The sequence below is a fragment of the Neltuma alba genome, unplaced genomic scaffold (assembly GCF_004799145.2).
Source record: "Neltuma alba isolate B1F8T4 unplaced genomic scaffold, ASM479914v2 tig00011897_pilon, whole genome shotgun sequence".
Taxonomy (NCBI): Eukaryota; Viridiplantae; Streptophyta; class Magnoliopsida; order Fabales; family Fabaceae; genus Neltuma; species Neltuma alba.
The window spans coordinates 10576-154754 of NW_021636495.1; the positions used below are offsets into that span (position 1 = coordinate 10576).

The 144179-nt window shown below is 34.4% G+C and overlaps 2 protein-coding genes and 2 long non-coding RNA genes across 6 annotated transcripts; 2 read left to right on the forward strand and 2 right to left on the reverse strand.

Moving 5' to 3' along the window:
• Positions 1-52073: 52073 nt before the first annotated feature.
• On the forward strand, positions 52074-99651 carry LOC114719194 (uncharacterized). Of its 2 annotated transcripts, none has more exons than XR_003737893.1 (2): positions 52074-52295; positions 99180-99211. XR_003737893.1 is itself a non-coding variant. In XM_028904654.1 (2 exons), exons 1-2 carry the CDS (start codon positions 52284-52286, stop codon positions 99649-99651), a joined length of 399 nt encoding a protein of 132 aa, XP_028760487.1. In that variant the 5' UTR covers positions 52269-52283. The 2 variants fall into 2 exon arrangements, 1 of the variants encoding a protein (XP_028760487.1); XM_028904654.1 differs by lacking the exon at positions 99180-99211 and adding an exon at positions 99265-99651 and having other exon boundaries at positions 52269-52295.
• LOC114719196 (uncharacterized) lies at positions 52270-55137 on the reverse strand. Its single transcript, XR_003737895.1, has 3 exons — positions 55125-55137; positions 53837-53842; positions 52270-52450 (listed from the first exon to the last, which is right to left on the reverse strand). It is a non-coding gene; the product is annotated as an uncharacterized LOC114719196 (long non-coding RNA).
• Positions 84032-95706, forward strand: LOC114719195 (uncharacterized). Its single transcript, XR_003737894.1, has 3 exons — positions 84032-84043; positions 84574-84582; positions 95635-95706. It is a non-coding gene; the product is annotated as an uncharacterized LOC114719195 (long non-coding RNA).
• Positions 99652-134104: 34453 nt separating the features above from the next.
• On the reverse strand, positions 134105-140951 carry LOC114719193 (uncharacterized). Of its 2 annotated transcripts, none has more exons than XM_028904653.1 (12): positions 140609-140951; positions 140275-140376; positions 140108-140188; positions 139032-139141; positions 138763-138898; positions 138465-138563; positions 137460-137547; positions 136704-137002; positions 136457-136633; positions 136111-136308; positions 135040-135366; positions 134105-134459 (listed from the first exon to the last, which is right to left on the reverse strand). In XM_028904653.1, exons 1-12 carry the CDS (start codon positions 140879-140881, stop codon positions 134367-134369), a joined length of 1983 nt encoding a protein of 660 aa, XP_028760486.1. In that variant the 5' UTR covers positions 140882-140951; the 3' UTR covers positions 134105-134366. The 2 variants fall into 2 exon arrangements, with proteins under 2 accessions (XP_028760486.1, XP_028760485.1); XM_028904652.1 differs by having other exon boundaries at positions 136704-137149.
• Positions 140952-144179: the final 3228 nt, after the last annotated feature.

Consider the following 144179-nt stretch of genomic DNA (forward strand, 5'->3'; position numbering starts at 1 on the left):
TATCTTCAGTGGGTTCTTTCATGCGGTCAAATATAACTCGTCATTTTTATTAATATATTATATCTTATCATAATTATAAGATTTATTTGTAATTTATAAATAAGATTTTATAAATATGACCGGAGATAGTATTATATATGCTTTACTATTTTTTTTAAAGTTATGATTATAATTTAATCATTTTTTAAAAAAAAAAACTTACTTCAAGTTGCTTATATCTATTCTATCAAATTCTTTAATCACACATGATTATATGCACCTTTTTTTTGGTTTCATATACATTTATAATTAAATGTTATTAAATGCTTATATTTTAAAAATATGACACATGGTCATGTGTAATTAAAAAAACTTGACACAATAAATATTAGAAACTTAATGTAAGTATTGTTTTAGTGTATATTTATTGGGGAGCATTTAATGCAATCGATGCCCGCGGTTATGATTTTCCTCACTACTCACTTATAATTAGCTCAGATACAGCTATTCAAGTTTTTTTTTCAAAAAAATTACAATTGAAGCCGCGTGGCAAACGTAGAAGGTGCCAGTTATCCACATGTCACAATCACATATTTGCATTTGCATGCCTTATAATAAAAAGTTTGTAAGTTCGAATCTCACAATAGATGCAAAAAGTATGTACATTTTGTGTATTATGGTTATTATTTTTAACACTTGACACCCTAGTTGTATCAAGATGTCAAATTTTAAAAGCTCATGATATTTGCACACTTTTATGTTAAGCACAATTGGACTTATTTGCATAATTAAATACTTAATATAAAATGTGCATAAGCTGGGCTTATTTTGGCTTGGTTTTGGACGAATTGTGGATTTATCATAGTTCCTTCGTTTGATCTTTTAAGAGGAATCAATCCAAAAGGCCAACGTCCCTTTCAAATGGGAAAGAAAACACAATGTTAACACGACAATACAACATGAAAATGCACTTATACTTCAACAAGAGATAAAGTTGGCCAAGATCACGCAACTAGGAAAAGCTAGCTAGTGCAAATTTTGTAAATCCAAGACACGTAGTTACATCACATGGTGTCAATTTTTATAGAAAGATCTTGAATTATATGTATGCTTGTCTTAGTCGCTATATATGCCACCATTATTGGGGATACATCCTAGCTAGGAGTTACTTTGAAGATGATTTTAGGCAAAGAGATGCTATACATTGAAAGCTAACGATTGCTTTTTCCCTTCATTTTTTTATGGAATGTTTTATTAGTTTTACTTTGCAAATGCTTGTCATATGGACCCGTTAGGTGATTTTCCCTAAGAAGAACCGATGAAATATAATACTACTTCTGGTTCTAATTATAAGACCTCGTTTATAGATTATAAATAAAATCTTATAATTAAAATCGGAGATAATAGGTTTTAAGCCTTGGAGCCTGTAAATCAAGAAAAATGATCAACTTCTAACCCACAAAAAAAAAACGCCATTTAAGAAATCTTACTGTAAGATGCCACATCAATGTGTATCATTCCTAGTTAAGTTGAATCTTGTACTCTAGGAAGAACACAAGCAATATAGTGAAAAACGTACTCATGAATAATTAGAATAGCATAGCGAATAGCATCTAATTGAATTAGCAAATGATCGTGCAATTATTTGAATAAGTGATCCCTATTTTCACAAATGCTGTTCGGTTCAATCACAAGTTTAATCACAAATGATTGGAACAATTAACTGAGTGGCCACTATTTTCACAAGTACCCACTGATTCAATTACAAGTTAAATGACAAGGACAGTATAATAAATAATACTCCTCCAATTTTTAATATAAGACCTAATTGTTGAGTTGATTTAGGTCATAAATATAAGATCTATTTTTCATATTTATCAGTTTTTCCTAAATTACCTTTATTGATCTCCCTCAACCATAATTAATAAAAAAAAGAGAAAGAATATTAAGAAAGATGATTATGATGTTTTAGAAAAAAAACATATCATATTTTTTATAATTAACCAACTTACCTAACTTCTTTAATCTAATTAAATTAGTTAAATAGGTCTTATATTAAGGGCCGGAAGAGTAATAATTGACTAGCAAATGACTAATCCATCTAAATGAGTGACTATTATTTCTTACTTAAAATTTGTCAATATATAAGCACAGAAGCTGGGGCTTTTTTAATCCAAGAGTCAAATCCTTTAATCACCTTGAAAGAAAAATTCTAAACCATTTTTCATCAAAGGCAATTTTGACTGTGCTCAATATCCGTTGTTATTTTATGAACAGATATTCAAAAATTATAAAAAGTCAAGGGAGTCAATTCCTGTGTCATACCCGATTAAAATATATATATCATCACATTGAATAAGAGAAATAAGATACTTAAAAAAATGCACATTCTAAACCATTTTTCAAATAAGGTGGCCAAATTACCTATTACGTACATTTTCATATAATTTATTTTGAAAAAAATCCGAAATGAAATTGTTAAAAAACTGTCTTGACCGAACTACCTACCAACCATGCCCCAAATTATTTTAGCCAGCCCATGTGTTTGCGTTTTCTTCTTATTCTCATCTGCATACCTGCATTTTGGTTTTTCAATTTGAAAGGAAGGAAAATGAGCGATCTTATGTCCAAGTAGTCAAATGATTAGGAACATAGTATATACCTTCACACACGATACCTCTGATGATAGATATAAAAGTTAGTTAAAGATTTAATTTAATCTAAATATACGATCAAATCTATTTTGTCTTTTATATTTAATTATTTTTTAAAAAATAATTCTCATAATGATTACACATATTAAAATATGGGGCTAAAGTATACTTTTGGTTTTTTAACTTCGCATAAGTTTTCATTTTGGTCCCTTAACTTTATAAAATAAATTTTTAGTCCTCTAACCCTAAAACCATTAATAAAAAATAATGATATTAAGCTCTTAAATATTAATAAAATATTACTAAATGCTATAATATTAAGTTTAATTTTTAAAATAACTATGATTGTTACAAAAAATCCTCATTTAAAACTAATAATTTTGAGATTAAATGACTAAAAGTATACTTTTTAAAGTTAATGGATCAAATTAAAACCTTATATAGAGTTAAAAGACAAAATATATACTTTAGCCTGAAATATTGTCATTATTAATACATATGATAAACCAGAATATTTTAAAAAAGATAAGACTCATTTATTATAAATATTTAAGTTAATTAATTTTTTTAATTTTTATAAATTAGTTATTTAATTTTTTGTATTAAGAGCGTGTGTGCGCGTATATTATACTCCATTTGACTTGGTTTGCTCCAAGCTTCCAACAATGCGTCCTAGCCCTGTTTTATGAGGACGGACCCGTAGCCAGACACGACATATTGTATGACATAAGACCATAATGGGTTGTGTAATTAAAAGTTGAACTTACTGTGTTCAACTATATGTTTTCAAACTAAAATTAAGTTCAGACTTCTCATCTTAAGTATATCAGTTCAAAAAGATATTGTCAGATTTAAATATAATAATTTAATTTAATTTATTTTTTAAATTCATAATTTTTTTCAAAATATTTCTATTAATTATAAATATAAGAGGTCTTCAATTTAACTAATTTTTTTATGCTAAGTATATTTTTAGCCCTTTAATTTTACACAAGATTTTATTTTGGTCCATTAACTTTAAAAAGTAAACTTTTAGTCCTCTAATCATAAAATTATTAACAAAAATAATGATATTGAGCTCTTAAATGCTAATAAAACATTAATAAATGCTAACATATCAAATTTAATATTTAAAATAATTATTATTGTTATAAAAAATCATTATTTAAAACTAATAATTTTGGGATTAAAAGATATACTTTTAAAAGTTAAGGGACTAAATTGAAACCTTAGGTGAAGTTAAAAAACCAAATATATGTTTTAGCCAAATTTTTTAATATCTTAAATTAATTATCTAATTCTCATATAATTATAAAGATTGAAAGGTTTATTCTAAAAAAAAAAAGAAAGGAGAAGAAACACAATCTTTTTGGCATAAAAGGCAAGATTATGCATCTTTTAAGTCGTAAGCCAAATAAATAACGTTGCGAGTCACCGTACCACTGGATATACCGAATCTAAGCTTGGTTTTAATTATCCAAAAAAAAAAAAACTTACCAAGCAAACGAGGAGATGGAAAAATGGCAGAATGTTACAATTGGGAACACTCGTTATTCTTGCGTATTGAACAATAACAGAAGTGAGTTTTAATTTGAATCAAATTACTACCTCTCTGGTCCTTATTATAAGATCCCGTTTAACTTTTTGTTTGGTCCTAATTATAAGACCCCAATTTATTTTGTCTCTCATATTTATGTATTTTTTTCAAAATAATCCTTCTAATAATGATAGTTCTAGCCAATACACTTAATTAACAAGGATATTTTAGGAATGACAACACTTATTTATTACAAATAACTAACTTAACTTACTTTCTTAATCTCCTCAAATAAATCAACTGGGTCTTATAATTAAGACCGGAGGTAGTAATCATTTTCCAGAGAGGTCGAAGCAGACGGGTCCAACAATAATGTTTGTTAATATTCAATTTGCAGTAGGGTCAGGAAAGAAAGCGACGCTTGATGTTTGTTTGGATATTAATTCATATTTGTACGCACTCCCTTGCCTTTCCAGATTTATCCTGTTCATCATCCACATACGCGTTGAAATTGACAATATAGTAGTACTACTATTGTATTATTGGCTGCGAAAATATGGCGTTTAATTTACGTTTGGGGGTAAACGTAAACGACACTGTGTCTGGATAGCCATAGAAATTTTCATTAAACATGTTCTATATAAATTGAGTCAAAACTCTTTTTATTTATTTATTTTATATTTTGTAAATCATTATTGAACTGGACTATCTTTCGGGAAATATAGCGGCGTTTCAAGTTTCCACCCCAAACGGCGTGCTGGAGACGCTGTCGCTGTCCCTATCAGTCAGGCTTCCAAATTCTTTCATTGGTTGCGTAACCCAGCGGGACGATAGGCCCCCGTGTCTCTGGATGGCGCCGCCGCCTGCCGCCTGCCGCCTGCCGCGAATATTTGTTCACCTCAGCCTCATCCCCGCCGACTGGGGATCATTGTCTATATTACGTGTCTCACTCTGCTGAAGTGGAATAAATATAGTTTTGAAAATAATTAATTATTCCACTAGATTGAAAATGTGTAACTTCGTCTTGCATACCTTACTCATTTCCAAACAAATCCAAATAAGTACTTTTAATTTCACACATAAATTAAAAATATTAATAACAAAATTTAGTCATAAAAATTAATTGGTGAAAGATATACTTATTTTAAATTGATTGAAAAATTTTCTTAAGTATAAGTTTTCTGTGCTTAAGTTTTTTTCTTAGAAAAATAAGTTTAATACAAATCATAGTTTACGATTACTGCAAAATTATTATTATGTCTCAATTTTTTAAATTATGTGTATTTTTCTGTTGTTTAAAAACCTTAATTTTATCAAAATATGCCCTCGTAATTATTAAAACAAAACTGTGTCAAATCACTCAGAATGCTTAATGTAATTTTGTGAAGAAAATGTAAAGGCGCAGCCGCGTAGGACTGCGTCATGTTAACGTAGGAACGAGAATGACCAGTGAATTGAATTATGAAATATTCTTTTCGATCCTAAATATAAGAACTAGTTGACTAATTTGAACAGATTAAAAAAACATATTAAATTAATTATTCGTAATAAATAGGTATTGTCTTTTCTAAAATATCATTGCTAATCAATTTTGTTAGTTAGAACTATCATTATTAGAAAGACTATTTTAAATAAATAAATAAATATAAAAAATAAAGTAAATTGATGTTTTATATTTAGAATAAAATAAAAATTAAATAATATCATATATTAAGAACAGAAAGTAAAGTAGTATTGTAATAATATAGATATGGATTTATGGAAATATCCAACTCATTGAGAGTGAAAAAATATTAATATATGTCTGCATCTAACGGCTCCACTGGAAGTGTATGTCTGCGGTGACGTGACTGTGATTTGATCTAATGTTAACCTAATTCACCACTTTCAGGTTTCAGATATGAACATAATCACCAAAAGTTACAAATCAAAAAAGTCAAATTCAAACAATGAAAAATCTCTTCCTCATCGCTAGTCACGATCTTCTTTGGTTCTCTCCACTCGACTGGTAATGTCTATATATAGTTTGAATTAGTCTAACTAGAAGCAACTAAGTCATTTTTATTATTATGTTCAAAGATATATATATATATATATATATATCAAAGTTCTATTTTTGTTTTCCTGGATTATTAAAAATGATCAGTTTCTGAATTTTTTTATCACTGGCGGACAGATCTTACGAATGAATTTGAGAGCGCAGAAACAGTTTATCCTAAGCTCCTCGGATGGTTCTGGCGTTAAGGCATAGAACCCAGAGGGCCGGAAAAGACGGCTTAAATTTAGAACTGCAATTTAATGGAGACAGAGATGATAAAGGAGCGAAAGGGACAAATAAGAACTAAATGGCCTGATGCCCAAAATTACTCTATATTCATAGGTCTTAGCAGTTAGGTGAGTAGTTATGATTTATTTACTCTCACTTACTACTACTATTTTGCTGATAAAAATAAATAAATATTACATTTTAGGTTGCTAATTGAAAATTAAGGGTAAAAATTGGAATTAAAATTGAAAAAATTTATTAAAAAAATGTTTGGTACAAAGGATTACTTTTACCTTAGGATTGGATAAACTCGTACAAGCAAGATTAAAAAATATCATGAGAGGAGATAGTATTACTCAACCCTATTTACTGTTGTATTTGGATTAGTATTTGAAATCACTCATAAGCATATTTGACAGAAACCGAGATATAACTCTTCTCACATATTATCTTATTTAACAAACAATCTCCTATACTAAACACTCTTCTATAATTTTTTCTCAATCTCAATCACCAATTTCTACCTCTCATTCTTTAATGCTTTCTGCTGAAGACCTTGTTTCAAATGAGTGACATCAATTAAGATATACAGTATATCCTTAAGTTCATTATTTGACCACTCCTTCCGTAACATCACAGCGACGCATGATAAACGGATAATATCACTATACGTATGCATTATTATCATTTATGTTTTATATATATTGTTTTCCCCGTCCATTTCTCAGTTGGTGCCCTTAAATAATGATAATAAAAAAGTAAAGATGCAACAATACTAGGGAAATATTAATTGGAGAAATTTCACTGTAGGACCGCAGAAGACAAATAATTTCAAAGAGCCCCCAAAACTTTCTGAAACCTCACTGCAGGACCAAGGGACCAATTTGATATTAATTTTTAGAGTGAGATTACAATAATACCCCTCCCTTTTTATTTTATTAAAAAATAAATATTTACCGGAGTTACTGTTCCGGCCACCGGAGGTCGGAGGTCCGGCCACCGGCGCTCAGGTGGCTGCCGTCGGGGTCCGGTCACCGGTGGCCGGAACAGTAACTTCGGCGGGATCTCCGGTGGCCGGAGTTTTTTTTGTTTAAAACAAAGTGGCCAAGGGAAGGTTTGAACCCAGGACCCCTTGGCACACTAAAAGACTTGTAACCACCAAGCCAAGCAACCCATTCAATCATAAAATGCAAATAAAACTATATATAACAAAATAAACGCAACAGTCCAAATGTAAGTGAACAAGTGAAATTAGACGATTTACAAGTGGAATTCAGAAATTTACAACAAAAATTAGGCAATTTACAAATAACATAATAGAAGTCATAACCCCAAATGCAAGTGTTTAAGTGCAAATGAGCAAGTGAAATTTGAAGATTTACAATAAAATTTTATGGATTTACAACCCAAATTTGGCAAACACAAGAGAATTCACAACCCAAAATGTAAGTGTTTGAGTGTAAGTGAACAAGTGAAATTAGACGATTTACAAGTGTAATTCAGCAATTTACAACAAAAATTAGACAATTTACAAATAACATAATAGAAGTCATAACCCCAAATGCAAGTGTTTAAGTGCAAATGAGCAAGTGAAATTTAAAGATTTACAATAAAATTTTATGGATTTACAACCCAAATTTGGCAAACACAAGAGAATTCACAACCCAAAATGTAAGTGTTTGAGTGTAAGTGAACAAGTGAAATTAGACGATTTACAAGTGTGATTCAGCAATTTACAACAAAAATTAGACAATTTACAAATAACATAATAGAAGTCATAACCCCAAAATGCAAGTGTTTAAGTGCAAATGAGCAAGTGAAATTTAAAGATTTACAATAAAATTTTATGGATTTACAACCCAAATTTGGCTAACACAAGAGAATTCACAACCCAAAATGTAAGTGTTTGAGTGTAAGTGAACAAGTGAAATTAGACGATTTACAAGTGGAATTCAGCAATTTACAACAAAAATTAGGCAATTTACAAATAACATAATAGAAGTCATAACCCCAAATGCAAGTGTTTAAGTGCAAATGAGCAAGTAAAATTGTTGAATTTCACTTGCAAATATATAAACTTTTGTTGTAAATCTTCAAATTTTATTTGCTCATTTACACTTAAACACTTGTATTTGGGATTGTGAGTTCCATTATGTTATTTGTAAATTGTCTAATTTTTGTTATAAATTGTTGAATCCCACTTGTAAATCGTCTAATTTCACTTGTTCACTTACACTCAAACACTTATATTTTGGGTTGTGAATTCTCTTGTGTTTACCAAATTTGGGTTGTAAATCCATAAACTTTTATTGTAAATTTTACTTGCTCATTTACACTTAAATACTTGCATTTTGGGTTATGACTTCTATTATGTTATTTGTAAATTGCCTAATTTTTGTTGCAAATTTCTGAATTCCACTTGTAAATCGTCTAATTTCACTTGTTCACTTACATTTGGACTGTTGCGTTTATTTTGTTATATATAGTTTTATTTGCATTTTATGATTGAATGGGTTGCTTAGCTTGGTGGTTACAAGTCTTTTGATGTGCCAAGGAGTCATGGGTTCAAACCCTCCCTTGGCCACTTTGTTTTAAACAAAAAAACTCCGGCCACCGGAGGTCCCGCCGGAGTTACTGTTTCGGCCACCGGTGACCGGACCCCGACGGCGGCCACCTGAGCGCCGGTGGCCGGACCTCCGACTTCCGATGGCCGGAACAGTAACTCCGGTAAATATTTATTTTTTAATAAAATAAAAGGGAGGGGTATTATTGTAATCTCACTCTAAAAATTAATATCAGATTGGTCCCTTGGTCCTGCAGTGAGATTTCAGAAAGTTTTGGGGGCTCTTTGATATTAATTGTCTTCTGCGGTCCTACAGTGAAATTTTCCCATATTAATTTGTGACAGCTGTTGGCATCTTTAAGTATGGTGCAAAATTGTGCCTCAAATTCTTGGAAAGCAGTACAAATTGGCATCTTTAGTTACGGTGCAATTTCACTAGTTTAAAATAGTGCGAAGATTGCCAATCCAGAACAAAGACATGCACTGGCAAATGTGGACTGCGAATATTAGAAATATTGGAATTTTATTTAACCGCAGATGTAGATGTGAAAATGCATAAAATCTTTAAGCACTCGTTTATTTTGTCACACATCACAGCCACATGGTCAATTCATAGATATTTTATTTAGTTCCAACCCTCTCTCTAGTCACAAGTTTGTCCCGTCCCCTCCCTTGAGTTTCTCTTTTGCCTCTCAAATGAGTCGATGTATAAAGGAAGAGGTTAAGAAATTAAAGTGAGTCAGGAATTACTGAGTTCTAAATTGAAGTGTGTTTTGTTGGTTATGAACTGTGACAAGTAAAATTGTGCTTAGAGTTTTCATTAGTCAGGATAGATTTGAACACATCAACTTCCTCATATATGATTCACCCCAAATAAAATTTCTGTGTTTTCAACATTCATAGCCAACATTTGACAACATATGCCTTTGTTTTAGATAGGAGATTTTTGCCTTTTTTTTTTTTTGCTTTTTAGAACTGACGGGCGAAATTACACCTTATTTTATGAATATTTTTGTCCCTATCTCATTTATATGTGGCATAGCATATATGAGACTCAAATCCTGGTTAATGAACTGGGGAAGATTTCATTGTTTTTCAAATAATACTTCCTTGCGAAATAGCGTAATGCTTATATTTAAGATCCTTCCTGGTTAAGTAATCATCACAAACTGCCCCTATCAACCACCCTACACCCTACACTCTACAGCCAAGCGCTATTTTCATTTTCTATCGTTTTGATTTTCCTAATCAAACCATTCATAGTTAGTTGATACTTCGGTCCTTGTGTTTTTTCAAACTTAGAATATCTTCAAATCATTTTAGGTTTACAATTAATCTCTTTCAGGTTACAAACATTAAAATTAAAACCCTCTCAATGAATATACTTTTTGAGATTTGAACTTGTGTTATTTCCTAATGAGATCACTTATTATATCGACTAACAGTTTGTTAGTAGTCCTTGTATCGTTTTAATACAGCCTTTCATTTTAAAAGTATACTTTTAGTTCTCCAAAAATATTAGTTGTAATTCAGAAAATGCTTCCTAGTTAAGTAATGGTCAGTAACAGTCTATTCCATATGCCGCTTCCAACACGCACCTGTGCACTCTTCTTCATTCTCATTTGTTCAATCATTCTGCTTTTTCCTAATTAATTAAATTTTCAAAAAAATTCCTCTTGAATTTTAAAATTTTAAATCATTCTTATTTACTATACTTTAATAACAATTGATTATACTTGAAAAGCAAATGACAACACATTTTTATAGTAATTTTTGATTTAGAATTTTGAAATTTAAGAGTTTTTTTTTAATTTTCCCATAACTTTCTGTTCTCATATTGTTACACGCATATAATAATTTTAATCCTTTAAAAATTATTTCTTCGGTTCCCAAATGACTTATTTTTATTTTGACATATTTTTAATTGATCTGAGTAATGCATTATTCTGATGGTAATGGTATTAGTTAACATTGTTTTTATTACAAGATGACTAACTCCTCCTGTTGGCGTTTTTTCTTCTTTTGACCAGCCAGTCCGTTGGTTAATGTAAGAGATATCCAGTTGATACATTTTCTACGGAGCCCAGAACGATTTGTAAAGGCTCAAATTACGAATGCGATCTTTGGATCAGAGTTTTGTTCATGGACTGCGTATTCCAAATTTAAATTCTGGGCCACTGAGAACTCAAGGGGAAAGTATTGTATGCTTTTGAGAGGCCCAATTTGTATTACTTCGTTCCTTTAATTTTTAATATAAAAATTAGTTTGATATTTAATTTGATTTTAAATATAAGATCGAATTCACTTTGTCTTTCATTTTTATTTATTTTTTCAGATTAATCTTAGTAATAGTTACATATATTACATGTTTCATTAACTAATGGTTCTAACTAATATACATAATTAGCAATAACGTTTTAAGAAATACAACATCTATTTATTATAAATAATTAACTTAAATAATTTTTTTAACGTATTTAAATTAACCAATTAAATTTTATATTAAGGACGGATGTAGTATTATTTTTCCGATGGAAATATTTTATTATCATTTTTATTATCAATATTAATTGATTATAAAATATTCAACTTATTGGCCGGTTACATTATTTATAAGCCTCAAATTATAAAGATTAAATCCAATATTTGCCGGAGCCAAAACGTAAAGCATCCTTTTAATTTAACCACTCTTGCATTAAAGGAAAAGTTTGTATTCAAACTAACATTTATTTGGACCGGAAAAAAAAAAAACTAAAAAATCAAGCATAAATCTTAGCGAGCTTCTTTTCCTATCAAGACTGTTAGAATGTAGTGGGCTTAAATGGATTGAGGCCCACATTTTGTCTAGCCCATATTGTGATTTGGGCCTAGAAATCATCACTTGTCTTCACTTTACATTTGGGCAGGATATTTAATTTATCCAACTTTCTTCGTTTTTTCCCCTAATAATGACATTCTGGATGCATTTTATGTTTGTCCGTTTAGCCTCCCCCTCCCCCACCCCAAGCCAATATCCTCTTAGTTTACATGAATTAAAGATCCATTTGTGTTACAAATAAGTTGTTGGTTGAGATGATAAGCAGTTTCATCCCATGAGGAGAAGAACACAAGTTCAAAATTTTCAAAAACACATTTGTTGGGAGGATTTTAACCTTAATGCTTTTGATCTAATAGAGAATAGTTTCAAATCTAAAGTGGCTTAATGATACTTTGAATTGTTAAAAAAGAAAAAAAAGAAAAAGAAAAAGAAGATACATTTGTGTTATGAGAACTTTGTGGGTAGTTAATATGTAAATATCTTATTATAAGGTCTATCCTCACTTTCGTGAGATCATAACATCCAACCCATTTATTAAACCTTAATAAAAAAAATAAGGTTCATAATGTATCTAGACATGAAGCATGTTCTACATACATAGCAAGATTTGTAAGAAAAGAATAATCCATAAAATAGTAGTAAACAATAGCAAGATTTCTAAGAAAGAGTATATGAAAGGTGGTTGATGGAAATAGTTTAGGGAGTATTTGGAATAATTTTTCAGAAGTGATTTTACGAAGTTTGAGATAAATATATGAGAAGAGTTTTGTCTTAATTTGCATGAAAACACTTTTTTTAAGTGATTATGAGAATTCCCACACACCTCCCAAGATTTGAGTTAAATGCAAGCATTATTGTGCAATATATTTCTTTACTTAGCTTTTGTTTATTATTATCTCTAATTCTTAATATAAGAACTATTTAACTAATTTGTATAGATTAAAAAATTAATCAAATTAGTTATTTGTAATAAATATGAATTGATTTTGTTAAGATACTCATTTTAATTGTAACTACCTCTAGATAAAAATTCTCTCAATATATGTAATCAATGATAATACTTTAAAAAATAAATTAAATTATAAATTTAGATAATAAAATGAATTTAAATTTTATATTTAAAATTAAATCTGATTTTTAATTAATTTTTATATTTAGGAGCGAGATAATAATAAAATTTTGAGTTACTATTTACGGTTCTATGCATTTAAAAGGTCTGTCAGGAACCAAGAAACAAACAAACAATTTGTGTTTACGAGAGAACACATGGCCTGCTGTAAACTGATATTTAATTAGGACGAAGACCACTTTAAAAAAAAAAAAAAAAAAATAAAAAAAGGGTCAATTAAACAAAAGCATAGGCCGTACGAAGCGCATGCTGCACACAACTCGTGAATTTTTAAAAGTGGGATACAATATATAAACCTGCCAACCGAGCAGGCTTGTACTTTTGTTTCACGATTTTACATATATATGGTGTATTGCTCGTTAATTTTTAGTGACTATTCCCTTGGGTTCATTTATAAAAATATTGTCATTAGACTCTTATTTTATCCTAAAATACGTACAAAAGAATATAGAGGAATATGTTACAGGTATAATCAATGTACCCTTTCTATTTTATATTTTATTTAATGATCATGAATTAATTACGGTAAGACTCTATTAAATGGAAGAAATTAAAGAAACTACTAAATATGCTAGTTCTATGTTCTTATTATATACTACCTCCGGTCCTATTTATAAAAATTAGTTGACTAATTTGAAGAAATTAAAGAAAGAAGTTAAGTTAGTTATTTGTAATAAATATATATTGTCTTTCTTAAAATATCCTTATTAATCAAGTGTATTGACTAGAACTATTATTTTTAGAACGACTATCATGAAAAAAAATACATAAATATGAGAAACAAAATATATTAGGGTCTTATATTTAGAATCAAAATAAAAGTTAAATAAGATCTTATATAAGGACCGGAGGTAGTACATAATTATAAAGATAAATATAATGTTTTGATTAATGTGGTTTACATGTTTGGTGAGTTACGTTGTGAATCAGAAAGCATAATTAGTTTTATTCGAATATGAGGTGTTGGTGTATATTAATGCGGCGGTTTCAATTGCATATATGCTGATGTGACTTGAGATTCTTAGCTTTAGCGAGAGAGTGGCAGAGAAAAAGGATTAACACCCCCCCAATCTTATTTGAAAAACAGATAATATAAATATTTTATTTTCTTTTTTTTTACAGAATATTATGTGAAATTAATTATTTTTTATCCAGTACAATTTCACAATTTTACACGCACTCAACACATGTTAAAGTTGGACTTAAACCCGAAATCTTATTCAAGTGTGGTGTATAACCTTGTTTTTTTTTTTTTTTTGACCAAGGTGGTGTATAACCTTGTTGCTAGGACAACTAGTCATTGACTGTAATTAATTATTTTATTTGATTCATGTAATCATATTTTCTAACGATTCTCTCTCTCTCTCTCTCTCATTCTCATGTATGGAAGAGTCAAATTTTTTAAAAACATATATATGTAATAAAAAATTTAAAATAATAGTAACATATATTAATGTAAATTACATTACAAAATGAGTCTTATATTTAGGATTGGAGAAATATATAATAGTATATGAATATAAATAAAACTTGAGAATGAATATTTGAAGGGTTACCATTAGTAAATAGCACATTTGTTATAAAAATTATATTTAATATAATTGATGATGATTGCTTGTGTGGAATATATAGTAAAGCTGATTATGATTTTAGGTCGCAGTTCAGTTCATAGAACGCCATTACGAGACCCTCTACCTGCCTAGTATACCTTGTACTCTTGTACTTTGTCGAATCTTCATAGAACATTCGGAATTTCGGAGGATTCTATTAACTCTATGGAAATTGATGATTCCCGTGCAAGTTGCATGCGAAGGATTTTTGTTATCGTTCGCTTTTCTTTTCTTTTCTTTTTTCTAAATGAACGTGAATACAATAAAAATTAATGACGACCCAATGTTTGTGGAATCAATTAGTTATTGAAATTAAAAACCTAAAAGTTAAAACAAAATAATCTAGCTTCCATGTCACTGTCGACTTTGCCTTTTGGCGGCTGGGCTTTCCACGATCGACCTCTGATTCTATCGAATTGCGTTTGCGAAAGCCAACTTGGATTGAATTGGTCGCTTGTGTGTATTCCATTTTGATTAACACGAAAATAACTTGAAGCGTTAATTATTGACTTTGAGTGAGCTATTTGAAGCGTGAATTGAACTAATACCATTAATCTATTATATGTGTAAAAGCAGGATCGAGACATTGATTTGAAAGATTCATATTCTTGAAATGACAGTTAAAACTACTCATACGTACACCAATCACTGAAGACTAAATATTACTCTGTAATACAGTAGCCAGCCAGTAGGTGTTCATGGCGAAGAGCGAACAATTAAGTCCTAATTAATTGTTGATGGAGTGACCAACACCTGGGCTGTGACTTGGCGTCGTGGGCCTAAAATTATCCACTTGGCCTTCTACCTGTTTTGTTGTCTCTCTGTGCACAGTCCTTCCATTAGCTGCCACGGTCATGTTGTTTTCTCTGTTAGGGTTCGAGCTCTCTCTCTGCAACCCCAAATGCCTCCCTTCCACGTACAAAACCTGATTCTGTAACATCAGAAACAGAAGCACACAGGCAACAAGAAGCTTATAAGTGTTGGCCATGGCAGAAACGAAAGGAGAAAAGTGTGTGCAGGTTAATTTAGGTGTTGAAGATACTGCTTAATGCTCCTTATTGCCATGGTTGGGGTTTATATATACGCGTGATATGAGGTGTGAGAAGTCAGTCAAAGTTTATTAAATTTTAAGGTTGGACCAGTGCACATGATGTCCTTCACTCCTCATCGCAGGGAAAGATTCCAAAGAGGCTTGCCGGTGAAATAATTATAGCCGAAAGAAACTATAGTGGGTGGCTTATATTCACTGCCCAACCCCAACCTCTGGAGAAAAAAGAAGCACTTCCTGAGCATCCTTCACGTGCTTTACTTTATCTAGTTGTATTGTTCTTCTTGTCTCTCATCTCATCATTCCCTCTATAAACCTTAAACCACGCTAGTTTTAGCTTTTCCCCCTAGTTCCTCGTCTACCATAATACTGAGTACGCATGTTTAGAACCATATGTTGGAGATGCCATATGGTTTTGGCAGAAGTAGCGAATGCTTTTACTAAAATGTGGTTTGGAAAAACCATTCTGACATGATTCCAAACACACTTTCAATTCTGCAAATTAAAGCTTGAATTTTATGGTTTTTAAGATACTTGGCCGGGTTGGACGTTTATAAGCTTGCTTAAAGCCAACATGACTTGGTCTAACTGGCAAAATTCAGTGGGCCGCCTTTTCTCTCTGGTTTTGGCAGTTTCAATCGGTTTTATGTTGATTTTGAATCTGCGATTACAACATGCTTAGCCAAAAAATAAAGGGGGAAAAAAGGAGAATATACGCTAAGAGAAGTAGTAGATTCCGTGCACAATGTTATACTTTATATTATTCTCTTTGAAGATTCAACTGTAACGACAATAACTATGGGAATAGAGCTGATGAGATATTTATTTAAGCATATCATGTAACAACTTATTATTTATATTATCATTCTTCGTCGAGAAAGTACTTTCTTTTCAGTTCAATTTATTATATCTTTATAAGAGAAACTCATGAGATCGAGGCCTCTTTTGAGCTTATAATAGAATTATCAACAGAGTACCCTTTAGGCTTTTTCCTTTCATACACCTCAAGGGCTGCTTGAAAGCTCTCAATTTTTGAATTGTAATTTTTCTACTTTTCCACGTGGACTTGCTTAACCTTCCCAAACTCCCAACTTTCCCACTAGGTGTTCAACAAGGACCCTCATTTTGCCCGTTGTTTCTTTTAGGATTCGGTGTACTCACCTTCAAATGAACATTTTTATTTTTGGAATTAATCAGTGCACGCATTAACTAAATGGTAGTATTTATTTGTGTGACCTACCAACATTTATGCTGGTTTTCTTCTGAAACCATGTCTCACTGTACTGGCGGTCATATATATATATATATATATTTATATATATATGTGCATGCAGTTTTATATACAACACGACTGATCTTTCTGATGCTGAGAAGGAAGTGCACTAATTAAACAATAAATAACAAAAAAAGAAAGAAAAAGAAAATTATAAGATTCCCTTGGTTTTTGGATGAACTTTTTATTAACTAAATAAACTGAAAGTGGGCATCCACTTTCCCTCAAAGCTTGGGATGATCATTAACTGGCACCTTTTTTTAAAATTTTTTTAATGTGCATACATTTCTTTTTCTTTTTTAAATTAAAGTGGCAGGCATTAACAGCCTGAGCTCTAACATTACAAGTGATATTAATTCTGTGACCCTACACTTTCAAGAAAACTTTCATATGACGAGACTAAAAGGACATCGGCAATTGTGCAAGCATTTCTAAAATTACCATATTCCGCGGTTGGTGAGAGACTTTGTATGGTTAGCATTATTTACTCATTTCGTATTCATGTTGTGATGGTTCAAAGCCTCAGAAGCACTATTATTAATTAATTAACATTAACATACGACATGATATATGTGAGATAAAAGAAATAATATTTCAGTACAAAATGACATATTGTTCATTTGTTTGTTTATATCTAGTGAACCATATGAAGGACGTGGAATTAATCCCCATTCACATTCACGAAAAAAGAAAAGGGATGGAATTTAAGTTTTTTCTGGGTGTTGAATCTATACCTATCTATATATGTAGTAATATACCTCTAGATGTATTTATATAATTATTCAATTCTTCTCCACACACACACACACGCGTCCGGGTCTTAGTAGTATTCTTCAAATTGCCAACGAAACTCACAATAATGTCGAAAGATGAGGACATTCATATGCAAAACTAATGCCCAGTCCTACCACTACTGTAACATGCTCATTGATATTGATATTAGATTGTACTTCCTTCTATCTTAAATGTAGAGACTAATTAAAAAAATTATTTTGATCTTAAATATAAAATTCCAATCTCCTTTATCTTTTCCAATTTTAACTTACGGAAGAAAAATTTTGTTTAGTTCTTGGCATATTGTAATATGTGGATTTTTTTATTTATTTGATTATTAAAAGATTGATTTTTTTAATTATTGCAATACTTCAATAATTAAAATATTTAATCTCTGATTATTCCATCTCATCTCAATCTAAAGTTTAATTCCGAGCCCCCTTTATTGATAACTAATTATCTTTTTTTTTTTCTTACCAGAAACTCATCTATACTTCAATTTCATCAAACATATATAATATTTTTTCCTCACCGTATCGTAAACTCATTGTGATTGCCAAAATAATACTGTGCATAGAATGCGCGATATTGCCTTGTTAATTAAGTCTGATTATATTACGACATAGCCGTACGTATAGCTTATCCCAACTGTTCAAAAACTCGATCTCTGGCAAGAGATCAGTGTATCGATACGAGAAGCAGAGAGGGGAACAAGACGAGAGATATAGAAGCATATTAACACAAGATTGACATAGCAAACATAATATTGATACACGATACAGCAGAAAACTGATTACAAACCACAATGAAGCATGCATGCATAAATCATCATAACCCGTAACTAAGAAAATGATACAACCGGACGCAAACTAAACACAGAACCTACCAAACGGAAAGAGACAAGCTAACTAGCTCGCTATTACAGTAAATGGTAATTGCATGCATGCAGAACAGTGGAAGATCGATTCCTTAAGTTTTGATGGAATGGCCTATGCCGGGGCTGTGTCCTGGATTTGTGGGGCGATAGGCATCAATGTATCCCTCCAGATTTCTAGAGGTGGGATGAGAGAAAGGTATGGTTTTTGTGGCGTCTTTGGAAGATTTGGGGGAATGGCTATTAATGCTTTGTCTCAAGTTCCTTCCCTCTGTGAAGAGAAGCTCATGGGACAAAACCAACAGAAGAAAGAAGAAGCAAGTGCGAGCGAAATGTGCCATGTGCAGAACTCACAAGGGAGTGCCTAACTCTAGCTAAGAGTTGGAGGATCTGGAGGAAGGCACTGAAGAAGCTCGCTGTGCATGGATGCTATTTATAGCCAAACATTCTGTATATTATATTCGGTTCCCCACTCTTAGACCCACGGGGCAAAGGGCGGGAAGGGTTGTTATTATTTTAGAGTATAAATTAAAATATTTTGAACACTATTCTTTATATCCCCATCTCATTTCACAACTACCATTTGAACTAGTTCTCTTGCGTCAGGGGATTTTGACAAACTCAATTATTTTTATATATTTTGATATCTTTTATGTGGGTTTTGTCAACTTAATTAGTCTCTTTTGACCTTAATTGATTGTTAATCGATTTAATATGTTTTATTTTGAATTATTATTTTATAGGGGCAAAATTGTTTTGTTTTGATTTAATTATGATTAATTAATTTTTAAAGACAATTAATGCTACCTTATTCTTAAATTTTGATTGTAGATTTTTGGAAGATTTAAAAAGTAAAAAAAGAAAAAAAATAATAATAAAAAGGGGGGAAGCAAAACGCAATGTTTTGCTCCCATCCCTAATATCCAATAATCATCTTCTTCATCTTGGAGCAACACGCGAGCTGGGCGGCCAAAAAAAGAAAAAAACAGAGGAGAGCGGCGTGAACAGGGGAGATAGAGATGCGCATGCGAGAGAGAGGTGAGGGAGGTGGGTGAGGTCCAGGGATCGACGGCAACACTCATCATCTTCTTCTTTTCCTCCGTCTAGAATCAACAGTGAGCAACGAACCAGAGGGCGGCCATCGAGCAGAACAGAGTGACAGAACCAGAGGAGACCAGCGACGGCGATCATCTCCCCAACTCCTATTTCTTCACTTCGACTCATCATCTTTCATATCCACCGAAATCCACCATCACCATGTCCTTCCTCCATTTCCTTCAATATCATCCACTGTTCCATCATCTCTTCCATGGCAGACCATAATAGAGTATTGATCACAGCGTTCTTGATGGCAAACCATGGCTAGAGCTTAATAATTCTCTAATTCAACAACAATGGTAGGAGCTCAGATCATCAAAAGGCAGTTTTAGTTGCTTTAATTTCCTGTACAATAGTTGTTTAGTAATTCTTGAGTCTTAGGATAGTTGTTTTGATTATTGGAAAATTTTTATTGTTTAATCTGATTATATTTGGAGATTATTGTGACTGGATTATTGTTTAGCATTTGACATTGGATTGTTTATAACTTTAATTTCAACTATAATGTTGTGGTTATGACATTTGTATTGATTTTGGAGTTAATTCATTGTGATTTTCTAAGGTAGCTTGGAACCTTGGATCATATTGTCTCTTGCTAACTTTAATTCTGTTGTTTTAGATTTAAGAGTTCTAATTAAGCATTGGTTTTTAGCATCCTTAATCTCACTTTATTATTCTGGTTGCAGTTAGTAAGTTGGGATTTTAGGAAAATATTTTGTGGCAATTCAAGGTGGCTCAGTTATTGGATTAAAAGCTTAATTATAATTCTTAATTCATTGTTTTAACTCCTGTATCTTTTGGAGTGAAGATTGCCTGCATTGTTGAATTGGAGGATTGATTGTTATCATTGTTATTTGTATGTTTCATTTTCATTTCTTTAATCTTTATTCATTTTAATCATTTTTATATAAAAACAAAAAAAAGTATTTTAATTTCAATTTAATTCAAGGTGTTTACTTAGCAATTATCAAATTAAAAATTCTTTTTATAGTTTAGGTTACTTGTATTTATTTACTAGGATTTAATTTCATTTTCGGCTCCTCAAAGTGAATACGACCTGGATTGTACACTATATTGCATTAATTCGGTTAATTTTTAGAGTAACCCCAAAGTGACAAATTAAGGGCAATTATCTTCAGATTTTCAATAAAGACAGTTAAGAAAGCGAGGCAAAATAATGCACTATTTTCTTTTTTGAATCTTTGTAATCATATTGTTTTTTCATAGACACACTAGTTAGAGATATGTGTATATGCTAATTTTCTTTGGGTACTAGTGGTGTTTGGATGACATGAGAAGTGCTTTTGAAAAGTATTTTGCCGCAAATCGAGATAAACTCCTCTACATATTTACTTTGTGTACTGTAAAATCACTTCTAAAACTATGGTTTGGTTTCCATCCAAATACCTCCTAAGTAAAAAGATAGACTTCTCACCCAAATAGATTTGTTCCATATAAAAATATTAAAAATCGAATCTTATTTTAACATGAGTTGCTGTTATTTCTTTTTTTGTTTTTATATTGTTGAAAAATTACTCCTTGCCAAAAATCCTTACCTAACCTTTCCTATTATAATAAAATGAAATCAAAATTATATTTATTTCATCTTTATATTTATTACTCATATACTACCTCCGGTCCTTAATATAAGAGCCAGTTTGACTTTCAATTTGATCCTAAATATAAGACCTCAATATACTTTTTTTTAATATTTATCTATTTTTTTGAAAGTAGTCCTTATAGTAGTTGTACATGTTAAAAGTTTCATTAAATAGTGGTTTTAGCTAATAAACATTATTATCAAAGATATTCTAGGAAAGACAACACTTATTTGTTACAAATAACTGACTTAACTAATTTTCCTATTCTCTCCAAATTAGTCAACTAGATATTATATTAAGAATCAGAGGTAGTATATAGCAGTGATTCAAAATGTGTCTAATCAATACAAAATGTCGCCATTTTATTTGAGTAGTATATTATTAGGAGGAGAGAGAGTAGTTTACCTCATAAAGAATAAGACCTGGTGGAAGGAAAAAACTAAAGAAACCTACATAAAATCTAATAAGCATTCCAAAAACAAATATATAAAATAAAATCAAGCGGGCTTGGGGGAAGAAGGTGTGGCCTCCACAAGTTTGCCACATGCATCATTAATCACCACACACAGCTCGGAGGACGTCCACAAGTTTGCCACAAGCGGTTTAGATCATTACACACTGTATGAAAGGGAAAGAGATCTATACTTTCTCCTTCACTTGCCATGAGGAAAGAGATAAACAAGTTGGTTAAGAATTTTTCTTATAAATTGAGTGATAGTCAATTAGTCCATAAAGAATTTTATAGTTTTAAAGCGTCTGAGTTATCTTGTGCACCTAATTAATCAATAGGTCTCAATAATTTCAGGAAAGAGCGGTGAGATACAAATGAAGACTTGTTTTATCTATATGTCGTGTATGCTGCGTTAATTATGTTAGTGAAACTCAGGATATAGTGCACTACAAATCAATACTCATTCTGATTCTATATATAATTTACGAATAACTGAATTGAATTATGTAAATAAAAAAGTTGGTTAAGATTAACTAAAGATGATAAATATGTTAATTGTACTTTTTCAAAAACAGCTTTCTTTGTGAAGGGAGAGCAAGTGAATGAGAGAGAGAGAGAGAGAGAATGAATAGAAAAAATGATAATTAACGTAGGGTAAAAATGAAAAATAGTTTACTATAATTTGAGACATTCTTTTAAGTGTATCTTATAAATAGAACCACATTCTTTTAAGTGTACCTTATAAATAGAACCATGTCTACCAAAAAACTTTTTTTTTGTTTAATACTCCTCTAGTCTTTAATGTAGAATCTAATTGAAGAGGCGATGTTATTTCTATATGTAAGATCTATTTCACGTTTATCAATTTTTTTTTCAAATTAACTCTAGTGATATTCTTCCAATAATAATTAAATAGGAGAGGGAAGGAGGAAATTAAAGAAGATGCTTAAGATATTTTAGAAAAAAACATGTCATATTAACTAATTTAACTAATATCCTTAATCTACTCAAATTAGATAATTATGTCTTACATTTGGGACTGAATGAGTAATATGTAGAATGGGAGGGAGTATTTGAATGAGGTCAAATTCGTCACGTGAGGATTTGCTTTCGGGCATTATATTGCACGTGAGGTTATATACTTATATAGTGTTTTGATACTTCTCTTTGACGCTGCGAAGAAGAAGAGGGTACTTCCAAAGGGTTCGGCAGTGAATAAAATAGAAACGCAAAGGACGCTTTGTCGTGCAAGTTGCATGGTAAGACAGAGTTCAATGGCAGCGATGCACATGGACATGGAGAGGGGCATTCAACTCTCATGATGTTCTGCAAACTGTCATTCTCTTGATTCCTTTTGTCGTTTGGACCGCACTTCCAAGCTATAAGGCAACAAATTGAGTGATTTGTCCATTAATTAATCCCATCTCAAGGAATCTACCTTTCATCATCTACATATATACATACATACAAACATACATACATATATATATATATATATATATCTCACACCGCAGGCCACTACATATCCCTAGCTAGAAAGGATAACTAAAATTTGCGGCCGGACCTTCTTGTTAGTTGAAAAGAATTACAAATATAGCTTATTATAGATTTTAACATTGTATACCTTCAATCATTTCTTTAATTAATTAATGTAGGACTATTTCTATTCTAATCTTCATTTTCATTCATTTTGTTCTTTTTGCCTGGGTTTATAGGTCGCAGGTATACAATATTCAATTTTTTTTTTCATTTTTTCCCTTAATCCTCATGTTAAATATTTTAGATAGAGGTGTGTGTATTTTGGGGTCGTCTTTCTTTCAAAATGACTCAAGTCAATCTGATAGGACTTCTTTAAACATTATATAACTTTAATCATTAACGTAATCCTGCCAAATTAAGTTAGTGCTGTTGTTTGAATGCATTCTGTACAATCTTGCATGTTAAAATATTATGCATAGATTTTAACCACAATGATGATGATGCGAAAGGCTAAAATATACTTTTAGTTCTTTAACTTTACATGATGTTCTAGTTTGATTTTTTAATTTTAAAAAGTATATTTTTAGTCTTTTAACTCTAAAACCGTCAACAAAAAATGGTGATATTGAGATCTTGAATGTTAATAAAATATTCTCAAATGCTAAAAATTAAATTTAATTTCCAAAACAACTATAAATGTTACAAAAATTCATCATTTAAGACCAACGATTTTAGAATTAAAGGACTAAAAATGTACTTTTTAAAGTTAAGGGACTAAATTGAAACCTTTTATAAAACTAAAAGACCAAATATATACTTTAGTTGACGAGAAAAGAGTATGTGGGAGCACACAAAAGTTTGGAGTAATTACAAATAAAGCAAACAATATGAAAACACTTACGGCATATACCCCATAAGGTAGAAAAGATGCGCAATTTTAGCGGTTCGAAACTTTTTCCCTTTTCTTTCCATCCTCTTTCCTCCTCCTCTTTTTTCTTTTTTTTTAACCATTGGATTAATATATCTTAATGGTTCAGATTTTATTTTTTATAAACCATTTATAAAAGTTTTTTAAAAGTATTTAATGCATTATGGAACCATTAGAATTAAATTTTAATATAGTTTGTAATTTATTATTTATTTAGTTTTAGAATTTAATATTTTAATAATAGTTTTAAAAAAAATTTAAATCTCAACTGTTGAAATATTAATCTAAGGGTTAGAAAAAAAAGAGGGTTAGAAAAAAGAAGATGAGATGTTCCAAACTGGCAAAATTTTAGTATATTTATTGCCTCGTTAATTCAATTACTTGCAATATATTGGGTCAACTCATCATGAGATTATCAAGTGATTATTAGTTAAATGAATATTCGATTTGTATTTGTTTTGACCTCCCGATTTTGTTGCTTCAATGAACAGCATACCCTTCTCATAAATCAGTTTCTGGCCCTTCACTCACAGATTTCTTTTTTTTAAAAAAAAATCTGGAGGACTCTGAATTGATTAATTAATTAACACCTCTAATTACTTTTATATCTCTATATACCTTCTCTCTGCTGAATATAATTAAAGATTATTGAAAAAAAAATTAAGAATCAAGTTTTGTTAACAACAAACTAATATTATATATATTTTGTATATTTTTACATGGATAAAGAGACTACATATTTGGGTGATAAGAAAAGCGTGATTGATCCAAAGAAAGACATCTAAACTTGCTACATCCTAAATCGCAGATTAATAGAACAAGAAATTCATGATATAGTACACACAACATTATTTCCCAGCTTTTTATATATTACATGCAAGAAGAGATAACTTCTTTAATATAAATCACAAATTAATGACAACATCTTCATCTTAATTATATATATGTGTGTGTGTGACAGAATTATATTGTAGGAAGCTAAGACCTTGCATGCAAGGTCTAACATGTAAGAAAACTTACGTAGTACCTAGCTAGCTAAAGCAGATGACCGAAACACACATGCATGCTGAAGTCACACACACACAAATGCGACAGAAATATAAAAAGCTCTTAGGTTTTTATCTCTTGAGGAGGAGCATGCCTAATACCACGGTTGAAATTAGGGTTTGTCCGTCTGAAGTCAGATTTTGAGCTTTCTGTCAAAGAGTATTCAACATTTGGAGGACTCTGAACTGCCATATGCACCTTCGTTTTCGTATCTTTATTCTCTTCTCCAGATTTTTTATGACCAATACCTGGACTGTTTCCTGGCGTTGTTGGTCGATGAGCACTTACTTGATTTCCATTTGAATCTTCAGAGACATCATTAACGTGCTGATTTGTTGTGGTGGCCGAGCCGCCAGCTTTCTCTGCTGCAGAAGGAACAGTACCATCAATGCTAGCGTTTTGGTTCTTCTTCAATGCCTTTATCTGCCTTCCCTGAGCAATAACAATTTCTTGAAAGGCAATTAGAAGGACAAGAACGGCTAAATATTTGTGCATGGTCTGAAATTGACCCATATATAACTACTTGAAAGCGAACTTAAAGGTTTTGCTTTGGAGAGTGGGATACTAGCTAGATATACCAAGGTGCAAGGAAAAAGAGGAAAATGCGTGAATGGGGATGAAGTGACGATCGGGGATCTTAGGGTTTTTATAAGCTTGGTCGAGTATCTAGATCCAAATTAAGTTCTCAGTTTGAATGATGCGATCATTTGATTAGGGGTTTGATTGAGAAGATATTCTCGGGCAGGTGGAGTGGGCTAGTCTAAAAGATAATATTTACTTCGTTTTTAATTCTCTCCATTTATTTCTTTTTTAAAAGAATGAAAATCATAAAGAAGAATATACAAAATTTTGTTCTTCAAACCAACCCACCCACTTTGTTTCGTGTGAATAAAATTTTGGTTGAGTTGGACCTCAAAAACTCACCAACCTTAACGCCATGTATATGTCAGCTGTAGTTTAGTTGTCACTTAGATTAATTAGTCTCTCCCGTGAGGCCGGAGGTATGTTCTCTTATGTAATTCTTTTTACATACAGTCAATATATTTCATTTATTTATCTCTTCTGATCTACTTCCTTTTGCAATTCTATTTCCTGCATTAATTGTTTATATGGTTGATATCTAAGTATCTGATACATTCATTTATTAGAATCGTCACAAGTGATAAAAGTATGCTGAGAGTTGTTGATCATGGAATAATATTGAGAAGGGAAGCTGGCGGAAACTTACATTTGACTACATAATGACCTTTCATGGTGGACAAGTCCTTGAGAAATTGGTTTGAAAAACAGGAAGACGAAATAATTGAGATCCGATCATGTCCAATAAAGAAGGGTAGGTAGATGACTGGCGCATCATAAAATGGACCCAGAAATTAACATGAAGATTCTGTCCCTCTTCCTTCTCCACTTACACAAGTAAAAAATTGCTTTAATGCATAAGCGAATGGCCCCTCTTCAATCTCAGAAATCTTCACAATCCAATATCTTTTGCTTATGCTTTTAAAATTAACGAGATTACATAATCGTTGCGTAGCCGCAAAGTCAAATTAAAGGTAAGAAAAAGATTCCTATGTCAAAGGGCTCTCGTGATCATATATTTGATTTGCTCCAAGATTTGGCATTCCAATGCATTCATGGTTTATTTGACTGGGTGTCGCAGAGAAAATCAAAAGATTGTTATGGGTCCTCTTCCTATTTACCAACCCTTCTTCTGGTAGGACCCAAATCTCGTATTAGATGGCTCGTGTACTATTTTCCTTGTATTTATTACTGTTGAAACACTAGTGAGTTTCCAAATTTACTCTTCTTTTAAACACAATGAATATTATTACTATCAAAAGAAAAAGGCTATAGGCTGTACACAAAAGAGAAAACTGGAAGAACAATATCAAGCCACCTTCTAATTTAAAAAGTTCTCCTAATTTATCCGGTGGAAAATGTATTTGGTTAAGAAGTTACCGAGGAAGCTAAGCACATATGGGTGCATCCGTGCAAGAGGAAATAAGTTATTAGTATTGCTTATCATGATTACAAAAGGATGGTTTATAAGAGAGGCCAAATTTGACTAAGTTTCTTTAGTCAGAACGCCATAAAAGATGTGGACTTTAAACATATTTATGCAGCTTTTGCAAACTTTCTAGAGTTCAGTCGTTGTCCGGTGTTAGCTTTCGTGTAGGCTATGCTTCTATAGATATATACACCCTTATTATTATTATTATTATTATTATTATTGTTATTGTTATTGTTATTGTTATTGTTATTATTATTGGATGTGGGATTTCTCACTACTAGAAAATTTTTTTTACACCGCCTAATCTGTACTGTTTATCGAGACAACGGTGTAAAAAATATTACTAGTGGTATTTTTGTAAATATTGATATATTTTTAAACTGGTTTCGCATACAACCGGTGTAAAATATATTTTTCACACCGGTTGTTTATGCAGCCAGTGTAAAAGGTATTAAAAATATATTTTTAAAAAATAACATTTACAAGTTTTTAGATCGGTTTCTCATACAATCGATTTAGAATATACTTTTTATATAAGATATTTATTACAACTAGTGTAAAAAGTTTTAAAATATATTTTTTTAAAAAAATATTTACAATCTTTCAGAAGGTGATTTAAAATCTAAAGGTTTAACCTACTTCATTTTGCAGCTGCTTCTTCTAAACCAAATTTCATTCTCTCGTAATCTCTCTAAATTCTCTTGCAATCTCCTTTTATGCTTCATTCACCAGTAATCTCAATACTAGTCCTCTTCTTCATGCCCTTCTCCTTTGTGTTGTGATGACTTTTTCATGCTCATCTCCTTTATAACATGTCATGTTCTCTGTACTTGTTATTTTCTTCAGGTTCATCAACTTCCCTATGATCGTTAAGTAGAGATTCATGCTCACACCATCCAGATCTGTGCTCATGACATTAAGATTTGTACTCATCGGCTCCAGATTTGTGGTATCTCAAGCTCTCATTGTGTTGTCATCCAAGTGCTCATATTTGTCTAGATCTGTACTTATTTTCATCACTGCTATATTTATATTAAGTTTATACTCTCTCTCTATTTGTCTGTTTAATGAATAATTTTAAACTTTGTCTAACAAATATATTTTTATTCTATGAACTGATATGAATCGATATTATTTCTGGAAAACCTGGCTAGTTTTTTTACAGTCTCATTCAATTTGATTGTTTCTACTCTTATGCTATTTCCTATTTGTTAGATTGTTGGATTGTTTTTGCGATGTTATGAGATTTGGATTTTATGAGATATGATAAAATCTTAGAAGAAGCTCCGATTTAATTGCAGCTTCTTTCGAGATTTTATCAGATCTCATAAAATCATAGATCTTTTTTATTTCTTTAATTTTTTTGTTTTATTTTTTACATCGGTTGGAATAACAACTAATGTTAAAAGTAATATTTTCCAAGATCAGACTTTTAATACTACCCATTTCTATACCGGTCATCTTTCTGATGTCAAATGCTCATTCTAACTAGTGTAAAATACCTTTATTTCTAGTAGTGCTAGAAAGTGAACAGCTAACGTAGTGTTTTAGGGTTGAAGTTGTATATTATTCATTGATAATGAGATGAATATATAGCCATTTACATGTTCTGTTGCAATAGCTACTTGATACGATAGCGATCATATATTGTAATCTTAATATAATCTAAACTAACATATCATGATTTTATCTACATATCTAGGACCAAGTCTGCGTGGGGCTTGAGAGGTTGGCTTAGGCCCACAACTTACTGACACTCTAACACCCCCCTCAAATGAGAGGGTAGTTCTATTACCTCGAGTTTGGAATGTAAATGGAGAAACTGAGAAGCACCAAGTGGTTTGGTGAGAGCATTGGCTATTTGTTTAGGAGAAGGGACATAACACATTTCGAGCTTACAAGCTAGAACTTGATCACGGACAAAATGAACATCTATCTCCACATGTTTAGTTCTGGAGTGAGAGACGGGATTTTTGGTAATAGTGGCTGCACTAATGTTGTCACACCAAATAATGGGTGGTTGAGCAAGCAGAAGACCAAGTTCAAGTAGGAGAGAAGTAACCCAGTTGATCTCAACTGTAGTGTTAGCAAGGGCCCTATATTCAGATTCGGTGCTTGAACGAGCTACAACATGTTGTTTCTTTAATGACCATGAGACAAGGGCACCAACAAGAGAGACACAGTAACCTGAGACAGATCTATGATCCATAGGGCATGCAGCCCAATTAACATCAGAATAGGCAACAAGATGAAGGGATTAAACTGGTCTGATTAGAATGCCATACATTGTTGTGCCTTTAAGATAACAAAGGATTCATTTGACTCCTTGCCAATGAGCAGAAGTTGGCTTGGATAAGAACTAGCTAAGCTGATTAACAGCATATGAAATGTTAGGCCTCATGTTAGTAAGATATTGCAGAGCTCCAATGGCAGAGCGAAATTTAGTTGGGTCACTCAACGTATCTCTATCATCGGTAGAGAGTAACTTTCCAGATGCCATAGGAGGAGAGTATGGCACTGCATAAAGCATGTTGAACTTTCTTAGGATATCAGTAATATATTTTGCTTGGCTGAGGTGTAATCCTGTATGATCACGACGAATCTCAAGACCAAGAAAATAATGAAGGTCTCCAAGGTCTTTGATGGAAAAGAGAGTATGAATCGTTTTGTGAAGATGCGAAGCTGGTGGAAGTCATTACCAATTATAAGTATGTCGTCAACATAGATGAGAGTGAAGAGAATAAACTTAGAGCTCTGAAGGACAAAGAGAGAACTATCACTTTTTGCATTTTCAAATCCCCATTCAACTAAGGTTTGACATAGGTGATCAAACCAAGCACGTGGCGCTTGATGTAGTCCATAGAGAGCTTTATGGAGCCCACACACATGATTCGGATATATGGGGTTGATGAAGCCTTCTGGCTATTGCATGTATACTTCCTCTATAATATAACCATTGAGAAAGGCATTATTGATGTCAAGTTGACGTGTTGGCCAATTAAGAGTTACTGCTATAGTGAGAATAATCTGAATAGTTGTAATTTTTGCAACTAGACTAAAGGTTGCTCCAAAGTTCACACCTGCTTCTTGTTGGAAACCTTTTGTGACTAAACAGGCTTTGTGTTTGGACACTGTATTGTTTGGGTTATACTTTGTTTTAAAAACCCAATGACACTCAATAAGCTTATGATTTCGAGGTGGAGGTACGAGTTGCCATGTTTAGTTTCTAATTAGAGCATCAAATTTAGATTGCGTGGCTCCCTTCCATTAAGGTGAGCATAGTGCATCAGTGATGCATGTAGGCTCCACATCATCAGGGTTAGTGCTAGTGAGCATACCAACAAAGGGGTATTTTGGCATAATAATTCCTTTTTTTGAGCGAGTAACCATTGCATGACCTTTATCAGTCTCAGGTACTAGTGTAGGTGAAGGTGACGGCACTACACAATGATCTTGTTGATTATTGGAATCAAGAAAGATGGTCTCATTTTGTGTTACAGTGTTATCACACTGGATAGAAGAACCAACATGGGCAGACGATACTGGTTCAGGACAATTAGGTGATGATCCATTGGATTGTGAAGAACCATTAAGACTTTCAGTGTTAACATGCTTCTGCTCAATGCAAAACAGAAACGGCACTGGGGTTTTTTTCAACAATCTTCGGTGATTGACAAATATGAAGGAAGCCGGTTGCAAAGGGAAAATCCTTTTCATTGAATGTCACATGCCCTGAAATAAAGATTCCACCATTAGAGTTAAGACATTTAAAGCCTTTATGTTGGCCACTGTACCCAAGAAACATGCAACGAGAACTGTGAAATTGAAGCTTGTGCTGATTATAAGGCTTGAGACAAGGATAACATGCACACCCAAAGGCTTTTAAGTCTTTTGTAGTCAGGAGCCTTTTTATATAGGATCTGGAAGGGAGATTTGCTTGCAAGAAGAGGAGTGGGCAATATGGATCTGTACATATGCACACATTCATTTCCTCAACAAGCACCCAGTCACAAGATATTATTTATTTTTTCTGATTTTATACAATATGCAAAGAAATTGATCTTATTGTGAGGGAAACTGATTTTTACCTATGATTTGTTCCATTCAATTAATAACTATAGATGTTAATGTTTTGGATTTACATGTGCTCCGTCCCAAGCTCAAATTTTATACTCGTCTCTTATGTAATTGAGTAGTTGCAAATTTTTAAAAAATGCCGTAACGCATATACATACACTTCGATTTGCACCAGTGGACGGTGGTTCCCCGGACGACAAAAGAATATGCTTCAACCACGGAACAAGATACAATGATGAAGGAGCAAACAAAAGTGAAGTCAAAAAGCGACATGACCACATGTTTATATGTGGGGATTCCTAGGGCCTACCGGCCTACCATTTTAACTTGTCAGAGTCAGCCACGTATATAAATTAATTTCCATGAATCCAAAATTATAAATCAAAGATGCAAATGATGAGACGACATAACGTAAATAGAAATGGTATAGTCACACGTTGTCATACGCGCAAGTGGTGCCAACCACCAAGCTTCATTAATTACCACCTTGTCCAACATGCAATCATAATATTGCTTGAATAAGCATCAGATTAATTCTCCTCTAGATGGAAGATAAAAATAGATCCATTCCAAAAAAATTTCTTTATTCATAAGGGTTGTGATTCAAAAAGCTCCTAGAATAAAGCAGGGTATGCGACTACACCATTTTATTATCCCAAGATAATTGTTCAATAAATAGAGTTCAATTTGAGGTATATGATCATGTGAATTAATTTACCCTATTTTATTATTGGGTTATATACTGGTGGTCACTGCCTCACTGGTATGCAGGTAAGAATTTCTCAAATTGTTAATGTGATCGTTCACGTTGTGATTCGATGAAAAGGACAAAAAAGATTCTTCATCTTGAACTAAAAAATATGATTTTTTTTTTTGAGACCGTTCGTGCACCACTGTGGTACAGCCTAAAACTTTTGCTTTTGGCTTTACAAATATATAAACTACGGGAGCAACCACCAGCACTACCATTAATTAATCTTATCATTGTATTTTTATTTATTTTTTAAGTAGCTTTGTCGAGAATACCCACGATGAGGGTTCCACAATCCAAGGAGCCAACCTTTTACAAGATTCTCTATTAGTATAGTTTCAATTTGCTGCATGATCAGTGCTCGTAGTGGAGCTAACTTTGCACAATATGACAACATATATACAACTTTGCCAGACTGCCACAACTTTGTTATATGGTTCATCATTTTTTCTTCTTTGTTTTCTAAACTTTGGTTTTGTGTACGTAGAAATCTATTTTATATGTGACTGGCTATGACAAGCTCAAGTGGTAGGGCGGGGGACACAAGCATGTGGTAAACTTTGGTTTTGCTTCAGTCCTTCATTATGATCATTGTATTTTTAATTATGGCATATTAATTAATTTTAACTCAAATTATGAGTGATTCATCACAACCTTGGTTTTCTGCGAGACGATCAAATCAACCATGAATACAGGCAACACCATCTTGAAGGAAGTCACACACACACACACACACACGCACACGTTTATCTAGAAGCCTAAGGTATTGGAATCCTTTGCTTCACATTTGGGCTTGCGGCTACGCTTTATATGTGATAATGCAACCCATTTATTTTATGGAAAATAATATTGAAAGACCTCGGAAATATATATATATATATATATATATATATATATAACGAAGGCCCTAAATAAAATTGGAAGAACTGACTTAATAAAGGACCTAGGTAGGTTGTTAGCAAACTTTAGTTTTAATTTCTTAAAGGTTAGTTGTAAATTACTGAATACCAAATGTGGATTTCCAAAAATCACATTGTAAAAATGGGTAAATATAGCAGTGGATTGATAAAATGGAGCCATTACTGTAGGGACTCGTAGAAGGTCATCAAAATATTTCAAACAAATTCTCGTGGGGTTAATTCTCCCCATCTTGAAAGGTTGTTATTCTGAAGTCAAGGATGATTTAAGCTTCAGTCTTCCACCAATCAACAAATCTGTGTCCTTATGATTTGTAAGTTGTGCCTATTATCCCTATTTAATGACAAATCTAATTAACGTGATTTTTTTAAAAAGCACGTACAATTGCAACAGAGAAGATATGCAGATAGAGAGATTTATAGGTGAAAAATGAACTAATCAATCATTGAGGTAAATAAAAACATTCACCTTACGCACTGGTCGAAGTGAAAGCACATAGATATATCTATATTTGCCGATGAACGAGGTCCACGTACTTAATTAATCACATGACATAAATATCTATGAACCTTAACAATATATATATATATATATATATATAAATATAACTCTCGATCACGAATGAAAACATAGATATAAATAACCGAGCATCGAAGAACTCACTTCATCTAAATTCACATTCCCTCTGCTCAAACAAAACCTTGAACAGATTGTTTCCATAATTCTCTATAGTTATGGGCGAATTTCAACTCATCAAAAGCAGATAAAGGCATTGAACCCGACGTTTCTAAGCGTAAAAAAGACAGTATTGTTCATATTATATTTCATCAGTGACGATGGTGTCCAATCAGAAACGTTGTGCAAGGTTATGAAGTACAAAAAGGAGGAAGTTGTTAGTACTTCTCTTGTATGTTTGATCTTCGTTAATGAATAATCTCCATTTGCACGGTAAATGGGAATTGAAATTGTTGTTTGTTTTATTGTGAACATCATGTGGTTTATCACCCAAGTCTATTTAATGATCCAATCCCCATGCTTATGAGTTATGACTTCTGCATTATCTTTTGGCACTAGGAAAAAGAAGAACGGAAGAGAGTAAAATAATATAGGGAATTATCATACCATTGTTATTACTATTGTTATTATTTGATTAGATGGAAGCATGAATTTTAATGTCATGAGTATGCGACTGCATTAAATACTTGTTGAGAGAATTTTGCCCTCATTCAACTCAGAATTGTTGATGTCTTTGGCGGGAAAAAAAAGTTTTTGATGTCCAATATATCTACCCGATATTGGTCAGCTTGATGCCAGAAAATGAAAGTATGAATTTCATTTTCATTTTTCCATTTTATGATATAATATAAATTAATTGTGTCCACTTATTAGCTATAGCCGAGGCAGGAGTAATGGTTTTGGGCTTTTCTTTCTATTGGTAGGCCCAAGTGATTGGAGGATGGGAGAATGACATTTGAGTCCCAAAAGACTAAACTGACCGTTAGACTTCTATTTTTTTTTTTTAAAAAAAATTTGCAAACATTGATTAGAACAATTGTGGATATATTTAAAATTTAAATACCTTATCTACAATTGTCACCCCTAAACTTGGACTTTTCTGAATGAATATTTATAAATTATTTTTCAAGAAATATTGTCAATGATCCAAGTGTCATTAATTCAACCATATGTGGGACTTACTGTCATTCTCAGGATTCAAAATGATGACCAAGGCCACTTACTAAAATGACCAAAATTCCCTTGCTTTCTCAGTCTCATCCTTTGTTCACCTTCATACCACCTTAGTCATGTAGATTGTAACGTAGAAGACTAACCAGTGCAACAAAATATTTGATAATTCGGTTATATATAAACTTTGATTTCATTTTTTTCTTCTTCTGACTTGTTTGCAAATAAAAATCAAGCATATACAGTTGGCAGAAGAGAGCCAATCAAAGACTTTTTCACTTAGAAATATCCAGAAGGCGACAGAAAGAAAAACTCAGAGTAGCACCCACAAGCACCTATGGCACATATGGTAGTATTAGCCAACCTCACGCTTAGAAGATTCCCTTGAAGATTCTATGCCTCTATGTGGCCTTACTGTAGAAGATTTCTTTCGTGGGAGAAGAGGAAATCCTGTTGACTGGTTTAATGAAAAAATGTTGCCTTATAGCTTGAAAGTTGAAACAGTGGGTCATAGAAAGCGGTAAATGGTGAGGTCTAAAAGACCAAAAAAAGGGAATCACAATAGCATTCACCAAATCCCCTTCGCCATGCGCGTCACGCTTTTCAATAATTCTGGAATTCATACCATTGAACTTGCCCCACACAGCTTTTCAATTTCTTTTTTTTTTTTGGGCTAATTATTATTAAAGTCTTAGCCGCCATTACTTTTGAGGTCCTTCCTTGAACACAAGAACCTCGTTGCGGCGGTGACCAACGTGTCTGCCGGAGACATTCAAATTCAATCACTTAGATGGGGCGGTTTTGTCATTTCCTAGTATAAATGCTTGTATCAAATAAAATTTATGCAACAATTAATCTATATATCAAACATCGTTTTAGAACCGTTTGTACAGTTAACTTCTTCCTTCTTTAAATATTTGTAGTAGCTAGCTGCAATGATAATTTAATTCCAATAATCTCTCTAAATTTGGAAATTGATCGAACCGTCTGTATTTGTAAATTTGTAAAAGAGCAATAGAAAGAAAAGAGTAATTGTGGTTTGTAGAATACGTTTTTATTTTCGTGGCAAGCGAAGTGAAATGGAAACTTTGCATGTGGCAAACTTGTAGCCCCTATACCTGCTTCCGTCAAGGCCACTTAATTTTACTTTATAATTTGGTGTTCAAATTTAGATGCGTAATGCAATTTACTTTCTGACGCCATTGGCTCGTAATTTTTTCTCTTGCTGCCCACCCACTTAGAGTTAGCGACTCTTGTTGCCTATAAATACCAAGGAATGTGTAGCGAGCTTCTTCAGTGTGTAATCTTAAATACCTTCATATAAAGGCATTCACCCCCTCTGAGTTCTTGTTCCGAGTTCCAACCTCCTTTACAACCTTTAGCCATGGCTTATTCCACTCGTACTTGTTTCTTCTTTGTACTGTTGGTTTTGTCGCATGAACTTCTCTTTGCGGAGGGAAGGAACTTGAAACAAAGCAATGACCACTCACCCAACTCTGCAAAAGACTCACCAAAAACTGCAATTATTGCCTCTCGACCCACTAGAAATCTGGAAGGAGATGTCGAAGCCTTTCGTCCCACAAATCCAGGGCACAGCCCAGGCGTTGGCCATTCCATCAAAAATTGAGTAACCCCAACTGCATGCATGCAATTAGATATCCCTTAGTATTGTGTCCTATGTAATATTTCGAAGTTACTGTGTTTCCTTAATTATGTAATGTTACTTCTCTCTCTTTTAGCTAGATAGGTTCTGTGTTCGCATCCTCATTCCTCTATATCTTTGCTTTTAAGCCATTGGTGTAGGGTTTTGATTCATGCATGCATGTATCAATGCATCTGTCTTAAGCTTAATTTCTATCTTATTGTATCAATATATGTTATGTTTTCAGTGATCTACCACAGGTTTTTCGTCTTCTTCCTCTCTAATTCTATCTATAGTTACGGCACCACACTCGAGCGTTCATACTGTTCCTATAAAGAATAACTGTATAAGCTAGCGCTATGCGTATATACATAATATACTGAGAAATGACTTCATATATGTCGACAAGCTTGTAGCATTTTATATGAAGCTATTACTATTTGAGAAATATGTACGAATATGTTTTTCTTTGGAAGAAAACCAATAGCACATATCTTGTGCTCTGCATGCTATACGTGCGAGCAGATCATGAAATGAAAAATGAAAAGAATGGGTGGAAGCTTGAACTTTGAAATATAATCAAGATAGATCCTCCTCTTTTGTTGAAGAATTTTAGGGAACACCAAAATTTTCGGCGGCTCTTCATAAGAGAGAAAGTGGAAAGAGTATTATTTTCCTCGAAATTAATACATATATTTGTATGATACGCGATTAAATTCGTATACTACAAATTAAATTAATATACGGCGGCTATATATATAAAGCAAAACAACCACAATATGAATCTAACAAACATATGCGTGTGTATTTAATGGCAAAACTCGGGTTATAGGTTGAACAGAATAATCTCATGCTTTGACAACATGAGATTCTTTCGCATTGTTATTGGAAGGACAAATACGAAGACCCTACAAGTGAAAATGGAAAAAGAAGGAGGAGGAGGAAATAAAATAACGCATATAAATTGGACACGTACAAATGAATTATTATTATTATGCAAACTCGCAAATCTATCTGGAAAAGTATATATATTACTATTGATACGTTATGGACTCATTCACGTGGCTTCATGTAGCTAGGGTAGTTCATCAAGCGAATATGCCAGGCAGCCAGCTCGCCAACCATTTCTTTACATTGAAGTCTGCTATGGAAATGGGAATATATCATATATATGCAACTTCTTCAGCCATACTATAGCTTTCAAAACTCAGCGTACATTCTCACGGATTCCATCTTGTTAGTTACACCAAAAAAGAAAAAAATTCCAGGACATCTCTTGGCAACCCTAGCAATTCCAAAAATTGGACATATGTGTTTGTAGGGATAAGTCTGCATTTAAGTCATATCAGCTATGGCCTATTAAATAGTACTCCTCCGGTCCTTAATATATGACTCATTTAACTAATTTGATTACATTAAGGAAGTTAGGTAAGTTAGTTAATTATAAGAAATGTGACACGTTTTTCCTAAAATACCATAATAATCTTTCTTAATATCCCATGTCCTTCTTCTACTTGATTATGGTTGAGGGAGTATCCGTAGGGGTAATTTAGAGAAAAATTATAAATATGATAAATGGGTCTTATATTTAGGACCAAAACCAACTCAACAATTGGGTCCTATATTAAGGACTGGAGGAGTATCAATCTAAAGGGTGACATTTTTGGTATTATATGGCACACTGTAATTTTGACAAATGCTTGCAACAAAACCGGGCCAGTTTCTTCATTAGCTCAGGCATTAAACCCCTTCTATTACACACATGCATACATAGGGGAATAATTCATGTCAACATAAAACATAAGTTTATAAAAAGTTATTTTATTCATAAATTATATATAATGAAACTCATCTTAAACTCTAAACAATATATTATTTCTAGCTAGTCAATACTGTTCATCAATATGTGTGTATCTGTGTACAGTTTTTAATGTTACATCAAGCAACAGTACTTTTGAAGAGTATTATAGTTTTTTTTTTTATAAAAAAAACTATTTATCTTTGCTTTCTGTGTCTATTCCTTTGCAATGTAGGAGTAAGCTATTCCAGTTACCGAACAGACGCAGATCTACCCGCTCTCTGGCGAGAAAGAAGGGAATCTGATTTAGTTTTGTAGCGAAATTGCATTAATTTGAAATGCATGCGCGTTGAGGCCTAATGATCACCCCAAGCTGAGGGAAAGTGGAATCCCACTTTTTGGTTCCTTTTTTAAGTCTTACGTATTGACTGCGCAAGGGAATCTTCTACTTTTCTTTTGTTCACCTTGTTGTCTACTCTGCACTGTAAAGGCTGTAATATTCCATATGTATATAGAGCTTCTATGCCAGCTCAGGTAGACTAGTTCTCAGGTGAAAACCAACAAAAAAAATTGGCAGGTCACGCAAACAAACACTTAATTCGTGCTTTTTCATTAATTAATTCAAAGAAAAAAGGGTGACTTAATGAAAATATCCCATAAGAAACTGGCAAATGAAAGGCCTTGACTATTGAGGTGCATGGGAGGAAAGGAATGGTTTCTTCTTAATCAATCGATCGAGGTGTAATTTCAAGCTTATACATATCTCTCCATCATCTCTCTGATAAAATTTACATGAAGGACTTGTTTAGTTCCTAGACACAATGACCATTGAAACCATAAAATGAGAGCTTTGAAATTTTAAAAGAAGAATTAAAGGGCTGGGCATATGTTCCAAGCTAAATTTAGATCATTTCTTTTATGTGTTTAGCTGGTGTCATATTCTCCAATAACAATAATTATATTTAGTGACACTTTTTGAAACTCTTATTCATGTTATACTGAGCTATAGAAATATCTCAGCTGGCCAGTCAATTTTTAACCGAAACGATCTAACACATAGACATTGTACCTAAATTTTGTCCAGATGAAACTAAACGAAGTTTCATGGGGCAAGAGGTCAGACAAGAAGAACGAACAACTAGACAAAGCACAGAGGATGTTCGCCTTCTTTTCTCGCGAGGTTGGGCTTTAGCAAATAGATCCAAGAGCTACCCTATAGTCTCTTTCTTTAAATATTTCACAGGAAAAGGTCTCTTCGGAATCTTTCCCAGCGATGAGGAGTAAGAGAGGCCACATGCGTTGGTCCGACCAAAACGTTAAATAAAAACTGATTTACTTTTTTTAGTTAAAAATACCTATGCAATGAGTGAAATCACACATAAATTACACCACTGTCTATGAATAATATAACTCGTCATAGATTTTATATCTTGAATAGATATTTGATAATTTATATTGATGCTCACATATATAATTACATTTAAACTTGTCACTTTATTTTATCTGTATATTCTTAAATTACTTTTATTTATAATTCTTCATATCAGTGACTTGATTTTGGTTAAGATATATGCATTTTTAATATTTAAAAATTATTTTAATAATAATTCGTCGTGAGAATCTCTTTTAATTATCATTATTGTATCATCATTACCCGTCCATTTTCGTAGCAAAACTAGTGTGCTTTATCTTTCTAAGTTTTTTTTTTTAAAGAAATAACTTCAAATCCTCCAAACATTCCCAAAATTGTTTACGCTGCATATTCACAAAAAGAAAAGAATATATATATATATATATATATGTGTGTGATGCATTTGAAGAAAGATAAAGAAAAGATTAAAATAATAAATGAATGTATAAGATGTCAACTCTAGACATAAACATATTCTCCTCTTTTGCTCTTTCTCCAAATATATCGGTATACGATAATGGAGAAAGATCTTATTTGTAATTTGTTTTGGGGCACAAAAGAAAAAAATTGTTGGAAATAGAAATAAGGGAAAATGATGTCAACTTAATACAAAGAAAGATAGAAGGATGGAGTTTTGTTTAGGACCTGAAAAAAGAAATGAGATTGAAGATACAATGGCGGTTATGTTAGTTGCAGTTGCGGCTGAAGCTAGACGCTTATAGAATCCGACCATAGTTGTGCAAGTGGTCCTTCTTTTGATCACCCAGCAACACACACATATTAAAATCATAAAACTTCTTACATTTATAATTAATCCCAAAGCGAAAGCGCAAAGCCTGTTCAGTTGATAGGTTAATTTCTTAATTTAAACGCTATCTTTAGAGTTTAATTATATACATAGCATGGGCACAATCACTAATAAGTGCGTTCCAATTTTAAAGATCGCAAGTTGAAGCATGTGCCGCATGACGGCTCATGATTTGGTTTAATTTTTAAAGAAAATGATTATGTTAATTAAATATTTAGTAGTTCACTTGATGCTTTATCGTAACTACAAATTAGTTGTTTTTCTTATCAGTTCTTAAAAACATCTTTTATATACCAGTTTAGCTTATTTTAGGCCACTCATCATTGTACTCTTCGAAATCTAAAAGATTCTTCAAACAGAGAATGGAATATGTCAGAGAGAACCTTACCGGTGTTTGTTTGTTTGTTTCTCGCCCCCCGATTTCCGTCATTATTTATATAAAAGATGTTTTTTAATTAATAACTCAATTTATTTGTTAGTAATGAATCAAATACAGGCATCATGTCTTGATTCATTTTGAATTTTAATTACAACTCCCATATTATTTTCTTTTATCTCCTTTCGTCTTCTCTTACTGGCCTCCAGAGCAAATAAAAAGCGTTGTTATGCTTTGGTATTGTAAAAATAATAAAATTAAAATAATTAATATCTAAGATTATGCCCATGCATTTCATTCTATTAAATTTAAAAATTGATTATGGACCTTTTTTCCTCGGAAACGTTCCCATAACATCCACAGAATTTTTTTTTCCGGCAGTGAATACATAGAGGTGGAGTTGATAAAAAAAAAAAAAAAAAAAACTGTAAGTGCTTTTACATTATTGATATTCCTTCTTTTCCGGTTTGGCTATGCGCAATCAATCAGTTGCTTGCTTCCTATCAATCTCGATTCCTGCTTCTACTTGTCATCTTTAATGACATTTTTCTTAAAAAAATAAATTAAGATTAGTTGGCATAAGCTTATACTTAGCCCACGCATGATTTCACACACACACACACACACGCATATAATAATATACCAGTAAATGATAATATAACGCCATATCAGTAGTATCCAAGAATTTTTTGGGTGGATGCTTGCATCCATGTTTATTTTTGGTGAAAATAATTTTCATCGTAATTTACCTAAAGTGCAAAAAAGTATAAAAAAAGAATATACATATTGCATGAAGCAACATTTTACATTCGATTTTAGATGCAATAACAGATTCTTTATTCATTAATTGTTACAGAAAAATTAATATCTAGTACAAACGGTCTTTATTATGGAATCACAGAGAAATACATAATCATATTTTGAAAGCACAAAGCACGCTACTAATAATGCTTAACGAAATTGAAACATCACACACACGTTAATTCAAATGAATACCACATTTAATTTTCTAATTACCTAATTGATTTTGTTTGCGTCCTACCTCTGCATTAACCTTGTTTTGATGAACAGCATGCCCAGCGCCGGGGCTGTGACCTGGTTCTGTAGGCTTGAAATTAGTTTTGGATCCTTGAGACGTTACACGATAATGTTTTGCATCTGGGCTTTCCACTGCCACCACCTTTGCTTTTATATCTTTATTTTCCACTCCAAATTTTCGATGACCAACCCCGGGACTGTTTCCTGGAGTTGTTGGTCGATGAGCACTTACATGATCCCCATTTGATGAAGTAGGAATGGTACCATCAATGGCAGTGTCTTTGTTCCTCTTGGAATGCTGGTTCGAAGCCTTTATCTGCCTTCCCTGAGTTATAATAACTTCATTGAAAGCAACTAGTACGACAACCATAGCTAAGTATTTGAGAATGGCCTCACCCATGACTAAAGAATTAAAACAAGCTTCAAGATGTTGTCTGAGTAGTGAATAAGAAGGGCTTTGAGGTTCAAGGAAATGTTAGAGTGAATCCAGATGATGATTTAAGAAGTTCTGGGATCTTAGGGTATTTATAATCTTCGTTGGGCATATTGTATCTATGCCTTGTTGCGATTTTTAAGTTATAGCTAATTATGCCATTTGACTAAATATGTGGAGTGTATCCACCTATGAATATGGACCGTTTATTCGCCAAGTATAGCCAGCTTTCACTAAGACTGATGAGTTTTGCGTGTATATAATTATATGGGAAATCCTCTCAATGATCGGCTTCTTAATATTTCGTTTATACTATCTTCTGTCTTTAATATAAGAGCTAGTTGATTAATTTAAGTAGATTGAGAAAATTAATTAACTTAGTTATTTGTAATAAATAGGTGTTATTTTTCCTAAAATATAATTGCTAATTATGTGTATTAGCTAAAACTACCATGTAATGGAACCTTTAAAATGTGCAGCACTATAAGAACTATCTTGAAACAAATGAAAAAAATACGAGAGACAAAGTATATTGTGGTCTTATATTTAGCACCAAATTAAAAGTCAAATTAACTCATATATTAAGGACTGGATATAGTATTTCTCTTTTGATCTGCACTTCTTAACTTCTGTTACACTGGCTAGCTGCTTCTTGTTGTTGTTCTGTGATTCCATACGCGAATTATGATCATTAATTAGAACAGTCACAACTCACAAGCACGCATGAGGAAGTGTTGAATGATAGACCTAGTAAAGTACTGCTGGTTGAGGTGTCGATAATTTGTTGACACTCAAATAATTAGTTAAATTTAGGAATCAGTCTTGGATGACTCATAGCGGAGTTATAAGTTTAATTAAGTTGTACGTACATATGTTGTTTTAAATCATTCTTGAATGCCCTTTCATGGTGGAGAGAAGGCATTGAGAATAATTTGGTTTAATTTGAAAAACAGGTCCGACTTGAACTCTGATAATATCTAGTAAAGAATGGTAAGTCGACTGGCGCACCATCAAAATGGACCCATGCAGATTCTCTCCTGTGCCTTCTCCACTTACAGAGGTATACTATTAATTCATATATTTAAAATACAATTTGCGCCGTGTTAATTATAAAATATTATTTCAAGATCATTGGATAGCCGCCAACTCAGAGGTAAAGGCCTTCTTGTAATCGGATATTTGACTTGCTTCAGATTTGGTACTCCACTACTACCTTCATATATGGTTTCACCAAACCTTGTACTGGTAGGGCCGAAATCGCACTGGCTATGATTACAAAAGAATGGTTTATATGAGACTATATATGACCTAGTTTATTTAGTCATAATGCGAACAGATACGCCTTTCCTTTTATAAATAAGAAAAACTTAAAATTTAATTAATTAGGAGGATCGCTAGTGTTACAAACTACATAGGATCTGTTTGGATTAATGATTGAAAAAGTAGTTTATTGTCAATCTGACTTTTAAAAAAGTGAAGTTGTGTAAAAGTTAAATTAGGTGATGTGAATTGTGTTTGGATTGGATTTTATAAAAATTAGTTTGTAAAAGTTAGATTGGATAAAAAGTTGTTTAGATTATGATTAAATAAAAGTAAGTTTAGTTTGTATAATTACTAAAATAGGTGTGAGTTTTATTAGATAATGTACAAAAAATAAATTTACATAATACAATGAATTTAAATTAGTAAGTTTACTTTGTACAATTACCCAAATTATTATAAGTGTTATAAAATAATGATAAATGATTAAAAAAATTTACTTAATACAATAGATTTAAATTATTTTAATACAATAAAAAAATAAAGTATGAGCTGCGTCCAGGCGAGACGAGTTTCAGTTTGGAACGAGGGGTTGATAAATGATTAAAAAAATTTACATAATACAATAAATTTAAATTATTTTAATACAATAAAAAAATAAAGTATGAGCGGTGTCCAGGCGAGACGAGTTTCAGTTTGGAACGAGGGGTTTGGGTGAAATAAACGATAGAATAATGAGGGAGGAGTGAGAAAAAAATAAATTCTTATGACAATTCCAACAGTCTTTAACACGATTTCACTTCAATAAGTTACTCCTCCAGTACTTAATATAAGACCCATTTAACTAATTTGATTACATTAAGGAAATTAGGTAAGTTAGTTAATTATAAGAAAAGTGACACATTTTTCCTAAAATACCATAATCATATTTTTTAATACCCCCTCTCCCTCTTCTGTTTGACTATAGTTGAGGGAGTATCTATAGGGGTAATTTAGAGAAAATTGATAAATATGAGAAATGTTCTTATATTTATGACCAAAATAACTGAAGAATTGGATCCTATATTAAGGATCGGAGGAGTACTTCAGATGAGTTTATCCTTAGATGCGTTTCAATCCAGCTTCTTGTGCCCAAGTACGATTGCCCATAAGCTCCGCCAAACACCCTCCAACTTTCTAAATGGGCTTATCAGGAAATTAAGTTACTTTTGAACCCTCAATTGCTGAACCAAACAGAGTGATAGTGTGCTCAAAATAATAAACGGGAGTTTCTGAAGTTAAAAAAAAAAATTCTTTCGACTCTAAATATAAGACTCATTTTATAATGTAAATTACATTATAAAATAGATTTTATATTTAAAACTAGAGGAGTAATTTTTTTGGGCAAAGTTAAGGTCTTTAGTTGTTAATGCTTCCTGAAAAATAATTTCTGCAAAGTATAGACGTATGTTATGCTTCCTCCGGTCCTATATATAAGCTTCAAATAACCGAATCATATTTAATAAACTATCAATTAAAATTAGTTAAAAATAATAAATAGAATATAGATGTATCTTTTTTTAAAAAAATTTGCTCTTATTTATTAAGAGAATAAATGAGAAGCAATAAATAAAAAAATGATGAAAAATAATATATGAGGTAATATTAATGAGAGATATAGAGTGATAAATACAGTCAACTAAGAGCAAGAGAGGAAAAATTAAAAGTAATAAATACTCAAATAAACTCAAAAATAAATTTATATTTTAAATCGTACTCACTTTAAAAGTAAATCTTATATATAGAAGCGCAGGGAGTAATTTCTGACTCCTATCTTATTCAAACATGTAATAACAACAACGCATTGCGCCAAATCCAACCCCTTCCTCTCCCCCCCCCACAAAAAAAAAAACAACAAAAAATAATACGCCTCAATCAAAAGTGAAGTCAAAAGCGACAAGACCACGTGCTGTGTGTAAGATCCCCATGTCTTACCACTCGAGCTTGTCATATATACAATAGCGTATTTCTCTATAAACCTGAAGTACTTAAAAATCATCAAACAAAAAATTGATGATCCTTCGCGCAGGAGTGGCAGAGTCAAATATTGTCATTCACGTGGAGCCAAGCTTGAGTATTAATCACTCCAAGTTGGAATCAAAATGGAGAATATTCTGGGAAAACATTGGTTCCTACGATTATGGAACTCTCACTTCGGTGTCTCCTCGATAAAAGTACATAAAATGATAGATAAAACACACCCGTGAGAATATTAATTATTAATTGAAGCACTAATGTGTACTTCTTTATTTTTCAAATAAAAACAGTAAGCCAAGTGGGTTAGGTTATTTGGTTTTGATGGCTAGGCTGTTCCACTGTATTCAACGAGCGGTGTATGTTTAACTAAAATCAGAACTTTCATTGAAAGCTTCAAAACTAGTAATTAAATTAGAGTAGCGTGGGCCAACATGAAGAATCTTCTGGGTCCCTTTCATTGAATCCCAACCTTTACAACACGTGTGAAAAGCTCAACTGCTTAGAATATTCTTCAAGAACTCCATCATATCACTCTTTCTTCTGATTTTTATTACTACCTCCAGTTCTAAATATAAAATCTTATTTATATACTATAAATGAAGTCTTATAGTTAAGACCAAAGATAGTATTATTTAAAAAAGAAAAGAGGACAGCTCCTCAGTGTTAGTAAGAAGCCCGCCCAAAGAAAACCGGGGGCTGAAAGAGAGAGAGTTTATTACTCCATAATACTGAATAATATATCTTTAATATTAACTGTTCTTACGGTAAACCCAGTAGCATAAAGTCAATATTAAATGTATGCTGTCATATAAGAGCGTTAAAATGGTGACCTTTATTACACATGACACAGTATAGTGAAGTGAATGGAAGCGACATATATATAAAAGGTTATTGTGACTCGAGAGTCAGTCAGTCAAAGGTATAAACACCCAATTACTGTTGAAACTTACCTATACACACGGACACACAAGCATCTTGCCCACACATCTGTATCTTATATATATATATATATAATTAATTTCGTAACTTGATGGTTACAATTAAGCCACATTGGTAAGTAGGTTTAGAGTAATGATAGTGGAACTCAAATTACCCAAGAAACCTCATCCCTTATAATTAGAGTCACTACAAAAAATTGACTTCCAGTGGTGACAAAAAGTCACCGCTAAAAGTCGTTGCCGTAACAATCGTGGCTGAAAACTTTCAGTGACGACAAAAAAAGTCACCATTGAAAGACACTTTTAGTGGCGACTTTTATAAGTTTTAGTAGCGACATTTGTCGCCATTGAAAGATACTTTTGGTGATGACCTTTTTGTCACCGCCAAAAGTACTTTTAGCAGTGACAAGCTGTCGTGGCCAAAAGTGACTTTAAAAGTCGCCGCTGAAAGTGATGTTGAAGAAAAATTGGCTTTATCGTCGCCAGATCATCACTGGCCACCAAGGCATTGCCGGCTGTCACCATGTCATCATCGGCCACCCCCACATCATTGCCACATCACCACTCTCATGCCACGTCACTCCTCGATCTCCGCCACGTCACCGCCTAAATATTTTTGCCTTTAGTGTGTTCAAGTTAACTTGCTCTTAATTTGTCACTTTGGGGTTACTCCAAAAATTAACTGAATTAATGCAATATAGTGCACAATCCGGGTTGTATTCACTTTGAGGAGCCGAAAATGAAATTAAATCCTAGTAAATAAATGCAAGTAACCTAAACTATAAAAAGGATTTTTGATTTGATAATTGCTAAGTAAACATCTTGAATTAAATTGAAATCAAAATACTTTTTTTTAATATAAAAATGATTAAAATGAATTAAGATTAAAGAAATGAAAATGAAACCCACAAATAACAATAATAATAATCAATCCTCCAATTCAACAACGCAGGCAATCCTTACTCCAAAAGATACGGGAGTCAAAATGATGAATTTAGAATTATAATTAAGCTTTTAATCCAACAACCGAGCCACCGAATTGCGACAAAATATTTTCCTAAAATCCCAACTTACTAACTGCAACCAGAATAATAAAATGGGATTAAGGATGCTAAAAACCAATGCTTAATTAGAACTCTTAAATCCAAAACAACAGAATTAAAGTTAGCAAGAGACAATATGATCCAAGATTCCAAGCCACCTTAGAAAATCACAATATATTAACTCCAAAATCAATACAAATGTCATAACCACAACATTAGAACTAAAATTAAAGCTATAAACAGCCCAATGTCAAATGCTAAACAATAATCCAGTCACAATAATCTCCACAGACAATCAAATTTAACAATACAAAATTTTCCAATAATTAGAATAACTATCCTAAGACCTAGGAATTGTTAAACAATTATTAGACAGGAAATTTAAGTAACTAAAACTCCCCTTTGATGATCCAAGCTCCTGCCATTGTTGTTGAATTAGAGAATCATGAAATTAGCCACCGACTGCCATCAAAATTGCTGTAATCAAAGCTCTGCTACAAGGTTCCATGGAGAACACGGTGAAGCTATTAAAGACAGTGACGGAACAGCACAAGAGTTGATGGAGGATGACGCCATTGAGCTTCTGTTCGCTGTTTCTGTTCGTCTGCGTCACTGTTCGTGCCGCCGGTTCGCTGTCACTGGTCCTTCTTTCTTCTTTTTTTTCCTGTTGCTGTCCGACTAGTCTCGCCTCCCTCTCTGTTTTTCAGTTCACGCCGCCCAACTCGTGTCTTCCTCTCCCACCGTCACGAGCTCCCTGCCACCAGGGAGGTTCAACCAAGAAGATGATGAATGGTCCCCTGTCTTCTCTCACCGCCCAGCTGGTTCCTCGTGTCTTGCTCTGTCATTTCTCGCCGCCTCTAGCTCGTGGGCCTCCCCGGATGAACAAGATGATTATTGGATATTAGGTTGGGGGAGCAAAACGCTCCCCCTTTTATTATTATATTTTTTAAATTTATTTTTTAAATTTTCAAAATCTTCCAAAAACTTGCAAGCAAAAATTCAAAGATTAGGTAGCATTAATTGTCCTCAAAAAAATCAATTAGTCATAATTAAACCAAAATATGACAATTTTGCCCCTATAAAATAATAATTCAAAATAAAATATATTAAATCAATTAACAATCAATTAAGGCAAAAAGGGACCAATTAAGTTGACAATACCCATATAAAAGATATCAAAATATATAAAAATAATTGAGTTTGTCAACTCCCCCACACTTAGCCTTTTGCACTCCTGGGCAAAACTTCATTAAAGAAGAATCCAATAGAGAGATTCAATGTAAGCAACCATAAGATCGACTAAGTATGAATATGCAATTAACTCAAGCAACCTTTATTCCTAATCAATCAACAATTGTAGAATATTTCAATGCAAAGAAATTAACACTTGAAACATAGCAGGATAAAGGAAGAGAAACATAATAGAGCTCACAAAGGGTAAAAGTGTTTCACTCATCTCTCAAATAGGAAAAATTTCACTCAATCCACCTAGATTAGCACCTACCATAAGCTTGTAGAGATTTTAATATCTCCACCACTAGCATACCTTAAGTTCATGATTAAGGGGACTTGAAGGGTTGTAATGTCAAAAAACAAGGCCAAATGAATGAATGGACTAACAAGTGAAATGCTTGAGTAATTAAGTATAAACTCAAAGTGAGCTAAAGTACGATCATGAAAGAACACCAAAGTGCAGATTTTAAACTTTTGAAACAGAGATTTGACAAACTCAATTATTTTTATATATTTTGATATCTTTTATATGGGTTTTGTCAACTTAATTGGTCCCTTTTTGCCTTAATTGATTGTTAATTGATTTAATATATTTTATTTTGAATTATTATTTTATAGGGGCAAAATTCTCATATTTTGATTTAATTATGATTAATTGATTTTTAAGGACAATTAATTCTACCTTTTTCTTAAATTTTGTTTTTAGGTTTTTAGAAGATTTAAAAATAAAAATGAAAATTAAAAAAATGAAAAAAAAACATAAAAGAAAAATAAATTAAAAAAAAATATAATAATAAAAGGGGGAGCAAAATGCAACGTTTTGCCCCCCAACCTAATATATTATAATTCTTCTTCATCTCCACAAGACACAACAGAAAAACACGAGAGCTGGGCAGCGGCGAGAAATAAAAGAGCGAACAGGGAGCAACACGAAGAGAAGCAGTGAGCGACGGCTAGAGGCATGACAACACCATTCATCACCTTCTTCTTCTCCTTCTAGGCGTCCAACAAAACAGAGGCAAGCGTGCAAGGACCTGTGAGTGAAATAGAGCGACAGCGAACCAGCGGCGTGAAGGAAGAGGATTCAGCGTGAGCTTCACAGCGAAATCACACCCCCAGCATTCATCTTCTTTGTTCTTCATGGCTGAATCGAATTGGTTTGTTGGAACTGTGGTTGTGATGGTTAAGAGTAGCTAAATCCTCTAATTCTCTAGAACAGTGTTTATGGCTTGAACTTGGAGCTTCAAAGGGGAGTTTCAGCTCTTCTAATCTTTATTTCCTACATTGTAATTGTGATTTCTAGGTCTTAGAATGAATTTTATAATGTTTGAATGTGTTGTGATGATTTATATTTATATTGAGATTGGTTGTAGCTGCTGGAATCTTTGATTAGAATTTAACATTATGCTGTGATTAGCTTTAATTTCTTTACATTGTACTGGGTTAGACTATGTTTTAAAATTATTGTGAACATTTAGTGGTAATTTAAGGTGGCTTAGTTATTGAACTAAAAATGTTAATTGCTTTTCCTTGATTTTTTTTGGCTAATTGTGCTGAAACAGTTTAATTGTGAGTAATTAATATGCAAGGTGATTTGCTATTGATTATTCTAATTAAACCGAGTCTAAGGGGTGGCCCTTAGAGTCTTTTGAATTTAGTTAACTCCTAAATTAATTGAAGTAATGACAGCCTTAATCATTATGCTAGAGGATTGCTTTTTCATTTCCTATCACTTGCTAATTCTCTTTATTTATTTCATTCATGTCCATTTTATAAACTAAAAAACCAAAAATTATTTACTCATTTTGCATCCTTTTAAATTTTGCCAATTAGTTAGTTAAAAAGAAAATCAATCCCTTTCCAACTCAATTCTTTGTTTTTGATACTTAGTTGCTTAGGATTTCAAATAAAGGCTCCTTAAAGTGAAACAACTCGAGTTTTGCACTATATTGCATTGCTTGGATTTATTTTTGATTGGAAACCCCAAGGCGAACGACAAAGGCTCTCATCAAGATCCTTGCTCTTCAAACCACCATTGAATGCCTTATTTCAAATTTATTCTTTTGTTGCAACTTATTTTCTTTTTCTATAACTTTCTTTTCTTTTCCCTTTTTTTTTTGCTTTTTTTTTTGACATCCAAACCCAAGAAGGCAGAGATATAGACTTTAATGATGTACTTTTCAAAATAAAAAAACCAAATGTAACTCATGCAAGACACTTACTAAAAAGCAATGAACAAAATGAAAGTGAAGGCTCAAAGGGGTGAACAAAGGTTAAATGAAGTGGTTTGTGTTTGGGTAAAGGTTTAGAAATGAATGCCCCTATCATCTTCACAAATCTAGGTATTAATGCAGCTTTGAAAAAGAATCTAGACAAGTTCTAGAGGTTAACCAAAACTACGTGAAAATCACACAAGATGGAAAAAATATATGGCTCAACAATCCTTCCATCAAGGCTTTCTCCAAGATGTTTCCTCCTTAAGGATCAAGCTATGAAACAAGGTTAATAACACTGTACCAAAGGAATTCTACTATGCTAATCAACTAAGAACAAAAATCACTCAAATCAAATGCAATCAAACTCAGCCGTACAACATTCACAAGCATTGTGCAAAAGAATTTTAAAAGAGATGCCCAAGGGTTACAAAAGTCAAGTCAGCACCAGAGAAAACATCAACTCGCCCATACAGCAGTGCAGAATACTGAGGTGAATGAAAGCAAGAGGACATAGAAACCAGCAACAAAATTCCCAAGCAAGAATCACTCTTAAATCATGCGATGCAATTCAGAAATCAGCCAATAAGGCAAAGAAGAGAGCAATTATAGCAGCAATACTTAGGAAACAGGAGCAAATCCAAAGGTTAAAATTTTTTTTTTAAACAACTCAACAGCAATCCCTCCCCCACACTTGATCAATACATTGTCCTTAATGTAAGAAAAACAACATTATCTTAACCTAAACTCTCGAGTGAAGTGGAAGTTGTGAAGTTCAATTTGAAATCGAAGCACAACACATCACTATCACGAAGAAGAGAGAAGGGAGAGATAGGATAAGATAATGTGAAAAGAAAATGGATAAGCATAAATCAAGTAATCAAAAGAGATGGCAGAATCAAGAGGAAACAAAACAAACAACTACTAAACAGAAATAAACAGCTACAACTACAACTACTAGAGAAGTTCCCTCCCCCATACTTACTCCTAACTATCTCAACAAATAGATATCACCAGCAATACAACAGAAAGTAAAAGAGTAGGGTGGAAGGGAACAACCGTGTGATTAGGGGGGTCTTTGATCCTCATGGTAGTGCTTCAGCAGATGGCCGTTGACTTGTGAATTTATACCGGTCTCCTCATCTACGAGCTCTATCGTGCCAAAGGGATATACTTTAGTAACTCTAAACGGACCTTCTCACTTGGTGACAAACTTCCCAGGCATAAGCTTCAACCGGGTTTTAAACTTTAGAACCTTGTCACCTTTATAAAACTGCTTCCTCAGAATCTGTCTGTCATGAATCATTTTCGGCTTGTCTTTGTAGATTCTGGCATTGTCATAGGATTCAAGTCTCATTTCTTCAAGTTCTTGGAGTTGCATCTTCCGATTGACTAGTGAAGATTCGAGATCTGCATCACATGCCTTGATTGCCCAATAAGATTTGTGCTCGATCTCCATAGGTAGATGGCAAGCCTTACCATAGAGCAACCGGAAGGGGGACATGCCTATAGGGGTCTTGTAGGCAGTCCTGTAAGCCCAAAGAGCTTCCTCAAGCCTTTCACTCCAGTCCTTACGGGATGGTTTCACAATCTTCTCAAGTATTCGTTTCACTTCCCGGTTAGAGACTTCAGCTAACCCATTCGTCTGAGGGTGATAAGGAGTGGCCAACTTATGATTGACTCATGTTTAGCCAATAAAGACTTGATGGTCCTATTGCAGAAGTGTGTTCCTTGGTCACTGATGATTGCTCTTGGAATGCCATACCTGCAAAAGATATGAGAACGTAAAAACTTGGCAACAGTAGAAGCATCATCTTTCCTAGTTGGCACTGCCTCTACCCATCAAGACACATAATCTACTACAAGTAATATGTATGAAAACCCAAAAGACGAAGGGAAGGGACCCATAAAGTCCATGCCCCACACATCAAAGATTTCACAAAAATGCATAGGTCTTAGAGGCATCTCATGCTTCCTTCCAAACTCCCAAACCTCTGACACTTATCACAAGACTTGCAGAAAGAATAAGCATGCTTAAATAGAGAAGGCCAATAAAAACCATACTTTAAAACCCTCCTAGCAGTCCTATTAGCACTAAAATGCCCCCCGCAAGATAAAGAATGTGCAAAGGTAAGGATAGAGTGGATCTCATTATTTGGAACACAGTGTCTGATGATCTGGTCACTGCATTGCTTCCACAGGATTGGAGCATCCCAGATATAGTATCTTACCTTTCTCTTCAGCTTATCAATATGAAATTTAGACATAGAAGGAGGTATAAGGTCAGTGACAAGATAATTAACTATATTAGAGTACCAAGGCTCATGAATAGCCAAGGCAAAAAGTACAGAATCAGGAAATGAGTCAATAACAAGATCAGAAGAGTTAACTCCCTGTGTGCCTTCAGGTAACCAACTAAGGTGGTCAGCTACATAATTCTCCGCTCCGGCTCTATCTCTGATCTCGATATCAAACTCCTGTAGTAGCAAAGCCCATCTCAGCAGTCTAGGTTTAGACTGAGGCTTCTTAAACAAGTACCAAACCGCTGTATGATCTGTAAAAACAACCACTCGAGAGTTTATTAGATATTGTCTAAACTTATCCAGAGCAAAAATAATAGCAAACAGTTCCTTCTCCGTAGTGGTGTAATTCACTTGAGCGGAATCAAGTGTCTTGGAGGCATATGCGATGACTCTAGACTGTTTCTCCTCCCTCTGTCCAAGCGTGGCACCTACTGCAAAGTTAGAAGCATCACAAGACAACTCAAAAAGTAAATTTCAGTTGGGTACAGTGAGGATAGGAGGTGAAATAAGCATAGATTTCAAAGTGTTAAAAGCATGTCTATACTCATCAACAAATCTAAATTCAGTATCCTTCTTTAACAAGGTAGAAAGAGGCAAAGCAACTTTACTAAAATCCTTAATAAAGCGCCGATAGAAACCTGCATGCTCTAAGAAAGATCTCAAATCTTTTAAACAAGTAGGATAAGGAAGGGATGAAATAACTTCAATTTTGGCCCTATCAACCTCAATCCCCTTTTAGGAGATGAGGTAACCTAAGACTATCCCTTTATCAACCATGAAATGACACTTTTCAAGTTCAAAACCAATTTCTTATCAATATACCTCTCAAGAGCCTGCTCTAGGCTATTCAAGCACTCATCAAAGCTCTCACCGTAAACAGTAAAGTCATCCATAAAAACTTTCATGTTTTGCTCTAGAAGATCACTAAATATCACCATCATGCACCTTTGAAAGGTGCCTGGAGCGTTACACAACCCAAATGGCATCCTTCGATAAGCAAAGGTACCAAAAGGGCATGTAAAGGTAGTCTTGTCCTGATCTTCAGGAGCGATAGGCACCTAAAAATAGCCAGAAACACCGTCAAGAAAATAATAGTGAGACTTTCCTGAAATTCTTTCCAACATCTGATCTATAAAAGGTAATGGAAAGTGATCCTTTCTCGTAGCATCATTCAACTTCCTATAATCTATACACACTCTCCAAGCATTTTGAACCCTAGTTGGAATCAATTCATCATTTTCATTTCTGACTACTGTGATACCGCTCTTCTTTGGTATTACTTGTACCGGACTTACCCACTCATTGTCTGATATGGGATAGATGATCCCAGCACTCAACAACTTTGAGACTTCCTTCTTAACCACATCCAGAATGAGAGGATTCAATCTCCTCTGTGGTTGCCTAACTGGCTTGGACCCTTCATTTAAAAGGATCCTGTGTGTGCAAACTAATGGATTAATTCCTGGAATATCCCCTAAAGACCATCCTATAGCCCCTTTATGACTCTTCAACACAGAAATCAATCTTTCTTCTTTAGAACTATTCAAAGAACTGGAAATAATAACAAGCAATTTAGAATCAGCAGCAAGAAAGACATATTTCAAATTAGGGGGAGGGGTTTTAGTTCTAAATCAAGAGGTTGCACAACAGAAGGAACTAAATCTTTTATGTCAAGTGCATTCAATGCAAGCGGCATGCCCATATGGCTTGGGGAAGGAGATATAAGCTCATCATGATGTGTATGTCCTCCACTTCCCAACTCAGTGCCATTCTTGGATGACCTACAAAAAAGAGGATCAGTATCAATTTTATCATCAGAAACATTAAGAAAATCACAAGGAAGAGTGGGATTAGAAGTGACTAAGTGAGTAGAAATCTTGTTGCTAGCCTCTTCTAATATTCCAGCACCACTCAAAGGAGAAGCTACCGATATAGCTTGTGTAATAGCTCCTTTATCATCAGTACCTGCAGAATCAACAAACTCGCCTTTTTCAAGGTTATCATCAAGTGTAATGTTCAAGGCAGAATCACAGTTAAGACAAGATGATGCATCAAAATCATGAGAGATGGAAAGGAGGTGATCAACTTCTAAACAGTTAACACACACCACGTCACCATAACATGAGCAAAAAGAAGAAGAATGAGGGGTAGATAAACAAGTAAATGCATCATCATGCTCAACAGTCTCACCATACCAATCATGTTCATGCATCTCAGATTCATGCAAATAATCAACATCATTAACAACACAATCAATCAAATTAACACCCAAGTAAGAGCAATCTGCATAACCTTGACTCATAGCATTAGAAATATTGAAGGTAATCTGTTGGTCCCCAAAGCCCATGGTAATGACTCCATCTTTCACATTAATTATGGTTTGGGCTGTTCTAAGAAAAGGTCTTCCTAGAATCAAAGTGCTATCGACTTTAATCTCATCAGTCATATCTAGCACATAAAAGTCAGCTGGGAACACAAGACCCTTCACTTGCATGAGAACGTCCTCAAGAAAGCCCTTAGGATGTCTCATAGTCCTATTAGCTAGACTTAGCACAACACTGGTGTCTTTCAAGGTATAAATACCCAAACTCTCATAGATAGAGGTAGGCATAACATTTATGGCTGCACCTAAGTCTAGTAAGGCATGTGAAATGTTTGTTTTGCCTATGGTACAGGGAATAGTGTAGGAACCCGGGTCTTTACACTTAATAGGTAGCTGTGGCTTGAAGATAGCACTAATACTAGACCCTAGTTGGATTCTCTCACTATGCCTATACTTTCTCTTGTTTGTACATAAATCTTTCAGAAACTTAGCACATTTAGGCATCTTCTTAATCAAATCAAGTAATGGCACATTAACCTCAAGTTTGCTAAACATTTCAAAAAGCTCATCATTATCTTTCTTTTCAACAACTTTCTTACTCATGAGATATGAATGAGGAAAAGGCAAGTCAGAAATGTTTACCTCATCACCTTTGGAAGGTGATCCTTTCTCTATTGGCTCTTTGGATTGAATGGAGGTCTCTTGAGTAGCCTTGGGAATGTCTTGAGTGGTTTTAGAAGGAGGAGACTCAACTTCTATCTCTTTGTCAACCGGTTCTTCATCCTCTTCATCTTCTTTGAATTGCACTTTCTTAGCACTAATTTTCTTACCGTTTCTCAGTGTAATTGCATTCAAAGATTTATGATTTATCACTGTGTTGGAAGGCATTGAACCACTAGCCTTAGCTTGCTGTTCACTCATACCATTTGACAACTTAGTGACATAAGAAGTCAAATTAGAGGTTCTAGTTTCCCATTGCTCCATCCTATTCTCTAGGCCTGCAAATCTAGCTTCATATTTAGCTTCAGACTTAGATATGTGCTTAGTCATTGCCTCAATGCCCTTGAGTATTTGAGAGAACAGCTCATCATCCTTACACTGCGGTTGTTGTGGGGTAGACATGACTCTAGAAGATTCTCCTTGTAACCCTCCATAGTAAGATTGCCCTTGAGGAACCATATTTCCTTGAAACCCCTCTTAAACTTGCCTATTATCACCTCTTACCCATCGGAAATTTGGATGAGCTTTCCATCCTTCATTATATGTGTTTGAATATGGGTTCCATTGCTTAGATTGATTGGCCCTTCCTTGATACATGGCAGAAACTTCCTCATATCTATGAGGGCAAGCAGCAGAGATGTGCATAACAGAGTTACAATGCTCACAACTAGATGCAGTCATCTCCATAGAATTAGGATTTCGAGTGTCAACAGGGGGAGTGTGAGATGCAAGCTTATTCAACTGTGCAGTCAAAGCAGCAATTTGAGAAGTGAATGTGTCCAATTGAGAAATGTGGACTGAAGAAGGATTAGTATGCATTGCATTGACATTTTTAGACTCCCTGATGTTATACTATTGATGGTTCAAGGCCATTTTCTTGATAAGTTCCCATACCTCCTCAGCAGTTTAATCAATGAGAGAACCCCCAAAAGCAGCATCCAACATCCCCTTGTCTTGGGTCTTAAGTCCATCATAAAAGTATTGGACTAACTGCTCATCTGGAATCTGATGGTGTGGACATCTAGAAAGCAAGTCCTGAAAATGGTTCCAGTAGTCATAAAGTGACTCATCATAGTCTTGCTTTGCAGAGTAGATCTCTTTTCTCAATGTAGAAGTCCGGGAAGCAGGGAAATACTTCTCCAAGAATGCTTTTATGAGGTTGTTCCAGTTATGGTAGGCATCTGCCATATGCCTAGGCAAGCTCATGTACCATTCTCGCGCTTTGCCCTCTAGAGACTAGTGGAATACCTTCCAAAGAACCTCATCCAGATTAGTCCCGATCGGCTTCACGCTAGCACATACCATAGAGAGAGATTTCAGATGATTGTACGGGTCTTCACCTGTCAAACCATAAAATTTAGGCAAAGAATTAAGCAGTGGACCTTTAATCTCAAAATTAACATCAACATTAGGGCATGCAACATTAAAAGGATCATAATTTGCATCAGAAGTAGTGGCTTCCCTAATGGTTCTTCTTCTAGGGTTACCTTCATTATTCTCTCCTACTCTATCATGTTCCCCATTATGTCCATTACCCCCTCTGTCATTACTACCATTGTTGTTACCATTAAGATTATTAACTATTTCCATTATGTCACCTAAGTCAACCACCAAATTTAGACCAGTTAAATTGTCTAGTTCAACCTCATTAGTCCTTTCTACCCTTTGGTCTTGTCTAACTTCCCTTAAAGAACTTTGAAGCTCAGGATTGTAAGGAACTAGGGTTTTAGACCTACCCCTTCTTGGCATAAACAATCAATCAACCAGAAGCAATTAAGCAAAAGAAAACAGATGAATCCAATGCAATGCAAGTGTATGTGTATGAGAATGAAAAATGCAATGAATGAAAAATCAAGATATTTAGTTGTGTTTTTGAGAAATTTTCTATGCAAAGGAAAGAAATGCTATGAAAAATCAAAAGAAACAAATGCAAACTACTAAAGAAAATGCAAAAACTAACAAAAATGAAAACTAAAAAGGCTCAACAAATGAACCCCAATCAAGGCTACTTGACACTTAATTACTAGGGAACCAATTTCTTGGCTCCTTGGCAATGGCGCCACTTGAAGTTAACTTGCCCTTAATTTGTCGCTTTGGGGTTACTCCAAAAATTAACCGAATTAATGCAATATAGTGCACAATCCGGGTCGTATTCACTTTGAGGAGCCGAAAACGAAATTAAATCCTAGTAAATAAATGGAAGTAACCTAAACTATAAAAACGATTTTTGATTTGATAATTGCTAAGTAAACACCTTGAATTAAATTGAAATCAAAATACTTTTTTTTTGTTATATAAAAATGATTAAAATGAATTAAGATTAAAGAAATGAAAATGAAACCCACAAATAACAATAATAATAATCAATCCTCCAATTCAACAACGCAGGCAATCCTCACTCCAAAAGATACGAGAGTCAAAATAATGAATTTAGAATTATAATTAAGCTTTAATTCAACAACCGAGCCACCTCGAATTGCCACAAAATATTTTCCTAAAATCCCAACTTACTAACTGCAACCAGAATAATAAAATGGGATTAAGGATGCTAAAAACCAATGCTTAATTAGAACTCTTAAATCCAAAACAACAGAATTAAAGTTAGCAAGAGACAATATGATCCAAGATTCCAAGCCACCTTAGAAAATCACAATATATTAACTCCAAAATCAATACAAATGTCATAACCACAACATTAGAATTGAAATTAAAGCTATAAACAGCCCAATGTCAAATGTTAAACAATAATCCAGTCACAATAATCTCCACAGACAATCAGATTTAACAATACAAAATTTTCCAATAATTAGAATAACTATCCTAAGACCTAGGAATTGTTAAACAATTATTAGACAGGAAATTTAAGTAACTAAAACTCCCTTTTGATGATCCAAGCTCCTGCCATTGTTGTTGAATTAGAGAATCATGAAATTAGCCACCGACTGCCATCAAAATTACTGTAATCAAAGCTCTGCTACAAGGTTCCATGGAGAACACGGTGAAGCTATTAAAGACAGCGATGGAACAGCGTAAGAGTTGATGGAGGATGACGCCGTTGAGCTTCTGTTCGCTGTTTCTGTTCGTTTGCGTCACTGTTCGTGCCGCCGGTTCGCTGTCACTGGTCCTTCTTTCTTTCTTTTTTCTGCTGTTGTCCGGCTAGTCTCGCCTCCCTCTCTGTTTTTCAGTTCACGCCGCCCAACTCGTGTCTTCCTCTCCCACCGTCACGAGCTCCCTGCCACCAGGGAGGTTCAACCAAGAAGATGATGAATGGTCCCCTGTCTTCTCTCGCCGTCCAGCTGGTTCCTCGCGTCTTGCTCTGTCATTTCTCGCCACCTCCAGCTCGTGGGCCTCCCCGGATGAACAAGATGATTATTGGATATTAGGTTGGGGGGAGCAAAACGCTCCCCCTTTTATTATTATATTTTTTAAATTTATTTTTTTAATTTTCAAAATCTTCCAAAAACTTGCAAGCAAAAATTCAAAGATAAGGTAGCATTAATTGTTCTCAAAAAAATCAATTAGTCACAATTAAACTAAAATATGACAATTTTGCCCCTGTAAAATAATAGTTCAAAATAAAATATATTAAATCAATTAACAATTAATTAAGGCAAAAAGGGACCAATTAAGTTGACAAAACCCATATAAAAGATATCAAAATATATAAAAATAATTGAGTTTGTCATGTGTCTTCTTCAAGGTTCGAACTGGTGACCACTTCCTTTTATGTCCAAACTTCTTATCGTTGAGTTGGATTGAATTTGCTTATTACTATTGTAAAATAAAATATATATTATTATATTATACTTTCAGCAGCAACATTAGAAAGTCACTGCTGAAAGTTAGACCTTCAACGGTGACTTTCTAAAATCGCCACTAAAAGTTTGAGGCTGAATGGAGAACCAAAAGACAACTAGAATGTCGTTGCTGAAAGTGAACCCTTCAGTGGTGATGGTAAATGTCACCACTGAAGGTCTTACATTCAGTGACGACTTTTTGTGTTGCCGCTGAAAGTATACCTTTTAGCATTGATGTTTTTGTCACCGCTAAAAGATACTTTTAGTGTGGACTTTCAGCAGCGACGTAAAAAGTTGCTGTAGAAAGTCATACTTTTAGCGTCAACTTTTTAGTGTCACTGCTGGAAGTCTACTTTCTGCGGTGACTTTTTTTGTCACTGCCTAAAGTCTTTTTTTAGTAGTGAGTGTGCTGTAAAATGGTTAACAAAAACAGCATGCATATATGTGTACACACACAACACAATAGTTACATGCACACGCAGTAAAAAAACGTTGTTAACAGAAATTAGATACGAGCCTTCACTTGAACTCAAAAATTGTTAAAAGAAATTAAGCGCACATGACTGTAAATAAAAAAAAAAATTTCTATCGACAAAACTTGATATCATTATAACGTACATGTGTGTGTGGGTATTATATCTTTCTTTTCTTAAATAAAATAAATTTATTCCTTTTTGCATGATGAGAAAAATCAGAGGACTCCGATTTATTTCTTTCACGCGCAATACTTCGAACTGTTCAAGGAATTGTGAAACGATTCTTCAGGACGCCTTTTTTCATAATGCTTCTTGCGTACGTGGGAACAGGAAGTTCAATTTACGTTATTGACTGTTTCAATATCTAGCGTGGAATTAGCAATTCATTACATTACTTAATCATTAATCGTGAGCATGTGTGAATAATTTTGAATTCCGTTCAAGCGTGCGTATTGCGGCGTAGAAACTAAGTGTGATCAATATATGATTAGTCGTATTTTGTAAAGAGACAAAATTAAGACTATTTGGGAAAAGAAAAAAGTTGTGTCCATTAAATAGCACGTAGTTATACATCATAAGTCCTTGTTAATGAAATCTTGACGCAATCATGATGCACAGATGATGACATTGAAATCAAAACAAAATCTGGAACCAGGCACACTTTTGAAATAGCAGGATCTACTGAGCATATCTAGGGCCAGTGCCCCTAGCTAGCTAGCTAGTTGTGAGCAGAATGTCCTATGCCGGGACTGTGGCCAGGGGCGGTCGGCCTAAAGTCATGGACCTCACGGCCTGGAGCCGGCTCGTTCGGAGGTGTTGGCGGAGACTGGAGTTCATTGGGAGTCACAAGGCCACCGTGCACGTTCTTCTGGTCATGAATTGCAAGGTTTTGGTCCCCTTGGGACTTGAGGTTCCTGATTCCATGAATGCATTGGAATGTCTGACAGAAAATGAGTGTTAGGAATATGAAAGAGATAATAAGCTTGTTTTGGGCCATGATCACGAGAAACGATAAACTTATAGTTTGGTTTTTCAGAGAGTGAACTAAACAGTAAAATGGAAGAAGCTTAATTATAAGGATATGAACTCAAAGTGTCTAAGCAAGCAAGAGAGGAGGATGCCTCAATGAACAAAGGAGCTTGCTTGCAATAGACAATTGAGTTGCCTAGACACTTACCTTGTGGCCTTTATATAGAGCTCAAACATCAAGTGCGTAGGGTCCTCGATATTTGTTTTAAGAAGTTCATATGAGAAAACTAATCCTGGAAAGTGATGAGATGATATTTTTATAAACATGCAAGCTCTTCAAGAGATTACTATATAGAGGGACACAGCTGGAATTGTACATATGGCTGGCATTGCAACATGGGCTGGGGCATCGTAGGTATACTTCTGAGTTCTTATATGATCTTTTTGCAGTATCAAAGCTCTGGTTTGATATTAAATAACAAGTTGAGAGACAATCTGATGCATGTAACATAGAGTATACAGGCCTATGTGTTCTTTTGATGAAAACAGAGGAACGTGGGCGGCAACTTATTAGTGCTCATCACTCACTCGTTTTATTACTTCACTTTTCCAACGCACTTTGTTGATGAGTTTCATTCATCTCCTACCGTTCTTTCCATTTACAGTTTAAGTTAATATCACAGCACATTAAATGATGATGATGATGAGGAGGAGGTAGTATATATCATGTTCATATTTGTTGCGTATGACATCAAATCCGAAATCGAACATCCCAATTTTAATTTTTAACCGCAGCGATGGCTCATTCAAATGGAAGGATGTAGTCTGAAGATTCGGTTAATTAATGTGGGTGAGCTACGTACTGAGCCCCCAGCCGCAAATCTCAAATTCTGTGGTATGGCTTCTTTACTTTTTGGATTTGTTTTATTAATGTGAAAAATCACCAATTGTTTTCACTTCAACTCATAAAATGGTTTCGGGGTGTGTGTTTTAAAAATTAATAAACTCTCATGTGGCAAACTAACTAGTGGTCCTTACAGCCCCCAAGGCTGCTTGTTTTCTTTATGTTATACTATCCTTCAACTATAATCAAGTAGGAAAGGGAGAGAGGTTATTAAAGAGTATGATTATGATGTTTTAAAAAAAAACAAGTCATATTTTTTTATAATAAATTATCTAACTTTATTAATATAATCAAATCAGTCAAATAGGTCTTATATTAAGGATCGAAAGAGTATATTTTAAAAACCTTGTACCTCCCCGTGACCGTGCATTATTTAATTAAAGCTCAAAGTATATTTTTAATGGAATCTTTTTTGATGCCATTTACCGTAGGCTCCTAATTCTTAAACTATTGCCATTTTTGGAACAGTACTTGACACGAGACTTCAGTCATGTTATCCTATAAATACCATCAAAGTCTGGCGAGCTTCTTCAGTGTCTAATCTCACTCCAGTATTCCTTCATATAGGCACTCACTTCTTCTTCGTTCCAAGTTCCAATTCTCTCTACGACCTTTAGTCATGGCAAATTCCTCTCGTACTTGTCTCTTCTTTGTAGTACTGTTGGTCTTGTCCCATGAGCTACTCTTTGCAGAGGGAAGAAACTTGAGACAAAGCAATGACCAATTACCCAACTCTGCAAAAGACATAACGAAAACCACAATTGCCTTTCGACCCATAAGAAATCTGGAGGGAAACGTTGAAGCATTTCGCCCCACAACTCCAGGCCACAGCCCTGGTGTAGGCCACTCCATTAAAACTTAAGTAGCTCCTAAACGCATGCATGCGATTATTATTATTCGCTGGCATTATGTACTGTAGGAGTTAGATATGGTTCTCTGTTATGTCCTTATGCCATTTCATTTCACTGTCTCAGGTGTTCTGTGTCTTCAATCTGTTTTGTTAGGTCGAGGTCTTAATTAGTAGGGCTACGATTTATGCATATGCATGCTTCAATGTAGTTTGTAATAGCTGGCAGTGTGTAATGAATATTTTGTTTGTTGCATTATTGATTATTCTACCACAATTGTCGCATCTGTTTCCTCTCTCTACCTCTATTTCTTATTAACTGCTCTCTTGCTCGTCCTGTAGTTTTAAGTATCAACTATGCGTAAAAACCATGACGACAGGGCAAATGTCATTAAGCTACCTAGCTAATGCAGAACTATTCTTTCGCTTACTCTAAAGGGGAAAACTGATCCTATCTGTTTCGAGCAGAGCTGCGGTGGAAGGATCAAATTAATGACGGAGTAGAATGTAGAATGAATAAGTTAAACGGGCGGAACTTTAAAATCAAGCACGTGCCCTAAGAGCTATAATACACCTGGCTCAATTTTTTTTTTCACTTAATTTTTGTTCTTACTAATATTGTTGCTTGAAGATTTCTATATAGATATCAGCTAATTATGCCCGCTCCTAGGTGAAAGAGAAACACATTTTGTGCGCACGCGCACGTTTAAACAATAATATACCGAATTATTTCGTTCACTTCAAATTTTCTACGCGTCTTCCTCTCCTTACTTTTGTTTGTTTATTTTTCTTTTACCCGAGCATAATACACAATTAAAGTTTTAGATGACATATTAATATTAATATTAAATTTCATAACAAATTATACTATTTATAAGCGATAAATATATTATTCATCTGAAATTTTAAACAAATCCAATCATAATCTAACAAAAATTACAATGGCATGTTTCTTCGATGACAGGGCTAGGCTAATGGGTTTTGCTTTTGCATATGAATGACCTCGTTTTTTGACATTACGAGTTCTGCTTGCGTCGAAAAGAAAACGAATGTAGATAAACTAATATATATATATATATATATATATATAAATAGAACCGCCGGCGAATCCATCTATAGGGACATATATATTGCTATATATAGGCATGGACTCATCCACGTGGCTGCATGTAGCTAGGGTAGTTCATTAAGGGAAATAATGCCAGACAGCTAACATGATGCAAACCATTCTTCAGTAAATAATTAGTCTACTAACAAGATGTTGATTGTGACAGTAGCGGACCCACCCTGTAAGGAAAAAAAAAAAACCCAAATTTGAATATTGAGAATCGCATTTAATAGGTGGATTAATTCTTAATTGCTCCCAACCTGAAAGGAATTAGTGTCAAATCCAATATAAATTAAGAATATGCTGGTTCTACATTGAAAAACTTAGGGAGCGTTTGGATGAAAACCAAACTATGGTTTTAAAAGTACTTTTATGATATACGAAATAAATATGTAAAGGAATTTATCTCGTTTTACGGAAAAGTGTTTTTTAGTTTTTCATGTTACCAAACACCTCCCTGCCAAGGAATATATGTTGTTCAGTCACGTATTCAACTACTCGAGAGCCACACACACAGATATATATATATATATATATATATATCAATATAATGTTCAAGAACAACCTAGCGCCTAAGCATCTGAATTTTCCTTCATGGTTTACGCGGTGGTTGTTTCTGTATTCTTGTATTTCACGAATATGTTCTCTATTTTTGTTTTGACGTACAGATATCCAGTAAAATTTTCATTAATATAGAATTCGAGCATATTAGAAATAATTAAAACTTCAGTACTTTATTATCATCAAAATCCATATGGCATGGCAGAATTGAGAATAGGCATGAACAAGATTCTCGTATCAACTTAGCATTTGAACCACTAACAAACCTTATTGCATATATCAGCCGCATTTTTCGCAACTGGGGATTGCTGATAGGTTCTCATTTAAAACACAGCTAAGTGCTTCCCACCCGAAAATTCACCATCGACTTCTAGCACGCGCTGCCTTATGATTCGGCTTAGCTTGGACTTTTTCAAAAGTGACTATGCTAATTAAATATTAGTTCACTAGTTTTCTCGTACATCAACTTGATTCTTTGTTTATGATAAATTCTTAATTTAACCGTACTTTTTAAGTGTGCAGTATTTATCAATATTTTAAGCAGTTCCTTTTGCACTTTTTATGAACTGCAACTTTGGAAGTCACTGACTCCTTTCCGAGATTCCTCAGACACTGAGAATATCTCAAAGCACTTTTGCGTCTTTTCTTTCTTCGTTTCTTTTTCATCAATTAAAGTACTAAGAGGATATGTTTATTAATTAATCAATTTATATTAGAAAACGGAGGTACTTGTATATTTTACAAGGAAAAAAAAAAGGGACTAGTGCTAAACCATCTTAACTGCTGAAAATTTATTATGCCTTGGTGAACCCGAATCTTATTGATTTCTTGCAAATCAAATCATAATTTGTTTATACAATATACTTATTGCGGCCAGAAGTTGAAACTTATAAAATTTGCACTAAGTAAATTTGTCCCTGAGAGTACTATAATTCTATTTCCTTCCACCTCTTGTATTTTATTAAATAAAATCATAAATAATAGTAAATTATTTTTAAATATTGTGGAAATATGCTAGAATTAATTAATTCTAGCATATTTCCAGAAATATAATTATTTTGAGTGAATCTTGCTTCATTCAAAATTTTAAATAGGTTATATATAATCAATTATGATATTGTAATTATATCAGTGCATTTGTTACTAGTTAGTTGATTCTGTTATTTAGACATAAATGGATATATTAAAAAATAATCTATCATTTATGGATGATCAGACATTCACTAAACTGTTACATATGTTTTAAAATGACGAACCACACATTGACTTACAACAACACCAATATCTGTCAAATACAAAGAACAGTATTTTATTTTCCATATGTGGAAAACATAATACATAGAGTCTGAAATGACGCCTAGCATGGTTTAACATGCAGGAATACGAGAAGCGTGCTACTAATACATAACGAAATTGAAAACGTCACACACACATTAATTCAAGTACATGCAACATCTAATTTTCTCGAAGACCCAATTAATTAATTACCTAACTGATTCTACACCCGTCCTCCCTCTCCATTATTCTTGTTTTGATGAGAAGCATGCCCTGCCCCAGGGCTGTGACCTGGGTCTGTAGGTCGAAAATCAGTTTTAGACCCTTCAGCCAAAGAATATTCAACATCTGGATGACTCTGAATTCCCTCCTTTGCGTTTATATCTTCATTTTCCACTCCAAATTTTCGATGACCAACGCCGGGACTGTTTCCTGGTGTTGTTGGTCGATAAGCACTTATGCCTCCATTTGCATCCTTAGAGATTGCATTAACATGGTGGTTTGGTGAGTCCACAACCAGCTCCGGTGATGTAGGAACATTACTATAAAAGATAGTGTCTTTGTTGTTCCGAAAGTGTTCCTTCAATGCCTTTATCTGCCTTCCCTGAGTCATATCAACTTCATAGCAAGCAATTAGCATGAGAACTGCAGCTAAATATTTGAGAATGGCCTTACCCATAAGTAAAGAATTGAAACAAGCTTCAAGGTTTTGTTTGAGTACGTAATGGGAAAGGCTTAGGGTTTAGGGAAATAAAAGTGAATCCAGATGATGTTTTGACAAGTTCTGGGATCTTAGGGTATTTATAATCTCGGTTGAGTACTACATACATGTCCTGTTGATATTTTTAAGTTATAACTAATCATGTCGGTTGACTAAATGTGTGGAGTGTATCCCACCTCCAAATTAATGTGGACCGTTTGTGAAATCTAGCTTCCACTAAGACTGGTCTCTCATGCGAGTGAGTTTTACGTTTTGCATAATTATATGGGAAATCTTCCCAACGATTGACTATTTTATACTTCATTTATATCTCTCTTTTCATCTGCACCTCTTATTCAGTTGTACTGGCCTGTCTTTCTTTATTTGGTGATTCGATATGTAAGTAAGAAGTATCTGATAATTAATTGGGTAGTCACAAACTCTCAAAGTCGCAAGTACGACACAGACAAGTGTTAATTATGGACAAAGTTAATTAAACCGAGGGTGGAAGCTTGAAGGCCGGATGATGAGAGCCTTTGTCGTTTGTCTTGGGGTTCCCAATCAAAAATAAATCCAAGCAATGCAATATAGTGCAAAACTCGGGTTGTTTCACTTTGAGGAGCCTTTATTTGAAATCCTAAGCAACTAAGTATCAAAAATAAAGAATTGACTTGAAAAGGGATTGATTTTCTTGTCCTGATTGGCAAAATTTAAAAGGATGTAAAATGAGTAAATAATTTTTGGATTTTTAGTTTATAAAATGGATATGAATGAGATAAACAAAGAGAATTAACAAGTGATAGCAAATGGAAAAGCAATCCTCTAGCACAATGATTAAGGCTATCATTACTTCAATTAATTTGGGAGTTAGCTAAATTCAAAAGACTTTAAGGGCCACCCCCTAGACTCGGTTTAATTAGAATAATCAACACCAAGCCACCTTGCATATTAATTATTCACAATTAAACTGTTTCAGCACAATTAGCCAAAAAGAAAATCAAAGAAAAGCAATTAACATTTTTAGTCCAATAACCAAGCCACCTTGAATTACCACTAAATGTTCACAATAATTTCAAAACATAGTCTGACCCAGTACAATGTAAAGAAATTAAAGCTAATCATAGCATAATGTTAAATGCTAATCAAAGATTCCAACAACTACAACCAATCTCAATACAAATATAAATCATCACAGCCCATTCAAACATTATAAAATTCATTCTAAGACATAGAAATCACAATTATAATGAAAGAAGTAAAGATTAGAAGAGTTGAAACTCCCCTTTGAAGCTCTAAGTTCAAGCCATAACCATTGCTCTAGAGAATTGGAAGATTTAGCTACTCTTAAACATCACAACCACAGCTCCAAGGCCTCCCGCTCCAGCTGATCCTCTTTATTTTTCTTTTTCGCCGCCGCCACTGTTCGCTTGCGTCTCTGTTCGTGCCTCTCTTGCGTGTGTGTGTGTTGCCCCAGCCCTTCAGCGCCGCTTGCTTCCCCCTCGTCTCGTGTGTGTGAGTGATTATTATTATTAGGTTGGGGGAGGGCAAAACGTTCCGTTTTGCTCTCCCCTTTTATTATTGTTATATATATATATATATATTATTTTTCTTTTCTTCTTTTTTTTTAATTTTTAATTCTTCCAAAAACCTGCAAACAAAATTCAAAAATAAGGTAGCATTAATTGTCCTAAAAAAAACAATTACTCATAATTAAACCAAAATATGACAATTTTGCCCCTATAAAATAATAATTCAAAATAAAATAAAATAAATCAATTAAGGCAAAAAGAGACCAATTAAGTTGACAAAACTCATATAAAAGATACCAAAATATATAAAAATAATTGAGTTTGTCACCGGAGCTCAAATCGTCCTTGGCGGCATAATGGCCTTTCATGGTGGGGAGAAGCCATTGAGAAATTAAACTCCGATAATATCTAATAAAGAATAGCAGATCGAGTAGTGCACCATCAAAATGGACCCAAGAGCATGGAGATTCGATCTCCTGCACCTTCTCCACTTACAGAGGTGTACTATTAATGTTATATATAAGTGAATGGCTTCCGTTCAATCTCCAAAATCTTTATCCTTGCGTAGCCGCAAACTCAAAGGTAAAGGAAAACATTTCTTTATATTATAGGGCTTCTTGTAATGATATTTTTGAAGACTTGTTACGACTCTTTATGATATATGTTCTGGTAGGGCCGAAATCACTTGCTATGATTTCAAAAGGATGGATTATATAAGAGACGAGATTTGACTTACTTTCTTTAGCCGTGATGCTATATATCAAGATACGCCTTTCCTTTTTCATCCATCAAACCTATATGGGGCATGGAATATTTATATATGAGGAAAATTAAAACCAAAGACTTTTGAATTTACAGTGAAGGATACTATTTATAAACATGACATTCCGAATTTGCAACCACTCAGATGTGCTACCTCCGGTCTTAATTGTAAGACCTCGTTTGACTGGAAGTAGTAAAAAAGTTTACAAAGTCAAACTAAGATCCTTGTATTTAGATATAATTATCACAATTATCTGTCCTTATTTAGTACGTCAACAGCAAAGAAGCACTGATATTATATTGATGATCAAAAAAGTATATCATTGGACATTAATAAGTGCATTATATATATGATACGCGGGTGGAGAGAAAAAGAATCATATGATAGTGCTAAAAAGGGGCGCCTTTGGTTTTAAAGCTTGAGTAACTTAACTACATCGCTTATTTATCATTTAAAAAATATTAACTTTCACTCCTATCTTTTTCATATGAATCACAAAACAAAAAAAAGACAAAAAAATTAAAGCCACTCATACTGTGCAAAAAGAATATGCCTTAGTCAAAAGTCAAGTCAAAAGCGACATGGCCACGTGCTTGTGTATAGGATCCCGGTGGCCTACCACTTGATGACCTTGTTAATTAGAGTTAATCATGAATGATATGAATTTAATTTCCATAAAATTAATTTTTATACTCAAAATAAGAAGAAAATGGTGAGCCATAACATGCACTGTGGCAAAGTCGAATGTTGTCATATGTCACCAAGCTTCATCGCTGCCGCTCACTCCGTGACTCCAAGTTGGCATTAAAATTGGAGAATCTGAAAAAAGCTGGCTCCTGGGGTTGTGGAACCCGCACTTCTGTGTCTCCTCGACAAAAGTACATAAAAGAAAGAGATAAAATAGTACTGATAAAAGTACATAAAAATAGATAAAATAATAACACACCCGTGAGAAGGTTAGTCCGTACCTTTTTTTATAAGCAACAACTTCTAATTTTTTTCTTCTTCCTAAAAATAAATAATATTTATAAGTTGTTTTAAATTTTTGTAGTAAATTTTTTTATCTATATTAATAATTTATTTTAATACTCAATACATATTTTTATTTTATTTCCCAAACCATCATCTCTTTCTACCACACATTCTCTCTCTTTCATAATTCTCTTTCTTATACTCTTTCTCTCCGGACAGAAGATTGATTTCTTTTTGGTTAAGAATCCGGACAGAAGATTGTGTACTAATTGCAAAGTGATTCCAGGAGACGGGGTGAGTGCCCAACATAGAGTACTTATTCTTGATGTATGTTTTAAGAGTACCAGGCAAAAGTACCATCAAGTGGCAAAACCCAGGATTAAGTGGTGGCAGTTAAAAGGAGAGAAGCAGGAGCTATTCAAAAGGACTCTTTTGAAGGAAGGGAATTGGGAGTTGCAGGGAAATGCAAACATGATGTGGGAAGAGATAGCTTCAAGGGTTCGTTTGGTAGCTAAAGCAATTTTGGGAGAATTCAAAGGTCCTGATCAAAGAGATAAGGAGACTTGGTGGTGGAATAAGAGTGTGCAAGAGAAAGTCAAACAGAAAAAAGATTGTTTTAAGGCCATACACTTGTGCAATAGTGTAGAGAACCAGGAAAAGTATCAGTTGGCTAAAAAAGAGACAAAGAGAGCAGTGAGCGAAGCACGTACTAAAGCTTATGAAGGGTTTTATCAGGAGTTAGGAACAAAGACGGGAGAAAGAAATATTTACAAGATCGCGAAGCAAAGGGAGAGGAAAAAGAGAGATCTGGACCAAGTAAAGTGTATAAAGGATGAAGATGGTAAAGTGTTAGTTACTGATGGTGATATTAAGGACAGATGGGAGGCTTACTTTTACAAGTTGTTTAATGAGGGAAGCAATTATGCGACTCAGGACTTGCAGGACTTGCTAATTAACGAAGATGATCGGAATTTGGCTTTCTACCGCAGGATACGTATCGGAGAGGTTAAGGCGGCTCTCAAGAAAATGGACAATGGAAAAGCCATTGGGCCTGATGGTATCCCTATTGAAGTTTGGAAATGTTTGGGCGATGAGGGGGAGGCGTGGCTAACCAAGCTTTTTAATGAAATTCTACGCTCTAAAAATATGCCGGATGAGTGGAGGAAAAGCATTTTAGTTCCTATTTACAAGAATAAAGGAGACATTCAAAACTGTGCAAGCTACAGGGGGATAAAACTTATGAGTCATACAATGAAGTTGTGGGAAAAAGTGATGGAATATAGATTGAGGTTGGAGACTTCTATTTCGGAAAACCAATTTGGATTTATGCCAGGGAGATCCACATCGGAAGCAATCTATTTACTAAGGGGGTTAATGGAGAGATATAGAAGTAAAAGAAGAGATTTACATATGGTTTTTATTGACCTGGAAAAGGCTTATGATCGTGTGCCAAGAAAAGTATTGTGGAAGGCTTTGGAAAAGAAAGGTGTACGGGTTGCGTATATCAAAGTCATACAAGATATGTATAAGGCGGTAACTACCAGTGTAAGGACGCCTGGTGGGGAGACAAAGGACTTTCCTATTAAGATTGGCCTACATCAGGGATCCTCTCTGAGTCCGTACTTGTTCAACATTATTCTGGATGTTCTAACTAAACCTGTTCAAGAAAGAATCCCTAAGTCCATGCTTTTCGCGGATGATATAGTTCTTATGGCGGAGTCAAAAGAAGAGATTAACACTAGTTTGGAGTTATGGAGAAGGACTTTGGAGTCGAAAGGTTTCCGTTTGAGTAGGAACAAAACAGAATATATGCATTGTGATTTTGGAGGGAGGCAAGGTAATAGGGATTTGGAGGTGAGGATGGGAGAGCAAATTATTCCTCAAGTATCAAAGTTTAAATACCTAGGATCCATTATACAGGAGGATGGGGAAATTGATGGAGACATTTCTCATAGAATACAAGCTGGCTGGTTAAAGTGGAGGAAAGCTACCGGAGTTATTTGCGATAAGAAGGTACCTGAGAAACTTAAAGGAAAATTTTATCGGACTGCTATAAGACCAGCTATGATGTATGGTAGTGAATGTTGGGCAATAAAGGGAAAACAAGAGCACAAAGTCGGAGTAGCAGAAATGAGGATGTTGAGATGGATGTGTGGTCATACAAGAAAAGATAGGATTCGAAATGAAAAGATCAGGATAAGAGTCGGTGTGGCACCTATCCAAGAGAAAATGGTTGAAAATCGCTTAAGATGGTTTGGACATGTGCAGAGAAGGCCTTTAGAGGCCCCGGTGAGGAGGGTGGATCAAACAAGATGGAGTCCCATAAAAAGAGGCAGGGGAAGACCGAGAAGAACGCTGAATGAGGTCATTGAACGAGACCTCCTAATCAACAACATATCTAAGGATTGGGTTGTTGACAGAGCACGATGGCGTCGTGTGATTCATGTAGCCGACCCCACCTAGTGGGATAAGGCTTGTTGTTTGTTTGTTTGTTTGTTTATACTCTTTCTCTCCATAAATAAGGGTGTTTTGGAGAAAAAAAACTCATAATTTTTAGTTATTTGTTGTCTTTAACTAATTTTTAATCTGCATAATGTAGTCCATGATTGCTTATAAAAAGGGATGGAGGGGGTAATTATTAATGGAAGCACTAATGTGTACTCCCTTCGGTGCTATTTATAAACTTCAAATTTAGAAAAAGATGTGATCTATTTTATAAACTTTAATTTGGGATTTATCTTAACATTTAATGCAGTTTTTCCACTTTTACCCTTAATTATTTGTTTTCTCTCTTTTATTATACTCTCTCTTATCATATTTTTCTACACATTCTCTTTCATCCTTTTTCTCATTTATTATAAAAGCGTATGTGAAAATAAAACTATATTTTAAACTTATTTATTGATTTTAATTAACTTTAACTAATAATTTATTATCTACAAATTAGTTATTTAAAGTTTATAATAATGACGGGAGAGAGTACTTGTTTATTTTTCAAATAAAGACAGCCAAGTGGGTTAGGTTATTTGGTTTGGATGGCTAGGCTGTTCTGCTGTATTGAACGAGCGGTGTGCGTTTAATTAAAATCAGAACTTTCATTAAAGCTTCAATACTAATTAAATTAGAGTAGCGTGGGCCAACATGAAGAATCTTTTGGGTCCCTTTCATTGGATCCCAACCGTTACAACACCTTTGAAAAGCTCAACTGCTTGGAATATTCTTCAAGAACTCCATCATATCACTCTTTCTTCTAATTTTTATTACTCCCACAATCCTATATATAAGTTTCACTTTTTAGAAAAAATTTAGTCCAAAATATAAGCTTTATTTTTGAGTTTGTCCAAAGCATTTATTACTTTTTTTCTCTCCTTATTTTGCCCTTAGTTGGCTATATTTAGTACACTTTTTCTATTATTAATATTACCTATATATATTCTCTTTCATTATTTTTTTTTATTTATTGCCTCATTTACTCTCTCGATAAGTAAGGGCAAATTTGGAAAACAAAAATATATTTCTAACCTATTTATTATTTTTAACTAATTTTAAATACTAGTTCATTAAACGTGATTTAGTTAATTGAAGCTTATATATAGGACTGGAGAGAGTATTATTTAAAAAAGAAAGAGGACGGCTGCTCAGTATTATTAAGAAGCCCGTCCAAAGAAAACCAGGGGCTAAAAGATGATAGTTTATTATTCCATAATATTGAATAATATATCTTCAATATTAATTGTTCTTATGGCAAACCCAGTAGCATAAAGTCAAATATTAAATGTATATTGTCATATACATAAGAGCATTAAAATGGTGACCTTTGTTATATATGACACAGTATAGCGGAGTGAATGGAAGCGAAATAATGCTCATTGATTGACATATAAAAGGTTATTGAGACTAGAGTTATATTGTGAAAAAGTATATATGTTGATGATAGTTATTCTTTACTTGATGGTTACAATTAAGCCAAATTGGTAATAAATAGGGTTAAAGTGATGAGAGCGGAACTAAAAGGATTTATTATTCATCGGTGTCCTAATATTTTTACCCGAGAAATTATATTCCCTCGTCCCTGATAATTAGAGTGTGATGTCAAGAGGTTAACACAAACAGTAACATGAGAATACATGCATACACACACACACACAACACAATACTTACATGCACACGCAGTAAAAAAACATTGTTAACAGAAATTAGACATAAGCCTTCACTTGTACTCAGAAAAATTGTTAAAAGAAATTAAACACAGAAGACAGTAAATAAAAAAATTTCTATGGACAAAAATTGATATCATTATAACGTACGCGTGTGCGTTTGGGTATTGTTAACAGAAATTAGACATAAGCCTTCACTTGTACTCAGAAAAATTGTTAAGAGAAATTAAACACAGAAGACAGTAAATAAAAAAATTTCTATGGACAAAAATTGATATCATTATAACGTACGCGTGTGCGTGTGCGTGTGCGTATTATATCTTTCTTTTTCTTAAATAAAATAAGAGTTGTTCCTTTTTGCATGATGAGAAAAATCAGGGGATTTCGATTTATTTCTTCCACGCGCAACACTTTGAACTGTTTAAGGAGCTGCCAAGCGATTCTTCAGGACGCCTTTTTCATGACGCTTCTTGTTTAGGTGGGCCAAAAATATTAAATACAAATGACCTGTCCACGGGAAGTCCAATTTACGCTGTTGACTTTTTCAATATCTGGCGTGTAATGACCAATTCATTACGTTACTGAATCATTAATCGTGAGTTTGTGATTAATTCTGAATTCCGTTCGAGCGGACGCATTACAGGGTAGAAACGAAATATGATCAACATAAAATTATTTTGTAAAGAGACAAAATTAAGACCTTTTGGAAAAAGAAGAAAGTTGTATCCATTAAATAGCACGTAGTTATAAATCAGTGAAATCTTGGAGCAATCATGATGCACAGATGATGAGATTGAAATCAAAACTAAATCTGGAACCGGGCACACTTTTGAAATAACAGGATCTACTGAGCCTATTTAGGGCAAGTGCCCCTATCTAGCTAGCTAGTTGTGAGCAGAATGACCAACGCCGGGACTGTGGCCAGGGGCGGTTGGCCTAAAGTCATGGACCTCACGACCTGGAGCCGGCTCGCTCGGAGGTGTTGGCGGAGACTGGGTTTCATTGGTAGTCACAAGGCCACCGTGCACGTTCTTCTGGTCGTGATTTGCAAGGTTTTGGTCCCCTTGGGACTTGAGGTTCCTGATTCCATGAATGCATTGGAATGTCTGACAGAAAATGAGTGTTAGGAATATGAAAGAGATAATAAGCTTGTTTTGGGCCATGATCACGAGAAACAAGAAACTTGCAGTTTGGTTTTTCGGAGAGTGAACTAAACAGTAAAATGGAAGAAGCTTAATTATAAGGATATGAACTCAAAGTGTCCAAGCAAGCAAGAGAGGAGGATGCCTCAATGAACAAAGGAGCTTGCTTGCAATAGACGGTTGAGTTGCCTAGACACTTACCTTGTGGCCTTTATATAGAGCTCAAACATCAAGTGCGTAGGGTCCTCGATATTTGTTTTAAGAAGTTCATATGAGAAAACTAATCCTGGAAAGTGATGAGATGATATTTTAATAAACATGCAAGCTCTTCAAGAGATTACTATATAGAGGGACACAGCTGGAATTGTACATATGGCTAGCATTGCAACATGGGCTGGGGCATCGTAGGTGTACTTTTGAGTTCTTATATGATATTTTTGTGGTTCCACAGCTCTGGTTTGATATTAAATAACAAGTTGAGAGACCATCTGATGCAAGTAACATAGAGTATACAGGCCTATGTGCTCTTTTGATGAAAACAGAGGAACGTGGGCGGCAACTTATTAGTGCTCATCACTCCCTCGTTTTATTACTTCATTTTTCCAACGCACTTTGTTATGGGTTTCATTCATCTCCTACTGTTCTTTCCATTTACAGCTTAATATCACAACATAATAAATGATGGTGAGGAGGAGGAGGTAGTACATATCATGTTCATATTTGTTGCGTATGACATCAAATCCGAAATCGAACATCGCAATATTAATTTTTAACCGTAGCGATGGCTCATTCAAATGGAAGGATGTAGTCTGAAGATTCGGTTAATTAATGTGGGTGAGCTGCGTACTGAGCCCCCAGCCGCAAATCTCAGAAATTCTGTGGTATGGCCTCTTTACTTTTTGTGCGAGCCAGATTCCTTTTGATTTGCTTTATTAATGTGAAAAATCACCAATTGTTTTTATTTTAAGTTTTTAACTCATAAAATGGTTTCGGGGTGTGTGTTTTAAAAATTAATAAACTCTCATGTGGCAAACTAACTAGTGGTCCTTGCAGCCCCCGAGGCTGCTTGTTTTCTTTATGTTATACTGTTCTAATGCTTAATATAGAATCTAATTATTGAATTGATGTTAGTCTTAAATGTAAGACCTATTGTCAATATTTATCATTTTTTTTTCTAAATTAACCCTACTGATACTTCTTCAACTATAATCAAGTAAGAAAAGGAAAAAGGTTATTAAAGAATATGATTATGATGTTTTAGAAAAAAAAACAAGTCATTTTTATAATTAATTTATGTAACTTTCTTAATATAATCAAATCAGTTAAATAGGTCTTGTATTAAAGATCGGAGGAGTATATTTTAAAAACCTTGTACTTCCCCATGACCATGCATTATTTAATTAAAGCTCAAAGTATATTTTTAATGGAATCTTCTTTGATGCCATTTACCGTTGGCTCCTAATTCTTACTCTATTGCCATTTTTGGAACAGTACTTGACACGAGACTTCAGTCATGTTTTCCTATAAATACCATCAAAGGCTGGCGAGCTTCTCCAGTGTCTAATCTCACTCCACTATTATATTGCTTCATATAGGCACTCGCCTCTTTTTTGTTCCAAGTTCCAATTCCCTCTACGACCTTTAGCTATGGCACAATCCTCTCGTACTTGTCTCTTCTTTCTAGAACTGTTGGTCTTGTCCCATGAACTACTCTTTGTAGAGGGAAGAAACTTGAGACAAAGCAATGACAAATTACCCAACTCTGCAAAAGACACAACAAAAACCACAATTGCCTTTCGACCTATAAGAAATCTGGAGGGAAGCGTTGAAGCATTTCGCCCCACAACTCCAGGACACAGCCCTGGTGTAGGCCACTCCATTAAAACTTAAGTAACTCATAAAGGCATGCATGCGATTACTATTATTCCCTAGTATTATGTACTGTAGGAGTTAGATATGGTTCTCTGTTATGTCCTTATGCCATTTCATTTCACTCTGTCTCAGGTATTCTGTGTCTTCAATCTGTTTTGTTAGGTTGAGGTCTTAATTAAGTAAGTAGGGCTACGATTTATGCATATGCATGCTTCAATGTAGTTTGTAATAGCTAGCAGTGTGTAATGAATATTTTTTTTGTTGCATTATTGATTATTCTACCACAATTTTCTCATCTTTTTCCTCTCTCTACTTCTATTTCTTATTAACTACTCTCTTGCTCGTCCTGTATTATTAAGTATCAACTATACGTAAAAACCATGACAACAGGGCAAATGTCATTAAGCCAGCTAGCTAATGCAGAACTATTCGTTCGCCTACTGTGAAGGGGAAAATGATCCTATCTGGTTCAAGCAGAAGCTGCAGTGGAAGGATGAAATTAATGACGGCGTAAAATCAAGCACGTGCCATAAGAGCTATAATACACCATGGCTCAATTTCTTTTTACTTTTAATTTTTAATCTTCCAATATTGTTGCTTGAGGATTTCTATATAGATATTAGCTAATTATGTCCGCTCCTAGGTGAAAGAGAAACATTTTGTTTGTGTGCACGGTTAAACAATAATATACCGAAATATTTCGTCCACTTCAAATTTTCTACACGTCTTCCTCTCCTTATTTTTGTTTGTTTATTTTTTTTTTTTACCAGAGCTCAATACACAAATAAAGTTTTAGATGACATATTAATAATATTAAATTTTATAACAAATTATATTATTTATAAGCGATAAATATATTATTCATCTGAAATTTCAGACGAATCCAATCATATGAAATTTTACATTAGCATGTTTCTTTGATGACAAGGCGAGGTTTATGGGTTTTGCTTTTGCATATAAATGACTTCATTTTTCGACATTATGAGTTCTGCTTGCATCGTGTACTTGGGTACACAAGATCAATAAAGTCGACGATACCAAAAAAGAAAACAAATTTATATAAACTAATACTACCTCCGGTGTTTAATATAAGATTTTGTTTTATTTTTATTTTTATCATAAATATAAGACCCCAGTCTATTTTGTCTTTCATATTTATCCATTTTTTTCTAAGGTAGCGATTGTAATAATAGTAGTTCTAACCAACACACTTGATTAATAATGATAGTTTAGAAAAGACAACATTTATTTATTATAAATAACTAATTTAACTAGTTTTTTAAATCTATTCAAATTAGTCAATTAGCTCTTATATTAAGAACCGGAAGAGGTAGTATATATAAATAGGAGACAATTGAACCGCCGGCGCATCCATCTATAGAAACATATACATTGCTATGTATAGGCATAGACTCATTCACGTGGTTGCATGTAGAGAGGGCAGTTCATCAAGGGAAATAATGCCAGACAGCTAACATGATGCAAACCATTTCTTTAATAGATAATTAGTCTACTAGCAAGATATTGGTTCTGACGGTAGCAGCCTCATACTGTAAGAAAAAAAATACAAGTTCGAATCTTGAGAATCATATTTGATAAGAGAGTTATTCCTTAACTGCTCCCAACTTGAAAAAAATTAGTGTCAAGTCCAATGTGACTTGAGAATATGTTGGTTCCACCTAAAAAAATTAGTCTGCCAGGGAATATATGTTGTTCAGTCACAAATAAGAGCTTTCAACTTCTCGAGAGCCAGAGACGTATATATCAATATAATGTTCAAGAACAACCCAGCACCCAAGCACCTGATTTTTCCTTCATGGTTTATACGGTGGTTGTTTCTGTATTCTTGCGTTTCTCGAATATGTTCTCTATTTTTTTTTTGACAGATATCCATTAAAATTCTCATTAATATAGAATTCGAGCATATTAGAAATAATTAAAACTTCAGTACTTCATTATCATCAAAATCCATATGGCATGGCAGAATTGAGAATAGGCATAAACAAGATTCTCGTATCAACTTAGCATTTGAACCACTAACAAACCTTATTGCATATATAAGCCGCATTCTTCGCAACTGGGGATTGCAAACAGGTTCTTATTTAAAACGCAGCTAAGTGTTTCCCAGCCGAAAGTTCACGATGAAGGTCTAGCACGCGCTGCCTTATGATTTGGCTTGGACGATTTTAAAAGTGACTGTTCTAATTGAATATGAGTTCATTTGTTTTCTCGTACATCAACTTGATTATTTGTTTATGATAAATTCTTAATTTAACAGTACTTTTTAAGTGAATAGTATTTATCAATATTTTAAGCAGTTCCTTTTGTACTTTTTACAAGCTGCAACTTTGGAAGTCACTGACTCATTTTCAAGATTCTTCAGACACTGAGAATATCTCAAAGTACCTTTGCGTCTTTTCTTTCTTTGTTTCTTTTTCATCAATTAAATCAATTAAAGTATTAAGAGGACATGTTTATTAATTTATCAATTTCTATTGGAAAACGGAGGTACTTGTATATTTATACAAGGAAAAAAAGGACCAGTGCTTAACTATCTTAACTGCTGAAAATTTATTATGCCTTGATGGACCCGAATCTCGATTGATTTCTTACAGATCAAATCGTAATGTCTTCATAAAATATACTTATTGCGGCAAGACGTTGAAACTTATAAAATTTTCACCAAACTGTTATATATGTTTTAAAATGATGAACCACGCATTTACTTGCAACAACACCAATATCTGTCAAATACAAAGAACAGCATTTTATTTTCCATATGTGAAAAACAAAATACATAGAGTCTAAAATGACGCCTAGCGTGGTTTAACATGCAGGAATACGAAAAGCGTACTACTAATACATAACGAAATTGAAAACGTCACACCCACATTAATTCAAGTACATGCAACATCTAATTTTGTCGAAGACTCAATTAATTAATTACCTGATTGATTCTGCACCCGTCCTCCCTCTCCATTATTCTCGTTTTGATGAGCAGCATGCCTTGCCCCGGGGCTGTGACCTGGGTCTGTAGGTCGAAAATCAGTTTTAGACCCTTCAGCCAAAGAATATTTAACATCTGGAGGACTCTGAATTCCCACCTTTGCTTTTATATCTTCATTTTCCACTCCAAATTTTCGATGACCAACCCCGGGACTGTTTCCTGGTGGTGTTGGTCGATAAGCACTTACGCCTCCATTTGTATCCTTAGAGATTGCATTAACGTGGTCATTTGGTGAGACAGGTGAGTCCACATACAGCTCTGCTGATGTAGGAACATTACTATAAAAGGTCGTGTCTTTGTGGATCCGAAAGTGTCGGTTCAATGCCTTTATCTGCCTTCCCTGAGTCATATCAACTTCATGGCAAACAATTAGTATGAGAACTGCAGCTAAATATTTGAGAATGGCCTTACCCATAAGTAAAGAATTGAAACAAGCTTCAAGGTTTTGTTTGAGTCGTAGTGGGAAAGGCTTAGGGTTTAGGGAAATAGAAGTGAATCCAGATGATGTTTTGACAAGTTCTGGGATCTTAGGGTATTTATAACCTCGGTTGAGTACTATATAAATGTCCTGTTCATATTTTTAAGTTATAACTAATCATGTCAGTTGACTAAATGTGTGGAGTGTATCCCCCCTCCAAGTTAATGTGGAACGTTTGTGAAATCTAGCCTCCACTAAGACTGGTCTCTCATGCGAGTGAGTTTTACGTTTTTCATAATTATATGGGAAATCTTCCCAACGATTGACTATTTTATACTTCATTTATATCTCTCTTTTCATCTGCACCTCTTATTCAGTTGTGCTGGCCTGTCTTTCTTTGTTTGGTGATTCGATATGGAAGTAAGGAATATCTGATCTTTAATTAGGCAGTCACAAACTCTCAAAGTCACAAGTAAGACACAGACAAGTGTTAATTATGGACATATTTAGTTAAACTGAGGGTGGAAGCTTGAAGGCCGGAGCTCAAATCGTCCTTAGCGGCATAGTAGCCTTTCATGGTGGGGAGAAGCCATTGAGAAATTAAGTTCTGATAATATCTAATGAAGAATAGCAGATCGAGTAGTGCATCATCAAAATGGACCCAAGAGCATGGAGATTCTATCTCCTGCACCTTCTCCACTTACAGAGGTGTACTATTAATGTTATATATAAGTGAATGGCTTCCGTTCAATCTCCAAAATCTTTATCCTTGCCTAGCCGCAAACTCAAGGGTAAAGGAAAACATTTCTATATACTATAGGGCTTCTTGTAATGATATTTTTGAAGATTTGTTACGACTCTATATGATTTATGTTCTGGTAGGGCCGAAATCACTTCCTATGATTTCGAAAGGATGGATTATATAAGAGGCGAGATTTGACCTAGTTTCTTTAGCCGTGATGCTATCAAGATAACCCATATGGGGCATGGAATATTTATATATGAGGAAAATTAAAACCAAAGACTTTTGAATTTACAGTGAAGGACACTGTTTATAAACATGACATTCCAAATTTAGAGCCACTCAAAAATATTATCTTCGGTTCTAATTATAAGATCTTGTTTGACTGGAACTAGTAAAAAAGTTTACAAAGTCAAGCTAAGGTCCTTGTATTTAGATATAATTATCACAATTATCCGTCCTTATTTAGTACGTCAACAACAAAGAAGCACTAATATTATATTCACTACAAAAAAAACATGAAAAATTCCGTCACTAATCCCTCACAAATTCTGCTACTAAAATTAGCAACGGAATTTAGTGACAGAAAATTTCTATCGCTAAATTAGTGAATGATTAGTGACAGAATTTTATTCCACCACTAACTTAGAGATGGATTAGTGATGGAATAATTCTATCACAAGTTCATCACTAATTTTGTTTTAAATGATTAGTGACGAAAATTAGTCATGGAAAAATTCCATCACTAATTTTAGTCACTAAGTCTCATTTTGTGATGGAAATTATGATGGCATTTTTTGTCATTGATTTCTGTCACAATTTCGTCATTAATCTGTCACAAAAATATATAATAATTATTTTTTAACTTATTATTAAAATAAAAATATAATATATCATAATTTTTAAATAATATATTATATAAAAATTAAAAAAATACAAATATTATAAAAGAAAATAAAAATAAAAATAAATAATATACTTATTATTTTGTTAAATATTTGAATAGAAATATAAATTACTAGAAATTTTTTACTAAAATATAAAAATTAAATTCAAATAACTAATAATATATTAAATTATATAGTATATATTAAATTATGTATATAATATTTATTATATATATTTGTATTTGTTATTAGAAATATTATATATTTATTTATTTTTGTAAAAGAATTTCGCAAGTGTTTCTCAACTCAACTGGCAAAGGTTTCAGCATGCGCGTAGGTGGTCTCAAGTTTGAACCAATACTTCTCCACAAATTAGCTGAATTTGTGACGTGGCAATGATGTGACAGCTCATAATGATGGATACAAGCCGATGACATGGATGCTATGATGACGTGGCTGCATGGGAGAGAGGAGGAGTTGAGGTGGCATCCAGTGATGGACACATAGCGATGATGTGGACAAAGAGATGATGTGGCAACATGGGGGAGAGAGAGGAGTTGTGAGGTGGCAACTATTGATGACGTGGCGGCTCATAGTGATGGACACATGGTAATGATGTGGTATTTTAAATTTAAAAAATAAAAAAAATTTAGCAACAGATTAGTGATGGAAATTTTCATCACTAATTTGTGATGGAATTCCGTTACCAATCCATCATTATTTTGTGATAGAATTTTTATAGACAGAATTTTGAATTCCGTTACTAATTATTTAGTGACGGAAAAAATTCAATTTCATTGCTAATTTGATGTTTTTTTTGTGGTGATTGATAATCATATAATTATATCATGGGACATTAATAAGTGTATTAGACATATGATATGCGGGTGGAGAGAAAAACAATCATATGATAGTGCTAAAAAATATTAACTTTCACTCCTATCTTTTTCATATGAATCACAAAATTAAAAAAAAAAAAAAATTAAAGCTACTCATGCCGTACAAAAAGAATACGCCTTTGTCAAAAGTCAAGTCAAAAGCGACATGGCCACGTGCTTGTGTATAGGATCCCCTTGGCCTGCCACTTGATGAACTTATTAATTAGAGTTAATCATCAATGATGTGAATTTAATTTCTATAAAATTAATTTTTATACTCAAAATAAGAAGAAAATGGTGTGGCGTAACATGCATCGGGGCAAAGTCAAATGTTGTCACATGTCACCAAGCTTCATCACTGTCACTCACATACCTTCGTTTTTTATTATTATTTTTAAAACCAGAAGCCAAGTGCGCCAGGTTGGTTTGTCTTTTTATGGCCAGTAGAGCTGTTCCGCTATATTGAACGAGCGGTGTACGTTTAATTAAAATCGGATCTTTCATTAAAAGCTTCAAAACTTAATTGAAAAAAAAAAATTAAAGCAGCGGGGGCCAGGCAACATGAAGAATCTTTCGGGTCCCTTTCATTCATTGAATCTCAACGGCGTGAAGAGCAAAAACAAAATCTCAACGGTATAATGATTGTCAAATTAACTAATTATACTAGCTTCGAGGGCTAAAGTATAAAACACTGTCCAAATATATTTCCCTGATCATCAATTATATATGATACCACCTAAATTCTTGATTATTAAAAAGCCAGTCAACTTCAGGATGTTAGCTAGAACAAACCAAGCTAACATAGTCTGATATTCAAAGTTTTAGTCCAGGTAAGGCTACTCATTCTCAACTCATTAACGGGCTATGTTAGGGCACTCATCTTTAAATATCAGATCATGGATAACTAGGAAAGTCGTCACTAAACATACCTTAATGGATTGTGGTCAGATTCTATTTCTGATACACAGGATCCTCTAACGAGGCAAGTGTAGAGCATACTCGGAATTTCTGATGATAGAAGAAAAGTATTATAAGTGAGGACCTTCAGAAGAAGAGAGGAATTTAAAGAGAATTTATGAAGAACGCACACTAGTATTATACAAGAGAGGTATTACAACTCCTCCTGCCTGTAACTATGGGCAAAACGTGGTTTATATAGAAAATCTCGGTCATAACATGACAAAACCTAATAGTAAAGATTTTAAACACCATTATTACGACATGATATAAAGGCAAAGATGCATTTAATGATTACAACAAGACAAACAACTTTAATTATTACAACAAGACGAATTACTTTAATAAAGATAAAGATAAAGTAGACATGTGACATAAAGTAGATTCCTGGTGGGTCCTGCTTATCTTTTAATATGATACAAAGTAAATTCCTTGATGATTATGTTCCCCTAGTCTTTGTAGATGGGTTCATGACTTAGGGACAGGTTCATGACGTCTTCTGGGTCAGAGTTGTCAGCATCAGAGTCAGATCCCTGTCGTGTAGTGTGAAGGATGTCTTCTCCTTGTGGCCTGTTCTTCTTCAAACTTTGTGAGCAGGGCCTCATAATCATCATCTTGATTAGGGTCTTGGGATTCTCCTACAAGGAATGGAATTTGTGACTGAAGACTTAGCTGAGGAAAATAGAGTCCTTCAGGTTGAGTGAGCTAAACTTGTGAGTCCTCTTGATCAGGATTTTGGGATGCTTCTGCTGGAAAGGTATTTGTTGGGATTGGAGGTCTAACATCATTCATGATAAAGCTTCTCTAAAATTCTTCAAGAGTTGAACAGCTGGCCCCATGTGCCGAACTAGGAGGATTGGAGGAAAAGGTCCAAGAGAAAGACATGCAGTGTCTTCTCCAGTGTCTGGTTCATTAAGCGAGCTAATGTCTTTCCAAGTTTCTCCATTAATAACTTTTCATCTTTGGGCCATAAGGGAGTAGTAATCCAGAGAGTTAGATGAATATCTATGTAAAGTCCTCCATCAGCATTTTTCTCATAACACCTGTAAAAAGTAAACAAACAGAAAAGTTTCTTTTGTTTCGAGGATGATGCATTCCAGATATTATGATTATCAAGGATTTTTCAAAGTTTTCCTCTCTGATAGGGAAGAGGAGCAAGCATCTCAAAAAGAGTGACAAGAGGAGAATTTTGGTTTCTTGAATCATTTAGATGGTGGTATACGGATAAGACTGAGAAAGCTATGGCACAGGTGTAATTGACTAAGATGGACCAAATATGCCATAAAAGTTCTTCCGGCATAGGTCCTTTGATAATGGGAATGGTGAGGCATGGAGCATCAGCATCAAAGTGCTGAGGATATGGGTGAATTCTAGTATTCATAAGAAGAAGGCGGAGCTAGTAAAACATAGTGCTTCTGGCAAGGTTTTGGACATCTGAAGGGGTTTCAAGACGGGATCCAAAAGGAAAAATAGTGGTTCTCATTCTGTGAGGCATTTCTGGTTCAGAGATAGTTAGAATGAAAAGAGGTTGGTGTGTGGAGAGTGACAAAAGCTTTAGAGGTTGAGGAGTCTTCTGAGGTCTTGAGAGGTAGGCTACAATGGTGTTCTAGTGAACTTTGAGATGATGGACAGTGAATTTATAGTGAGAAAACCAGTCCTTCCATCAGAGTAATTGGCTATCTGGCAAGATCTTTCTCTTGGGATTAAGCATCTTGGGAAAAGACGTATTGTTCATTTCTACTCTAAATTGATAAGGACTGAGATGAAAGCTAAACTTCTCAATTGCTTTTTTGACTACAAGAACCTCCTTATAGGTAGCATGATAATGTTTTTCTAACTCCTTGAATTGTTCGCTTGCATGTTCACAATAGAATCTGTTTCCATTTATCTCTTCAAGGAGGACAACTCCCTAAAAATCATCACTGGCATTAATCTGGAGGATTCATAATCCTTTACCAGGAATCTTTAAAGGAGGTAGATGCTGAGAAATTCTTTTGAGAATTTGGACAGCTGAAGTCTGGTTTGTTCCCCATGCAGGAGGATTTTTTTTCAAAAGCTTGGACAGCTGGCTAGTATGATTAGACACATGAGGGATAAAATCCCTAATATAATTGATAATCCCCAAAAATTGCTGAATTTGTTTGGTTGTGAGATTCTCATATAGAAACTTGAGAAATTCTTTTGCAATATGTGGTCCAGGATAATACTAACCATTTTTAAAATTCATTTCAAGAAATTCTATGCTTCTGACACCTATTTCTCCTTTCTTTACCGACAACATGATCCTATATTTTTCAATTATTTTGCCAAATTGGGTTAATAAAAGTTTATGGGAATCTTTATCATTTGAGAAAAGCAAAAGGCCATCTATATAGATGAGAAGGTTGTCAGAAATAGGTTCAAAAATTCTGGTCATGGCCTTTTGGAATAGTGATGGGATGACTTTAAGCCCAAGTGGCATAACAGTCCATTGATATTAGGCATTTGGAATATAAAAAGCAGTTTTAGGGCGATCTTCTAGGTGAATACCCAATTGTCAAAAACCCACTTTAAGATCAAACTTGGAAAAGATCTTGGCATCTTTAAGATGGACTGCAAGTGAACCGGGCTTTGGTAAAGGGAATTTGTCATCTTGAAGAAAGATATTGAGAGGTTTATAATCAATAACTAACCTTTTATTCCCTCTTTTGATTTCTGATCTTTTTTCAACATCGAATGCTTGACAAGCCCAATCATATTTTTTTGGTTCAATAAGGCCTTATTTGAGAAGTGCAGCACATTCTTCCTTAGCAAGTTTAAGATCTTCTGGGTTCATTCCTAGATGAGAAGCCTTTGTGGGATTGATATCTTTACTCTTCTTGAAGGGAAGTTTTATGAAAAACTCTTGATTTTTTCATAATAAAAATGGATGAGAGAATTGTTGATGACTATCAACACAAAACTTAAGAAGATGATCTTGAATGCCTTCATATCATGGTGGTGCTTGTTGTATTTTAAACAAACTAGGAATTTTAGTATATGCATTAAAGAAATTTTTATATTTAATTCCTTTAGAAAGTACTTGAAGATTCTTAGTGTGATAATAAGCATCAAATCCAATAAGGAGATCTTTTCCAGGTAGATCACTTCTGAGAACTTTAATCCATAAAACACATCCTGGAAAAAATTGAATACCAATCTTTCTCCATGAAATCCATTCAATCTTGAATAAGTTTAAGTCTACAGTGACAAAATATTGATCAAAAGGAATCTATTCTTTAGGAGGAAGAATGTCAGGTTTCATGATAGTTCTGCAAGCTCCAGTATCAATGAAACCAATAACAGGAATGGGTTTTTCATATTTTCCTGGAAGGATATAGATTTTGACATTTGGTTTAGGGATGGTTTTATTATGTTCTGGCTGAGAAGAAAAAGATCCAAGGGATCTTGGAGAAGACAGATTTTGTTGCAAGGTATAAATAGGTTGTTCAAAGGAGTATAAATATCCTTGGTGATTGGGATGAGGATTCGGAATCAGTTTCTTCATCTTCAGAGAAAGAAAGAACATATTGTTTTTCTTTATCTTCAGCATCTTGTTCTTCAATAACATATTCAATATCTTCATCCTCATTGATCATTAGAACAATCTGCAAGTACTGCAACATCTTCACATCTTTTTTGTCTTGTTAGAACAATTTTTTGCAAAATGTCCTTTCTTTCTGCATATATAGCATCTATTAGACTTCTTTGAATAGGGCTTGTGCTTCTTAAAATACCTCAAAAAAGGTTTTTTTAGATCTTCTAGAATATGAGCCCTTTTGGTATCTGAAGTGACGATAATGAGATTTTCTCTTGGTAGAACAAGAGCAACCTTTATGGTCTTTGCACTTTATCTTCATATAAGGTTTCTTGTAAGCCTGCTCCACTTTTGATTGATCTTTCAGCATTCCTTTGATTTGAAGAACTTTTCTTGCTCATAGAGTTTATCTATAATTGCTAATGTTAGCTGGTAAATTTCTTCTATAGAAATGTCAGTCATATTTCTATGGAGTGCATTGATAGCTCTATGAAGCTCTGGTCATAGTTCACCTAGAAGAGAGGCAATAAAAGTATGTCTGAGGTTGACATCATTGGCTCCTCCGAGCCTATAATATTTCTCAGACATTCTTTGGAAATACTTCTGCAGGTCTCTTTTGTCTAAAGAACAACATTTTATCTCAAAGTATTCTTGATTATGTCTTTCATCAATGATATGAAAATCACTAATAAATTCTTTATGAATCAGTCCCAAGAAAGTTCCTACATTATCGACCCTAACTGCTGTAATTTTCTGATAGTCACTGAGGCTTTGAAACCATTCTCTTAATGTTTCTATTAATCTTGAGAGAAATTCTGTGAGAACTTCCTCAAGATTTGTATCATGTCGGGCAAACTGCAAATCAATCCATGCTCCAAAGTCATAGAGTCTATCTCTCCATTTTTCTGGAGGAAGGTCATCAAAAGTAAACCATAGACCTGTAGTTGGCTTATAATCTGTTCTTTTTGGCTCAGATGTATTTGGGACAACCGATTCTCCGTCAGAGGGATCTTCAACTGTAGGATCTGGTTGGACCATTGCTACTTTGAAAATATCAGCATGATATGTCTCAGAGTCAGAGCTAGAATTATATTCAGTAGAAAAGTTGGATTCAGATTCTGAGCTATCAACTGATGATAATTGATCTTTATTCAAGGATTGGAGAGTAGCTATGGTTTTGTTTAGATCAACAACTTCTTTTTTCTTTTATTTGTCTGGACAGAAGTTTGTTTTGGTAGAGATGATGGTGGAATTCTAATTATAATTCCTTAAGAGGATGGTGTTTCTTCAGTGGGTTTAGGATGTGAGGGTGATGGTTGAAAAGGGTTTTTAGATGAAGGAAAATGAGGTGGTCTTACTGGAGGTCTAGGAAGAAGATTTGGTTGTACTTGATGGAAGGGTTGGTTGGGTTTCCTTAACTGTCTTAAAATGGGATAAGACATTTTGAAAACCTTACTATAATCATACTCTCTTGGATAAGAGACAAGTGATGTTGGATATTGGAAACTGGAAGGGTAAGATGGATAAAGGTCATAAATGGTTTGTGAATGATCCTTTGCAATGTCTAGCCCGATCCTTTGTAAATCCTTTTAAATTTGTGACAGTTCTTGCTCCTTTCTGGTAAGTTCTGGTCCAATGTATCATTTTTCAGTAAACCACTTCAAATCTGTATCCAATTGATAAGCCTGAGAAGACAAGGTCACATAAAGTTGTTTGACCTTATCAGAGACTTGATCTAGTCTGCTTGCTAGAGTATCAATTTTGAGAGTTAGCAAATCGAGCTTTGAGTCAATCTTTGTCAAGGTTCTGTTCTGACCGATTGCATTTTAGGTCTGCTAGTTAAGAAATTCTTCTGCTACTGAGACTGGTCTAGCTTCACTAGTAGGAGAAATCTCTGTTGGGATTGAGAAAGGTCTTGCTGAAACCTTTGTTTCTCTGTTAGTTCTTCTTTCAAGAGGAGGAAAATCTTGCTCATAGGGATCCATCATTGCTATACACAGAATGTGTTGTTGGATGACAGGAATCACTAGATCTGGCCTTTGTTTAGGAAGGAGATCTTTATGGCTTATTTTTTTAAGTAAATCATATAGGGATAATTCACTAGAAGAAACAGTAGGAATAGGAACTTTCCAATTTCTAGTTTGCTGTTTTGGACCATGATCATCATCATCATCATGATAACTGTAATTCTTGTGGGAACAAGGAGATGCATGGATTTTCTTCTCCTTTTTCTTCTTTGCTGCTTACCTGATGGGATAAGACCATCTAGATTCATCTTCATTGTCTGATGTTTCCTACCAATAAGGTGTATCACATTCACAATCAGGATCATATTCTTCTAGTGCATGATCCCAAATAAAATGACCATTTATGTGAGACACATAACATGGTTTGGCATTTTGGTCTACCCAAGCAATTGGAGGGTCTCCCTTGGATGGAGTATAAGCTGGGATAATAGACAAAATATGTTCGGAAGGAACAGAAGGAGCTTCTTGGCTTGGTTTTAAGAAAACGGTTTTGACTATGCTGTTTGGAATCTTTTTTATCTCTAGGGGAGTAGAGGTGTGGAAATCTCTTTGAACACCATGAAATTGTTTTTCATAATTGGTGATCCATTTAAGAGGCATCAACTGAGCAAGTTCTTCGTTAGGAATCTGCCAAAAAATCTGGATAATGGAAGTATCATAAGCTCTTTCAAATACCACATAAAGAGCATCTTTAGTGGAATTTGGAAAATAAAAATCAAGAGCATGATTCTGAAGTCTGTAGATAATCCGATGATGAAGAGTTGCTGTGATAGCTCTGGGATCTTGATCTGGTCCAACTATCTGGATCTGGACATTCAATCTATCTGTCAAAGTTGGATCTAAGAGTTTTATGTTGAAATCCGGAGCCATATTAAGGATGATACTACTATTGCTAAGAGTGGTTAAAATAGCACCAATCAAAGTATTACTATAAGAAGTATAGGTAGTATCACCTAGAGAAACTTTAGCCATGGCTGGAATCCCTTTTCTCCCATTAAGTATAAGAATAAGACGTACAGCACTAACATGGAGATAAGTATAACCCTAAACCTTCCACTCATCAATTAAAGGCTAGGCTATGTCAATAGTAATATATTGTTCAAATGAGGTGGCACGAAGACCACAATTCAGAATGGTTTCAAAGTCTCAGTGACTATCAAAAAATTACAGCAATAAGAGCTGATAATGCAGGAACTGTCTTGGAACTCATTCACAAAGTATTCTTGGCGATTTGGGCTTTCCTTAATTGTCTTAAAATGGGATAAGACATTTTGAAAACCTTACTGTAATCAGACTCTTTTGGATAAGAGATAATAAAAATGGATGTCATTTCTAATAATATTAGTACTTAACAAACAATAATTATGTAATTATATGTGAATGTTTGAAATTGATAGGCGATGATTATTCAAATTGAAGAAGTAATTATCATCAATTTGAAAATTAAATATTTTGAATAAAAGTTAGTTTTTACAGCAAAATACCTTTTTTTCCTTGGCTTTACGATACACACACACATGCAGCTTTAAACAGCAGAGATACTTGGAATATCCTCTAGCTAGGAGCTTCATATCTCACTCGCAAGCCCTTGATGTCACCATTCCTCCAATGATCCAATGGGTAATACCTAAGCTTATGTTGCATAAAGACATGGGTTCGAGTCTTTCCGCCAATGTGATGTGATTATCTTCGCTGGTAGATTATTTATGCAAGCATTTCTATAAACATTTTTTGAGTCATGAGGCCTCATTCTAGCAAGGCTTTGAAACTCGTCTCACCTAAATTTTCTCCGACATGATAATGACGATAATACAAACAGCAACGATCATTTTGATTTTGTTTAAATCTTGTAAAAAAGAAAAAAAAAAAAAAAAGAAGCACCAAAATGATTATCTTCATCATGAAATCTTGAACGTGATCCTTTAATTAGAATATTAAAATGAAATGGTCAAACTTACACAAGGAACCATGATTTTATTTGTTGAATCGGTGGGCATATATTATTTGGAAAAAAAACTTCTATCATCGCTTAGAGCGTGATGCACAGTAGTTACAATTAGTGAGCTGAGAATACGTACGTATTCCAAATTAATCCAAGTTTGAAACTTGTTGGTTTAAAATGTAGCGTATCGCTTCCAACATGGTTTTTCTTCCATTTGGCTAAACTATTGGTTGTATATATGCATGCCAGATAAATGCATGCATGCACGCACCATAGGTTGTACATTATGTCCCTACATGATTAAATTTGTGATTCATATTCCCAAATGTTCAACATCGTTACATATTTACCCGAGTTTGCATGCACAACAATGGCTTAATTTATTAGAACGTGAGGACGTGATCATATAAATTTTGAACATCACTCAAATGCAAGTACTACCTCTGGTCTTAATATAATTATAAGACCTTGTTTGTAGACTACAGATGAGGTCTTTGAAGTTAACTTACCCTTAATTTGTTGCTTTAGGGTTACTCCAAAAATTAACCGAATTAATGCAATATAGTGCACAATCCAGGTCGTATTCACTTTGAGGAGCCGAAAATGAAATTAAACCCTAGTAAATAAATACAAGTAACCTAAATTATAAAAAGAATTTTTGATTTGAGAATTTCTAATTAAACACCATAAATTAAATTGAAATTAAAATACTTTTTTTTGTTTTTATGTAAAAATGATTAAAATGAATGAAGATTAAAGAAATGAAAATGAGACACACAAATAACACTGATAAAAATCAATCTTCCAATTCAACAACGCAGGCAATCATCACTCTAAAAGATGTGGGAGTTAAAAACAATGAATTAAGAATTATAATTAAGCTTTTGATACAACAACCGAGCCACCTCAAGTTGCCACAAAATATTTTCCTAAAATCCCAACTTACTAACTGCAACCAGAATAGTAAAATGGGATTAAGGATACTAAAAACCAATGCTTAATTAGAACTCTTAAATCCAAAATAACAGAATTAAAGCTAGCAAGAGACAATATGATCCAAAATTCTAAGCCACCTTAAAAAATCACAATATATTAACTCCAAAATCAATACAAATGTCATAACCACAATATTATAATTGAAATCAAAACTATAAACAGCCCAATATCAAATACTAAGCAATAATTCAGTCACAATAATCTCCAAATATAATCAGATTAAGCAATACAATTATCCCAACAATCAGAAAAACTATCCTAAGACCTAGGAATTGTTAAACAATTATTGAGTAAGAAATTAAAGCAACTAAAACTCCCCTTTGATGATCCAAGCTCCTGCCATTATTGTTGAATTGGAAGATTATGAAATCTAGCATCGGTTTGCCATCAAAAATGCCATAATCAGAGCTCTGTTACGGTTTTCCACGGAAGAAGACGGTGACGGAACTGATTTTGCTGTCTCACTCGTTCTGTGCGCCGGCAAGGAGAAGAAGAAGGTGAAGGTGTCGTCGCTCACTGGTTCGTCGCCCAGCTCCTGCTTCTCGCCGTCACGAGCTCGTGTTCCGTGACAAACTCAATTATTTTTATATATTTTGGTATCTTTTATATGAGTTTTGTCAGCTTAATTGGTCTCTTTTTGCCTTAATTGATTTAATTTATTTTATTTTGAATTATTATTTTATAGGGGTAAAATTGTCATATTTTGGTTTAATTGTAAGTAATTGGTTTTTTTGAGGACAATTAATGCTACCTTACTTTTGAATTTTGTTTGCAGGTTTTTGGAAGAATTAAAAATATAAAAAAAAGAAGAAAAGAAAAAATATATATATAACAATAAAAAAAAAGGGGAGAGCAAAACGAAACGTTTTGCCCTCCCCCAACCTAATAATAATAATCACTCACACACACACGGAGGGAGGCACGAAAAGAAGACGTAGGCGCGGCCGAACACACACACACGATACAAAAACAGAGCAAGCGGCGCACAAAGAAAGACACACACGCGAGGCGGCTGGAGGGAATACACGAAAGGCAAGAGCAGAGCATGCCGAACAGAGGAGAATGGAGACACACACATACGCGGAGGCGAAGACGCAAGAAAGAAACAGGGACGCGAGGCGCGGCTGGAGGGAACCCACGGGAGGCAGAGCGAGTCATCGAATTATAGTTTTCACAGCCGCTTCTTCCTTGTTCTTCATGGCAGGACATAGTAGACTATTGGAGGCAGTATTTTTTATGGCAGTCCGTGGCTAGCTTTATTAATCCTCTAATTCAACAACAATGGCAGGAGCTTAGATCATCAAGGGGGAGATTTAGTTGCTTTAATTTCCTGTCTAATAATTGTTTAACAATTCCTAGGTCTTAGGATAGTTATTCTGATTATTAGAAAATTTTGTGTTGTTAAATCTGATTATCTGTGGGGATTTTTGTGGCTGGATTAATGTTTAGCATTTGACATTGGGTTGTTTATAGCTTTGATTTCAATTATGATGTTGTGGTTATGACATTTATATTGATTTTGGAGTTAACATATTGTGATTTTCTAAGGTGGCTTAGAATTTTGGATCATATTGTCTCTTGCTAGCTTTAATTCTGTTATTTTGGATTTAAGAGTTCTAATTAAGCATTGGTTTTTGACATCCTTAAACCCATTTTACTATTCTGGTTGCAGTTAGTAAGTTGGGATTTTAGGAAAATATTTTGTGGCAACTCGAGGTGGCTCGGTTGTTGGATTAAAAGCTTAATTATAATTCTTAATTCATTATTTTTAACTCCTACATCTTTTAGAGTGATGATTGCCTACATTGTTGAATTAGAGGATTGATTATCATCAGTGTTATTTGTGTGTTTCATTTTCATTTCTTTCATCTTCAGTTATTTCAATCATCTTTTATATAAAAGAAAATAACAAAAAAAAATTATTTTAATTTCAATGTGATTCGTAGTATTTAATTAACAGCTTTTCAAAATCAAAAATCTCTTTCTATAGTTTAGGTTACTTGCATTCATTTACTAGGGTTTAATTTCATTTTCGGCTCCTCAAAGTGAAACGACCCGAGTTTTGCACTATATTGCATTAATTCGGTTAATTTTTGGAGTAACCCCAAAGCGACAACTAAGGGAAGTACAACTTCAAGTGGCGCCGTTGCCGGGGAGCCAAGAAATTGGTTCCCTAGTAATTAAGTATCAAGTAGCCTTGATTGGGGTTCATTTGTTGAGCCTTTTTAGATTTCATTTTTGTTAGTTTTTGCATTTTCTTTAGTAGTTTGCATTTGTTTCTTTTGATTTTTCATAGCATTTTTTTTTCTTCTTCCTTTGCATAAAAAAAATTCAAAAATACAACTAAATATCTTCATTTTTCATTCATTGCATTGCATTCATCTGTTTTCTTTTGCTTAATTGCTTCTGGTTGATTGATTGTTTATGCCAAGAAAGGGTAGGTCTAAAACCCTAGTTCCTTCCAATCTTGAGCTTCAAAGTTCTTTAAGAGAAGTTAGACAAGACCAAAGGGTAGAAAGGACTAGTGAGGTTGAACTAGACAATTTAACTGATCTAGATTTGGTGGTTGACTTAGGTGACATAATGGAAACAGTTAATAATCCTAATGGTAACAACAATGGTGGTAATGAGAGAGGGGGCAATGGACATAATGGGGAGCATGATAGAGTAGGAGAGAATAATGGAGATAACCCTAGAAGAAGAACCATTAGGGAAGCCACTACTTCTGATGCAAATTATGATCCTTTTAATGTTGCATGCCCTAATGTTGATGTTAATTTTGAGATTAAAGGTCCACTGCTTAATTATTTGCCTAAATTTCATGGTTTGACAGGTGAGGACCCATACAATCATCTGAAATCTCTCTCTATGGTATGTGCTAGCATGAAGCCGGTTGGGGCTAATCTGGATGAGGTTCTTTGGAAGGTATTCCACTTGTCTTTGGAGGGCAAAGCGCGAGAATGGTACATGAGCTTGCCTAGTTATATGGCAGATGCCTACCATAACTGGAACAACCTCAGAAAAGCATTCTTGGAGAAGTATTTCCCTGCTTCCCGGACTTCTACATTGAGAAAAGAGATCTACTCTGCAAAGCAAGATTATGATGAGTCATTGTATGACTACTGGAACCGTTTTCAGGACTTGCTTTCTAGATGTCCACACCATCAGATTCCAGATGAGCAGTTAGTCCAATACTTTTATGATGGACTTAAGACCCAAGATAAGGGGATGTTGGATGCTGCTTCTGGGGGTTCTCTTATTGATTTAAATGCTGAGGAGGCATGGGAACTTATCAAGAAAATGGCATTGAACCATCAACAGTATAGCATCAAGGAGTCTAAAAATGTCAATGCAATGCATACTAATCCTTCTTCAGTCCACATTCCTCAATTGGACACATTCACTTCTCAAATTGCTGCTTTGACTACACAGTTGAATAAGCTTGCATCTCACACTCCCCCTGTTGACACTCAGACTCCTAATTCTATGGAGATGACTGCACCTAGTTGTGAGCATTGTAATTCTGTTATGCACATCTCTGCTGCTTGCCCTCATAGATATGAGGAAGTTTCTACCATGTATCAAGGAAGGGCCAATCAATCTAAGCAATAGAACCCATACTCAAACACATATAATGAAGGATGGAAAGCTCATCCAAATTTCCGATGGGGAGGAGGTGACAATAGGCAGGTTCAAGAAGGGTTTCAAGGGAATATGGTTCCTCAAGGACAATCTTACTATGGAGGGTTATAAGGAGAATCTTCTAGAGCCATGTCTACCCCACAGCAATCACAGTCTAAGGATGATGAGCGATTCTCTCGAATACTCAAGGGCATTGAGGCAATGACTGAGCACATATCTAAATCTGAAGCTAAATCTGAAGCTAGATTTGCAGCCCTAGAGAATAGGATGAAGCAATGGGAAACTAGAACCTCTAATTTGACTTCTTATGTCACTAAGTTGTCAAATGGTGTGAGTGAACAGCAAGCTAAGACTAGTGGTTCAATGCCTTCCAACACGGTGATAAATCTTAAATCTTTGAATGCAATTACATTGAGAAGCGGTAAGGAAATTGGTGCTAAGACAGTGCAATTCAAAGATGATGAAGAGGGTGAAGAACCGGTTGATGAAGAGATAGAAGTTGAGTCTCCTCCTTCTAAAACCACTCAAGACATTCCCATGACTACTCAAGAGACCTTCATTCAATCCAAAGGGCCAATAGAGAAAGGATCATCTTCTAAAGGTGATGAGGTAAATATTTCTGACTTGCCTTTTCCTCATTCATATCTCATGAGTAAGAAAGTTGTTGAAAAGAAAGATAATGATGAGCTTTTTGAAATGTTTAGCAAACTTGAGGTTAGTGTGCCATTACTTGATTTGATTAAAAAGATGCCTAAGTGTGCTAAGTTTCTAAAAGATCTATGTACAAACAAGAGGAAGTATAGGCATAGTGAGAGAATCCAATTGGGGTCTAGTATTAGTGCTATCTTCAAGCCACAACTACCTATTAAGTGTAAAGACCCGGGTTCCTACACTATTCCTTGTACCATAGGCAAAACAAACATTTCACATGCCTTACTAGACTTAGGTGCAGCCATAAATGTTATGCCTACCTCTATCTATGAGAGTTTGGGTATTCATGCCTTGAAAGACACCAGTATTGTGCTAGGTTTAGCTGATAGGACTGTGAGACACCCTAAGGGCTTTCTTGAGGACGTTTTGTGCAAGTGAAGGGTCTTGTGTTCCCAGCTGACTTTTATGTGCTAGATATGACTGATGAGATTAAAGCCGATAGCACTTTGATTCTAGGAAGACCTTTTCTTAGAACAGCCCAAACCATAATTAATGTGAAAGACGAGGTCATTACCATGGGCTTTGGGGACCAACAGATTACCTTCAACATTTCTGATGCTATGAGTCAAGGTTATGCAGATTGCTCTTACTTGGGTGTTAATTTGATTGATTGTGCTGTTAATGATGTTGATGATTTGCATGAATCTGAGATGCATGAACATGATTGGTATGGTGAGATTGCTAAGCATGATGATGCATTTACTTGTTTATCTACCCCTCATTCTTCTTCTTTTTGCTCATGTTATGGTGACGTGGTGTGTGTTAACTGTTTAGAAGTTGATCACCTCCTTTCCATCTCTCATGATTTTGATGCATCATCTTGTCTTAACTGTGATTCTGCCTTGAACATTACACTTGATGATAGCCTTGAGAAAGGCGAGTTTGTTGATTCTGCAGGTACTGATGATAAAGGAGCTGTTACATAAGCTACACCGATAGCTTCTCCTTTGAGTGGTGCTGGAACATTAGAAGAGGCTAGCAACAAGCTTGCTACTGACTTAGTCACTTCTAATCCCACTCTTTCTTGTGATTTACTTGATGTTTCTGTTGATAAAATTGATACCGATCCTTCTTTTTGTAGGTCATCCAAGAATGGCACTGAGCTGGGAAGTGGAGGACATACATATCATGATGAGCTTATATCTCCTTCCCCAAGCCATATGGACATGCCGCTTGCATTGAATGCACTTGACATAAAAGAATTAGTTCCTTCTATTGTGCAACCTCCTGATTTAGAACTGAAACCCCTCCCCTCTAATTTGAAATATGTCTTTCTTGCTGCTGATTCTAAATTGCCTGTTATTATTTCCAGTTCTTTGAGTAGTTCTGAAGAAGAAAGACTAATTTCTGTATTAAAGAGTCATAAAGGGGCTTTAGGATGGTCTTTAGGGGATATTCCAGGAATTAATCCATCAGTTTACACACACAGGATCCTTTTGAATGAAGGGTCCAAGCCAGTTAGGCAACCACAGAGGAGACTAAATCCTCTCATTCTGGATGTGGTTAAGAAGGAAGTCTCAAAGTTGTTGAGTGTTGGGATCATCTATCCCATATCAGATAGTGAGTGGGTAAGTCCGATACAGGTAGTACCAAAGAAGAGCGGTATCACAGTAGTGAGAAATGAAAATGATGAACTGATTCCAACTAGGGTTCAAAATGCTTGGAGAGTATGTATAGACTATAGGAAGTTGAATGATGCTACGAGAAAGGACCACTTTCCATTACCCTTTATAGATCAGATGTTGGAAAGAATTTCAGGAAAGTCTCACTATTGTTTTCTTGACGGTTTTTCTGGCTATTTTCAGGTACCTATCGCTCCTGAAGATCAGGACAAGACTACCTTCACATGCCCTTTTGGTACCTTTGCTTATCGAAGGATGCCATTTGGGTTGTGTAACGCTCCAGGCACCTTTCAAAGGTGCATGATGGCGATATTTAGTGATCTTCTAGAGCAAAACATGGAAGTTTTTATGGATGACTTCACTGTTTATGGTAAGAGTTTTGATGAGTGCTTGAATAGCCTAGAGCAGGCTCTTGAGAGGTGTATCGATAAGAAATTGGTTTTAAACTTTGAAAAGTGTCATTTCATGGTTGATAAAGGGATAGTCTTAGGTCACCTCATCTCCCAAAAGGCGATTGAGGTTGATAGGGCTAAAATTGAAGTTATTTCATCCCTTCCTTATCCTACTTGTTTAAAGGATTTGAGGTCTTTCTTAGGGCTTACAGGACTGCCTACAAGACCCCTATAGGCATGTCCCCCTTCCGGTTGCTCTATGGCAACGCTTGCCATCTGCCTATGGAGATCGAGCACAAATCTTATTGGGCAATCAAGGCATGTGATGCAGATCTCGAATCTTCACTTGTCAATCGAAGGATGCAACTCCAGGAACTTGAAGAAATGAGACTTGAGTCCTACGACAATGCCAGAATCTACAAAGACAAATTGAAAATGATTCATGACAAACAGATTCTAAGGAAGCAGTTTCATGAAGGTGACAAGGTTCTAAAGTTTAAAGCCCGGTTGAAGCTGATGCCTGGGAAGTTTGTCACCAAGTGGGAAGGTCCATTTAGAGTTACGAAAGTATATCCTTTTGGCACGGTGGAGCTCGCAGATGAAGAGACCGGTATAACTTCACAAGTCAATGGCCATCTGCTGAAGCACTACCATGAGGATCACAGACCTCCCTGATCACCCGGTTGTTCCCTTCCACCCTACTCTTTTACTTTCTGTTGTATTGCTGGTGATATCTGTTTGCTGAGATATTTAGGAGTAAGTGTGGGGGAGGGAACTTTTCCAGTAGTTGTAGCTGTTTATTTCTGTTTAGTAGTTGTTTGTTTTGTTTCTTCTTGATTCTGCCATCTCTTCTGATCACTTAATTTATACTTGTCTATTCTCATTTCACATTATCTTAACATTGAGGACAATGTATTGATCAAGTGTGGGGGAGGGATTGTTGTTGAGTTGTTGAGCTTTCTTTTGAAAAAAAAAATTGCCTTTGGATTTGCTCCTGTTTCCTAAGTATTGCTGCTATAATTGCTCTCTTCGCTGCCTTATTGGTTGATTTCTGAATTGCATCGCATGATTTGAGAGTGATTCTTGCTTGGGAATTTTGCTGCTAGTTTCTATGTCCTCTTGCTTTCATTCACCTCAGTGCTCTGCACTATTGTATGGGCAAGTTGATGTTCTCTCTGTTGCTGACTTGACTTTTGTAATCCTTAGGCACCTCTTTTTAAAATCTTTTTGCACAATGCTTGCGAATATTGTACGGCTGAGTTTGATTGCATTTGATTTGAGTGATTTCTGTTCTTAGTTGAATAGCATAGTAGAATACTTTTGGTGCAGTGTTATTAACCTTGTTTTATAGTTTGATTCTTAAGGAGAAAACATCTTGGAGAAAGCCTTGATGGAAGGATTTTTGAGCCATGTATTCTTTCTCATCTTGTGTGATTTCCACCTAGTTTTGGTTAACCTCTAGAACTTGTTTAGATTCTTTTTCAAAGCTGCATTAATACCTAGGTTTGTGAAGATGATAGGGGCATTCATTTCTAAACCTTTATCCAAACACAAACCACTTCATTTAACCTTTGTTCACCCCTTTGAGCCTTCACTTTCTTTCTATTCATTGCTTTTTAATAAGTGTTTTGCATGAGTTATCTGATTTTTCATTTTGAAAAGTACGTCATAATGTCTATATCTTTGCCTTCGTGGGTTTGGAAGCCAAAAAAAAAAAAGGAAAGGAAAGGAAAAAAAAAGAAGAAAAAGAATTAGAAAAAGGCAAGAGAAGAAAATGTTTAGAAAAAGCCAAAGAAAGAGAGTAAAAAAAACAAGAGAAGAAAATAAGTTGCAACAAAAGAATAAATTTGAAATAAGGCATTCCATGGTGGTTTGAAGAGCAAAGATTTTTGTCTCAAAAGGTTAAAATCTGCACATTGGTGTTGTTTCATTATTGTACTTTGGCTCACTTTGAGTTGATTATTTACTACTCATGCATTTCACTTGTTAGTCCATTTCATTCATTTGGCCATAGTTTCCAACATTACAACCCTTCAAGTCCCCTTAATCATGAGTCTAAGGTATGTTAGTGGTGGAGATATTAGAATTTCTACAAGCTTATGGTAGGTGCTAATCTAGGTGGATTGAGTGAAATTTTTCCCATTTGAGATATGAGTGAAACACTTGTACCATATGTGAGCTCTATTATGTTTCTCTTCTTTTATCCTGCTATATTTCTTGTGTTAATTTCTTTGCACTGAAGTATTCTATAATTGTTGATTAATTAAGAATAAAGGTTGCTTGAGTTAATTGCACATTCATGCTTAGTTAGTTTTATGTTTGCTTGCATTGAGTGTCTCTATTGGATTCTTCTTTAATGACGTTTTGCCCAGGAGTGCAAAAGGCTAAGTGTGGGGGAGTTGACAAACTCAATTATTTTTATATATTTTGGTATCTTTTATATGAGTTTTGTCAGCTTAATTGGTCTCTTTTTGCCTTAATTGATTTAATTTATTTATTTTGAATTATTATTTTATAGGGGCAAAATTGTCATATTTTGGTTTAATTGTAAGTAATTGGTTTTTTTTAGGACAATTAATGCTACCGTACTTTTGAATTTTGTTTGCAGGTTTTTGGAAGAATTAAAAATATAAAAAAAAGAAGAAGAAGAAAAGAAATATATATATATATAACAATAAAAAAAAAGGGGAGAGCAAAACGGAACGTTTTGCCCTCCCCCAACCTAATAATAATAATCACTCACACACACGCGGAGGGAGGCACGAAAAGAAGACGTAGGCGCGGCCGAACGCACACACGATACAAAAACAGAGCAAGCGGCGCACAAAGAAAGACACACACACGCGAGGCGGCTGGAGGGAATACACGGAAGGCAAGAGCAGAGCATGCCGAACAAAGGAGAACGGAGACACACACATACGCGGAGGCGAAGACGCAAGAAAGAAACAGGGACGCGAGGCGCGGCTGGAGGGAACCCACGGGAGGCAGAGCGAGTCATCGAATTATAGTTTTCACAGCCGCTTCTTCCTTGTTCTTCATGGCAGGACATAGTAGACTATTGGAGGTAGTATTTTTAATGGTAGTCCGTGGCTAGCTTTATTAATCCTCTAATTCAACAACAATGGCAGGAGCTTAGATCATCAAGGGGGAGTTTTAGTTGCTTTAATTTCCTGTCTAATAATTGTTTATCAATTCCTAGGTCTTAGGATAGTTATTCTGATTATTAGAAAATTTTGTGTTGTTAAATCTGATTATCTGTGGGGATTTTTGTGGCTGGATTACTGTTTAGCATTTGACATTGGGTTGTTTATAGCTTTGATTTCAATTATGATGTTGTGGTTATGACATTTATATTGATTTTGGAGTTAATATATTGTGATTTTCTAAGGTGGCTTAGAATTTTGGATCATATTGTCTCTTGCTAGCTTTAATTCTGTTATTTTGGATTTAAGAGTTCTAATTAAGCATTGGTTTTTGACATCCTTAAACCCATTTTACTATTCTGGTTGCAGTTAGTAAGTTGGGATTTTAGGAAAATATTTTGTGGCAACTCGAGGTGGCTCGGTTGTTGGATTAAAAGCTTAATTATAATTCTTAATTCATTATTTTTAACTCCCACATCTTTTAGAGTGATGATTGCCTACATTGTTGAATTAGAGGATTGATTATCATCAGTGTTATTTGTGTGTTTCATTTTCATTTCTTTCATCTTCAGTTATTTCAATCATCTTTTATATAAAAGAAAATAACAAAAAAAAATTTATTTTAATTTCAATTTGATTCGTAGTATTTAATTAACAGCTTTTCAAAATCAAAAATCTCTTTTTATAGTTTAGGTTACTTGCATTCATTTACTAGGGTTTAATTTCATTTTCGGCTCCTCAAAGTGAAACGACCCGAGTTTTGCACTATATTGCATTAATTCGGTTAATTTTTGGAGTAACCCCAAAGCGACAATTAAGGGAAGTACAACTTCATTCCGCTTCGCGTGTTACTCTGTTTTTCCAGGTTCCCCACGCCGTCTAGCTCGCCTAGTTTTGTTGCGCCTAGGAGAAGAAGAAGGTGAAGGCGCCGGTGATGATAGACTGGACCGATGGAAGGACCTCTCTATTCGTTCCAGGTCCATGTGCACCGTCCAGCTCCTCCTCTGTTTTGTCTCGCCTCACGTCGCCCAGCTCTGTTTTCAGCGCCGCTTGCGTCCTCCCTGTTCGTCACCATCGAGCTCCGGTTCTGGCGTCTGCTTCACCTCACTCTGTTTTCTCCTCTGCCACCAGCTCCTTCCGTTGTTGTTTGTTCCGTGTTCAGCTCGTTCGCGTCTCCGTGTGAAGAAGATGAATTATAGTATATTAGGTTGTGTAAAACCCTTCACCTCAAAACATTATAACTTGTCATAAAACCACTACTATGGTAGAAAAGGAAAGCTATTAAAATGAACTACCATAGTAGAAAGAAATTGCATAACTTTAGAATTTAACATTTACTCTCGGTTCAAACTCAAACTCGGTTACATGCAACTAAGAATCATTCGTTCACATCCACTGGGCCTCCGAGCCTCCGGCCCGAGTAACAAAATACATCTACATCAGCCCATATAAATAGTTTCCAACAACATAGATCAAAGTTCCACAAACAATAGAAAGGGGCCTCCGGCCAATTAAAAGTGAGAAGATACACTTCCTCCGGTTTACTATAAAGCTAGGCAATCAAAATACTTCAAAAGACCCTACTGTGGCAATATACAACTGGTCATACATAAACAAAGGCTAGAGGCCTAAAGCTAACCAAGCTCAAGCCTCTGCGTCTCTTCCCGAAGGCGCACGCCTAGCACCTTCACTTGAAAACATTGTAAACCACGGGGTGAGACAAATGTCCCAGTAACCAACCTTTCCAATTCAAGGTACTACTAAATAGGTGCTCGTGAGATGTCAAGTGGGGCAATTCACAAGTAATATGATAACAAGATAGCCACAACAAGTTATGCAAGTGCAATGATGCAATCTCATCAACCAAATCCCTCACTTTGGGGGATTTTCAGGAGCCGAAGCCGGCCTATCCCTCACTATGAGGGACGTAAGGAGCCATAAAAGGCCTATCCCTCACTATGGGGGACGTACTGAGCCATCCATCATGCATTAATGGAGGCCTTACCACGTGGTAATAACTATCAAAAACTCTCACCAATCCCCAATTCATGCATCATGCTCAAACCATAATCAAATAGTAATTGAACATTTCATAAGTAACTTCATTCAGTGGCATATCCTTCACAATTTCAAGATTCATTCATCATCAATCGAAACCCCACAAGACGGTTTTCCTTTTTATATACAACATACAGTTTGAACATAATTACTACTTGGAGCACAAAACATAAATCTACTCACAATACCAGAGAAGCAAGTACTAAGGATTGGAAAGTGGTTACCTCTCGCCTGAGCAAGGAACAACAAACCAACAATGTGGCCCCGTGCACCAACAAAACTCACAACTGGTCTACACAAGCACACAAACACACAACCATCATGTGTTAGCTTTCAAACTAATACTGTGGCCAAAACAACATTTGGGGACACAAAATTCCTAGCTCCAACCAACACTCTACCCAACTCAAAGGGTATAACCATCCAAAACAATACTCCAAAGTCACAAAAGTTCATTAAAACCTTAATTCCTCTCCAAATATTAATTTAGGATTCAAACCTCAAGGACCCACTATAAGAATTCAACACCCAAACATCCCATTTGAACAATTGAGGTTCTAACAACAATCTAAACCGATTAAACATCCAATTTAACCCTCCTTAACATAACCCAAATCACAAAACTCAGAATCAACCTCTAAATTGTCAACCTCAATCACAAACCTCCCATTTCCATAAACCTTAGCTTCAAAAACTCAAGATCCTTTAAATCCAAGAAAACTACACCGATTAAATACTTAAACTAACCCAAAGCAATCAATTAAACTCAAAACAATCGGTCAAAAACCTCAATTCTATCACAACTTAGAAAATCCTAGGGTTCCACCAAAAATCCTCAGAAATTCCAAGAAAGAAAGTAGATTAGAGGCTAAAATCACTTACTTAAGGTAATGGATCCTTAGAAATGTCCTTCCCAAGCCTCAACACCGAAACCCTAACAGAGCTCCTCTCTCCTCCTTCAGATTTTCTAATTTTCGCACAACTGAACCCTCTAGCGTCTATATAGATTCGACACCTTTCGCCACGGCGAACCCATATCTTCGCCGCGCGCAAACTAATCTCGAGAGGGATTACTCGCCTGAAAACCCGACTTCGCCGCGGCGAACTCCAATCTTTGCCGCGACGAAAGCTTCTCGAGAGGAAACTCTCGCTCGCCCAGAAAATCTTCGCCGCGGCAAAACCTTCCCGAAAGGATACTCTCCCCTGGAACTCCCGGTGTGCCGCGGCGAACATACCCTGAGAGGGGTACAGTCACCTATTCCTCCAACATACCTCAATTCCAACCCAAACACCAAGATCAACATTTAAATCACTAATCTATCCTCAAAATCAACCAAAAGAGGTAATTAAAACTCGATAAAACTCAGGATGTTACAGGTTGGGGGGCAAAACACAACATTTTGCTACCCTTTTTTTAATTATTTTTTCATTATATTTTTTTCTTTTTTTTCATTTTTATTTTTAAATCTTCCAAAAAACCTGCAAACAAAATTCAAGGATAAGGTAGCATTAATTGTCCTAGAAAATCAATTAGTCACAATTAAACCAAAATATGACAATTTTGCCCCTAAAAAAAATAATAATTCAAAATAAAACATATTAAATCAATTAATAATCAATTAAGGCCAAAATGACTAATTAAATTGACAAAATCCATATAAAAGATATCAAAATATATAAAAATAATTGAGTTTGTCAACTCCCCCACACTTAGCCTTTTGCACTCCTGGGCAAAACTTCATTAAAGAAGAATTCAATAGAGAGACTCAATGCATGCAACCATAAAATTAACTAAGCATGAATGTGCAATTAACTCAAGTAACCTTTATTCCTAATTAATCAACAATCATAGAATACTTCAGTGCAAAGAAATTAACACTTGAAACATAGCATGATGAAGGGAGAGAAACATAATAGAGCTTACATAGGGTACAAGTGTTTCACTCATCTCTCAAATGGGAAAAATTTCACTCAATCCACCTAGATTAGCACCTACCATAAGCTTGTAGAGATTCTAATATCTCCACCACTAACATACCTTAGGTTCATGATCAAGGGGACTTGAAGGGTTGTAATGTCGAAAAACAAGGCCAAATGAATGCAATGAATTAACAAGTGAAATGCATGAGTAATAAAGTATCAACTCAAAGTGAGCTAAAGTACAATCATGAAACAACACCAATATGTAGATTTTAACCTTTTGAGACAGAAATCCTTACTTTTCAAACCACCATGGAATGCCTTATTTCAAATTTATTCTTTTGTTGCAACTTATTTTCTCTCTCTTTTTTTAATAACTTTCTTTCTTTGGCTTTTTCTAAACATTTTCTTCTCTTTCTTGCCTTTTTCTATCTCTCTTTTTTTTTGCTTTTTTTTTTTTTCCTTTTTCTTTAGCATCCAAACCCAAGAAGGCAAAGATATAGACATTAATGATGTACTTTTCAAAATGAAAAACCAAATGTAACTCATGCAAAACACTAGCTAAAAAAATGAATGGAATGAAAGTAAAGGCTCAAAGGGGTGAACAAAAGTTAAATGAAGTGATTTGTGTTTGGGTAAAGGTTTAGAAATGAATGCCTCTATCATCTTCACAAACCTAGGTATTAATGCAGCTTTGAAAAGGAATCTAGACAAGTTCTAGAGGTTAACTAAAACTAAGTGAAAATCACACAAGATGAGAAAGAATACATGGCTCAAAAATCCTTCCATCAAGGCTTTCTCCAAGATGTTTCCTCCTTAAGGATCAAGCTATGAAACAAGGTTAATAATACTGCACCAAAGAGATTCTACTATGCTAACCAACTAAGAACAGAAATCACTCAAATCAAATGCAATCAAACTCAGCCGTGCAATATTCGCAAGCATTATGCAAAAAGATTTTTAAAAAAAATGCCCAAAGATTACAAAAGTCAAGTCAACAACAGAGAAAACATCAAATAGCCCGTACAACAGTGTAAAACACTGAGGCGAATGAAAATAGGAGAACACAGAAACCAGCAACAAAATTTCCAAGCAAGAATCACTCTCAAATCATGCGATGCAATTTAGAAATCAACCAATAAGGCAGAGAAGAGAGCAATTATAGCAGCAATACTTAGGAAACAGGAGCAAATCCAAAGGCAATTTTTTTTTCAAAACAGCTCAACAACTCAACAACAATCTCTCCCCCACACTTAAATTTTGCATTGTCCTCAATGCAAAATCCAAGGACAAGGTAATGACAAGAGAAAAAGAGGATCAATAAGGGAGTAAACAAAAAAAAAAGGTTACTTTTCTTCTAGAATAGCTCCCCCACACTTATCCTCTTCAATAATTCAGTTAAGCACAGTTAATCAATGCAAAGTTAAGAGAAAATAAGTGAGGAAAGAGACAACCTTGTGCTTAAAGCGCCTTAAACTCTTAAAAGAGAAATTCTCATCAATAATGAGAAACATGAAGTTTAGCAAAAAGGATTGCTCTTGATGATTACACTTTCTTGGTGGTGGCCTAGGGTCAATTGAAAGAGGTCCAAGAGCATATGGTGGAGTTTGGTGTTGAGGAGATCCCTTCCAATTATGTACCTGCACAGAAAACAAGCTAGCAGCAGTACCAAATCCAACAATATAGACTTCGAGTGATTTCAAATAAAGTAAAGACATTTTATGATCTAGGCTCTTCAAGTAGCTACAGCATCCAAGAAAGTCAATGATACTCCTATCAGTAGGAGTCAAACAATCATTTAAAGTTTCAAAACACTTAGGTTCATGTGACGTGGAAACTGAAGAATCCAACTGACAGTTATTGGAGTACAACACATCACTATCACATTCACAAGAGGTGGGAGGTAAAAGGGTGGACACAGAAGAAGATTCATGCAAATTGTGATCAAGCAATAAAATAGTACTATTTACACAACTAGCTAAGTTAGGAGGTAAGTCATAAGACAAAATTTGTTGAAAAGACTCATCTACATGCATAATTTTGTCAGTCAAAATTTCAGAGTCTTTCTCAACAACACTAGAAGCTACTAACTCAAAGGAATTATCATGCAATTGGTTCTCAAGGCAATGATCATTCTCACACTTGTCATCAATAATTGCACTCAAACAAGATTTAGCAACCTTAATGTTCTCATACTTATCAATAACAACACTTCCAACACTAGGAAGAGAAACATGGTTGGCATGTAAATCATCACACAAAACAGCATCTTCATCCAAATCACTACCACTAAGAGCAACAGGTTGAGTATTAGCATGTTCAAAAACATGAGGGGATTCACAGACAATTTCTTCATCCACCTCATCATTACTCACATCATCAATAGCTTCAACAGGAATAGTAGTTATAGTATAAGGATCAATCTCCTCGAGAAGAGGATCAATATTACCTGATGTAAGGCACAAGTCCTTATGAGTTTGTAGATGCTCTTGCTTAATCTCAGCTTCTTGTATGAGTAAATCTGGGCATTTTGGCTCATCCTTCCCATTCTCAGATTCAATTTGAGCTATATCACTCAAGATCTTCTCCAATGCACTCTTACATTTTCCTAACTCTTCCTCTGATTCCCTTTGAGATTCTAGATATCCGTGCTTCTTCAAGTAATCCATAGTAGTATGAATTTAAGCGGTCATAAGCTTCTCTTAAAAATTGTATCTGGTCCTTCTTAGGAATAATAAGAAATGGGTTAGGTTCATTGAATTGATGTTCATGAAATTGGGGGAGAGAATGGTACTTGGATTGAGATGAGGGTTAGTGGTAGTATTCATATGGAAAAGGAGGTGGTTCTTGGTGGTGTGCATATGGTAGAGATACTCCCTCCGTTTCTTATTATAAGATACATTTGATGCTTATGGCATGTTCCTATATATAAGAGACACTTAAAAGTTGTCTCTATTTTTTTGTATTGATTTCCTATTTTACCCCTATTTTTTTGTTTTCAACTCATACTCTCTCTCCCTCCCACTTCTCTTTCTTTTAATAATTTAATTGTTCTCTCTCATACTCTCTCTCCTTATTAATGGGGGCATTGTTGGAAAAAATATTATACTTTTTACACATTAATTGTCCTCAACTAATTTTAACTGTTTTTTTTATCAACGTAATTTGGTTATTTGTCTCTTATAATAAGGAACGGAGGGAGTATATGATTAAAGTATGGTTGGTGAGGTTGGAGTGATAGGTTAGGTGATTGATGTGGAGGATGGTTCATCCAAGAAGGGTCATGGGTAGAGAGGCGATTAAGCATTTGAGACTCTAGCTGAGTTTGGAAGGAGTCTAACTATTGTAACAACTCTTCAATCTCTTGAGAATATGTTGAATTAGAAGGTGCTCCATTCCATGTACTATTTCTTGCAAAAAAGTGAGAATGCGAGGGTAGATCATGATTGCTATTAAACCAAGCTATGAGTCACACAATCAATTCCTAACAAAAGCCAATTTAAAGAAACTCAAAACAATCATAAAAAGCTAGAAAAATCAGAAAAATAACACAAAAACACACAAACAGAAAAATCTGGAAAAATTCCAGAAAAGAAAGAAAATTAGAAAAAGTAGGGAAAACGTTTGAATTTGGCCAAAATTTGCTGCGACTAATAGCATAGCTATTAGTCTTGCTTAAAATGCCCAAAATTTTTAGAATACCAATTTTCAGAATTTTCTGGGCCAAAAATATTTTTAGTTCCAGCAAACTGAATTTTTTTGAGAACTCAAATTTTTGCCAAATTTTGGATGTAGATCCAATATTATGATGCAAAGATATGCAAGTGTCTATATCTATATGCAAAACAAAGAAAAATCAAAATATTTGGTTGTATTTTTGAAAAATTTTGATGCAAATGAAAGAAAAGCCATGAAAAATCAAAAGAAGCAAATACAAACTACTAAAGAAAATGCAAAAACTAACAAAAATAAAAACTAAAAAAGCTCAACAAATGAACCCCAGTCAAGGCTACTTGACACTTAATTACTAAAGAACCAATTTCTTGGCTCCCCGGCAACGGCGCCACTTGCGTCCTCCCTGTTCGTCGTCGTCGAGCTCCGGTTCTGGCGTCTACTTCGCCTCACTCTGTTTTCTCCTTTGCCGCCAGCTCCTTCCGTTGTTGTTTGTTTCGTGTTCAGCTCGTTCACGTCTCCGTGTGAAGAAGATGAATTATAGTATATTAGGTTGGGGGGCAAAACGCAACGTTTTGCTCCCCTTTTTTTTTAATTATTTTTTCATTATATTTTTTTCTTTTTTTTCTTTTTTTTTTCTTTTTTATTTTTAAATCTTCCAAAAAACCTGCAAACAAAATTCAAGGATAAAGTAGTATTAATTGTCCTAAAAAATCAATTAGTCACAATTAAACCAAAATATGACAATTTTGCCCCTAAAAAAATAATAATTCAAAATAAAACATATTAAATCAATTAATAATTAATTAAGGCTAAAAGAACTAATTAAGTTGACAAAACCTATATAAAAGATATCAAAATATATAAAAATAATTGAATTTGTCAGTCTTATAATTAGAATAGGAGGTAGTATTACAAAGTAAAACTAAATGTTATGTCGACAGGAATATTATTGTCAAGGTGAAGAGACAAATTAAGACTTTCTGAAAGAATTAAGGTAAAAAGCTTGTGTTTATTAAATAGGACGTAGACACACTGATATACAAAGTTCACGGTAATGAAATCTTGACGCATGCGCATGATATGCACAAGTATATTTCTTTTTTTTGCTCTGGAAATATTATTGCCGACTCAAATATTTAGAATGACAGCGAGAAAAGTATCATTGCATGAGTATTTCAACAACGAAGAATCTAATCTTCAATAGCTGGCCAGAACTATTTTTCACAAAGTTAAATTAAGATCTTCGTTATAACTGCATAATGAAAAATAGGATATAAGACGGATTTGTATATAGGTTTTTGAGTATGGATGTGTATCGGTTTTTAAATAGTCATATAGGAGAAATTAAGAACAATTGTGTGAAGTGAAGTGATATTTTTATGACCATACTGGCTTTGAAGATTGTGAAGATTAATTATACTATATATGGAGAGACACAACTGGAATTTCACGCAGGGCTAGCACTGCGACATGGAGGGAGATTGTAGGTAGGCTTTTCAGTTGTTTATTATATAAATTATATTTATTATGCCGAGGCTCTTACATGACATATTAAATAGCAAGTTGGGAGACAATTTGATGCTAGCGATATAGAGCACGACAGGCCTATATACTCTCTCTATTTTTTTTTTAGTTGTTTAGAGTATCCTCCTATCCGAACAGTAAGAAACTAATCTCTCGGGATATTGTCAAGTACTGTAGTGAGGATTCCTTCCAACAAATTTTTTTCATACACACTGCTCTAATGATTGAATCTAGAACATGATGTATAAGGTATCAAAGTCCCTTCTACTTAGACCAACACTTGTTAGTGGCTTATGTACTCTTTTAATTAAAAGGGAATGTGCAAGGCAACTTATGGGCTCGGGCATTCATTTTTAACGCCTACCATAAGTTTTTCCAACTAGACTGCTACGCATTTTGGCCAGTTCGATTCGTATATTTTCTTGGTGTGTGTGACAGATAATTTATCAAATATGTAAATTTATTTGTATTTATTGGCAGATTCACATTATGCTCAGTGTGCATAGAAATTAAAACTCCTCCAGAACTATGTTCAATGTAATTCTAAGATCGAGCATATTGCCCCGGATGCTTAGAATTATGGTCATAATGACACAGCCAATGAACAGCAATATTATTAGAGTGTCTAATGAAACAAAAGCAGAGAATAACGCCTACGCCAAGAACATGACGCTACAACCTAAAATTCAAAATTATATTGAAACAACAGAACTAAATAGAACATTGAAATAGATAGGATAAACAATGTTATAAGGCTAATCAAATATACATAATCAAATTCATACACACAAAAGAAATAATTAAGTACTCTCTCTAGTCATATTTATAAGCCTCAAATTTGGAGATGGATGTGGTTCATTTTATAGGCTTCAATTTGGGATTTGTCTAAATATTTAATACTTTTTTTTCAATTTTCTCCTAAATTAATTATTTTCTTTCCTTTGTCATACTCTCTTATCATATTTTTTTCATATATTTTCTTTGATTCCTTTTTCTCATTTATTATAAGGGTATATTTGGAAACAAATTAAACTATATTTCCAACCAATTTGTTGCTTTTAACCATTTTAACTAATTATTTGTTATCTTTGAATTAATTATTTGAAACTTATAATAAGAACCGAAGGGAGTACAATAGCTGAAATTCCTTGAGTACCTCTTACCATGCTTGATGATCTGAGATGCACAACGGAATGGTCATGTTGTATAAGGTTAAAATGAAACTGAGGTAAATATTGCACGACCTAGAGTTCCTTTTTTTTTAATTTTTATTGTGGTAGGTAAATAGAACAGGAGAAGGATATTGGCATTATAACGTGTTTCTTTCCTACCAATCCATGGCGGTTTTACTTTAACTTCTAAAACGCTGTGTTTGGGCGCTGAAGTTAATAGAAGCTGCATGTGGCAAACAAGGTCCTTAATTTCCAACCTCTCCCCTCAAGGCTGCTCACTTTTATTAATGTATAGATTTTAAAAATCCTTTTTTCCCCCTCCATGACTGTACGTAATTTGAAGTTCAAAAGAATATTTGTAATGGAATCTTCTTTGATGCCATTAGCTCTTAATTAGTTAATTCGTATTCTATTGTACTTCCCGATGGAACCCTTGCCCTTAGAGTTAAGAGTCTTGTTTGCCTATAAATACCAACAATGCGTGCAGCAGCTTCCTCAGTGTCTAACTCTTGCTCCAATTCCTTTATAGGCACTCACTTGTTCTTGTCACAAGTTCCTCTCCCTTCACAATATTCTCTAGCCATGGCATATTCCACTTATCGTACTTGCTTTCTCTTTATAGTGTTGGTTTTGTGCCATGAACTAGTCTTCGTAGAGGGAAGGAACTTGAGACAGAACAACCATCACTCTCCCAACTCTGCAATAGACACAACAAAATCTAACATTGCGAGCCCAAGCCAATTTGACCGTCCCATTAGAAATCTGGAGGAACACGTTGAAGCCTTTCGCCCCACAACTCCGGGGCACAGCCCGGGTGTAGGCCATTCCATCCAAAATTGATGAGTAACCCATCGTCCACTACTATGCAATGTGCTTCCTTAAAGCATTTTTTTTAAAAAAAAAAAATTTCACTCTCTCTTATGTGGGTTCTATTTATATTTTCGCATCCATTTGCGTCTTTATTATTATTTTTGGCCTTCAGTAGTGTAGGGTTACTATTCGTGAATGTAAGCGTCAATGTAGTTTGGAATAAAATTTTCGTGTTGTATTAATATTCATGTTTATTTAGCAGAAATCACTCATCCTTTTCCTCTCTATATTTCTATCTCTAACTACTCTCTTGCTCCAGACTCGACATCCTGTCAGCACATATATGCATGTACCATAATGCTTAATAGTGAGGCAGTATCATCGAGCAAAATTGAAAAATAAAATCAGTGACAAAGTAAAATGGCGCTTTCGAGTGCGTACAGAACTAGATCACTAAACAACACGAGCCACAGATTAATGACCTAGTAAAATGAAAAAGGAAGAATAAAAAGGGTGGAAGTAGGAACTTTAAAACCAAACCCGTTCTCTCCTAGCCCTGAATAGTTTGTACATCCGCAAATTTTCTAAGCATCTTGTCAATATTTTTTCTTTTTATTTTTTTTTACCGAAATCATAAAACAGGCCAATAAAGTTTTAGATTACGCAAATTTGGTAACAACTATAAGAATCTAAGATATTAATGTTATGCATGGTCATCTGTCTTCAATGGCAAGGCCAGACTTATCGGTTTTGCATATGAATGACCTCATTAGTTTCATTTGCAGTGTGCTTGGACACATATACGACGACATACATCGAGGGGGAAGGAAATAAATTATATTTGTATGTAACATGGAGAAATGAATCGTTTTAGCGAATCCATCTAGAGAAATGTATATGTTGACATAGGTATAGACACAATCACGTGGTTGCGTGTAGCTAGCTAGGGTTGGTCATCAAGGGAAATATACCACACAGCTAGCTTGGAAATCATTTCTTTAACCAGAGAAGTCTGCAAGGGAATATATGTTGTTCAATATATTCTCACATACTAATTAAAGCTTTGGACACTCATCACTTATATAGGTTTGCAAGTAGTGATGCAGATGCAGATCGTATATATTAATGTTTGAAAAGCTGTGTCTTAGGAGCTTTCAAATAACCAGAGAGTTGAGCTAGCTAGCTAAGCATTTTTCTTCGTGAACGTTGACAACAAAATGGGTATACTCCTCTAGTATTAAATATAAGAACCATTTTGTAGTGTAATTTACACTATAAAATGGGTCTTATATTTAGGACAAGAGGGAGTATTTAACAAATCAGTGGTGCCATTAATGTGTTGCCATCCCTGCACATTACAAGAAACGCTTGCAATAAAAAAGTAAGCTAGGAAAAAAAAATATTTTTAATGAACATGGTATCCCAATGAGCTAACCACAAAAACGAGGATCGAGTCTGACTTAACATTGTACTACCTCCGGTTCTTAATATAAGAGTTAGTTTGACTTTTATTTTGATTCTAAATATAAGACCCCAATTTACTTTGTCTCTCATACGTATCCATTTTTTTTCAAGATAATCTTTGCAGTAATAGTAGTTCTAATTAATACACTTGATTAGCAAGAATATTTCAATGAAGACAACAACTATTTATTACAAATAACTAACTCAACTAATATTCTTAATATACTCAAATTAGTCAACTAGCTTTTATATTAAAAACTTTTATATTAAGGACTAGAGGGAGTGATAAAGAAGTTTAATTTATTTTAAAAGCATGTGGGTCCACGCCTATTATTAATTAATGGTCTCCCTAGGCTGGGGAAAGTGGAAACCCATTTTTCGTTCAAATCGTCCATTGACGCCCCAAGGCAATCTTCCATTTTTCTTCGTTCTGTTCTTGTATATTCCTAACTTATGTAGTTTATTATATACTCTTTTGGTCCTATTTATAAATTACTTCTAACATATTTTATATAGACCAAAAAAATTTAAATTTTATTAACTCTCATTTAAAATTTAACAATTTTTTAACTTTATCCTTATTTAATATATATTATATATCATATAAACAAAGTTAACATAATAATAAATGAAGGGTAAAATTATACATCCATACAAAAAATTTCTCAATGCCCTATAAATATAACCAAAAAAATATCTTCTTTCTCTGCCTTATAAATAGGAACTGAGAAGTATTTACAGCCTCTGTGTGCGTGTATATATGTCTGTGTGCGTGTGTGCCCCATGGAAGTTAGCCAATAGGTTGAACGCAGGGTGGGAAGTGGGAACGAGCTCGTGGAACAGTTGCCGAACTACAGTTCTAAAATTTAGGACCCTCTTCATTAGACTTCGAGGTGCTTGAAAGTTGAAAGGCCAAACACACTTCATTATTTTTAAGCCTATGAACCAACTCATCACTCGCGCACTCACATCTTTAAGCATCTAATAAATTCCACTTCCGGTTCTTAATATAAAATATCGTTTGATTTTTATTTTGGTCTTAAATATAGGATCTCAATTCACTTTGTCTCTCTTATTTATTCACTTTTTTCAAGATAGTCTTTCTAATAATAGTAGTTCTAGCCAATAAACTTGACTAGTATTAGAAAAGGTAACACCTATTTATTACAAATAATTAACTTATTTCTTTAATCTACTCAAATTAGTCAACTAGTTCTTATATTTAGAACCGGAGGTAGTAATTAGTAATTACTCATTATTAATATCTATAAATTACAAATTCAAACCAACGTAATGTCCATTTCCATTTGTACATGATTGAACATGTCTGATATATTTTTCAGCTGGTGATCTCGACAAATATTTGATCCAAAGCACACAACTTTGACAGTCAAATTTTCATATTATTTTTTTTATCATGGGAAAAACGAAGCTTCAGATTGATAATAACCTGCTTTATCATTTGTTTTTTATTTTGTAAAACGAAAACACTTATAGGAAATATAAAACAAAAATGGAGCTTGAAGGGTAAAGAAAGGAGAATGATATATAGTGATGCATCAGCTTGAAGGTGCATGTAGATATATGGACCACGTTGTGGCGTAGCCTGATGCCTTGACCTTCCTTTGGGCAAAATATAATGGCGGTTATGTTTAGTTTTTTGGGACTGAAGTTATGTAGTTTAAGCTGAAGCCGAAATCTTTTGATCAAGCCGCAAAATAAGTTAATTAAAATGGTAATACTAAAGCCCATTTAAAAAAAAAAAAAAGAGAGGGTAATACTGAAGTGCAAATCCTGATTGATTGGCAGTTTCCTTTTAATATAAAACGCAACTGATTTGCCTCTCACTTACAAAATTCACAAGTTGTAGCATGCATGCGCTGTGTTATGATTTGGTTTAATTGATTTACTAAAGAAGTGGCTATGCTAATTAAATATTATTTATTGTTTTCTCGTAGATATAATTAACAGCTTGTTTATCATCTCTTAACATAGTGCCTATAAGTCGTCTAAGCAGTTACCAATATTATAAGCAGCTACTGTAGTGCTGCTTATGAACTACAACTTTGGAACTCACTGACTCCTTCCTAAGATTCTTCAAACACTGGAAATATATCAAAGCATCTTTCAATTTGCGGCTTTTAATTTCTTATGGGCTAATGCTTTACATCCCAGCTAAAGAAAATGCCCTAAACCTTAATCTTAATCAATTTAATTTAATACGTTTTTTATTTTGTATTGAAATCTACCAAAACCTAAAAGATCGATTCTTACCTATTGTTATATCACTACATTATAGATTATTTTTTTCTTATAATCAGAATATACATGCATAGGATTATGTGGTGGATCAAAACTAATAGTTCGTATGGATCCTATGTGTTGTTATATGAAATATAAAAAAATGAGTTGCATTATTTATAATTTATTTATAGCGTAACTTATTACAACTTTTGCATATATAACAACAATAGCAAGATCTTGTAAATACCAACAACCACTTTATTTTGCACGCACACATATATATGCGCGAGCGATGAGAAAGTCATAGAAAGCGCCTTGCGTGTTTACCATGCAAGAACACACGGAGTACTAATGCATAACGAAATTCAAAGCTTCCTACAGTGCGGATATAGAAACTTGACTTGTCTCTCAATTCTTCACAGGTTCTACCTCTCCATTATTATTCTTGTTTTGATGAGCATAGTGGCCTACTCCAGGGCTGTGTCCTGGGTGTGTAGGTCAGAATCAGTTTTGGACCCTTCAGCCAAAGAATATTCAGCGTCTGGAGGACTCTGAACTGCCACCTTTGCTTTTACATCTTTCGTTTCTCCTCCAAACTGTCGATAACCAATCCTAGGACTGTTTCCTGCTGGTGTTGTTGGTCGACGAGCACTTACGTGGTCTCCATTTGAATCTTCAGAGACAGCATTCATGTTGTGATATAGTGTGGTGGATGAGCCAACATCCTTCGGATCTGTTGATGTAGGAACTTTGCTATCAAATAAGGTAGTGTCTTTGTTCACCAAATGTTGGTTCAATGCCTTTATCTGCCCTTCCTGATGATGAGTTATAATAACTTCTCGGCAGCTGCAAGAAAGTAGTACGATAACCACAGCTAAATATTTGTCCATGGCTGGAAATTCACCCATAACCAGACAGCGGGAAAAAAAAAAATCCATGGTTGAGTAAAGAGAGAATGACTTTGGCTAGATCTATGGATGTTAATTGTATTTATAACCTTGATTGAGTAATGCCTTGTGAAGCTTCTGATTACTTAATTATTAATTAATCGTGCCATTCGACTAAAAAGTGGAGTACATCCATATCCATGTTCCAAGTGTGTGAACCGATTATTGATTACTTTACATTTCATAGTGTATATCTTTTTCATTTTTGTCACAGTCTGGGCACCTCTTTTGTCTCGTATTGTTGTCGATCTGTATGCGTATGGTTTAATAGTGACAAGTGTACAAATGACATAGTGAAACAGTGAGAGTGAAGCTAGAAGCTTAAATCATATTTGACTTCAAATCGTTCGTAGTGGGGAAAAGACCTTGAGAATTATTATGTAGTACATAAAATTAAGAGGCCAAGTAATACACTCAATATATTAAAGGATAATCAGCACTATTTTCACTTGAGCTTTATATATGCGAAACAAAAGCAATTGCATTAGGTTAAAGAGGTCACAATACTTAACAAAAAATGGTCGGTCGTCTCTGGGGCGCACTATGAGAAAGACCGACTCAGAAACACGGGCATTCCTTCTCCACTTACAGAGGGGTACTATTCATTTTGCTTATAAGTGAATGGCTTCTATATCTCCCAAATCTTTATGACTTCATCTCCGTCCACAACTCCCACAACTCAAGTGAAATATATGTATTTCCTCCACACTAGCTATCAAATATCTTTTGTTTGTATACTTCAAAAATTAATGGGCTGCATGACATTATTGCGTATATTTGATTTGCTTCGATTAAGGCAGTTCACTGCACCGATGGTTCATTTCATTGGGTAACGAAGAAAACCATAGGTTGTCATGGATCATCATCGCCAAGCCTTCTTGGTAGAACCGTACGTGATGCGCACCCAAAGTGTTGAGTTATGCCTAAAATGCCGCAGGATTAAAATATAAATAAATAAAAAGTTATTGGACCATATATTGGGAATAAAAATAAATAAATTAATATATTTGATTTGACTTTATAAATTTTTGTTATCCCTTGATATTATAACAGTTGATATTATGTTTGGTTTAGACTTGATTTTGAAGTAATGATTTGTGCATCATGTACGCGTCAAGAATTCATTATCGTCAAATCTATTGTGACTACGTGCTATTTAATACACACAAATTTTTTACCTTCTTTCAGAAAGTCTTGATTTGTCTCTTCACCCAGACAATATAATATTGCTGCAGGTAACGTTTTGTTTTACTTTGTAATACTCATTTGCGTGAGACCTCAAGTTTCCTTGCACATTCCTCTTTCATCAAAAGAGTACATAGGCCTGTTGTACTCTATATTACTAGGATCAATTGTCTCCCAACTTGCTATTTAATATGTCATGTAAGATCCTTGGCATGCAGAATGAAGATATCATATAATTAATTAAGAACTGAATTAAAGCATACCTACATCTCCCTCCATGTTGCAATACTAGCCATATGTACAATTCCAGCTTTGATCGTGGCACAAACGAAGCTTCAAACAATAGCGTGCTTTCTCCTTGTCCCCCTTGTAAAACAGTAACACTTATAGGAAATAGAAATTCAAAATATGAAGCTTGAAGTATAAAGACAGGCGAATGATAGTAATGGAGCTTGACGTTGAAGGCACATGATGATATGGGCCCCATTGTGGCAGCTTAATACCTTTCCCTTCCTTTAGGCAAAATATATATAACGGCTCGAAGTTTTCTGATCAAGCCCCAAGATAAGTTAATTAAAATCGTAATACTAAAGTGCAAGGCCTGACCGACTGTCAGGTTTCTTCTTATTCAAAGCACGACTTATTAAATGCCTCTCACTTATAAAATTCACAAGTTGTAGCATGCATGGACGGTGTTATATGATTTGGCTTAGCTGATTTTTTTTTCCTTAATGAAGTAATGGCGCTAATTTTATATTGTTTTTATTTGTTTTGTCGTATATAAACTAACAGCTTGTATTATCAGTTCATGACAGTGCCTTTTAGTCGTCAAAGCCGCTCCTGTTGTACTTTTTTATGAACTGCGACTTGGGAACTCACTGACTCCTTTCTAAGATTCTTCGGACACTGGGAATATGTCAAAGCACGATTGCGACTTTTCTTTCTTTCTCTGTTTCCTTTTTGGGCCTTTAATGTATTAAAAAGGTGTCTTCATTAATGACTCAATATATATTGCGAAAAAAGGAAGTAAATGTATTTTATATATATAGGAAATGGATCGGACTAATGCTTTCCATCTCAGCTAAAGAAAATGCCCTAAACCTTAATCTTAATCAATTTAATTAAATTTAATATGTATTTGATTTCACATGGAAAACTACCAAAACCTACCTGCTGACACTGAAATCATAGCTTTTAGATTAAGTTTTCCTTAAAATCAGAATATTTGTGTGTGCAGTAGATTTTTTTATCTTAACTAGAAGTGAATATTTCGAAACTAATTAATCATGAATCAAAACATCATTCCTTTTTTCCATTTGTGGAAGCTAGGTCGCTTTCTTTTGTGTCTTTTCTTGGTCATCACATATGCATTGGGCATAAAATAGAATTAGGAGAAAAAAAAAGAAAGTGGGGCTCAAATTATTAAAAAAAATCCTATTTATTGCTGGGAAAAAATATGATTTTTCACAAAACAAATTGAGATAAATAGTGTATATAAGCATACATTTAGTTTAGTACAAGATGAATCTATGTGTATACATGCACATGATAGCGATACACACACACACACACACATATCCCATTATATTACCTAGTAACAGAATAGATCCGATGTGTCTATATCAAATGCAAGAAATGATTTGTGTTATATACAATTTATTTATAGCGTAACTTGCTATAACTTAGCTTTTACGTTATATAACAACAACAGCAACATCTGTTAACCATTTTATTTTGCATATATATATGATAGAATCATAAGAAAGTCTAAGAAAGCGCCTTGCATGTTTATCATGCAAGAATACACGGAGTACTAATGCATTACGAAATTAAAAACATCATACACACGTAATTGAGTTACATGCAGCATTTGGAAACTTCGCTTGTTTCCCAATTAATTCGGTACACGTCCTACCTCTCCATTATTCTTGTTTTGATGAGCAGAGTGCCCTACCCCAGGGCTGTGACCTGGGTCTGTAGGTCGGAAATCGGTTTTGGACCCTTCAGCCAAAGAATATTCACCGTTTGGAGGACTCTGAACAACCACCTTTGCTTTCATATCTTTAGTTTCCTCTCCAAATTTCCGATGACCAACCCCAGGACTGGTTCCTGGATTTGTTGGTCGATAAGCACTTACATGATCTCTATTTGACTCTTCAGAGACAGCATTCATGTGTTGATTCGGTGTTGTGGATGAGTCAACAACCTTCTCTGCTGATGTAGTAACGTTAATATCAAACAACGTAGTATCTTTGCTCGTCAAATGTTGGTTCAGTGACTTTATCTGCCTTCCCTGAGTTATAAGAAACTCAGGGAAAGCGACTAGTATGGCAAGAACAGCTACATATTTGTGTATGGCTTCAAGTCCACCCATAACTAGAGAATGGAAGATAAAGCTTCAGGGTTTTGAATAGAGGGAATGGCTTTATCTAGATTTAAGGAAGTAGACGAAATGGAGTGCAGGTGGTTTGAGAAGTTCTCGGGATGTTAGGGGGATTTATAATCTAGGTTCAGTATCATATCATTGCCTTGTTGAGATTCAAATTATTAAGATTTAGCTAATCATGCCATTTGACTAAATGTGGACCGTTGATATGTAATGTATATTAGAGGGCTCTCATCATGTGGGGGAATATGTTCTTTTTGCGTATACATAAACCTTCTGAATGTTTGATTAGTTCATATTTCCATTGTACATATCATCTTTGGGGCACCTCTTCAGTCGCAGTTGGTTGTATTTCTTTATTCTTACGGATACTCACAGGTATGGAAATGACCTTACATGGTGGGCTAAACGACCTTTATAATATCTAATATAGAATGGTAGGTTCGACTGGCGCACTATCAAAAAGGTCGACCCAGAAACATGAGAATTCTCTTCTGGGCCTTCTACACCGGTTTACTATTTAATTAAATTTATATGCAAGTGAATGGCCTCTGTTCACTAATCTTTATAATATCGTTGGCAACAAAATCAAGTGAAATACACAAGTCTTTTACTACTTGCATTATCAAATATATTTTGCTTGTATACTTTAAAAATCGATGGGTTTCATGATCGTCATGTCTAGCCGCAAGCGCAAAGGTAAAGAGAGAGATTCTCAAATCTAAATAAGGCTTCCAGTAATCATATATTTGATTTGCTTGGACTTAGGTCCTTCACTGCATTTTTTTTTTTCGGGAGCAAAAAGGTTCTTCACTGCATTTATCGTGTATTTGACTGGGTAATGCAGAAGACCAAATGTTATTGTCGTGGATAATCATCACCAAGCCTTCCTCTGGTAGGGCCCAAATTTCAAATTTGATGGCTCACCGTTTTCTTGTCATCTGTTCTATCTTCTTCATCATCACCTCTGTCCAAAGTATAAACCCAGGTGTATCCTTCGGTCCATAATATAAGACGTCATTTGATAGTTGATATTGATCCTATATATAATCTATTTCACATGTTTATCAAATTTTTTTCAAATTAACCTTAATGATATTCCCTGAACAAATGATTAAGTAGGAGAGGGAGAAAGAGAATTAAAGAAGATGGTTAGAGTATTTTAAAAAAAAACATATCATATTAACTAATTTAACTAATATTTTTAATCTAATCAAATTAGTTAGTTAGTAATATAGATTTTATCTCCTGATCATATCTCTTTAGTTGAACAGTCTCCTATATGAAGTTTAACTTTCCCTTAGGGATACAACTTGTGTTAAGTCTCTGATGCAGAATATATGCATTCGCTTTTATCAATATATAATAATTATGCATACCCAAATTGAGCAACATTTCACTCTATTTTAATTTTTCTATGGACCAAAATATTCTGGAAAATATATAATAAATTAAAAGTTACAGGTCAAACGCTCTATATAAGTACGTCCACAAAGAAAAAGGTTATGACTGATTATGGTTACAAAAGGATGGCTTATATGAGAGAAGAGATTCGGTTCTTTAGTAGTCATGATGAGAAAGATACGCCTTTTTCATTTTTGAAGCATCGATCATATATACATACACACGACTTTTTCATTTTTGAACAATCGATCATATGTGTGTTTGTGTGTATATATAGAGAGATAGACGCGCGCGCACATGGCGCCTGGTATCTAAAGATATCATGCAGCTTTATTTCACCATTTTCTATAGAGTCTAGTTAATTAAATACTACTTTTAATTTTTAATATAATAGGCAGTTTTTAGTTCAAATTGAATTATAAATTAGATTTTATATTAAAAATTAAAAATAGTATTGTCTGATATATATACTCGGTTCATCAATAGCAATCAATAGTCCATAAAATGATTATATAATACTACCTCCAGTTCTTAATATAAGAGCTTATTTGACTTTTATTTTGATTCTAAATATAAGACCCCAATCCACTTTGTTTATCATATTTATGTATTTTTTTTAAAAGAAGTTCTTCTAATAATGATAGCTCTAACTAATACACTTAATTAATAAGGATATTTTAGGAAAAACAACACATATTCATTACAAATAACTAACTTAACTTATTTCCTTAATCTTCTCAAATTAGTCAACTAGCTCTTATAATTATAACCGGAGGTGGTATCAACACTAGTCTTAGCTCCCTTTAACACAGCCCTCACATGTCACTAAAAAGTTAGAGAAGGGGGAATAACAGCACAACTTAGTGCAGTTTCACCAAAATAGACATGATAAGAACTGCAGTCACTACGTTAATTAAGCAGTTCAAATACGCAAGTTTTGTATATATTCAAAGTTGACAAAAATATGGAACAAGAGAATCACATGTATAGTAAAAACTTCCCGTGTCAGCTACTTTTATCCCAGGCATTGCCCCAAAGTGCCCCCATGACAATGGAAGAAATGCCTTAATTAGTTAATTAATTAAGTAAATTAAAATAACATGATAATGATGAAGGGGCATACAAAAGTCAAGTCAAAGGCGACAACACCACATGCTCGTGTGCAGGATATCCCATGCCTTACCACCAGAATTTGTCAGATTTACACCACTCTTGTCCTGATTAAACAGTTAGATTTACTCCTAATTATAATTATAAGATTTTAATTCATTGTATCTCTATTATTTGTTTTTTAAAACTAATTAATCTAATTTATAAATTAATATATAATCCAATATTACACATGAATATTTTAACGAGATAAAATTAAATAATTTATTTAGCTTTTCCAGTCTATCCAAATTAATTAATTAACTCTCATGTCAAGAAACTGATAATTAGAATATTAATTAATTTCCATTAAAAATCAAAGAAGGAAATAATGAGCCATAACATATTCAGAGGTGGCAGAGTCAAATGGTGTCATACCCTAACATTTGGTGCTAAGCTTCACTGCCACGCTCTGTGCAAGTGGGAATTAATACGGCGAATGTGCCAAAAGATTGGCCCCTGGGGTTGTGGAACCCTCTCTTCTGTTTCGCCTCCATGAAAGTACATCAAATTAATGGACAAAGTAATACATTGAATAGCTTTGATCTTTAATATAAGAATTAGTTGATTAATTTAAGTAGATTAAAAAAATTAGTTAAATTAGTTATTTATAATAAATAGGTGTTGTCTTTTCTAAAATATCCTTTCTAATTAAGTGTATTAACTAGAACTACCATTATTATAAGAACTACCTTAGAAAAAAATAGGCAAATATAAAAAATAAAGTAGATTGGGATTTTATATTTATGATCAAAATAAAAGTTAAATAAACTGTTATATTAAGAATATAAGAGGTGGTATTAATTGATGGGAGCACTATTATTTTATGCTGACTTCGTTAATTTATATGCAAAACAAGAGCAAAGTGCATTTAGTTAGTGGCGTTTGGTGACTAGCTAGGCTGTGCCGCTGTATAGCACAAGTGGTATTCCGTATTCGTTTAATTAAAAATATCAGAACTTTCATCGAAAGCTTCAACTAGATAAACTCGAGCCGCAAGATACATATATAGAAGAATCTTTGGGGTCCCTTTCATTGAATCTCAACCGCATAATGATCAAATTAACTAATCATATAATAAAGTCACTTGAGGGGAAAAAATAAATATTATCAATAGTCTCCTAATATGTTTTTCAGACTATCAAGTAGACTATACACTTTTTTAACATTGTATAAAATATAAATTAGTAATCTTATAGTTCATAATTTATAAACAGTACTGAAATAATTATTATAAATTTTATAATTTATATTCATTTAATATCATATCACTCAAATTCTTGTTCATTACATACAAGAGAAGGTCACATGAAGGTGTAAGAAATTGCAAGAGACCTACTCTTCGCTGCAAATATGTTTGAAGTGTATTCAACAAGGGAACTGAAAAATTGATGATTGCATACATACAAGTGATTTTGACACCACATTACTGTAACTTAAAAGTAGTAAGTTTATAATTCCTTTTTCAACAATATATGGGTACTTGGATTTGCTTTCTAGAAGTGATGATACGCCTTTTCATTTTTGAAGCATCGATCACACACACACGCCGTTTTCATTTTTGAATCATCGATCATATATACACACACACATATATATATATATAGACACACACATGGCGCTTGGAATTTAAAGATATCATGCAGCTTTATTTCACCATTTTCTATAGAGTCTGGTTAATCAAAATGAATTATAAATTAGATCTTATATTAAAAATTGAAAATAGTATTGTCTGATATATACTCGGTTCATCAATAACAATCAATAATCCATAAAATAATTATATAATATCAACACTAGCTAGTCTTAGCTCCCTTTAACACAGTCCTCATATATCACTAAAAGTTAGAGAAGGGGGAATAACAGCACAACTTAGTGCAGTTTCATCAAAAAGATATGATAAGAACTCGAGTCAATATGCTAATTAAGCAGTTCAAATACGCAAGTTTTGTATATATTCAAAGTTGAAAAAAATATGGAACAAGAAAAAGAATCACATATATAGTAAGATCTTCCACTGTCAACCACTTTTATCCCAAGGCATTGCACCAAAGTGCCCCCATGGCAACGGAAGAAATGCCTTATTAATCAATCAATTAATTAATTAATTAATTAAGTAAATTAAAATAACAAGTAATGATGAAGGGGCAAACAAAAGTCAAGTCAAAGGCGACAGCACCACATGCTTGTGTGCAGGATATCCCATGCCTTACCACTAGGATTTGTCAGATTTACACTTCTCTTGTCCTGATTAAACAGTTAGATTTACTCCTAATTATAATTATAAGATTTTAATTCATTTTATCTCTATTATTTATTATTTTTTAAACTAATTAATCTAACTTACAGATTAATATATAATCTAATATTACACATGACTACTTTAAAGAGATAAAATTAAATAATTTATTTAGCCTCGTTAATCTATCTAAATTAATTAATTAAGTAACTCTTATATTAAGGAGCAGATAATTAGAATATTAATTAATTTCCATCAAGAATCAAAGAAGGAAATAACGGGCCATAACATATTCAGAGGTGGCAGAGTCAAATGGTGTCATACATTAACATTTGGTGCTAAGCTTCACTGCCACACTCTGTGCAAGTGGGAATTAATATGGCGAATCTGCCAAAAGATTGGCTCCTGGGGTTGTGGAACCCTCTCTTCTGTGTCGCCTCCATAAAAGTACATCAAATTAATGGACAAAGTAATACATTGGATATATTAATTAATGAGAGCACTATTATTGTACGCTAACTTCGTTAATTCATATGTAAAACAAAAGCAAAGTGCATTTAGCTAGTGGTGTTTGGTGACTAGCTAGGCTGTGCCGCTGTATAGAACAAGTGGTATTCCGTACTCTTTTAATTGAAAAAATCAGAGCTTTCATCAAAGCTTCAAATAAACTTAATAAACATGAGCCGCAAGATACATATATGGAAGAATCTTTTGGGTCCCTTTCATTGAATCTCAACCGCATAATGATCAAATTAACTAATCATAGAACGAAGTCACTTGAGGGGAAAAAAATAAATATCATCAATAGTCTCCTAATATACTATACACTTTTTTTACATTGTATAAAATATAAATTAGTAATCTTACAGTTCATAATTTATAAACAGTACTGAAATAATTATTATAAATTTTATAATTTATATTCATTTAATATCATATCATTCAAATTCTTGCTCATGACATGCGAGAGAAGCTCATATGAAGGAGTGAGAAATTGCAAGAGACTCACTCTTCGCTGCAAATATATTTGAAGTGTATTCAAGAAGGGAACTGAAAAATTGATGATTGCTTTGTTTAAGAATACAGAACTACGCTCTCCACCATGAGGAAATCATAAAACGTTCTCGTAATAATAACTTCTGTCAGGGATCTTTGTTGTGTGGCCAAAATGATAGGCAGGGACGTAGGGTAGCATAAAGGGAGAAAATCCAACAGAATTACAAGACCATATTCTTGCATACATACAAGTGATTTTGACACCACATTATTGTAACTTAAAAGTAGCAAGTTTATAATTCCTTTTTCAACAATATATGGGTATTTGGATTTGCTTTTTAAAAGTGATTTTGCTGTAAATGAAATAATTATATAAAAAAAAACTGTCTCAAATTGCACAAAAAAGTACTCTATTTTTGGGTGGTTTTAAAGGTTGGATGATCCCCCATCTCTTTTAAAGTGAACTCTATTCTTTTTTTTTTTTGTTACCAAAATATTCTCTCACCCAAATAGTAAGAGACTAATCTTTCCGGATACTGTCAGGCATCATAATGGGGATCCCTCCTAACAATATTTTTCTCCATACACACCGTTCTATAGATCAAACCCGAATGTTTAAGGTGCTTAAATCCTTTTCACTTGAACCAATACTTGTAGGTAAATGAACTCTATTTGATATGAGACTTTTTCACTTCCACCAACACCGACGTCTCAAACTCCATTCGAGTCTACTGTCCAATGGACAAATATGCTTCTCTCTTCTAAAGATGAAAACTTGGTATGCAGTAACCCAGCCCAATAACCCCTCCGTCACTCTCCAAAGGCTCTCACATACACTAGTGGGCTTTCAAGGATTTTGTAGATTGTAACATTGTAACAAGACTCTAATTAATGCCACTTTGACAGTACAAGCGTGCCAAATTTGAATCTAATACATTAACCATTTGGAGCTAAAAGCAAACAATCAATTATAAAAATTTAACATGAAAAAATTCCTTTCGATGTGAGTGAAGTAAACAATCACATCCCAAGACAAGTCCACTGTCACCAAGGTTACAATATGTTCAAATGTTTTATCTATTACCAAGCTCACCCACGAAATGAAAACTTTTACTTCATCCCAAAAATTACCAATAGATCATTGTGTGTGTGTGTGACTAACTACAACTATAGAGCAGAATAAGCATCTCTAGGCCAAAGATACAACCAAATCCGTGTGGGGTAAAGACCATTAAATTGAAGATTGATTAATGCGAGACTCCCATATAAAATTTCAATCAGAATTGAGTCTAGTTAAATGAATTAATAGTTCACAAAGAGATGAATCACGATTCAAATTTTTGTTGAGAGATATGTCTGTATTTAGTGCTCTATAATACCTTGAACAGGTTTGTAACTGTGCCTATCCCCAAAAAAAAATTCACTTGATTCTCTCTCTTTTCGGTATGTATATTTGTGGGAAAATCTGAAACATCTGCATACTCAAAAAAAAAAAAAAAAAAAGGCGAAGGAACTCTTCTTTTTTGGCGCTCTCATGCTCGCATTTGCGGCGCCGCCAACCTCTCCAGTTAGGATCGATCTTTCTTTCGTCTTTCCTCTTTTACATTAATTATAAAATAAAATCTAAAGACAACCTTTAAAATTTGGGCCATGCTCCACATAGGAGTGAAGCCCAACACAAAAACTATTCAATCACTTTCTGATTCTGGGCCGAATAGACTCAAACACAAAAAGTACAGATGATCATTTGAATGTCTGGCGTGCGTTCAAAATTTGTTCTATAATTGCACCCACATAATCATTAGTCCTGAGTTACGTCCGCGACGAAGCTTTTGTTTAGACACGAGCTTGTCTTACCACATAATCATACAATTTTGGAACTTCGATCAAAACATCTTCCGCAACAAAACAAAATATGATCAATACTTAAGAAATAAATATGTTTATTTGATGGCACGTAGATGGTACAGAGTCACCATAATCAAATCTAGACATACACAAGCATGGTACACAGGATCACAATCCTTAAATCAAATATAAACCACACACACACACTACAATAATCTCATTATTATTACTTTACTGCTACTCTCTCTCTCTCTTCAAATATCTTATACAAAGCACACCTTGGAATCAAAGGATCTAGGATCCTAGCTAATTGGGATCTTTTACAGTTGGAGAAAGATAGAAAGAAAGAAAGAAATGGTTGGTGTAAAGAGAAAAAAATGGATCTCATACACTGCCTCACTCTTTTATATCCCGCTATCTCCCTGAATATATTATTATTATTACAACAACATTGCAAGTAGTGTACTCTAGGACAAGCAGTGGCCTAGCTAGTTGTGAGTGGAATGTCCTACGCCAGGACTGTGACCTGGGGAAGTGGGCCTAAAATCGTCAAGGTGGTTACCCAGAGCAGCCTCACTTGGCGGAGCCGGTGGAGGCACGTAGGCCTTGGCAGTCACAAGGTCACCATTCTGGTTTTGGAGGCCTTGGGACTTCACGAGGTTCCTAATTCCATGAATGGATTGGAATGTCTGGCAGAAAATGAGGGCGAGGATAATGATAGAAATAGTGAGCTTGTTTTGTGCCATGAAAACAGTTGGTTTGGTCTTTAAAGAGGGAAACTGAAAAAGAAGAAGCTTTGTAAGTATGTTGAGCTAAGAGAGATTGTCTAAGATAGCAAGAGGGAAAGGTCTGAGTGAACAAAGAAACATGAAATAGACAATTGAGTTTGAGTTGCTTAGACAGCTCTCACATGTTGCCTTTATATAGAGGTCAAGAATCATGTCTGTGGGACCTATGAATATTTGTTGCGAAATCTTTGTTGGATTCTCTCTCCCTTTCAAAGCAGTGCGCCTGGCTTGCCCCAACATTTATCCGTACGATGATAGTATTCCTATGGTTGTTAATACAAGACTTAATTTAATACGTTAGTTAAATTAGTTAATATGATATGTTTTTTCTAAAACATTCTAAGTATCTTTCTTAATTTCCTTCCTCCCCCTCTTACTTGATTATTGCTTTGGAAATAATTGATAAACTTGTTAAATAAGTTTTACATATAAAACCAACATCAGCTCTCTAATTAAGTCTTACATCAAAAACTAGAGGAATACTTAGTTCATTACCAGTTCATTTAAATAAAATTTTACAGATTATTTTTTTTATTTCTTTTAATTTCTTTTTATCAAATCTAACATACCGTCCAACTAACTCTTAAATATGATTCTTGAGACCCGGTTAAGGATGTGTTTGGCAAGCACCCCAAACCATGGTTTTGGGAAAACCATGGTTTGGGAAAAAATGTTAGCCAAACACCCTTAAAAAAATCAAAACCATGGTTTTGAGAAAAGTAGAAATTTTTTACTTTTGGAGGAAAAAGGAGAGAGTGTGAGAGCTTATAGGATATGTATCTTGTTTTTTTTTATAAACATATTTTTTATAAATATATTTAATCTTATATCTTATAAATATATATACATATAATTATTTATTAATTATATTATATATTATTAATATATGTTAATAAAAAATATATTAACAATTTTATTCCTTCAAATTAAAATATATCATAAAATATATTTTTCTATAATTATCATATTAATTTATGCCAATTTGTATATATAAAAAGTACTTCTAATAACAACTATCCAAACACTCACACTTCTCAAAATCACTTTTTCACAAAATCTATTCTTCCCAAAATCTATTTTTTCAGAATCTATTCTCCAGAAGCTATTCTCCAAACCATGGTTTGGTTTCATCCAAAACACCCTAAATAGGACATGGCTTGAGCTATTCGACCAAGCAAGTGCTATTTAACTCATGACTGTACGAAGATCTCTTTTGTCTGGTCCACTTCCAACAAAAGAGTATCAAGGCCTTGTAAATTAATATTGTACTTCATTTATTAATATTATACTTTTATATTTGTGCATGAGTATTGGATATAGATTTACATATTAATGGCACCCGAATAGATTAGATATTCCATTAAATATGGTATGGAGGCACATCTATATATCTTTGAAGACGTCACTTGCACGTAGAAAAATAGATAATTCTTGGTACGAAAATGATTTTAAATTGAGGGTAACTAGGAATCTCAACTTAAAAGATAAATGTATATTTATGTTTTTATAACATCAAAAACGAATAAATTAATGAAGATCCTTATAACTAAAACTACTAGCTTATTCGCGAAGTGAATAGAATGTTAATTGTTCATTCGGCTTGTTCATATTGCAAGCAAACAAGGGATTCAAGATGGTGATGATTGCATGACCAGTTGGGGGCTAACATTGCAAGGTGGTGGGAGATTTCGGTGTATATATAGTTGTCAGGTGTTACATGATATGAAATAGAAAGTTGGGAGACAATTTGGTCGTATTTGTTGAGTAGAGGCCTATCAATATATATAGCTAGGCAACTTTTTTGTTTTTTGGCCAATTATAGCTTAGGCAACTTGAAGTGCTCCCCTTATTAATCAGGTTTAGAAATGCAGGGTCGTTGTCGTCATCATCATCTGATTTTGTTGTTTCTGCAGAATTTCATTCTGATCGAGGCACAGACAAAGCTACTCGTCGTTTTAATAGAGTTTAATCTATGAAATATAATAATTTATTGCATCTTAAATAAATAATCTTGGTTATTAATTAAAGTTTATAAGCATACATGACATACATTGAAAGAGGATATATATATATATATATATATTGCGACGGCTGAAAATTGTAGATCAGGCTAGCATTTAATGAGAAGATGAAAGGAGGATAGAGAAATAGCTTTCAGAATTGATGTGATAATAAATATACCGCAAGGTGGGGGGGACAAGTTGATGCAATTCATAGACAAAGATATCTACTTTTCTATTCTGAGGGACAAATGGATAGTGGAAGCAACTTCAAGTGCTTCCTCCTTCATTTTGTAATGTACCTACCCATCCCGCTTGGCTTGCATTTGCATATTCCTGTTTGGTAAAACTTCACACAAACCTGTTTCCATTAAATCTTCGCTGCATTCGTCAAGTGATATTTATATGTAGTGTTAATCTGGATTAAATAAATTTTATTTTCTAAGACGAAAATTTAAATATTAAGTAACTGAATTGAGATAGTATGAACAAATCAATGATGTAGAATTGAATCTTAGGCTATGTGAAGTTATGGAAGTTTGGAGGAATGGAAGCCGCAATATGTATGATTCCATGCATAATATGATTTTCACTAAATTGGACACACACACACACACGTTTATATGCATTCTCATTTCTCATTCATTTGTTTGGCCTGGTTTTCTCTAAACTCTTTGTTTTTTGATGTACAGTTTGCATTCGGCGGACAAATGAGACAGCTTTTCCATTTAAGAGTGCAACTCACTACACGTAGTACATACCTTCCCCTTCCTGTCTTGCCCAGATTGCGTATCGCTTGTCAGTGCACCTATAGGGATGGCCGGATAGGGACTAAAATCTAAGATATTCTTTTAGATTGCGCATTTGTTTTATTTCATGAGTTTGACATTATTAACCCGCCATGTCAAAGTTCATACTTAATTTCCTTTTTAGTTGACAAATGATCATCTATTAACTACATATACATTATCATACTGATGGTTAAACGTTGAGGCGTACAAGAAATGGGGCATACTTAACTCGAGTAATTCCAAACATTCCAAGAAATGGATCTTTCTTTTCCTGGGATTGGTACATGCTCTGACATTTGAATTTGCATCCTAAACGCTGTTGAAAAGATTCAGTGATTTCGCTTGCCAATTGCAAATTACTCCTATAATCCTTAATATAAAACCTATTTAACTAATTAGATTAGATTAAAAAAATTAGTTAAATTAGTTAATTATAAAAATATGAATTTTTTTCCTAAAACACTATAATTATCTTTCCTAATATTCTCCCTCTCTCACTTACTTAATTATGATTAACGCTATTTTAGAAAAATTAATAAATATGAAAAATAAGTTTTATATTTAGAATTAAAATTAACTTAATAATTAGGTCTTACATTAAAAATCGAAAGAGTATTTAAATAATTCAGAAACATGGCGAAAACCAGAACAGTCATTTCACCCAGTCATAAACCAGTAATTAAATTTAGACTTTCAAAAGCCACTCGAAAAGGGATTCCGAAAAACTTGGTAAGCCCAAAGGTCCCACGTATGCGGAAAGAGGAGTAGGACAAAGCAAAAGGCCAGGCATGATAATGCGGAGGTAGGGTCACCCATGGGCAATAGATAGGGCTTGAGGAGTGATTGATGTGGAAGACGATCCTCTCTTTTTCTCACCGTCCAGAAGCATTTTCATTACAATCTCAATAAGATATCATAGAACAGGAAGCAAATCTATAAGATATCATTATTTGCGTGCTAACACATACGGACGTCAGGTAGTCCAGAATATTACTTACTCCGTTTCTTATTATAAGAGACGAATAACCGAATTACGTTAATAAAAAAAACAGTTAAAATTAGTTAAAAACAATCAATGCGTAAAAAATAAAAAGTATAATTTTTTTTTCAAAAAGACCTTCATTAATAAGGAAAGAGAGCATGAAAAAGAACAATTAAATTATTAAAAGAAAGAGAAATGAGAGGGAGAGAATGTGTGAGTTGGAGACAATAAATGTAGGTAAAATAGAAAATCAAAACAAAAAAATAAAAACAACTTTTAAATGTTTCTTATATATAAAAACATGCTATAAGTATCAAATGTCTTTTATAATAAGAAACGAAGGCAGTACTTGCTAAATAAATTTTGCCAACCAGAATAACTGTAAAGATACAAAATATCCCTCTTGTAAGGTTTCTTAGTGCTCCAATTATTATTTCATTCGATGACAACTTTCCCACATCAAAATTGAGAAAATAAAAAATTAAGAGATTCTTATGTACAAATATATTTTGACGCCCATTCAGATCTTTTGAGGCATTCCCTTCGCAGTTATCTGTACACGTGTTATAAATAATAACAAATGAAATCAAATATTTAAAAAAAAAAATCAAATAAACGACATTTTTGCAAACCAGCAAACCGGATTTGTAAGGCTTTCCTCAAGACTAGGGGAATATCTGCTGAATGACTGTCTCTGCATTGCCATTGTATTGTGCGAGCAGATGAATAGCATCTGCTCTAGGCAAAGCCAAAAACTCCTGCATTCATCCACAGACCCAAATATGAAAAATTGAAAATATGACGTGATTGTAAAATATTTCAAAAGAAAACTCTTAATAACTGTTGGGGAAAGAATGACAGGAGATCCATTATTAAGAGGGGAAAAAGGAATAAGCAGGAGATTTTTGTTTGGAAGAATGGATGGCACGACCAAGACTGGTACTAAAGCATAAACCAGGGCGCTGCACGGAACTCACAACAAACATGTGACATAAATCCGTCGGCATACGGCTTTAGACTCATATGCACGGCTACAATTACAAATTGAGTTCTAAATGATTGCTTGTGCTTCAGTTATTGAGTATAAACCTTGTGCTGCCAACGAGAAATTTTTGAACGACTCAAATGACTTGAGTTGCCATTATATAAGGGACCCGACTAAATCATTGTTTTGAACACTGTTGTAAATGACAGAAAATTTCTCCTGCATGCGATTTGCAAGGTAAGACAGTCAGGAAATACGTTAACCCACCTAAGCACGAGACCCAATCCTTGATATTATGATTATGCTACGAAATTGAAAATGGAGGAATCTAAGCAAAGGCATCTAGAACTCACCATTACTTTGAGTATTGCATTTTCATCGCAAATGACATCCCTAGATGACACTTGGGTCGGACTGCTTCCATCTTCTGACACCCTAGTTCCCGAAGATACCGTAACCTGGGAAGAACCATGTGTGCAGCTATCTGCATATGACTTAGACATGGATACAGAAGCAAGGAAAGGAGCATTAACTTCCTTCAAAGAATCAATCCTCAAAAGACCTTCAAAGCGATCTTTACACATTTGAAGTTTAAACCACTCGTTATGTGTGTAAAGAGTTGCTCGCATTATTTTCATGAGTTGAGGTTCCTCAACACCGAGCCTCCTACCAACTGCCACCTATCCAATATGAAATAATATTTTATAACCACACTCATGTTGCCCGATAGCATAAAAGACTTAAACACAAACTGATTTTAAAAAATGTCCAATGATGAAGTTTTGAATAGTACCCTTTCTTTATTTATCTTTCTATATGGGGAGAAAAAAAGAGGTATGAGTGGGGGGAATTAACAGAGTCATCAACGAAATGTCGTAATCTCAAGTCAATCCATAAGATGCCTTTGCATGAGATCGTTTAAGGCTACTTGGAAGTAAAACATAAATGAAAGGGCACTACAAGCAACCTTCCCAACTTTTTTAATCAGGTCGCTGTTATGTAAAATAAATAATAGTTATTCATTATCTGTTACTAGCCGTTAAGGGTAGATAAGGGTCACATAGATAAGGGCCCTAATCAGATTATCTGGTCATTGAATAAAACTAAGGAGCAATTCAGTTTCTCTCGCTTCTTTCCTTCTCTGTTTTTCTCTCTCACTGTCTCTATCTCTGACTCCCCTTTCTTTCTGTTTCCTTTCCCTTCCCCCCCTTCTCTCTCTCATCACATACCACATCAGTTGGCCTCATAAAAAAATAACTAGGAAGTTCAACAGAGTAAATAATTTTTTTGGACAATTGACAAGATGACTTCATAATGGAATCATCTTGAGTCAAAACAGAAAGGGGCCAAGCTGCAATTGCAGAAAAGATCAAATATGAGAATGAAATGACTGCTAATATAACATTATAGCAAGTACACATTACCTGGAGAGAAGCAGCCAAAGCATGCAAAGGCAAGACATTTCCAAGAGCATCTTCGTTCGTATGAAGTAAGGCCAGAAGAGTTTCCTTCAAGGGCTTTAATAGAGCAGGATCATTAGCTGCCAAAGGACCCAAATGGGAGCAAGCAACTCTTAAAGCAGCATTATAATCACCAGAGCTGACCAGCTTGAGAAATTCAACCTATAACCATCAATTCAAATAAAGGCTTACATTCTGGATGCAGTGATGAATAGCCCAGAAAAAGCTCCTCTTCCACAAAGAGAGTAGGTTATAAGAACCGTTCCTTGATTGAAATTATTAGCAAATAACAAAAAGTGAATTCACTTACCTGCTTAAGTTGGAAAAGCAACACTGAATTTTGCACAAAGAAGTTTGGATCAATATCATTAACTTTGTCAACAACTTCTGCAGCCATTCCTTTGCTAGCTAATTCCTTCATTGCCAACATTATCTCAAATTTATCCTCCATACTGTTAACTTCAAATGCAGAAAGCTTTTCAGATCCCTGCAAAAAACATTACCCGGTCAATGATTGTTCTGCCAAAGGAATAACATCAGATCTAGCAAACAGATACCTGTTTCTCCTTTGACAAAGTAGAAATAACGGTGCTTATGCTATACTCTTGTTTATGCTCTTCAAATGAAGCATCAAGTGAGTAACTATCATCATCATATCGTCCTCTCCACCGCTTACGTTTATTTCTTTCCCCATTTCCATGCAATCTGCTTTGCTGCAATACTCTTAGATTTTCCAGTTGCTGTGATCCACTGGTGCTACAGTCTTCATGATTGCTTGTGGGTTCGGAAGCATATCGTACTTCAACATCCACTTGTTGCATACTAGTCACATCAGCATTATTTTCAGGGGAACCATCTGTGTGAGCATTGGTAACAGAAGTTTCACCATCTGAATGCTTGCCAGCATTGCAATCAAGCTCAAGAGAACAATCTCTTGATGAACAATACCCGGAGTCTTGTTGACTGAATTTTACATTTGCTGTAACCCTTTGCTTGGGAAGTACTAAAGTTCATAAAGATTGACAAGGGAAGAAAACAAAATGATCAAAATCAATATGAAGGCATATATTAATTGAAAAATGGAATTCAATTTTCAGAAACTCCACTATTTGATTATAATTCATGAAAACATCTAACAAACGTAGAAGAAGGAAGCTAATTTAAATTTATGAGATAAAAATACCATGAATTGAAAAAAAAAATTCAAAAGTTAAAAGAACTAGGCATATGAAAGAAATTCTGCACAGACACAGGAGCAGGGAGAAACAGAAGAACACTTAATCTTAGGTTCAGCAGAGAAGATAATGTTATACCAGAGTCAACAATGCCTCTGTAAACACAATATTCACGAACAAGCTGATCGAGTAGTGGGACATCCAGTCTCATCCGACATAATTCATTCTGAAAAAGAAAGATATAACGATACAGAGTTGAAAGGAAAACCCCAAAATAGAAGTTAAGCAAATCAGTATGAAGCAACCATGCGTTATTTCTGTGAGGACCATCCCATTATGCATCCATGTAACTAATATTGGACATATAAATGTGTAAATGCAAAGGCATACTAGTATGAGTATCTCTGCTCTTTCCTCTCTGATGCTTCTAATATATTACATCCCTTCCTCAGACAAGGTGAAAGTGAAAGAAAATTTGTGTTTTAATCTTAATGAGACATAAAACCTCCATTTCTGAGGAGATAGAGGACAAAACTGCAGTCCATCTGAAGGTTAAATGTATAGACTCTGATTTTAAGATGTCAACCAAATTTTGATCCAGAATTTTGTTTGTAGGCATTAAAGAATTTCATTCTTAAAAAAGACAGAACAAGAAACCAAAAAAAAAAAAAAAAACTGCCTGAATATACTCATTCATAAAATCTACCATATTTTGGGTACAAAAACACAAGCACTCAGCCCAGTTTGCAATTGACAATTTTCTGATTAATATTAATTTTGCATGCAAACTTGTCAAACAAAATAACTTTTTTTCCCAAAATGACTGATCTTAAGAGGTGAAGAGTAGAATTGTCTAGAAACCATCACTGTGCACTCTTATACATTAATCCACTAGAAATGGCGCAACACAACTAGTTTACCTAAGAGGTGAATAGAATTGTCAAGAAATGAGAGAAGGTTAATATTATTAATGAACTCCTACGAATACCGTACTGAATCAACATAAATTATAGCAGTAGGAGAATCGCTAGCTTCAAAGCAGTAAAATAAATAAATAAATAAATTTACAGGCTTATACCAGAACAGCATAAAATGAAGCCACGGACAACCAAAAGAGAAACAGACCACGGAATATATTATAACCTGAAATGCCTGAAATAGATCACCCTTAGCAAATCTCAAGCTATCAATTGCCCCTTGTCTGGTAAGCTCTACAGCATGTGCAAGAGCCTGTATGTCAACCTGGTTTCCAGAGTCAAACAGATTGGGTCGGCTTACACATGGGAGAGGCATCAACATACGTTCATAGAAAAATCATATGACCAACATACATGTGGAAGTACATGCATCAATGCGTTTGCACAACAATGGCAACAACATCCACGACAACTTAAACTTGCCTATGAAGTTTCAGAACCAACAGCCAACAGAAATATCTCACCTCACTGAACGGTGGCAGTTCATATAGAGTGTCCTGTGGTGCTGCAGGAGGGTCACGCTCCTCTAGGAGCAATCTTTCATTCAGATCTGAGATTTGTGATGTTACACCTTGCCGTAAGCAGTATGCCCTGTGAATGCTGCACAAGAAAAAACGACCAAAAATAAAAGTCTCGCCAAAAGGAAAACAAGCAAACATTATAATGAAAAATGAGGCATGGTTTAACTAATCACTGGAATTCAATGACAAAAAAAGATGATAAATAATCTAACCTTATCAAATATCTCAGAGCCATTGAAACTATTGGATCATAAGCTTGCAAATGAGCTCTTAACACAGAGGACATCAATCCAGCTAGGTCAAACCTTCTCATTTCAGACCACTGCAAATGATAAAGCAAGCATGATCATGAGCTTAACCAATGCCTGCCCCATTAAAAACTAATGAAGCATCTAATTATAACGTCAATAAAAGAACAAAGGAACATAGTTCCTAAGATAGTGAATGGCACTTGAATGAGCTCCTCTTAATCTCAAAAGAAAAAGGAAAAAGATCCCCCACGGTAAAGAACAAACTTTTTTCTTTTTTCTTTTTTCTTTTTTCTTTTTGACCAGGGTAAGGAAATAATCTGATCCTCGATTTCCACAGCAGCAATGAATCTACCCTCTGTTCACCACAGTTAAATCTTAGACTGTTCGAAGGCACACCATCTTCCTCTGGCCACATATTGACCATGTCAATCCACGGGCATGCTTCTAAGGAAAAAGCTGGTTGGCTTAAAAGACCCCCCACCACACGCACCAATGGTATAAACATATCAATACAACATATATAATCAAATTAATAAGAAGCCGCACTATTCATAAACCACAAACAGTGGGACTCTTTTCAACTCTGTGCCCAGCCACCAGAATCTGGTTTGCCAAGTGATATTAGTTGCAAAGTGTCTGTACACAGTAGGATAATGTTGGGCATCAAATATACGAAGCCAAACAGGAAAGAGAACTTTCCAGGAACTACCACAAAAATATTAGGAGGCTCCGCAACTACTGTGCTATTACTAAGAAATTTGAAATTTTTAGGCACCTACAACAAAAGGTTACGGCCAAAGGTAAAATTTTGTTTTGCTGGGAATATCTACTCGAATCCTGATTTTACTCACAGAAACCTTGACGCTATTTTGCCTGATTACCTTCCTCGATAAGACTGCTTGTTCAATGATTGCATTGCGTATAAGTCATTCAATTTCTTCACAAAAGTGAAACAGAAATCAAGAGCATGGGTTTTTATGAAATTATTTCTTCCTCATGTTCCTCTCTGCCTGAATAAAATAAGAATGCACACCCACCTCATTTGCTACGGGAGAACTTTGATCATCTTTGTCATATATAAAAGCGAGTAGAACATGCTTGAATTCCTCATATGCTTCCTTAAATATACAGACAACCGTTAGAATCCGCATTGAGCAAAAATAACCATAAAAAGAAAGACTGTATTCGATGATTGCCCAGGTACCGGGTAAGCATCAAGTGCACAGGGAGCAAGAGACGTCCTTAGACAGTCAATTGCAGAATCGCGATCTTCAGTCTTCCCCTTCCTAAGAAGCTCAATAAATTTCTACACGAAGTAAAAGAAATAAAACGTACACTCGGGAAGTCAGCAAAGTACAGGATAAAGTAGACAAAAGGCAGAAGCACAATTGTCCGGTGCAAAAAGTGCGGGAGAAAAATGAAGCACAGAGGATAGTATCTCCTATCATGAACCTATTTATTCTCCACAATACGGGATTAAGCAAAATGATTTTTTTCGGGGCATCTGCTGAGGAAGCGCAAAAAGCAGGGAGGCTGACCTGCTTCTGCAAGCGGAAGAGAATCTTGTGGTCATGGAGAATAGAAGGAGCGTGTATCTGGAGGAGATCCATGGCAGCATCAATGTCGCCAGACTCTAGTGAGCGCCTGATCTGGCGTATAACCAACCTTGAATGATAAGAGGAAGACGAGGAAGGAGATGAGGAAGAAGCAAACGAGGAGAAGGAGGAGGAATCTTCAATCAAATTTTCCGATTTAGCGAAATCGACGACAAGATTGTCGAGAGTTTCCCAGTTAACAGGGGTCGACTCCATTATCTTTTTATTGAAATTGTGAATTTTCTCAAGAAAACTCGTGAACCTGAGATCCTGATGAAGGGATTTTGATTTTCCGCGTTGAAGACTTGGCAGGGAACTCCGCTACAACAAGAAAGGCGGCGATACATGGTAAATATGGATCGCTGCTTATATTATCTCTGCCAGGTGTCTGTTAAAATTAAAAATTAAGAAAACCGCTTCTACAATCTACCGCCAAGCCGCTGGTCAAAAAAAAAAATCTACCGCCAAGCCTTTTTCCATTTTTTCCTTAAATAAATTTAAAAGTTGAAGAAATTTACCCAGTTTCCGTCCGTCGCCCGATTGACGTCATCCCCAGATCACCTATAAACGGACCGTCGTTGGGAATGATCTCCCGGCAGCAAATTATCTCACCAAAACGGTGAGTAGCTTCTGTCCTTGTCCATACGACTCGCCGTGAATCAGCTAAAGCTGAGAAGATTCTAGACCATTCAACAACAGGTGGAGATTTCTTCTCAGGCGAGCCCGGTAGGTGGCCATGAAAAGATAATTCCTTCTATTTATATGAAACAAAAGTGATATGTATGACCAAAAACTGAATACTTGGTCCATGAGCTTTGTAATTAGTCTTTAATTATTTTCAAATTCATCCTCGTGAAGGTTCAGCTTTTTTTTTTTTTTTAAAGGTGTTTATTCCCATGTTATCTAGGCTAACTCAAATGGCAAGAGTGACGTGAGCATAAAAAGTGGTCTAATGTTAAAGCATTTTAAGGGGTGTTTGGATATAAACCAAATCATGGTTTCAGAAGTACTTTTACGGATTACGAAGTAAATATGTTGAGGAAGTTATCTCATTTTACGAAAAAATACTTCTAAAACCGTAGTTTTAAAAATGTCAAACACCCCCTTAATGCAACTTTTTTGTCATGTGTTGCACCATTCCTTGTCCTTCCACCTCATCGCCACTTGGCCAACCCTGCCTAGTTACTAATTACAAGTCATGGTCAATGTCTCATAGTAGCATCTTAGTGCTTGTTTATAAGATTCTTTAAAACTAATTTTTTAATCATAATTTATAAAATATGAGACAAATATATTTTAAAAAAAAGGTGTGCCTCAACTTATAAATACTTAATTCATAAGCAGCTCCAAATAAATTTGAAAGCAAGCACTTGAACAAAAGCAAACTTTAAAGATAAATCTAAAACACGAAGTTCATTATCTAAATTACTTATTGAAATCTGAGGTAAAGCTGAAAGACTAAAATATTTTTCATATATATGATCCCATTTTTGTAATGGTACACTGCGCCGATCAATTACTTATACTGTACAAAGTTTATATAAGTATTTCTTTTAATTGAAAGCAATTCTAAACAGAGATACTTCTTTTAAAATATATTTAAACTTTAACCCACCGCCCTTATGCTAAATTTAACTCTGGTTAGTATGCCTATTTGTTTTTATTTTGACGGGAAACGGTGTTTTTTTTTTCTTCGGGGGAACACAGATTGCCGTTTGTCGAAGTTACAAAATGTTTGTAATGGGCCGGCCCAAACTATCATAGGTCAGTCAATGAGAGTGCGCAGAAGTGTTTGTTTGGACCAACAAAAAATATCAGGCAATAATAAGAGGCGCAAAATATGGGACAATCTTCTGCAGCCCCATTATTGAGCACTGGCCTTTCATGATTTAGATTTTGATACGCAATTAGATTAGATGTTGAGTTCGTATATTATAGGGTTAAAAAATGAATCGCATTATTCATAATATATAAATATTGTTTTTCCATTATTATAATTCTAATTTATAAATACACATATTATTGAAAATTTTTTTTTGTCAGAACACATATTATTGACAATGATTTGTTGATAATTAATAATGTTAACGCATCCCTAGCACCCCTTCTGTTTTTTTGGATGGGGGGAAGTGGTAGTTGGGTGGGGAAGGGTAGGTGTAACAGTTATAATGGATAGAACCTTCTTAGGCATGTGGGATTTTGGCGTTGCTAGTTGAAATTTAGCTACGGACCAAAAACCATGTAACCCCATCGCCCGCAGTACTTGCTTCCAAATGGACCACTCACTTCCTAATTTTGGGCCTGTTCCGCAGATTTTTTTCATTTTTAAAATTACATGACCAAATTGTCAATGTGTGAGATGAGAGACGTCTCCTCATTGAATACCTAGCAAGGGAATTTCCGAAAGAAAGACAATCTTCTCATAAACAGTAGCAATTTGTCGTCGAAACGCTAACGCCATGCTAGGCATATGAAAGGGGTTTCAAGAAGGGCGATGAGATCATTTGAAAATTTAATTACTTTATAAGGGTCATTAATGTCATTTGACCACTTTGAGTCCAATTCTTTCCTTTCTTGATTAGCGGATTAGGACTATGAAATAGCTTCACCCATTCTAAGTTTTGGTTCTTTCAAAAAACTAAGGAGATTGGGACAAATATTTACGGGGGTAAATTTTGTGGGAATAGAAACAAATCAATTTTACCCAGTTTTGGACAAATTAAGGGAATATAATGAAAGCAAAAGAAATATTTGGACATTGTCGTTGGGTGTAAATCTTTTATTGGTCAGTGCTTGGCTTCTTTCACCGGAAAGTGTATATCTCATTATTTTGTGTTACCGCTTGACCGCAACATAAGTCACAAACATTTCCTGGGGATGTTGACAAATATAATAATCAACAATATATTCAAGTCCTCAATCTCATAATTGAATTCAAATATTGGAGTTATGCATTTGCTCTCTCCCTCTCTCTCTTGGTAAGCATTAAACATTTATGTACGCTATGTTTGGTACGGGGTTTTCGGAGGGGAGGGGAGGGAAGTTGCTCCCCTCCCCTTGTTTGGCTGGTATAATTTTTTAGGAGGGGAGGGGAGGAGCTCCCCTCCCCTCGTTTGGTTAAGATGTTTTTTAAAGAGGGGAGGGGTTCTTCTCCCCTCCCCTTCCCTTCTAGCCTCCCCTCCAAAAGTGGGGTTTTTTGGAGGGGAGGTGAGAGATGATATTTTAATTCCTTATATGCCCTTTCGATTTGTTAACCTCTAATCAATCATAAACATTTCTACATAATAGAGTTCTTTTGAGCATCTAATAAGAGGTTATTAAGATAATTATCTCCAAAATTAGTGAGCATTTGTAAACTTTTTTTCTCTTCTTCTAATTCTAAGAGGCCGTTGGTATTTTCTTTCACCTTCAAGGTCTTTTCTCTGATTGAAATCTATCACTTGTGACTTTTTGTCTTGATATTCTATAAGTGTGTGACTGTATCTTGTAAATCAAAATTAGTGAATTGTATTAT

Coding starts and splice junctions, on each gene's coding strand:
- LOC114719193 (XM_028904652.1), bottom strand. CDS start 140,881: ATGGAGTCGACCCCTGTTAACTGGGAAACTCTCGACAATCTTGTCGTC. Junction 137,150..137,459: donor CAGAGGCATTGTTGACTCTG/GTATAACATTAT, acceptor TATGAACTTTAG/TACTTCCCAAGCAAAGGGTT. Junction 135,367..136,110: donor CTTTGGCTGCTTCTCTCCAG/GTAATGTGTACT, acceptor CATATTGGATAG/GTGGCAGTTGGTAGGAGGCT.